The sequence below is a fragment of the Cavia porcellus genome, unplaced genomic scaffold (assembly GCF_034190915.1).
Source record: "Cavia porcellus strain 051 isolate PalLab524CR breed Dunkin Hartley unplaced genomic scaffold, mCavPor4.1 scaffold_8, whole genome shotgun sequence".
NCBI lineage: Eukaryota > Metazoa > Chordata > Mammalia > Rodentia > Caviidae > Cavia > Cavia porcellus.
Window position 1 is genome coordinate 50,194,387 of NW_026947491.1, and position 115,576 is coordinate 50,309,962.

Here is a 115,576-nt window from a genome sequence, read left to right on the forward strand (position 1 = left end):
CTTGATTCTTCTTTTTTTCCCATTCTTCTCCCCCGCTTTCAACCCTCTTCCCCCCTTTACTGCCTAAGCTTTGTTTAGATCCCAGTTTTATTAACAATAATGTGTTTTGTCTTCACCCCAGAGGCAGAAAAGCTTGAAATCTGTCATTGGTAATGCACAAAGGAAAAGTGTTACCAATGCAGAACTGTAACTTGCAAATATTTGATTGAAAGCCAGCTTGACATTCTGAAAATAAATACTGCATGTGCCCTTGCAATAAGAGGTATTTAATAACACTGAATAATTTTTTTCAGGGTCCTCAATAGGGACAATTGTCCCACTGGTTAACAAACTCAGTTTTGAAAGAATCAATGAATGTACTAGTTTGGTTAAAAAGTAGGAACTGTGTAATGATGACACATTATTTTTCTGAGAGTAGAATTAATGTTTTATTAAAATTCTGAGAGGAGAGTCAAGCAAATGGCTCATGGGTAACAGCAGGCAACAGAGGCTCCCAGAGATAGTCAACTTAGAATTCAACATAATACAGCATGGGGAGTCCCAAACAGAGGGAGATGAATTCTCTCATCCCAGGAAGAAACTAAGGTGAGAAGAACCAATCAAACATACAGTTCCAGTGCTACTATTGGAATAGCCAGAGATTCAGTGCTCCTGCTGCAGTGCCCAAACTCACACAGTGGTGACTTACTGAGCCATCTGAAATCCTGCCACTTCAACTCACTGGAAATGCAGTCACACTGAGGTTGGGGATCAGCGAGCTAAATGGAGAGCTGAGCTAGCGGGGAACCTGGATTGACCTGTAGTGAGTGATGGGAATAAAACCATTCCACAGAAAAAGGGGCTCCAAGAGACAACATTCTGGGGGTGGGAAGGACTGGCAAGAACAAGGGGCAGCTGTGACTTCAGTCAGTTGTTCCCTTCCTGAACGGGATTGGTGGAGTGAGCTAGGCCTGGGTCACGCGACCTGGCTGAGACCCAATCATTTATCCAAAATAAATTCCCTATGAGGCAGTGCACACTAATGCAGGGAAGCCCTCAGCAGTTTGACTGACCCAGAGGGGAGGCAGTGCATAGTAATACAGTGCAGGCTTCAGCAGGTTGACTGATCTGGAGTTTCATACACTAAATTTAAAAAAAAAAAGAACCACACGTGGAGTTGATCAGGAAGCAGTGTCCACCGAGGTGCTGTTTATAGGAAATATAGTTAACATAAAAAAGTGTACATGGACTGAAAATCAAATATGCAAGAACAATGCTCTGTGTGACAGAGAACCAGAGAGTAATAGGGGCAACTATACCAGTATTGTGGATGGGTTGGAAAGGCAGGCTTTAATAGGTAAAGAAATACAATTAGAGATCAAGTCCAGGAGAGGAAACATTTGGAAAGCCTTAGGTAAATAGCAGGTTGCCCCACCCCCTGCCAATTTAAAACCAAAGGTCTTGGTCAGACCCAAAAATGCACAGTGTATCCTGGGGAAGTGAAAAGGGAGGGAGAGTCTTAACAAAGATGGCAGAAGATTGTTAATAGTGTATCAGAATTTAAGACCCACATTACTCACACCACTCTGCCTAGACAGATTTTATTCTTTTTTTGATAGAATTTATTCTGTCCTAGTTTGTCTACTTATATTAGATTTGAGGGCACAGACAGCTATCCCCAAAACATCAGGATATAGCACAGTAATCATCTTTAATTTCCTATTAACTTAATCTGGAGCCCTGTATGACTTATACTGTTTTATCATGACTGATCTTAGTTAAATATGGTTTGTTTGATTGCTGTTTGGTACGGACACATTTTATTCAAAACTGATATGACTGATAGTATCAAGTCGGAAAGTATAGACCACTACACTGAAGATGACAAGCCTCACTATGATACACATTCTGGTGTGATTACCGCCGGTTTTTGAAGTTGTATACTATGTACAAAGTTGTGTTTTTATTAATACTGTTATGTACTGATATATTCAATTATACTATGCCTGATGACATAGCCAATTCTATCGAAGATAACAAGAGACAACACAGGAACTATGGTAGAATTCCTTGTACAACAGTCTTATATGTCTTTTTCATTTCATGTGTTTATAAGAATATGTTTTGTTTTGTCTTGCCTTATTTTGTTTCTTCCTCTAATATAGAAAGGATAGAAATACATGTTAAGACTCATGCATGTGTAGGATCTATAAACAGTTTATGAGAACTTATGACAAATAATGAAATGAACAAGTACTTTGAAGAGAAAGAGACACTAAAGTACCCAGTGCTGATCCTGGAGTGCCATAATGTGAAACCCAGCAATACTATTATTCTTTGTTCAGAGTGATATTAGCCTGCTTGGGTTTGTTCAATCTCAACATAATTGAAGTTATAGATAACTGCATGTGTGTTTAAGTGTATAGGATTGATAACCATATTTCTAAGTTTTTGTTGGATAGTTGAACAGAACTGGTTGCAGTCTCACTGTTTGAACCCCCACTTGATATGCTCCACTTTAGTATCTTGAATACTATTTGTAAAAAGGCTAGTATCTTGAAAAACTATTTGTAGTCAACTAGTAATCTCTTACTGTTTTTTTTTCTTTGAAAGTATGTACTATTTCTCTCCATTTTGTTTCGTTTAGTCTTTCTTTAAATAAAATTTTAAAGAGGAAAAATAAATAAATAAAATTTTGAAAAAAATTTAAAAATTACTCAACCAGAAAATAAGCAAGACTGGAATATCCAGCTTACAAAAGAGAAACAAAACAAACACATGAAATTTAACCTCCCTGGTGATTAAAGAGACGCAAGTAAAACAAAAATGACTTTGCAAGAACCAGTTGTCTTGTTTGCTTTGCTTTGTTTTAAACACACATGTCCAGGGCTGGCAAGACTTCAAGAACCTGGCTATTCACACATTGCTGCTGGGGCCTTCCTTCACTGCCTTCAAGAATGGATCATTCAGGCAGCTCTGGAGAGAACTCTTCTATCCTTGGTTTAACCGTAAAACGCTAACTGGTTTTGGATCCAAGTGATGTGGTATCAGTGGTCTGGAATAAAAGAAAAAAAACAGCCAGAAAATTTCAAAGTTACTTACAGTAGTAGACACTGAACCAGTAATTTTGCACATACGAAGCAAGCAAGATACAGAGAGCTACATCTCAAGCCCTTTTAAATTTTTATTTTGAGGCAAGGCTAAGTTGTGGAGGCTGGCCTTGAATTTGCTACCATCCTGTGGTAGCCTCCTCAGTAGCTGGAATGGCAGGCATGTAGCTTTGCTGTTTTGTTTTTTAATGAGCTCTGCAGTCAGCATTCAGCATAATTGAAGCTGATATCTTGGTTTATTTATTTTGGAGACTATCTGTTGTGTCTCTCTGTTGGATCCTTTTACACCTCAATGAAAACTCTGTTAACTGGTACTCATTTTTCTCCAAACTCTACAGTTATATGCTTGGTCCTTCTGCTGGCTTCCTTTATAGTTAACGTAAGTTTCCTAAAGGTAATATTGAACTCCTTGGCCTCTTTGGAGAAAATTTAAAATCTCTCCAAACTTGCCCCTTTCAGACCTGAGCTTTCCATTTACTTCTGACCCTACTTTCTTTTATAATCCTCTGAACAGAGAACAGAGATTAGAAGCACTTGATTCTACTCTTTTCTGGGTCTTCTGTCTTCCTCTGCTCTCAGGCCTGAAGCGCTGCTATCTTTTGTTTTGAATATTCTGACTTCATTGGCTTTGGGGGTACCAAAAATTGTCTTTTTTATGTTATTTCATATAATTGTCTTAGTCATATAAGAAATTATGTTTAACCTCATTTTAGTTATATTTGGATGAATGTATTTCTAATATGTATTCCAAAATTGCATGAGACTTGAAGAAATTTAACATGTGTTCAGTTGTAAGTTTTTTATTATCTTAGATTGATGTAAGTCTCTTCAGATCTTCAACCACTGCTATTTGGTGTTGCTGCTATTATGAACTGCTTTATTCTGATGTTTTTTCTGGAAGCTTTTTACAAGCTCAATTATAATCCCAAATTTTGTGTCTTTAGAAAATTCATGGAAAAGACAAAGAGAATTCACTAGTCCTGTTAAATAGGTTTCTGATCAATTAAATCATAGAATTAGGTTAGGTGTGAATTTCCACAACTGTAATAGGAAAAACAACTCATATCTGGCTCAACAATCAGAATGACAACTGATTGTATGAGATTGAACTGATAAAGGACTATGTTTCTTTGTGACACTTTTTGTGAGACTTTACTGGGTTTTTTTATGTTTTCCAGGCTTAAGGAAACTTTTTCTTTTTTATTTTAAAGAGAAAAGATGATGATACAAAACTTTAAAACAAGATTAGTATGAGAGCCAGCATTGATGGCATACACCTGTAATCTCAGGACTTGGAGGCTAAGGCAGGAGGATCATTGCAAGTTTGAGACCAGCCTGCGCTACAAGGTGAGCCCAAGGCCAGTCTGAACTGCACAATGAGACCCTGTATCAAAAACACCAAATATATATATATATATATATATATATATATATATATATATATATAGTAGGAGAGTAACAATGATAAATACGTTGTGTACTGTTATCTTCAAAATAGTTTCTCCTATGACGAGATAGAAGCATGAAAAATTGATCTAACAATATAGGTACAAACCTTTCTTTTCAATGAGCTAATACAAATTAGTAGTATAATTATTTTAACTATAGACAGACAGACAGGTAGATAGATAGATAGACAGACAGATGTAACCATCAACATAAATGCCCTCAATTCACCAATCAAATGAAGCAGACTGACAGACTAGATCAGGAAATAAGATCCAACAACATGCTACATAAAAGAAACACATTTAATTCAAAAGAAATTCATAGACTGAAAAATCAAAGGATGGAAAACAATATTCCATTCGATAGGAACCCAGAAAAAAAGCAGGGGTAGCTATTTTGTTTGCAATGTGAACTTCAAACCAAAAATGATCAAAAGAGATAAATAAAGTCCCTATATACTTGTTAGAGGAAAACATCAAGAGGAAGAGATAACAATCATAAATATGTACTTACTAAATATGGGAGCACCCAGCTATATAAGAAAATTATTAGTAGACATAAAAAAATCAAGCAATAACACAATTGTAATGGGGGGTCTTAATATCCCATTATCACAAAGAGATAGATCAACTAGACAAAAAATTAGCAAATAAATATTAGAACTAAACCAAACCTGTGTACAAATGGATTTAGAAAACATTTACAGAGTGTTCTACCGAATTTCATCAGAGAGTACATTCTTCTCAGCTGCACATGGTACATTCTCTCAAGTAGAGCATATACTAAACCACAGAGCATTGCTTAAGTAAATGCAAAGAAATTGAAATTATCTCATGCATATTGTCTGACCTAGTGCAATGAAATTGGAAATTAATGGCAAAAGAAACCACAAAAATTCTATAAACACATGAAAATTAAATAGCATCCTCTTGAACAACCAGTGGGTCACAGATAAAATTAAGGAAGAAATTAAACTATCTACAACTAAATGAGAACACAAATACAAAATACTGGAAATTATGGGATACAATGAAAGAATCCTCAGAGGGAAAGTTATAGCAGTGAATTTGCACACCAAGAAAACAGAATGTGCACAAATAACATAATATTACACCTCAAGCTTCTGGAAAAAGAAGAACAATACAAGTTCAAAGCCCATATAAGGGAGGAAATTATGAAGATCAGAGCAAAAATTAATGTAATTGCAACTAAGGAAACAGTACAAAGAATTAAGGAATCAAAGGGCTGGTTCTTTGAAAGAATAAATAAAATTTATAAACCACTAGCCAACTTTGTCAAAAAAAAGGAAAGAAAAACTCAAATTCATGCAATAAGGAATGAAATGAGTGAAATCACTACAGATCCTGTAAAAATTCAGAAGATCATCAGTATCTATTTGAAAAATCTTTACTCACATATGATAGAAAACACAGCAGAAATGGACAGATTCCTAGAAATTTATGAATTACCAAAGCTTATCGACAATATAAAAACTCTGAAGAACCAAATATCAGCTAATGAAATTGAAAATGTAATTAAAAACTTATCAACAAAGAAAAGCCCAGCTCTGGGTGGATTCATGGCTAAATTCTACAAGAAATTTAGAGAAGATTTAATAGCAGTACTCCTCAAACTCTTTAATGAAATTGAAAGGGAAGCAATTTTCCCTAGCTCATCCCTGGGAGCAAATATTACCCTGAAACCAAATCCAAAGAAAGACCCTACCTAAAAAGAGAACCACATGCCAGTCTCCCTAATGAACATAAATGCCCAAATCCTCAATAAAATACTAACAAACAGAATGTCATAAATCATCAAGAAGTTTGTATACCATGACCAACTGGGATTCATGCCACAGATGCAAGGTTGGTTCACTATATGCAAATCAAAAAAAAATAATAATAATACACAATATCAACGGAGCCAAAGACAAAAATAACATGATAATCTCAATAGATGCGGAAAGAGCTTTTGACAAAGTCCAACACTCATTCAATATTAAAAAAAAAAAAACCTATGGAAAATTGGGAGAGATGGTCTTTACCTCAATCTGATAAAAGCCATCTATAACAAAACAACAGCCAACATCATATTAAATGGGCAAAAACTGAAAGCTTTCACTCTAAAATCAGGAACAAGATAAGGATGTCCATTATCATCAGTCTTATTCAATGTAATTCTGAAATCATTATCAGAAAAATTAGATGAGAGAAAAATAAAAGGAATAATGATAGGAAAGGAAGAAATTAAACTAACACTGTTTGGCTAGGTGAGGTGTTGCATATCTATAATCCTCACACTCCAGAGGCTGAGGCAGGAGGCTTGCTGCAAGTTCAGGCCAGGCTGGGCTACAAATTGAGCTCAAGTCCAACTTGAACTGCGTAGTAAGACCCTGCCTCAAAAATTAAAAAAATCAATAGCATACCTGTACACAAACAACAAACTCACCAAGAGAGGAATTAGGGACGTCACATCTTTCATAATAGCATTCAAAAAATTAAATACTTAGGAATCAATCTCACAAAGGAAGTAAAAGATCTATATACTGAAAATTACAGTACTCTGAAAAAGGTGATTGAAGAAGCTATCAGAAAGTGGAAAGATATCCTTGCTCATGGATAGGAAGAATCAACATTGTGAAAATGGCCATGCTACCAAAATCATTACACAGATGTAATGCAATCCTAACCAAAATACCATTAGCATACCTCACAGAATTAGAGAAAATATTGCTTCTTTCTTTTTTTAACCCTAATTATAGCCTGCCACAATTTGGTAAAGCAGACCTTTGTAAACTGAATAAAGCATTTACTTTCTGCCCTACTCCATCCCCCAATCTCTAAAACTATTTGTGAATATTCCATTATGGCAATACAATTATTTATATAACATTTATAAGAATCTGTTTTCTCTTTCCTATCATTATTCCTTTTATTTTTCTCTCATCTAATTTTGCTGATAATGCTTTCAGAATTACATTGAATAAGACTGAGGATAGTGGACATCCTTATCTTGTTCCTGATTTTAGAGTGAAAGCTTTCAGTTTTTGCCCATTTAATATGATGTTGGCTGTTGTTTTGTCATAGATGACTTTTATCAGAGGCTATCATGAGTTCTATGGTGCAAAAAAGCCCCATTTAAGAAAACCAGGATGGTTCCTGGTCTACATGGTTGCCTCATAGTGTCCCTCTTTGCCCTTGCAGTAGGTAAAAAATGTTATTTCCTGACAGACCCAGAAATCTTGAGCAAATTAGGGACTTTGAGAAGAGTGGAATTCATCTAGTTTACAGGTATGATAGGCACAATCTGATAGTTTGGGTTCTGGCCTAGAGAGACCTTTTAAAAGTCTAATCTGAAAAGTGCTCTAAAGGTTATAACTGCATATATGTTTAAGTGTATAAGATAGATAACCATATTACTGAGTTTTTTTGGATCATTGAACAAAACTGTTTACACTCTCACTGTTTGAAAGTCCACTTTATGTGCTTCAATTTTGTAACTTGAACAACTATTTCTAAGATGAGAATATGTAATCTATTAACTAGTGATTTCTTACTGTTTATTTTTTAAATTTTATATTACTTGTACCCTTTTTCTGTTTTTTTCTCTTTTTCTCCTTAAATAAAAAAATAAAAATAAAAAAAGTCTAATCTGAGATTTCTTATAGAAGTTTCCAGCAATACAAATCTCTTTTTTTTCTTTTTAACTGATACACAAAAATATATATATCACACATACTACTAGATTATCATGTTCTATACATGTATATATTGCATAATGCTTCAGTCAGGCTAAAAATATTTATGTCTTTCAATGTCTATCAATACTTTGTGGTAATAACTGTCAAAACCTACTCTTCTAGTATTTTGAAGTGTATAGTTCATGATTGTTGTCTATAGTTGTCCTAGTGGGCAGTGGCACACGAAAATTTCTCTTTTTTTTTTTTTTTTTTTTTTAATCTTTTTTGAGACAAGGTCTCTATGCAGTTAGGGCAGGCCTTGAGCTCACTTTGTAGCCCAGGCTGGTCTCAAACTTGCAACAGTTCTCCTGCCTCAGCCTCCTGAGTGCTGGGATTACAGGTGTGAACCACCAGACTCGGCGAGAACTTCTTGCTCCTATCTGACCATCACTTAGTGCCCATTGATCGATCTTTCTCTTTACTGACTCAATAATAGCCTTACATGCAAGTTTAAACAGAGCCTATATGATCAATCATTACTTTTACTGAATTTATGTAAATAATCAGATTAAGGGTAAACTTATTTTGCAAATAAATTGACATCCTTGTGATTATCTATGTAAAAATGAGGATGACTATAGAAAGAAAAATTGTTTTAGAAGAAAACAATTATGGCAACTATTACAAAACCCTATCTCATTGTTTTTGAGGTTTTACTACCTTGACCAGACCCTAATTCTTGTAATTTTTCCCTCTACCTGGGATTTGCAATTTTCTTCTAGCCTTCTGACTTGAAATTATTGGGGTCAAAAGAGTTCCTTCTGACACCCCATAAACTGAAGTTGATCAGCTTTAGAAAAGTCAAGACCCTTTGAGTCCTTCAGGCCTGCTGCTGTGTGGACTATTCAGAAAGTTTGCTGGAGCCCCTCATTCAAACTGGAAGTCAGGAAAATCTGTCATATTGTCACGGAAGATGCTTCAGGCCCAAATCTAGAAATCTTTTTAACTGATTGTCCTCCAGACTCAAAACTGAGTTCACAGTTTGTTCTAACCATTACCTTTTGTTTTCCTCTCTTTCCATGGAAATGCCTCATTTTAAATATTTGATTGCTTGAATTCCCCTGGAAGCCTGACTTCTCTGCAAGCCCTTCTGGAAGGCTACTGCCTAAAATGATCCACGCTGTTCACTGTGTACCTGTCCTGACCTGTTCCTTGGGCTAAGAGACTGTTAGCTGCATGTGAGACAATCTAGTTTCTGTACTGTGCAACCTTTTGGGGAAACTTCAGACCAGAGAACGTTGGGGCTCAGAACACAATACCCCAATAGGAGGGCCTCAGAAGCAAAGATCTCTCCATTCCCCGCCCTTCTTGCTCACATCCCTTATTCTTCCCCAAAGCAAACCATAGAAACCAAAATTCATTCTCTCCATAACATCTCATAGAAACCAGAACTTCTGAGCATGGTAGCAGCAGGCCTGTAACCCCAGCACAGGCTGAGGGTTGTCATGAGTTTGAAGCCAGCCTAGGCTGTATAGTTTGTACAAGGGAAGTCTGAACTACCCAGAAGACCCTGTCCCTACCCCACTCCCTGGCAAAAACAGAATTCCTTTTCCCAAGAGCCAGTTATAAAAACTAAAAATACTGCTTTAACTTTCTCCTGCCTTTCTAAATAAAGACTGGCCACAAAGAAATTAAGATCCTCATTCCAAATGGGTCCTGTTCCATATTCAACAGTAAGCAATTCTACAACTAAGAGGCTGAAAGAGCGTCTGAATCAACACGCAGGCTGGGTCCCCTTCAGGTTCAATTTGTCCAATCGTGTTTCCGCATAGTTGTCTCTACTTTACTGAACCTAAGCATAAAAATAAATAGCTTACCCAAGTCTTTGTCTCCTGGTTCACGTAAAATTGTCAGATAAATTTGTTTTTCTCTTGTTAACTTGTCTTTTGTTATAAGGGTGTCAACTATAACCCTTTGTGATGTGCAGAAAAAGGATCATCCCTTTTATAAGACTGAGTCATTTAGTAGCATATAAAAATTTTTAAAAACTACATAAAATAACCATACTCACTAGGCTAATATTTTAATTTTCAAAAACTTACACCAAAATAATAATAAAATAACCACTAATCATTTAACTGTCTTGCAATGCTGTGGATAATTGCTAAAATTTGGAAACAATCCAACCAGCCAAGAATAAATAAAATGTGGTACATTCATACAAGAAAAACAATTTGATTTAAATATATTAAGTATATTAAGAGAAAAAATATACTAGGCAATATAGTCTTATATATTAAGAGAAAAAATATAGAAATATATGATTCATTTTAGCACATGCATGCACAAAAAAATCTGCATGTATGATCATGAACATATAAATAGGGGTTATCTCTGAGAGAATTACATTTATTATTATTTCCTCTTTTTTGCTATTTATGGAGCCTAAGATTCTAATGTCTTACAATAAATGTATATTATGGGGCCGCAGCTCGGGAGCAGCTTGGGGTTCACTGTGCGGAGCGCGGTCCGCTCCCTGCTCGCTTCCTCCCTCCCGCGCTGCGCCCCGAGTCCCGCCGGATCTCCCGCCCAGTCCCCAAACCCGTGGCTGAGTAGCAGCGAGTGCGCCGGAGAGGAGGAGCGCGCAGAAGTGCCACAGAAGACATCAAAGTCTGAAAAAAAGTGACCTTTCATGGACTATGAAATGTACCTTCTACTGCAAGTTTTTCTCTTACTAACCTCAGAAAACTGAACATATGGCCTTGAGTCTACAGAAAATCAACTGATAAAACTCCTCGACATGCATCAGCTGTTTAGACTGGTTTTGGGACAAAAAGATCTTTCACGAGCTGGTGACCTCTTTTCCTTAGATGACTCCAAGATTGAAGACAGCCTAACAGAAGCTTTGGAGCAGATTAAAATAATTAGCTCATCATCATGCTTTGAGAATTACACAATCGGCTGAAAATGGCGGCGAGCTAGGGGATCGAGCGAAGAGTCTCTCCAGAGAATTCAAACTCAAAGCTAAAAAAAGACAGCATGGAGAGGACCAGACAAATCGATAGCGATTCTTATTAACCAAGACAGTACAGCTGGAGGATTTAAAGTCGTGCTGAGACCGGAGGCTGCAAATCCCGCGCCCTTAAATCAACAAACAGACTCGTGGACCCAGCACGAAAAGCTGAGTTGCTTTTGGGGACCGTGGGAAACTGAGACCCAGATCGAGACTCCAAGTAGCAGCCAGTTCTGCACCGCTGCACCAGAGCGGATGTACAAAGCTCTGGCGATTCAAATCTAAACGGTGCACAGAAATCTGACCGGTCAGCGCTGAGCCGCGAGTGGGGGAAAAGTGGACAGCTTGGTGTGCGGCTGTCCCGGAACGAGGACTTGCACCGGACTCTGGTGAGTACAGAAAACCCCGCGGCTGCTGGGTTTGGCCAGAGAACAGCTGGCCCGCCACCACGGGGAAATCAATAACACAGAGTCTGGTGCAGACATATTAGCCTGGCGGCAGAAACCGCAGCTTGGTGACATCACCAGGTCCCCCTGTAGGGAGGGCCGGTGGAAGACATCTTGAGTCCTGGCAGAGCCTGATTACTTGCTGGCTTCAGCTCCACACAGAGAACTTAGTGGGAGCCATATTGGTTTTGGGCAGATCTGCTTTTCTGGTGCTCCTATCACAGAGAGGTTTGGAAGAGAACGGCTGGGACCTGGGCAGAATCCTGTGCCATTACTCAGCTGCTTCTGATTCAAAGAGAACTGGCAGGAGCTACTGGGGCTAAACCAAGCCTCTGCTTGGGGCCCAATAAGCAGATACAAAATAGTCACAACTCAGTGACAACCAGAAAGTACAGCCTAATTTATGAACTAACTGACACAGAGGCTAGAGACTAGACTGAACCGCCCCTGCATCCCAGCCTACCCCAGATAACAGCAAATTGGGGAGGACAGCAAAAACTCAAGCCGGCACACTTCTGAAAGGCCCTAAGCAATTCGGAGAGGGCCAGAGAACTCCAGGACAGTCTGAAAGAAACCAGAAACATGACAAGAGATAAAAATAAAAAAAAATCTCCAGCTGTTCAACAGGAGAAATTAAACCCAAGAGAACTAAACACTGAAGAGAACAAGCACAGTAACCATCCATTGCTCAACTCAGCATCAGCCGAAATTAAAAAGTATTTACATGATCTCATAGAGGAATTTAAAGATGTACTCCTGATCCAAGTGAGGCAAGATATAAAGAGATTAATTAAAGAAATGACAAGCCCTGCCCAAGAGAACACAGATGGAAGAACTGAGGAAATCAGAAAAGAAAGAGAAGCATCTGAAGAATTTAAGCATAACTTAGAATACATGAAACAGATCCAAAGAGAAAATCAGGAAACTAAAAACTCCATTGAATATTGGCAAAATGCCTTGACAGAAACTAAAGACAACCTTCTGAAACTTGAAGAGAGATTTAGGGCTTATGAACGTGAAAGAAAAAGCCTCTTAAAAATAACAAGGAACCAGAAAGAAGCAATTCTAAAACTGGAAGATGATAAAAAGATACATAACCTAAGGATAAAGAATGTGAGTGAGGAAGCAGGAACATCCAAAAATGAAATACAAAAAATATTCACAGATATATTAAAGCAAAATTTCCCACGTATAGCAAAAAGAAATGATATCCAGATAAAAGAAGCATACAGAACACCAGCTACCTACAACCAAAACAGATCTACGCCTAAGCATATAATAATCGAGATCCCAGAAATCCACCAAAAAAACAGAATATTAAAAGCAGCCAGAGAAAGGATGCAGGTTACCTATAACGGGAAATCTATCAAAATAACGGCAGACTTATCAACACAAACTCTTAAGTCAAGAAGGGAGTGGGGAGAAATATTCCAAGTCCTAAAGGAAAAAAAATATGCAACCTAAGTTCATATATCCGTCAAAACTCTTTCTAAAAATTAATGAAGAAATAAGATACTTTCAAGACAAGGAGGAACTGTGGGAGTTCGTGGCCACCAATCCAACCCTACAGAGAGCGCTAAAGGACATTACAGAGAAAGAGAGGAAGAGATATCAGGATTACAGCTACAGTGGCAGAGAAGCCTCAGTGAACGGGGCAGACCATGGAATGAGGGAATAAGGTGGACAAATTATAGCAGAAAAGTGGAGTAGCAGACATGAGGCAGAGACGGTAAGCTAGTCTTTAGTAGAGACAGCTCTGAAACTATATTTAAAAAAAAAAGCAGAGGTCATTGCTAATGGTGTATAACGATTTAAAAGACACAGTAGTCCTAGTGCCATATTTAGATTGAATTAAATTTGTTCTGGTCTGTCCACTCATATCAGATTTGAGGACACAGACCTCTAGAACCAAAAATAGCAGGTTATACCACGGTAACTATCCTTACTTTCCTATTGACTTAGGCTGAAATTCTGTATTACTTACATTGTCTTACTATGACTGATCTTAATTGTATCTGAATCATAAGACTATTGGTTGCCCTTGACTGATCCTATTTGAAATCGGTATGCGTGTTAGAATCAACCCTAAAAGTAGAGGAAACTACTCTGAGCATGACAAGATGTAAAGGATATCCATACTGGTATGAATCAGTAACAGCTCTCAAATACTACAATGCAGTCAAAGATAAGTTTTTATAAAAATAGGTGATAGTATGTTTAAGTATAATAAGCCAGTGTTGTCGACAAATCTATTGAAAATAACAAGAGAAAACATAGTAGCTACGGAAGATCATTTATATTATAGTTTTATAAGTCCTATCCATTGCATGTTTATCTAGGAAATTGTTTCGTTGTCTTGTTATGACTTGGTTTTCCCTATAATACAGAGAGGATAGGAACAAATACTCTGAGGAAGAGACCTGAAAAACCCGAGGCTTATTTTGTAGCATTATAATATAAATTCTAGCAATCTATTGCTTGCTGATTAAAATGACTCTGGACTGGTTTCTTCAGCTCAACTTCAGCATATGCAGAGATGGGGACGGCTATCACAAAGAGAATGAGAGATGCGATGGTAGTTGGTATTGTCTTCCCTAATTTGGAACTTGAGGACCTAAAAAGACTCCATCATCCTGTAATGATTTGATTAGTTCTATAATATGCAATAAGTATAGAAAGTGGGTGAAGTTAGGGACAACTATTTGTAAGAAGCTAGAGACAGTTAGATAAGGTAGATCTCCAGTGGACTTGCTTTGAAATCTGTATTTCTTTAAATTGTTTTTTATTTTTTTTTAAATGTTCTGTTCTGTTTTGATATGGTTAACCTTATCCTCTTAGAGATGTAAAACAAATAGGTGGGACTGATAATCATATTACGGAGCTTTTGTTCGGCCATAGAGCAGAATGGTTTGTAGGGTCATTTTTTTGAATGTCATTCTATATACTTTAATTCTATAACCTGAACAGCCATTTCGAAGATGACAATTTGTAACTTATCAACTGGCAATTTCTTACCTTTTGTTTGTCTGTAATTTAGTATTATTTCTACCCTTTTTTTTTTAATCTCCATGTATTTTTTTTCGTTTCCTTTTCTTTAAATAAAAAAAAGAGAAAAAAAATAAATGTATATTATTTATATAATGAGGAAAAACAATGAGAGGACCTCTGTGGTGTGTGGGGGAGGGGTGGGTGGGTGTAGAGGGGTTTGGCTGTTCATTTGTTTTATGGTAAATGGTAACATTAAAAAAAAACAACAACAAAGGAGACACTAGGATCTACTTACACAGACAAGGTTTATACTCAAAAACTCCCTTTACTCTGTCTGCTCAGGAACAACATAAACAGTATTACTTTAAGGGGAAAATATGCCTGGCAGATGCATCTATCCTTTAGGAAGCAAATAACTATGCAGCATTCATTCATGCCAAACACTGAAATGAGCACTGTGCTCAAGGAGCATGGTCTACCGAGCATGACCTCATGCAGGTTGTGGGAGGTAAAAGAACAATCCCCTCATGCAAGAGAGAGTTACAGACGGGTTTCTGAGGAAATAATGCTTGAAGGAAGCCCGTAAAACTAGTGGATATTACTAGTTGGAGAACATGGGGCAGATGTTCCCATATGTTTTCTCTTTCCAGAAAGATCATCTAAGATAAGTTTCAGTCTTTAGAATACAGATGAAAAGAGAAGACTGATACTAACATGAGCTCCAGGTCCCTCATGGGAATGACCCTCTCTAAACTTCCCAGGTTCTCATCCATACCTTTTTTCTAAATATGTAAAGAATGCAAAGCAACAAAGTTCATATCACATTCATGAATTTTCAAATTATGGTTTAACTGTATGGAAAGGAGTACTGTGGTTTCACAATTTGCCTATGTAATAATCAAGTAGATAAAAGTTACTTAGATCTTTAAATGTTACTCCAGGGACCAATTTAAAAATATGAGGTCATAATGATAATGGGGAATTGGCTTAAGGAAAAGAAATAGGAAAAGAAATGTTAACAGTAAAGGACATGAGGAATCAGTAATGGGATGGGTAGTGATTATCCCAAGCCTATCATGATTTCTCATTGAGGTAAATGCTTTGCTGAGATTTTCTTACTCTGGGAGGCAAGACATAACTGTCCCCATGTCACCACTAAAGCACTACACCACTATACCCTGTGATATCTGGTTTATGACAGCCTGAGAGGAAGTGGTGTCATGAGCCTCTATGAAACTACAAAAGTGGCTACTTACTGAAATATGAGCAGTGGGATATCCCAGTGTTGAGGGAGATCTCTCTTAGACTGAGACAGTAGGGCACCCAAGGACTGGCTCATAGTGAAACTGCAGAATGTCATCCAGGAACAAAGGTCCAGTGACTTTTTTTTTTTCACTTTTTGTCTTTTTCCTTTTTATCAGTACCGGGGATCGAACTCACGACTGCCTCCTTGCAAGGCAGGCGCTTACGCCGCTGAGCTAAATCCCCAGCACCCCCTTCCCCCCCCAGTGACTTTCTTAAGGCACTCAAATTCAGACCAACGCTACTGGCTACTGGCTGCGTGACCTTGAACAAGTTATATAATCTCTGAGTCTTTTTCCCCTTCTATACAATAGGGAGCATTATATTTCTTACACTTAAAGGTGATAGGTGGAGGAAGAAAACAAATAGTCACCAAGAAGCAAGCCCTCCTTGCAAATCAGCACCTTCTGTGGGATGCTGGGGTGTCAGCCAGATGCCAGCCCCCCAGCAGGCAGCCTGGGAAGCAAGAAGATCCAACTCCCCTCACCTCCATCGGAAGTGACCGGCTGATCCAGAGAAACACAGGTTGTGATGATAGCTATTGAGGTAAAATACAATTAATGCTTGTAGTGTTCAGTGTTTCACTGACTTTGTGGGTCTAAAGCTGATAGTCTGATCATTTATTAGAAGACAATGGTATGGCAGTGTGGCATCTATGGGGGAATCTCCTTCTGAAGGTTGTAGCCATTCTTAATTCCCTATCATCTTGTTTTTGAAATCTTTTTATCATTTTCACTGTTCAGTTGGGTTGAGTTTTATTCTCTTTTGTTTTGTTTGAGTTTGTTATATCTGATGGCATGAGCAGCTATTTCAAAGATAACAAGATACATTATGCTAGCCATTTTGGATTCACTCTTTCTTGATTTAAAGCCCTTTATTGTGTTCATTATTTTGTTTTTATTGTATCTTTTATGTTCTGTCTTGTTTGATTTTTACAATGTCTGAAGGTATATGGAGCTATTTTGACAACAATAGACATTATGTTAACCATTGTTGATTTCCTATTGTTTTGAAGTCACTTACACTGGTTTATTTGAATTGGCTTTATTCTGCTTTGTTTTGCTTGGTTTTATTCTCTTTAAAACAAAACTAAAAAATAATAAACTTAAAGATGATAATGTATATAAACGTATGTGTACATACTTTTAGCCCAAGGCTTGGTGCATAGCAAAGACTCAATAAGTTTGGCTAATGGTATTGTTTTCATTTTTATCCTATCTTGCTGGAGGATTTTACATTCAGGGGCAATGGAAAACTTCCACTGTGGAAAAGCTAATGAGATACACGTGGTTTGTAGTATTTTACTCATATGTTGTAGATCAAAAATATAGCATTTTTAGATTAGAATGGGTTTGTAATCATGCTGGTTAATCTTAATTGTCAATTTGACTAGAGTAAGGGACTCCTAAAGAGGTAATTATACTCATCAGTGGCTTAATCCACTAATGTTCATGCTGAAGGTGCTGTTAGGAGGTGGGAGCCAATTGTCACTGAAGACATGTTTTTGGAGAGTATAACTCTCACTAGCTGTGGCATTCTTCTTACATTCTACTTACTGATCACCATGTACTGAACAGCTTTGCTCCACCAAGCACTATATTTGTACATCGGAGTCAGCTGATCATGGAACTCTGAAACTATGAGACAAATTAAACCTCTCCTCCTTGAAGGTTTTTGTGTTAGTTATTTTGTCCCAACAACAAGAAAATTGATCAATACAATTCATTCCTTAAACATGCCTGTTATATTCTGGGGTTGTGCAGAGAACAGTTAGAATCAGGACATGGAGTTTATAATATTATTTTTATTATGGCCACCAGGAGTTAACACAAGTAACTGCAGGAAATCTATCTGCAACACCAAAAAACATAGAATATTTAGTCAAGGGCCTGAATCCCACAGCAATGTCCCACATGAGTCCAGATAAAAACCCAGAGCTCATGACAATGCCTCCCATGAGACCAACTGTAAGTCCAGAGCCCACAAGAAGGATGCACACCAGTCTCTTTTACCGATTCGTGCCAGGAAGGTCCAAAGGTCAGTGGTAGAAACCAGAAAGTCTATGCCAGCAGGGTGAAAGAGCTGTGCTAATAGGATGAGGGTTCTACGCTGGAGCTGAGAAGTCACACTCACAACAAAGACCAGGGCTGTCCTGAAAGGCACCATAGCCATTCTCAGCGATATGGAGGCCCCGAGCTCCTTCTATAACAAGCACAGTCGAGTACATGCCAGAAAGCCAGCCTGACGAGTTCATCCTGGAGACCAAGAAGCACATGTCTTCCCCTCCTCTTCTCCTCTGGAGCCAGGAGGCAATGCTCGATGTGAGGACCAAAGCTTCTCCAGGAGAACCAATGGCTCAAACAGCAACTCATAGGAGACTCATAACTCATAACTGAGGGAGAACTCATAACTCATAGGAGAACCCACAGTGCCTCAACACCTCAACTCAATGCAATAATGCATTAATGCCTTAACGCCCACCTTCTCCTTCACCACCTCTCTATTTATGCTGGCAACTTTCCTCAGGTGGAGCATCTACACTCAGTGCCATGCTTATGTAATCCAGCTGGCATTAAGTTGCCCACCAGTTCTTAATCCATAACACATACCTGTGCAATGGTTGAATCAAATGAAAACCAATCTGACTTCCTTGCCATTCCCCACTAGTCCCACTATGCACGCACACAATATACATACTCTACTACACACCCCACACACTACACACCACATACATGTACTCTTTCTATAGACTGTATGGTTATGTCACACCCTTGGGCCACTTTCCCCTGCTGCTAGAATTGTACAAGTTGCCTGTGCTCACCAGCCAGGCATGGTGGTGCACACTTATAATCCCAGACAGGTAGATCATGAGTTCAAGGCCAGCCTGGGCTACACAGTGAGTTCAAATCAAGCTGGAGCTACATAGCAAGATCTTGTCTGAAGAAAAAAGAAGGAAGAAAAGGAGAAGGAGGAGGAGAAAGAAAAGGAAAAGGAGGAAGAAGAGGAGAACCTCTACCACCACCCTCAGGTTACACAGAATAAAAGGATCATTTACTTCCTTTCACACACAGCAAGGACCTTAAAGACAGGTAATTTATTCTAAAGCTAGATATGGAATAGTAAAGGCTTTAGGTTAGCCCTTCAAGCATATTCAAAACTTTCATATTCAGCCAAGACTTCTGAGTCAAAACAACAAAAATTCAAAATAAAAAACCTTGAGCTCTGTCCCTAAACTCTGCCCAGAACTTTAGCTGGACTCTTTCTCATTTTTGTGAAACTTCAGCTTGTTTTTTATGGTACTGCCCATACAAGAATAATTTCAACTTAGCTTTAAAACAAGCAGACAAATGATTCACTTTATACTAGAAGAGAAAGGCAATTGGAGACTGATTTGCCCCTGCCTTCACTACTACTGATGCTACTATTACTACTAATAAGATGAATAATACTGCTACTTCCATCGGTAACAATAATATAACAAAAAACAGAGCCATTCCTAGAGTTGCTCAGAAATATTCCCCAAATCATGCAGTGACTCAATGGTCAACCCAGAACTAGAACTTCAGGGTTATCTAGTCCCCACAAGGTATATGAATTTCCTCTAGAGAAGCCATACAACTGGTTTTACATATCTTGCTCTGAAGCCACCAGGAAATTCAAGGTTTGTTTCTCAATCACCAGATCATGCATAATTTTTATTGCTGCATACACACTTTTTAAATCTATGCCCCAAATAAATATTAAAATGAGGTGTCGTATCTGTAAGATCAGATACTAAATTACACAGATTGGGAAAGGTAAGGAGGCAACACAGAGGTGGTAACCTAGAAGTTGGGTGAGTGGGTGAGGAGTGAGTTAAGCTTGCCTGGTTTGGGCATCTATGAGTGATTACACAGAGAAGCTCATGAGCTGCCTCCCTACTTCTGATTCATTGTTCAGTTTCAGTTTTGACATTACTTTTTCTAAGAAGCTTCCTCTGATCCCTAAGTCTAGACTAACTGCCCTGCCAAATGTAAATTGCTGTAGCAACCTGTTCCTCTGTCACCATGAAACTTACACATTTTATTGTAAGTGCTCATTCACTTGTGTTTACTCCTTAGTACTATGACATGCTTACTGCCATATTTCCAACTCCAGCACATTGTCTTATCACAGTAGATGCCTCCATATAAATCATTTCAATGAATAAGAGATTGCCCCTAACTTGGGGCACTTGGAGGAAAATATCTTCTGCTGTCCCACCCAGAGCCCTCAGTGAGACACCCTATATATAGGTTAGTGGTCTCACTGAAGCCAAATTTGGATTGCTCAAAGAAAAATTGCAGTTCTATCTGTATATTCATGCAAATATGTATGATTCAGCCAGGCAGATGGGAGAATGGGCAAGCCAAGGATCAGCTGCCATAGCATACAACTTTCAGAAGCAGCTCTCTGAGAAACCTGCCAATACTGAGGAACTTGTCCCCAGATTCAGAACCCTATTTGGGGCTTAGACTCATTTGTTCTGGGCAATGCAGTATGGTTGAATACAGAAAAGTGACATCAGAGGGACACGAAAAAGATCCACTAAAACACAGGTAACTAGAAGGAGAGGGGTGGCATATATGTTGATACAGAAAAACAATTTGAAAGAAGATACTTGTAAACTGAACAAAACATACAATCACAGGGGAAGTAGTCCACTATAGCTAGTCCACAGGGCCTGCACCCTCACCCAACCCAGGAACAGCCATTTTGAGAACTTCTCAAAAAGCCAGAGGGCACCAAGAGTAAATTCAAATAAATAACCTAACAATGAACCTTTAAGGTTCTAGAAAACAAGAACAATCCAAACTCAAAGTTAGTACAAGGAAGAAAGTTATAAAAATCAAAGAAATTAATGTAGTTGAAACTAAAACAAAACAAAAATCACTGAATCAGAGTTGGTTCTTTGAACAATTAAACAAAATAGAAAAACTCTTAGTCAACCTTATCAAAACAATAAAAGACCCAAATTCATGCAATTAGAAATGAAAAGTGTACGCATAAGATCATGAATTTGATCCCCAGTGCAAAAAAGGGGGGGGGGCAAAATCACAACAGATTGTTCAGAAATCCAGAGGATCATTAGTAACTACTTTGAGAAACTGTACTCTAATAAAATGGGAAACTCAGAAGGGCTGAATAGATTCCTAGATACATTTAAATTCCAAAATCTGAATCAAAAAAATGTAAATCTTGAATACTCCAATATTAGTCAATAAAACTGAAGATATAAAAAAAAAAAAAACTACCAAAAAAACCTTAGTCCTGATGGATTCACTGTTGAATTTACCAAGAAATTTAGAGATCTAATGCCAATAGTCCTCAAACATTTTAATGAAATCAGAAGGGAAGCAATGCTCCCAAAACAATTCTTCCTCAAAGCAAGCACTACCCTAATATCAATACCAGAAAAGGACACAAATATAAAAGAGAACTACAGACCAATTTCCCTAATGAATCTTCAATAAGATACTGAAAATGCAGAATGCAGAAAATCACTAAGAAGATTTTACATCATGTCCAAGTAGGATTCTGTTATGAATTAAGAACTGGTGGTCAACTTACACCAGATGGATTACATCAGAATGGCGCTGAGTGTAGATGTTCCACCTGAGAAAAGTTACCAGCATAAACAGAGATATGGAGAAAGAGAAGCTATTGCGTTGAGGCATTAAGGTGTTGTGAGTTCTCCTATGAGATGCTGTTTGAGCCATTGATTCTCCTGGAGAAGCTCTGGTCCTCACATCGAGCGTTGCTTCCTGACCCCAGAGAGAAAGACATGTGCTGCTTGGTCTCCAGGATGAACGTGTCACGCTGGCTTCCTGCCATGTACTTGACTGTGCTTGTCGTAGCAGGAGCTCTGGGCCTCTGTGTCACCGAGGATGGCTATGGTACTTTTTGGGACAGTCCTGGTCTTTGTTTTGAGTGCAACTTCTGGGCTCCAGCATAGAACCCTCATCCCATCAGCACAGCTCCTTCACCCCGCTGGCATAGACTTTCTGGCTTCCACCACTGACCTTTGGGCCTTCCCGACACAGATCTGTAAAATAGACTGGTGTGAGTCCTTCTTGTGGGCTGTGGACCTCCAGTTGGACTCATGGAAGGCATTGTCATGAGCTCTGGGTTTTTATCTGGACTCATGTGGGACATTGCTGTGGGATTCAGGCCCTTGACTAAGTATTCTATGTCTTTGGTGTTGCGGATAGATTTCCTGCATTTTCCTGTGTTAACTCCTGGTGGTCATAATAAAAATAATATTATAAACTCCATATCCTGATTCTAACTGTTCTCTGAACAACCCCTGACTACAACAGATTCATTCCAGGGATCTAGGCATGGTACAACATATGCAAATGATAAAAAATATACCACTTTAACAGAACCAAGGACAATGGCATTTTTGGGAAAGGATGAGTCTAGATGTTTTGATCACCCACCTGGATGACTGGGTCTAGATGTTCTGGTCACCTACTTAGGTAGGTAATTGATGACTATCTGAACTTTATTAGACTAGGTGATAACAAATCACAGTACAGTCTCAAGTTATCATTTATCCCTCAGGGAGGCATGGTTGTCACTTCTTTATCTTGAGGCATGGCCTTCAATAGATGTACCTCCGACCACTGTTTCAATGTGTTCTCATCTTCTGTACTGACTCCCTCAAGGGCCTATCCCTGTCTGACTGCCTATTAATTTCTATCTAATTTAGCTTACTATAGAACTCCTTCCTCCAAAAAGCTATCCTTAACTATGGCTAGGGGAGAATGGGTGAAGCTTCAATCTACTTGCTTCAATGAAAGAAACAAAGTATGTATATGTAAATGTATGTTTATGTATATGTATATATATATATATATATATATATGCAGTTAAGACAGTTATACTACTGATTTCTCTAAGTTCATTGAAGAGAAAGATTTGTGCTGGTATTGTTTAGATAATGGAATGCAGATTTCTCATTCTCTGGGTGAATTATTTGGGGATTACAATGTGCAATGTATGTACCATTGTTGTCCCCAACTGACGTGTTTTGAAGTTTTGGGGGATTTTTTTCTTTCTTTTTTAATTTTTCTTTTATTTTAAAACCAAGGAAAATAAAACAGTATAAGTGATACAGGATTTCAAAATCATATGAAATCAACAATAGTTACCATAATGTCACTTGTCTTCAAAATAGCTGCAGATACCTTAGACATAGTAAAAATCAAACAGAACAGAATATAATAAAAACCATTAAAAAAATGACTACAATAAAGGACTTCAAAACAAGCCAATAGTAATCCAAAATTGCTGCCATAATGTCTTACTATCTTTTAAATAGCTGCTCATGCCATCAGATTTAACAAAATCAGACAAAACAAAAGAATAAAACTTAACCCAAAAAACAATGAAAATGATATGGTTTCCAGCCAGGGATCACTTCCGGCTGAGGTCTTATTTTTCTCCCTCCACAATCTGTGAATGGTGCTGACTCATAGAGAGAAGCTTAGGTCTGGCTGCCCCGCTCTGGCAGTGGCCTGCTCATGGCGCTCGTTTCCAGGGTCACCTGCTTGTGAACCCTGGTTCTCTCCCCCTACAGTCTGAAAATGGCACTGAGTCACAGAGAGAGGCTTGGATCTGGCTGTCCCCACTCTGGCAGTGACCCGTGCACGGTGCTGGTTTCCAGGTGGGGATCACCTCCTTGTGACACCTAGCTCTCTCCCTCTGCAGTCCCTGAATAGCCTGCTTTTTCTCTCTTTGAAATAAAATGGATTTGGAAAAAAATCTAGCTGCTTCAACTGAGAACAGTCAGTGTAGGAGAGACCATAGTCAGGGACCTTCTCCAGAGAGCTAATTTAAGGGTCCTTGAATAGAAGGCAAGTTTTAGCAACTATGAACTCCATTTACAAGATTGATCTAATGGTTTCTGGGAAAAGGAGTCCTATATACTTACTGTTGGTTCTATCTACACAATCACTTGGAGTTTGGCAGCCTCTAGGCAAAAATAAAACCAGTTTTCCAAGAGATTAAGTGATGCACAATTAAAGCATGAGCACTGGAATGGAAAGGCAGATTCAAGAAAAGAGCCACATTCATACCCTTCTCTTAAGGGACGGGAATAACAATGGTAGCCATTGTTGAGCTGACTCTTAGACTCCCCTACTGATGTAGTTATCTATAAATTTGACATTTCTCTGTCATAAGTATCTAGTTTTAGCTGTAAGAGTATGGAGAATTTTGTCATTCTGAAGGACAATTATAACTAAGGAATTTAAAAGCTTGCTGAGCTAGAATAGCTTCCACTATAGTTTACCAGCCTCATTGAACTGTAACAGTGGTCAGCTATACGTGCAGCTGAAACTGCCAGTAGGGATCAGTGATTGGAGTTCATTTTGCATATTAAGGTTTTATTATTATATGATTATTTCTATACATATTTGGGTTTACTTTTCTGCTGGGTGTTTCAGACTTCTGTTAATCAAAATTAACCTCTTGCTATCTGTCAAGGTCAATGAAGTCTCTTCTGGGGTTACTTTTGGGACCATGTACATAGCCTCTCAGCTCTTCTACTAGTACCACCTGCAGGTTAGCTCATTGTTATGATTGATACATTGTGTCAACTTGAGAAGTTTAGAAATTTAAATAAGAGACTCAGCAGGGAGCCAGGATCCTGAGCCTGTGCAAAACAGGAGGGCATGAAAGTGGTGTGACTGCTACACCTGCCCTGGAAGGGTGTGGCATGTGTACAATATAATAGAGGAAAAGAGACTTGGTTTTCCCCCTTTCGTTCTGGCTGCTTTTATTGGCTGCTGCCTTGCAGTGTTGCCCTGGCGCCATGCCACTCTGCCTTGGAGTCAGCTGATTATGGACCTCCACAAGTAGTGAGCTAAATAAAGCTTTCCTTCCTTCATTTTGGGTGTCGGGTATCTTGTGCCAGCAATGAAAGAAAAGAAAGTAAGACGTTATTATCTTTCTTGACAATGTGGCTGCCTGTAAATGACATTTCTCTCTTCTGTGGCCCTCCTTTTTGCACACTGTATATTAGTTGACTCTTGTCCTCTGAGGTCCAACAGTCTCTACACTCATGAGACTGAATGACTTACCAAAGTTGTAGGACCTTGTGGAAGGGTTCTCTTATGGCCTGGGTCCTTGTCAACCGTGGAGGGCCAGAGCCAAAATATTGGCTGCTCTTTTATCCAGTTATGTTTCTAGTTCCAGTCTTTGAACCTCAGTTATTCAACATCCAAAACAGAAAATAAGCTCCTCAAACCTTTTTTCTTTTACCAACAAAAGCATTTATAGGCATCTGATGCCATGAACAGGGAAGGAGGAAGATTCCCTCATGCAAAAGTGTGCCTAGCAGCTGCTGGGATGTCCCTAGAGTCCTGTACATGGGTTCAGCTAGCCAAAGCAGTCAATACCTTTTTTTAAGTGTATGCTGGGATGCATGCCTCTCAGGAGCCAGGACTTGCTTCCTGGATAGCTCTGCCAAAACTGGTACTGGTCACTCATATTTACATGCTTAGGTTCACTTGCTCACTGCTGATCAAAACAAAACAGCTCATATATTTTGTTAAGAGGAAAAAGGGCTTTACTGAAAGGTATCTCTTAGGAGATGAAAAGATCCGTTTGGCTGAAATCACCATCTCACCCTGTGCAGGTGGACAAGGGTCTTTTTTAGAAGGAACACAGGGTAAGAGGAGTCTGAAAAATAATGCATATTTGTTATATCACTTCTAGCCATCTTTAGCTCACTTTCTTCTTCTTTTATTTTTTTACTTTTTTATTTTTTTGAAACAAGATTTCACTAAGCAGTTCAGGCTGGCCTTGAACTCACTTTGTAGCCCAGGCTGGCCTTGAACTTTGAGCAATCATCTGGCCTCAAACTTTCAATCTTCCTGCCTCACCTACCCAAGTAGCTGGAATTATAGATGTGTACCACTCATGCCCAGCTAATTTTTAAAATTATTTTAAACTAAATTTAAATTATATAATACCATGATTTTACAAGTAAACTTCTTCCACTTTCCAGATGTAGTGGACTTCTATCTTATTGACCAAAAACAGCATTCATGTACACCTCTCTTTCTGAGAAACACTCTATCCAAGTGGTCTAAATGGAAGACACTATTAGTATAGGAGAAATATAACCCTCAACCTGCTAGATATCATATTTACCAAGTTTGTGTCCCCTGGATCAAAGAATGAATTCCAAAGGACAAAGGAGGTTAAGACTAGAAAAGGTTTATTGAGGAATAGGAGTAGCTCCTGAGAGACAGGAGGAATCCAAGCAGTGGGTTACCATTAAAGTCCTTTGTCAGGTGTAATTCATACAACAAAATCACAATATGGGTACAACATGGGTCAAATTATACCCAACCAATAAGATTGTAAGTATAGCCATTTAGATAATATTGAGCCAGTAGGGAAATGGGGCACGTAACAAGGTCATATGGCTAGCATCACTAACCTCAGCTTATCCATAACCTCTAAAACAGGAACAATTTTGGGAAGGGATGGGTCTAGATGTCCTGGTCACCCTCTTGGGTGTATGATGCATATGTGGACCTAATGGACTAGGTGGTACTAGTTACAGGCTAATCTCAAATTTCCTCTTACCTCTTCAGGAATTATGCAAGTCTGGCCATTGTAACTTTTTTTTTTTTTTTGAGACAGAGTCTTGCAATGTTAGCCTTCGACTAACTATGTAGTCTATGCTGGCCTTGAACTCACAGAGATCCTCCTGCCTCTGCCTCTCTAGTGCTGGGATTACAGGAATGTACAACCATGCCAGGCTCCATTGTGACTTTATCTTGAGGCTTTGCCCTCTTCAGATGGCACCTACAGCCACAATTCTGATGTCTTTAATTTTCTGCTGATTTCCTTAAGAGCCCAGTCTCTCTCTGACTGTATATGAATTTCTATTTAACTAGCTGCCTATAGTATTATCATTTTGGAGATTCTGCTTGTCTGTTACCCCCACTGATAAAGGAACAGACCTCTGGTCTGATATTAGAACCCTGGCTTACTGATTACAGGCAGTGGATTCAGGGATTATCACTTGCAAAATATTTCAAAAACTTGGTCCCACCGAGAACAAGACTGGATTCCACTGTGATGATAAGGGTATAAGATGTGAGGTTGGGAACTGAGATGGTTTGAATATGGTTTATACCCTAAAAACTCTTGTTGAATGTTATCCCCACTATCAGATATTAAGATGTGTGACCAGTGACCCATAAGAAGTGACTAAGGCTTTGCCCTATGAACAAATTCATTCATGTAGCTAATAGGTGAATGGATTAATGGATGAATGGTTCACCTCGGGAGTGGGCCAGTTGTTAAAGCCAGTTTGCCAATCTCTTGCCATGTGATACTCTGTTGCTTCAGGACAATGCCAGCAAAGAAGGCCATCAGCAGATGCAGCCTCTTGACCTTAGACCTTCATAACTGTGACCCAAAATAAATCTTTTTTCTTGATAACTTATCTAATCTGTGGTATTGTGTCATCAGGAAAAGCAAACAGATAAGGAAAGGAACTACCCAAGGCCATGTGTCACTATGAAGAGGAAAGCAGTTTCAGAAAAGATTAAATGGTGGCAGCCACTCCTGCACTCTTTCCAACTCAAAGATAAGCAGCAAATCCTACACCTCCTGCCACATTCACCCTTAGTTGTGTCACACACAACTAAGCCCACAGAGGCTGTTTCTAGTTTCAAATTAATTGGAATTGACTCCAGTTCTTTTCTAGATACTGCCACATTTCTCTGTTCCTCGCCAGAGGGAAGCTCCTTAAAGGTGCCATCTATCTTCAGGGTCTGCAGTTCTCCTCTCACCCACCATAGGGATAAACTTTCTGAGATGAGTGACCAAAAGGGAATGAGACATGGAATAAAGATGACCTAATTATGAGAAAAGCCAAAAGATGGGATAAAGGCTATGCAGAACTGACTGTGGAAAGCTCACAAGGCTCTCCACGAGACTAGGAAGGCTGAGAAGATGCCTATCATGAAGGGAGAAAGGGCAAAAAAAGAAAGGCAGAAGTGAGAGGGACACTGGGACAAGTATCATAATCAATGGTGTTGCCAATGGGTCACTCAGGGAGAGTTTATCCTCCTACAGTCCAACCATCAGTGCTTTCTAAGCCTCCCCAAGTCAATATAAAACGATAACAAACATAATAAAAGCATCACATTACTACATACCATTTACTGTGGACTAAGCCCTATTCTGTGCACTTTACACATATTAACTCATTTAATCTTTTTAACAACTTTATCAAATAGATACAATTATTATCTCTATTTTGCAAGTGAGAAAAATGAAGCATGAAGAGATTAAGTAATTTATCCAAGTTCACACAGTAAGTGGCAGGGGCAGATTTAAATCAGAAAATCTAATTCCAGAACTATGATCTTTAACTATCCTTTAAGAGGTAAATAAGGATTGCCATGCAAAAGCAGTATCAGTGCAAATGTCTTGTCACCTCAATCCAACCTAGTTGCCTCTAAGGGTCCCTCCTATGAAGAAATCCTAGAACTGTCACCACCACTAGAGTTTCTGCAGCAATTCACCAATATTTTCCTTTCGTTTCTAATTCTTTATTAACCTTCTTGATGTTTATCAGTAGACAGAAAACTAATATCCTTGATATTAGGTAGATTCTTGATGGATAAAGGAAATTTGGGAGAGGTCGACAAACTGCTCTGACTCTATTACACAGAAGAAAAAGCACTAATTGCCGGGCTCCATATTCTGGCTCTACATCTCTGTCTTAGTTTTCTCCTTGCTGAGACAAAATACTTGATACTGAAAGTTAAAAAAGGAAAGGTTTAATTGGTTCACAATTTATAGAGATTTCAGTTCAGAGTGGCTGCTCCAAGGCAAGGTGGCATGGCAGAGAAGCATCATAGAGGACAAACAGTTCTTCAGAAGGCAGAAGGCAGTAAAGGCAAAAAGCAGCAAGCTATAAGCAACAAGAGACCCTCTTTCTGTCCCTTATATCTCATCCAGGCTATGTACTCTTAGGTTGGCTAGTGTTCATATCCAGGGTGAGGCAGCCTTGATTCTAGCATCATACCATGAATCAGTCCCAGCAAGGCATTCTTGATCCCAGCAGCACACACTGCAGATCCAGCCACCTCCAAAAACCTCTACCTATGACTGCATGAAGCTTGGGGGGGACATGTAGATACAATTCATAATGCTCTCTTTTACACAGTTTTTACATGTGTTATCTCATATGTGCTTTATCATAACCCATTGGGGGAAGACATGATTTCAACTTAACTGGGAAAGACAATCATGAAGGATTAAATGATTTACCCAAGGTCACACAGAATGGAACTAGAATTTTATTGCAGGTATCTGGACTCCAGTTTCCAAGTTCCATTGCACTAGCACATTCCAGCCCTATGTGCAGACCTGTATTCCAGACAACAAGATCCATTCAAAAATGTACAAGTGGAGTGATATCAAACATGTTTCCACAGGACATGGGATAATATTTATTAAAAAAATTTTTAAAATCTGGACATGCTGTACAGTTCAGTTATTACTGAATAGGTTGTACTGACATAAGGTATACACTTAGGACTACATGCCATAGAGTGTAACTAAGTACAATTACCTTCTGTCTTGGATCCAGAGAACTTTTCCTTCCTATGAAAGTGAGAATTAAGAACAAATTTTGTAGCTTAATAGTGTCTGTCTTATTTGGGATGTCAGTGTCATTTTGAGGATATGATGCTTGGCACCTAGATTATGAGAAATAAATCTAAGTCATTCTTTTGTTGCCAATATACTCCTTCACCCACTGGGTAGGTGCAGTGATACTCTCTGTCTGGGTGACATCCCGGTCGTCATCTACTGCCTATCTGACATCTGATTCCACAAATACCTGCCATGTCAGACACACAAACAGCACCCTCAAACCCCAGCTGCCCAACTTTCAAGCTAGCAAGTTCCCACAGGCTGAGTCACATCTCACAATGCAGTCATTCTTGTCTTAGAAATGGCTCACCCATCCCCTCATATGCAGAGGAGTTTTTTTTTCCTTGCTGGAAAAAGACAAATTCAGCTGTTTCCTCTCCCCTCAAAATTAGAGAGAAGAATTGACATTTCTCTTCTCACATATGATGCTCTCTAAGATGTCTCCTACTTTCAGAAATTGTTCATTTGCAGTTCATTTTCATTTCCTGGCTGAACTGTGTCGTTAATTACTATGTGGTATGATAAAAAAATACAGTGAATTATTTTGCTCTATAAGATGTCCTTTGAGAGTGGACTCACTGGCAAACCATTTGAGATCCCTCCTGTCTCTCAGGAGCTATTTATATTCCCCATCACCCATTCCTATTGACCAATAAATTTTCCTACTCTTAGCAATTCAGAAAAAGAGCAGAAGGCCTGCACAGTGAACTTCACTTGGCTGTGCAAGCCCACCACCTTGTTCAGAACCTGTTAGGGCCCTGCCCTACAGTCCAGAAATGTCAGTAGGTTGCTCAAGTTCTGGTTGGACCCTGCTCAGCAACCCTGAGTGGCAGGGAAACTTCCTGCACTGAGTGATACAAGTGGAAGGCCTGAACAGTGTACTCCACCTAGCTGTGCAATGTTGGCACCTCATTTAGAACCCATTAGAGCCCCACCCAGCAAAACCAAGCAGCTGGGAAGCTTTGTTGCACCATGTGGCATGAACCAAGGACCTGCACAGTGTACTCCATCTAGCTGTTCAGCCTTGGTACACCAATAGAACCTGGTAGACTACCACCCAGCAACTTCAAGCAGTTGAGAAGCTTTGGAGAGCCACATGGGGTACTCCAGGTAAGCCCAGCATTCCCCCCATTTGAAAAGTGTTTTGAGTGCCACCAGGGACTGCCCACTCAGATGGGGAAACTCCCTGCTATGGACAGGCGTTCTCAACCTGGGAAGTAACTGAGACCTCGCATACAGATTCCCCAGGAAAATGGCAAAACAAAAAAGCAAAATGTAATTTCAAGCCTCCAGCCCATCCCAAACAAGCCTATGAGACATAGACGAGAGTGTAAGACATACACCTGAAACTTCTGAAATGACAGCAACTCAAGTAAAAAAAACAACTCTATGAAGCTATAAAAGAACTCAGAACACAAATAACCTCCCAGGTAAAAGAAAAAAATGATAAACATAATAAAAAGAAATGCTGAACCCATTTAGTTTAAAAAATTGAGGAGCACTGCAAAAAATGGAAATCTTGAATGAACAGTATAAGAAAGAAAGAGAAGAATGCATGACAGATTGAAAGAGCGATCCAGGAAATCAAAAATTCTGTCAAAAACTGCCTGAATGAATGTGAAGATAGACTTTCAGACCTCAAAGACAAGATTCCAGCTAGTGAACAAGAAAGGCAAAGATCTTTTAAAAATAACAAAGAATCTCAGACAAAGGACTTCTGTCTAAAACATATAAAGAATTTAAAAAACCAGACCCCAAAATTAAAAGATCCAATCCAAAACTGGGCATCTGAGATGAATACACAATTCTGAGATGAAGAAATACAAATTGCAAATAAATACATGAAAAAATGCTCATCATCATTACTCATTAGAGAAATGCAAATTAAAACAACACTGAGATTCCATCTCAATCCTGAAAGAATGGCCAGGATCAAGAAAACTACCGACAACAAAGGCTGGAAAGGCTGTGGGGAAAAGGAACTCTCCTGCACTGTTGGTGGGAGTGTAGACTGGTGCAACCATTGTGGGGGTCAGTTTGGAGATTTCTCAAAAAGCTGGCATTGAAAGTCCCATTTGATCTAGCCATTCCACTTCTAGGCATATTCCCAGAAGAACTGAAAACATCATACCACAGTGATATAAGTTGTAATAGCCAGATCTTAGAAACAACCTAAGTGTCCATCAACTGAGGAATGGATAAAAAAGTTGTGGTGTTTTTATACAATGGAGTACTACTCAGCTATAAACAATGATCACATTGAGATATTTATAAATAAATGGACACAGCTTGAGACCATACTCATAAGCAAAATAAATCAAACTCACATGTATAAATACCAATAGTTTCCCTAGTGTAAGAAATGGTAAAAATACATAAAAGTATGTGATAATCATGATTCCCCATTATATTGTTTTGAAGCCTTATAATGTTTCCATTCATTAGTTGGAATGGTTTTATTCTGGGTTGCTTGATTTTATTGTCTGTGATGGTATGAACAGCTATTTTGAAGAAAACAAGACATTATAATAGCTAGTGCTGATTTAATATCATCTTGTTTTGAAGTCCCATCAAGCTTTTATTCTTCTGTCTCCATTAGTTTTATCATGGTGTATCATATTGGATTTTACTATATGTAATAGTATAAACAAAAATTTTTATAGATAAGGAGATAATATAGAAACCATTGTTCATTTTCTGTTAGTTGGTTCTAAATACCCTGTAATACTTTCATCTTCTTGAATGGTTTTACACTGTCTTGTTATGTTTGATGCTATAGTATATGAAGGTATACTCAAATATTTCAAGGAAAGAGACAGTATGGTAACTACTTTTATGTCAGGTTATCCTGTGGTGAAACACTATGTTGCTTAATTTGTTCTGTTCTGACCTGTGTTGTTATGTCCTCTTTTATCTTAATCTCCTTTATTTTTTAAAATAAAAATAAATAAATAATTTTTTTTTTAAAAAAAGACACTACAGTACCCAGTGCTGATCCTGGAGTGTCATGATATGAAATCCAACAATACTATTATTCTTTGTTCAGAATGATTTTAGCCTGCTTTAGGTTGTTTAATCTCAACATAAATGAAGATATGGATAGCTGCATGTATGTTTAAGTGTATAAGATTGATAACCACATTACTAAGTTTTTGTTGGGTAGTTGAACAGAACTGTTTGCAGTCTTGTTGTTTGAATTCCAACTTTATATGTTCCACTTTTGTATCTTGAACAACTATTTGTAAAAGGACAGTATGTAAACATCAACTAGTGATTTCTTACTGTTTATTTTTTCTCTGAACATATGTATTATTTCTACCCATTTTCTGTTTTGTTTAGTTTTTCTTTAAATAATTTTTTTTAAAAAAAAAAGGAATCAGGAAATAACAATTCAACAGCTGCAAGAAATAAAATTGATAGGTATGAACAAAAAAGTTGACAACAATGAATGCTATCAAAGACTATTTACAGAAGTAATAGCTGAAAATTTCCCAACATGGGAAAGGAAACTGACATACAGGTAAGTGAAGCATATAGGACTCCATTTAGCCATAACCAGAATAAATCTACAGACATATAATAATCAATATCCTGGAAATTCAACATAAAAACATAATATTAAAAGCTGTTAGAGAGAAGAGACAGATCACCTATCTTAATAGCATGAAGTGATGTATTTCAGATCCCAAAGTAAAAATGATTTCCAACCCAGATTGATGTACCCTGTAAAATTGTCCCTCAAAACTGATGAAGAAATAAGATACTTCCATGACAGAGATCAGCTGAAGAACTTCATGACCACCAAACCAATCCTACAATGAAAACTGGTAGTCTAGATAGACATAAAAATAAGTATGATTTCAAGAACACCAACAGAAAAAAGCCACTGAACAAGGCAAACAATTGAAGGGGAAAGGTAAAGAATCAACAGCAGAAAGATAATATTAAAAAAAGCCAATATATATCAGATATAACCATTAATGTAAGTGGCCTCAATTCACCAGTTAAAAGAAATAAAGTGGCAGAATGGATCAAGAAGCAACATCAAGGGACTGGGGGTTTAGCTCAACAGCATAAGCACCTGCCTTGGAAGCAGGCGGTCATGAGTTCAATCCTCGGTACCGATTAGAAAAATTAAAAAAAAAAAAGGAACAACATCCAACCATATGCTATCTACAAGAAATTCATCTAACCCAAAAGGAAACACATAGACTGAAGGTCAAAGGATGGGAAAACAATACTTCATGCAACAGGAACCCCAAAAAAGCAGGAGTAGCTATGTTGTTTGCAGAAAATATGAACTTCAAACCAAGAATGATCAGAAGAGGTAAAGAAGGTCACAATATACTAGTTAGGGGAAAAATTCAAGAGGAAGAGATAAAAATCATATATATATATATATATATATATATATATATATATGCACAAGTATGGGAGCACCCAGCTATATAAAACAAATGTTAAGAGAAACAAAAAATCAAATAAGCAATAACACAATTATAGCAGGAGACCTTAATACCCCATTGACACAGAGACAGATCAACTAGACAGAAAATCAGTAAAGAAATAACAGAACTGAATCAAACTTGTGAACACATGGACTTAGTAGTTGTGTAGAGTGTTCCACTTAGTAATATCAGAATATACATTCTTCTCAGCTTCACATGAAACATTCTCTAAAACAGACCATAGACTAGCCCATAGAACATGCTTAAGTAAATGCAAAAGAATAGAAATTATCCCATGCATATTCATAGTGCCATGAATGGCACTATGTCATGGCAATAGTGCCATGACAAAAGAAATGGCAAAAACTCCACAAACACACAGATATTAAATAATACACTCCTGAACAATGGGTCACAGAGGAAATTAAAGAATAAATTAAACAATATCTACAAGCAAACTAAAATACAAATACAACTTACTGGAATCTGTGGGATGCAATGAAAACAGTCCTGAGAGAGAAATTTATTGCAGTGATTTCCCACATCAGGAAAACAGAATGAACACAAATAAACAACCTAATGCTATATCTCAAACATCTTTTGGGGAAGTCAAACCAAAATCCCAAAGAAGAGAGGAAATTATAAAGATCAGAGCAGAAATCAACACAATAGAGACTAAGAAAACAAGACAATGAATTAATAAATCAAAGAGTTGATTCTTTGAAAGAATAAACAAAATTGATTCTTTGAAAAAATAAATAAAATTGATAAGTCCCTAGCCAGCCTTATTTTAAAAAGGAAAAAAAATTCAAATTCATGCAATAAGGAGTGCAAAGGGTGAAATCACTACAAACCCTATGGAAATATAGAAGATCATCAATATCTACTTCAAAAAACTTTACTCTCATAGAAGAAATGGACAAATTCCTAAACACCAAAACTGCATCTGGAAGATGTAAAACTGCATAATAACTCAATTTCAGTTGAAAATGTAATTAGAACCTGGCCAACAAAGAAAAGGCCAGGTCCTAATGGAATCACTGCGGAATTCTATAAGAATTCAAGGAAGACAATACCAACACTCCTCAAACTCTTCAATGAAATTGAAAGGGAAGCAATTCTCCCTAACTCATTCCTGGAAGCAAGTATTGCCTTAATACCAAAACCAGAGAAATACTCAAACATAAAAGAGAACTACCTAATGAACATAGATGCAAAAATCCTCAAAAAAATATTGGCAAACAGAATGCATCAAGTCATCAAGAAGATTATACATCACAACAAAGTGGGATCCATTCCAGGAATGCAGGGATGATTCCACATATGCAAATTAATAAAAACAATACACTATATCAATAGAGCCAAAGACAAGAATCACATGATCATTTCATAGATGCATAAAAGGCTTTTTATGAAGTCCAACACTCACTCATGATAAGAGCCCTATGGAAAATCAGAATAGATGGTCTTTACTTTAATCTGATAAAAGCCACCTACAAGGAACCAACAGCCAGCATCATACTAAATGGTCAAAAACTTTCACTATAAAATCAGGAACAAGACAAGGATATCCACTATCACCACTCCTTTTCAAAATGGTACTGGAAATATTAGCCAAAGCAGTTAGACAAGAGAGAGAAATAAAAAGAATAAAAATAGAAAAGAAAGAAGTTAAATTCTTGGACATGATATTCTACATAGAAGACTCCCCCAAAACTCTATTGAAAGACTTCTAGAGGTAATAACCAAATTCAATAATATAGTTGGATACAAAGTCAACACTCAAAAATCAATGGCTTTCCTCTATACAAACAACAAACTCAGTAAGAGAGGAAACAACAGAAACTACACTCTTCACAGTAGCATCCAAAAAATGAAATACTTAGGAATCAATCTAACAAAAGAAACAAAAGATCTATTCAATGCAAATTATAACACCCTAAAAAAGAAATTGAAGAGAATCACAGAAAATGGAAAGACTCAACAAACATTGAAGAACAAACATTGTGAACATGGTCATTCTCCCAAAATTGTTATACAAATTTAAAGCAATTCCAATCAAAATACCATTAACATACCTCACAGCTCTAGATAAATTATTCCTAAAATTCATCTGGAACCAGAAGAGACTTAGAATAGCAAAGGCAATTCTGGACAACAAAGGCAAGGCAGGAGGTATCACAGTCCCCGACTTGAAGTTATACTACAAAACTATATGGTATTCCAGTGGAATAAAAACAGAACTAAAAATCAACAGAATAGATTAGAAGATACAACCACAACTACAAACACACTCAGCCACCTTATCTTTGACAAAGGGGCCAAACATGTTCACAGGAAGAAAGATAGCCTCTTTAATAAGTGGTGCTAGAAAAACTGGCTTTCCATATGTCTAAAACTAAAAGTAGGTCCATGCCTATAAACATGCACTAAACTAAAGCCAAAATGGATCAGAGATTGAAATATTAAACCAGAAACACTAACTCTGCTGGAAGGCAAAGTAGGTAGTAATCTTGAATACATAGGGGTATGCAAAGATTACATGCATGAGAAATATTTCCCAGAATCAATAACTGGGGTCTCATCTTATTTAAAAGTTTTTACATGTCAAAAAAATTTCCAACAGAGTGATAAGAAAACCCACAAATTGGGAAAAAAATCTTAGTCAACTGTCACTCAGACAAAGGATTTCTGTCTAGAATATATAAAGAATTTTTTTAAATCAGAGCCCCAAAATTCAAACACTGAGTCCAAAAATGGATATCCAGGGGTTGGGGATTTAGCAAGTGGTATAAGAGCCTGCCTTGCAAGTGCCCAGTCGTGAGTTCTATCCCTAGTAACAACAACAAAAAAAAAAGATATCTGAAATGAATACATACTTCTCAGATGAAGAAACACAAATGGCAAATAAGTACATGAAAAAATGTTCAGCATCTTTGGTCATTAGAGAAATGCAAATTAAAAACAACACTGAGATTCCATCTCATACAGAAAGAGTGCCCAGAATCAAGAAAACCACCAATAACAAATGCTGAAGAGGCTGTTGATGGAAAAGGAACACTTCTGCACTGCTGGTGGGAGTGCAGACTGGTGCAGTCACTTTGAAATCAGTGTGGAGAGTCCTCAAAAATCTGGAATTGCAAATCCCATTTGACTCAGCTATGCCACTTCTGGGAATATTCCCGGAAGAATTCAAAACATCATAACACAGTGGCATATGTGCACCCATGTTTGTAGCAGCACAATTTATAATAACCAAATCTTGAAAGTAACCTAAATGCCCATCAACTGAGGAATGGGTAAAAAAGATGTGATATTTTAATATAATGGAGCATTTACTCAGCTATAAAGAAGTATCACACTGAGGCTTTCATAGGTAAATGGATGTGACTTCATACCATACTCATAAGTGAAATAAATCAATCACATGTATAAGTACTGTATTGCCTCACTAATGTAAGAAACTGAAAGAGTAAATAAGATACAAAATCTTCAATAAATACTGTGGAAGGGTAAGAAACTGCTTCAAGGGAAAAATAACTCAGGGAAAAGGAGAAAAGAAGGAAAGCAAAAGAAATAAAGATAAATCTTTATATATACACTTAAGATAGCTAAGATGATTGTACTACTAATTCTATTAAACTCTGAAATAAAACAGTTAATATTTGTAGGATTAGACCAATTTTACATGTCTGTATTTAGTAAACTGAGTAACTCTTTTCAAGATAACTATATGAAATAACAACCTTAGCTATGTTCATACCACTTTGTTTTGAAGCCTATATTGCTATTGTTTTGGGCTCTTTGTTATGTTATTTATTTGTCTCTTTTGTTTTTTGTTTTTTTCTTGCATTTTGTTTTGTTTTGTTTTTCCCTCTAATACAAAAAGGATAGGTGTATATGTACATGCTTATACATGCTTAGAGCTTCTCCTAAGGAATATAAAAGAACTGATTTTATTATGTGTGATAGTATGAACAACTACTTGTAAGAAAATGAGACATTATGGTAGCCATTGCTTTGCTGGTTTTCTGTCATCTTGTTTTGAAGTCCAATAATGCTTTTTTTGCTTTTATTGTTTTAGTCTGTTTTGTATTATTTAATTTCAATATGTGTGAAGATATGGACAGTTATTTTGAAAAGAACATGAGACATTATGGTAGCCATTGTTGATTTTCCTATTGCCTGGTTTTGAAGGCCAGTAATGCTTTCATTCTTTTGTTTTGATCAGTTTTATATTGTTTTGTTTTGTTTGAATTCATTGTGTGTGAAGATATGGACAGCTACTTTGGGGAGAGCAGGAGACATTGTGGTAGCCACTGTTAATTTCATGATGTCTTGTTTTGAAATCCTGTGTTGCTTGCATTGTTTTGTTCTGATCTTCTTTATTTTGTTTTATTCTCTTTAAAATAAAAAAAATACCAAAAATAGTTCATAAAATGCAATGAATGTTAAAATAAAAATAAGGAAATTTATTATAGTACTAGACACATTGCTACTAGTCCCCTTCAGAATACTTCCCCTTGCTTTGAATTCATTTATCCCATAGTTCCTCTGCTTTCTGAAGCAGTACTTGAAGTCTTATTTTGTGATTGTCTTTCTGTGGCCTCATCTACTTCATTCACCAGATCTGGCAAAATGCTGCTTGTGGCTTTTCCTCCCAAAGCCAAAATGCCCATGAAGAATTAATTGATGCAGGATATTAAAGCAACCACAACAGCACAACCAAAGACATCCATGAAAGAGGCTTTCCTGAGCTGTTTCATAAAGTGGTGAGAATAATGGGATGTATTTTTGAAGAGAGGGAGAGAGTATTTTGAGTATTTATGACAATGTGTCTTTTGCTTAATAATTTAAAATGTTTGAATTTTATCTCTGTTTTCATCATATCCTATAAATATACATCCTTTCAATATTCACCCCTCCTGCTCTATGTCAGAAACTCCAGATGCAATAATCCGTCTGTTGTTCTGTTTGGCATTTACATTCTCTGTACCTGTTTGTTCATATGTAGAGTTCCTGTGCACACCATCCTGTATGAAACTGTCCCAAATGAGCTGACCAGGCAAGAGCTCAGTCAGCCTCTTGGTATTCCCTTACTTTTGTGGGGAGATGCACTGGAGATTAGGCACTGTGATAGGGTTTAGAGGGAAATCGAACATGTCTCACAGAAGAGGAGGCTACTAGAGGGCAGAGGCTCCTTGTCTTCACGAAGAAAGAAAAAGAAGAGAGGTTCAAGGAAGACCAACTAGACTTCAGAACCTTGAAAATAAAAACAAACAGCACTGCTGTTGAACAAAAACCCTGCTGCAAATAGGAGCATGAAGGGGTAGCCTTGGGGTGAAATAAAGCAATGACATGATCAAAGGATAGATTCCGGAACTCAATGGTCTTGATCTGCTAGCTATTTATAGGATATGTAATGACTCTGTCTGGGCCTCAGTTTCCTTCTTATGAAAACTAGAATAAGAATACTTACCTTTCTGAGTTGTTGTGGGAATAGAAGTTCTTAGTACAGTGCTTGGAATGAAGAAGGTAATGTAGAGGTGTTTGCTATTATAAAATGGGAGTACCACACACATACAACATGGAGTCCTGATTACCACTTACTACCTGTGGTATCTTGCACAAATTACTTACTCTCCCTGAGTCTCGGCTTCCTCATTTATAAAATGGAGTGATCTCCTCAAATTTGTTGCAGAGATTAAATAAAATTAAACGGAGAGTGCATGGAAAACACTAGTTATTTCATTGCTTCCTCTAGACTTGCTCCTCCTATGCCCCTCAATCTAGTCCTCTCTCACTCATTCTCCAGTGGCAACAAAAGTGATCTTTTTAAGGGTAAGCAATTTTAAAATAAATTTGTGTTAACAGCAACAGTGTCACTGGTTGCCTGGAACCAGACCAAAAGGGGGGAGAAATTAACACAAGGAACTTTCCAAGATCCGAAATGGTCTACATTTTGACTGGCTGGTGACATGTATATTCAAACACCAAGGCTCTCCAAATGGTATGCTTAAATGGATGGATTTGTTTTTAAGTCTATCTTCCCTTGATTAAAAAAAAGATAAACTGCCTGTCATCACAGAACTCGGGAGGCTGAGGCAGGAGGACTGTTGTGAGTTCAAGGCCAGCATAGGCTACATAGGGAATTCAAGGCCAGCCTGAACTGCATAGTGAGACCCTATCTCAAAGAAACAAAATAAATAAATATCCATCCTGCCCATTTATTATATTGCCATATTATCTCTTTTCTATAACACTTAGAGATATATAAATTATTTTATTCACTTTATTTTATGTCTACTGGCCAACTCTTCCCTCCATTAAAATATGAACTCTTTCAGGGGAAAAAAAAGCTCTGTCTTATCCCCTACTGTAACTAGGACTATGCCTGCTGCATAAAAGGAACACAATAAATTCTTATGGTAGGTAAAAAACTGTCGGAAAGGGTGCTTCCAAATTATGTATTGATTTCATCCATTTTTATCATTCCTGCTAAAGCTACTTTACCCCAGAACATCAATATCTCTTGCCAGGTGCCTTAGACTCCTAGTAACTGGAACAAAATAACTACAACTTAAAAGAGGAGAGGTTTTTTGGTTCACAGTTCAAAAGTTTCAGTACATGTTTAGTAAGCTTAAACAGAAAAAGGCACAATGGAAGGGCTTGGGCAGAGGAAAGCTGCTCATATCATGGTGGCCAGGTAGTGGAAAGAGAAGAGGAGTTGGAATGGTGAGACACTGGCTTGGTTACTTTTCTCTCATTGCTGAGACAAAACACCTGACACTCAAACTGAAGGAAGGAAAGGTTTATTTAGCTCACTGTTTGTGGAGGTTTCTGTCAATAATCAACTGACTCCAAGGCAGGGTGGCGTGGCACAGGGGTAACACTTCAAGGCAGCAGCCAGAGCAAAACTAACAAAAACAAGCCTCTTCTCTCTTATATTGCACACCAGCCACCCTCTCCCTTCAGGGTAGGTGTAGCACTCACTAAATCTCCTTGCCTCCTTTGCACAGGATGAGGATATTTACAAAATAAGAACCCTGGCTTCTTGCTGAGTCAGTTAAACTTCTAAATTTCTCAAACTGATGCAATGTATCATCCATAACAGACATCCTACAAAGTCATGCCCCCTCCATAACCTCCCTCTTCCAACCAGGCCTCACCTGTAGCATCACATTTAGCTGTAGCACCGTTATTCAATCAGGCTTCAAAAGTCCTGCCTATGAGCCCATAAGGCCTTGGAAGGACATCCATAAATGATAATCCCCTACTTGGGAGTTTCCTTGTTTCCTCCACCCCCACCACCACCTCAATCTTGTCTCTACAGAGCTCCCACAATGCTTGTTTTTAAATGTAAACCAAATTACTATTTCCCTAATTTTAAAAATGTGGAGATATACTGATTAAAAAGCTGAATAAATTCACAAGAAAAGACTATTTAAAACTCTAGGAAAATACAAAAGCTATTCAAAATAGATCATGATCCTGCTAGGGATTTAGTTCAGTGGCATAAGCACCTGCCTGGCAAGCACAAGGTCATGAGTTTGATCCCCAGTACCAAAAAAAAAAAAAAAAGAGAGAGAGAGAGAGAGAGAGAGAGAGATCATGATCCTAATATGAAACGAATTAAAATATAACACTGGGATAGATACTACTCCCAGTTCGCGTATTTAAAAATACCTTAACTAGCAGCAATGAGGTGGAAAACTGACTCTCAGACCAAAAAATGGTCTACCTTCACATGTTACCACTTAAATGTCTGTTATCCCAGTCTACAAGCTCTTCACACCTTCTTGTCAAGACTGCTGGGACACATAAATCTTCTTGGTTCACTCAGTTTCATTTACCTAAACAAGCAATGGAGCTGTTACTGCCTTGAATTTTGTGTTTCCCTGGACTGGTTCCAAAAAGTGAACCCTGGTCTCTCTGCTCTGAAAACTCCAAAACTCACCCTTTCCTCTCACGAGCCAGAGTGAATCTCCTTGTTTTAGGAAAATGGCCCATTTATCTGAAATCATGTGCACACCCACAAATAATATTCTCTTTTTCTTTCCTCAAACTCTGTAATTTTTTAAAAGATAGTAGGATTGGAAGAAACTAAAGCTGACAAGAGGGCAGGAAACTCATGTTCTCTCAAACGTCTCACCTTAGGTAAAATACCAAATTGGCCACTAACTTGAGTGAGAAAAGGGGAAATTTAAGAACAAGAAACAATGGAAAAGTATAGATCAGTATTGCTATGTGTGTTTAGAGGTCCTATGTTTAGAGGTCCTTCCAAAGCCTGATGCAGTCATAGGTGGGGCTTTTTCAGAGGTGGCTGGATCTAAAGTGGATGATACCAGAATTGTGCAATGCCAGGACTAAGGGTGTGAGTACTACCTGCCCCGAGTAGCCTAGATAAATTGTAAGGCATAGAAAAACCTGTGGTTATCCCTCATTTGTTGCCTTGGTATCTTCTGCCTGCCATGAACTGCTTTTCATCTGTGATGCCTGTTTGCCATGCCACACTACCTTGGAGCCAGCCAATTATGGACTGAAAGCTCTACAAGTTATAAGCCAGATGAACTTTTTCTCCCTTAACATTGAGCCTCGAGTATTTTGTCTCAGCAATGAGAAAAGTAAAAAGGACAGAATTTTGTGCCAGAGAAGTAAGGTCCTTGTTGAGGCTATCTCTGACCATGTAGTTCAGGCACCTTTGAGACTGGCTTGTTGGAAGAGTTTGGAAAGGTCTGGCAATGCTGGTTGAAAAAGCAGCCCTGGAAAGCTTTAGGCTGTACTTGATAGGAGATACTGTTCTGAGCTCAGAAAATAAGAATACTAATAGAAAATCTGCCAGGAAAGACCAGGCTCAGGAAGTTTCTGCTGGAAAGGGCTTCTTTGGCTGTTGAACTCCAAATAATGCGTTTTATGTCTTAGCAGAGAGTTTTTGCTCATGTCCAGAGACGTTCCCTGAGCCTGAGATTAAGGGTGGCAGGCTAATTACTCTTGAAGAAAAAATTTCAAGGCAATCTAATGTTGAGGTAGTGCCATGGCTATAGTTGGGGAGTTTAGCCAGATGTATGTTGAGATTCAAGAGTAAAGAGCCCAATAAAATGATTTAAAATATTTTCAGTTTGGTCAAAAAGGAAGCTTCAGTAAAGTTTCAGCCTACAAATATGGAACAGAGGAGAAATTGGTTGCTGAAAAGGCTATTAAGAAAAAGTCAAGTATTTTAAAAGAAGACAAAAGAAAAGATGACCTGAAGGCAATACAAGAACTAGCACAACTCCAGCCTTTGCAATCTCAGAGTCTTGCTTTGAGAAGAGAGCACCAAAGCACCATGTTCCAGAATGGCTGTGGCTTAGAGAAATTGTTCCTCAGGATTTGGTTCATAGGCTCTCCCTTCTACAGCCAAGAGAGGAGAAAGCCTGGCAGGGAGCAGATCTTGGCATCATTCATCTGGTGCTGTTTTTAAGTGCATTCAGAATGCAAGAGTTGTGGGGTCAGGGAGGCTTCCAACCAGATTTCAGAAGAAAGCCTGGGAGGTCAGGCTATATGCTCCTGATGGGGCAGTGTGTGAAGCTGTGAATGCAAAGCCAAAGGTTCAGTGGAGATCCCAGAAGTTTGAAGAAGCCAGGAATGTAAATCGTCTGATGAATACTGCAAGAAGGAAGCTGAGCCAGCCCAAGAGAGAAGCAATGGGAACTACAACCATTAGAAGTGCCATACAGATGGAGCCACCCCAAGCCCTTTGGAGTTAACAACCTACTACAGATTTCCAGGGATGCTGGAAGTAGAACCATGGGATTTAATGCTTGCTCTGCTGGATTTTGGTCTTGCTTTGTTCTCATTCTTTGTTATCTCCATTCATAACTTTTGGAATAGAAATGAATATCTTGTGCCATTGAATGTTGGAAGGGTTTAACTTTCTTTTCATTTGTACAGAAATTTGAAGCTAAGAGTTTACCTTAAATCTCAGAGGAGACTTTGGACTTGGACTTTTCAGCAATGCTGAAACTGTTGGGACTCTGAAAACTCTTGGAGACAGACTAAATTTTTTTTTTTATGAAAGGATATGCATAAACCTTTGGAGGGCAAGAGGAGCCATATTATGGTTTGTATTTAGATTTCCCAAAAATACCTCATGCAGTCATAGGTGTGGCATTTTCAGAGGTTGTTTAATCTGAAGTGTATGATGCTGGAATCAATTCATAGTACAATGCTAGGATCAAGGGTACTAGGATTAAGGGTGTGAGTGCTACCCACCCTAAATAGCCTGGATAAGATATAAGAGATGCAAACAGCTATAGTCATCTCTTTGCTGTTTTGTGCCTGCCATGAACTGTTTCTCCTCTTCAATGCCTGTTTGCCACATCACCCTGCTTTGGAGCCAAACAATTATGGGCTGAAACTTCTACAAAATGTAAGCCAAATATACCTTTCCTCCTTTAATTTTAGGTGTTGAACATTTTGTCCCAGAAACAAGAAAGGTAACTAAGACGAATATTTAGAAATACTACCTAACTGTAGTTTTCCCCTATTAAAATTTTTTATGTCTTCAGCAAAGAAAATTTATTTTTGAACTTTGTTCAACCCTCTCAATAGCACACAGATGTGAATTTTTAATTTCTCTGGGCAGTAAGTTCCGACTGACTCCCCAAACTCTCCTTCTATCCTGTCATTAATCTGAGCACGTTGTGGTAAACTCCCCCCTTGTCAGTAACTGTTTATGGATAAGCAAGCATAGGCCAGTGGGGTCTGTGGGGTTTCAGGAAGAGCCTTCGTGAAGACTCTGGAGAAGCACTTTCTTCCAGCCTGATAAGGCAGTTCTTTTTTCTCCTGTGCATTAACAGTGAGGAAGCATGGTGTTCCCATTGCCACTGACATTCATACTGCAGTAATAAAGCATGGAGCCAGAGAGAATGACTTCAACCAAGTAATGACTCAGGCCACACTTGCCTTTATTTTAACTAACCCACTCTGAGCCATTTTAAGTTGACCTTTGTCTTAAGAAATGTCTTAAGAAATTTTTGATGTGCTATAAGGTTTAGGTTTTTTGCATGTAGATATCCAGTTATTTCAGTATATTTATTAAGAGTACATCCTTTCTCCATTTAATTGCTTTTGCATTTTTGCCAGCAATCAATTGAGTATTATGTGGGTAACTATTTTGGGACTTTATATTGGTACTTCTGTGATTTGTCTATCTTGATATCAATGCCATTTTGTCATGATTGGTGTAACATTGTGATAAGTTATGAGATTGGGGAGGGTTGGAGCTCTAATTTTGTTCCTTTATCAAAGTTGCTTAGACTACTCTGAGTCTTTTCTGTTTTTATAGAAATGTAAGAATCAAAATGTTAATCTATATGAAAAATGATGGTGCAGTTTCATAAGGGATTGTTTTCTGATCTTTATTATTTTCTTCTGTTCATTTTTGGTTTTATTTTGTCTTTTATTTTGAATTTCTCAAGGAAAGATATGAGGATATTTCATCACTTTCTTTTTTTCTAACAAATATACATGGTGTGGGGATTTAACTCAGTGGCATAAGTGCCTGCCTTACAAGCATGTAGTCATGAGTTTGATCACCTGTACTAAAAACAAAAAAATAAATAAATAAATAAAGGATGGAGCTAAAGGTGTGAAGTGGTAGAGCAAAGGCATAGAACCTACATCCTTGATGCCTTTGTTCAGTCACTGGTCCTACCTAATTCTTTGTGGTTAAGCCAATGTGAGTTAGTTTTTCTGTTACTTGTTGCTCAGTGAATTCTACCCAGCTAAGAACTTGGCATTAGGGATAGAAGGGCTTCAAGTAACAGGCTGAATTGTGTTGCTTGGTGGCCCCATGATGCATGCCTATATGCTAATCCTTGTTTCATTTTTATATATAATTAAGTCAATTTTTTTTACTATTTTCAAGTTCAGCCAGATGTTGAAGACATAAGTTTAAAGCATTTCAGTTTTTAAAATATCATGTTTAATTTTATTACAAGATTATTCATCAAGATCAAAAGTCTTTTCAAAAGTTTAAGCTGATTTCCTTTTTTTTTAAATTTAGTTCCATGACTTATTTGACAATGTAACTAATTTCAAAGCTTGATTCTCTCTTATTAAAAAAAAACCCAAAAACCGAAAAACCTGATCTGAGAATCCGAATACATAGGTTCTTTGTCTTGGCCACTAAGCTGGAGGCAAGCTTTTTGGGGATCTGGTGGAAGTTACTTCTCCTATAACCCTATCAGTGGCCCCCAAGTATGCACCAGAATCATCAGGTCCTTATTACAAATACCTATTTTTGAGTTCTATCCAAGGTCTAATGGATCACATTTTCTAACAGTGGAGCCCAAGAACATATATTTTTATTTAAGTGAAGAACATGATATATTTGAACACTACTGCATGATGGCCTCCTCAGCATGCCTCTCACTTTGTTTGTTGGTTTCTGTTCCTTCTGCCACTGCCCTATCTGTGCTGAAAGATACTGGGTTATGACCCAAAAATCCCTCAAAATAAACCATAAAAAATCAAGACAATAGTTTCATCATCTTCTTATCTCCACTACCTTTATAGTGCTTGGTAGGTAACAGGCACTCAATAAATATTTGGAGAATTAAGTAATAATGATTAAATAAATGAATGTCATTTCATGTTGATTCAAACTACATATAGATAGAGAAATGTAGAAATAAAAACTATTTTAAACTATAGTTGAATATGCTCTTGAGCTCCTGGCTGCTATACTTCACTAGCAGATTGTATGGATGAGGCTAGTGAGTATCCAGGGACCCAAGGGAGGAGACTGAGATTCTTATCCCGAGTATTTCCCGGAGGTAGTAACAGGTTGAGACTCAGATATCCTCCTCCTTGACTCTTCCAGGCCCATAAAAATTTGTATTCTGCCTGTCCTTGCGGCAGTGTCATAGGTCTTCAAATCTGCAAAGACCACTTCAGGTCTGTAGGACTCCCAGCAGGGGAGAGGAGGCATTGATTACCAATGTGTCAGTTGAGCTCAGTGTCCTTTGTAGCCAGTACTTCCATGAAAGGATGTCTGATACCACCACAATCCTTTCTCCCTTCCCATCCTGTGAATTCCACCATCCGCCCCTGGAACTTCCCCAGCTCAGACACTGTCTGCTGGCTTTGGAAGGTATCGACTCAGGATGAAATCTGTCACAGGGGTGGGCAACATTGCCAAGGGAAGGTAGAGGAGTTTGGCATCCAGGCCAGGGTTGTAGCGGATACGAGGACTCCGGGAAACAATGGCGTGCTCCATACTATTGATGACATCAGTAATTCTGGGCTCTCCCAGCTGCATCATGTTATTCAACTTGTAAGTATCTGTTGGGAAGGAGCAATGAAACATTCTGTTATTCCTTATTTTAAAAAATGGTTTCTTCCAAATTCCATTCAAGTTAATATTTCATAACACCATCCAAGCGTCCCTCACATAAACTCCCACTTGAGGCCATCATAAATCATCGTATCTCTCCTCCCAAATTCTACAGCTATGCACAGAATTCCTATCATTGCATTTGACTAACAATGAGAAGTGATATGCCCAGTTCTCCTGACCATGTCACTTACTTGTTATATGACTTTGAGTTCAAACCTTTATTATCTGTAATATAGGGGTAATGATATCTACCCTGGAGACCAAAAAAACATTAAAACTAGAGTAGAAGGCCAAGTATGATGGCACACAACTGTAGTCTGAGCACTTGGGAAGCTGAGGCAAGAAAACTCCTGTGAGTTTGAAGATGGCTTGAGCTACCCAGTGAGTTCAAGGGAAGCCTGAACTACATAGAGAAAACCTCTCAAAAAAAGAGTAGATGATGAAAGAAAACAAGACAAAACAGTATATCTGTATGCATAGAAAAATGGGAAGGAAGTAAAACTATTTTCTGGCTGGTGGGATTCCTAGATGTTAGAGGCCTTTTATTTTGTTTGAGTTTCGTTGTTGTTGTTCTCTTCCTCTTCCTTCCTCTTCTTCTTCTACTTCTTCTTTTTCTTTTCTTTGTTCTTCTTTTCTTCTTCTTGTTCTTCTTATTCTTATTCCTTCTCCTTCTCCTTCTCCTTCTCCTCCTCTTTCTCCTCCTCCCCCCTTTTTCTGTTTCTCACATTTTTCTCCAAAAGCATTCAGGAAAAACAAAATTTATTTTGGAAAAAAGTTATCCTGCACTCAACTTAGTCTAAGTCCATTGTGGATGCAGACGACTGATGTACTGACGCCTCTTGAAGGGTTCTAACACAGGGAGTTCTTCTGTCCTTGAGGTGTCCACAGGTATGAGGAGAGGAAATGATACCAAACCAGGACCCTCCCTGAGACACTGGGAAGAGAGCTCAGAGTTTAATGAGAGCTCCAAGCTCTCTAAAAACAAAAAAGAAAAACAAAGAAACTGGAGTCTGAGAGTCAGACTTCCCTTTATGGGATCCGTCTATGAGATTAAAATTGGAGAACAAAAGCTGCCATAACTTTGGGATGATCCAGATAGGCAGGATCGAGATTCTTCTGAGTGACTGGTAAAGACAGGCCAGGGTCACTCAAGTGCCCTTTACCCCAGACAGGAGAGCTAACTTAACTCCTTTGCAGTTTCCTGGAGAGGGCACTGCTGCAGTGAAAAGCCAACCTAAATTTTGATGTCCCCTGTCCCTGAAAGCTACCCATGCTCCTCCTTCTGTAGGAACCATCTGCCATCATTCCTTTTTGGTGAACTCCAATTTATCCTTCAAAACTCATTAAGGCATTCATTATCATCTCTATGAAGCTTTGTGACTGCAAAATTAAGTGTCTCTACTGTTTACTGTTGCTTTGTTTTGGACACTTACCCCTTATTGCACAATTCTTGCATGATACTGTATTTGCTTTCAGATCTACCCTTTCTCTTGCCCCTGTATCCTACTAGCTAACTCTTGGAAAATTTAGTGTAACTACTTAGTGAAACCTTGACCTAAAAGTAGTTGCCATTATCTGAAAATGTTTCTCTGAAATCATGGTGTACACTATAAAAGAACCAGCCTTTGTAAAATCCTTACTGTTCTTCAGCATAACAATACATTGTTTTTGACAAGTGATTTCCAGAGGAAACTGGCTATTGTACAGTTTTGTTCATAGACTGCATTAGAGACTTTACAATCTCTGCTGCCTGCATTCAGTACTTACTTAGGCAATGGCTTTGTGAAATTTTTAGACACTGATTGAATCTGCATTTCATTTTATCTTCATAAAAATTTGGACCTCTCTTTGCTAAGGAAGTTTTAGGGGAGTGGTGGCAAACCTATGCCATGTGTGCCATAGTGAGCTATTTGTATCATTGAACTCTCTAAAATGTTCGCCATCACTGTTTTAGAGGTCACAGAGGATTCAGAATCCCCCACCACCGCTGCACTTCACTGCCATCTTTTTCCCAGCAGTCTCAGATTTCCCTTTGGGGATACATTCTTCTCCTATTCAGAATGTTCAGTGTGGGCAGAGCACATGATCCAGCCTCAGCCAATCAGACCTTCACATTCCCATGGGCATAGAGATTGGTTCAGGGTTGGACAGTTTTTTAAATTTCTTCTGATCCAGCAAACACAGGCCCTCCAGGTCAGAATAAATTCTAGGATTTTCAGAGGAGACTGTCTCCTTTTCAGTAGATTTCACTCTGGTGAGAAGTGAAGAGAGGCACTATGGGAGAGATAAGGCCACCACAGGGAGTTTGTGAGACTAGGGTCAATACTACACAAGCAAAGTCAGAAACAGGGTGACACCAGCTCCTAATAGTGTATTTTGGTGGGTTGGATCAGGCTGAGCTTAAAGTTAATTTTGCTCAACATTTTAGTCACATGAGTCAAATTCATTCTCTGCTTAAATAATTTGTGTTAGATTCTCTGTTACTAGTAACTAAAAAAATTCTATCTGATATAAACCTGTGGGATGTTTTTTCTCTCACAGAATTCCAATATGTTCAGAACCAAAAGATTACTTTCTCCTGAATCTCCTGAACAATCCTCTGAATATCTTTTCCGTGAGTCTTCCCTAAATCATTGAGTGACTACACGTCCATCCAACAGGTTCCTCAACAGAAACCTAGCACCCATCCTCAACAGTTTCCTCTCCCTCACCACTATGGTAGCCTGTTCAACACTGTGGCATCCAGCTTCTTTCCAACTCCTCTACCTCCTGTCTAGTCAAGCCACCATCACATCTACCCTGGAAGCCTGCACAACCAAAATGAACTTTCCCAATCACGGATCAACTCACATCCTTGATTCTCAGAATGCTCTGATGCTTGGATTGTGCCCCACCCACTCACTGCTTCCCTACTGGTTTCTTTAAAAGTTTCCTGAAAAGTCTTGGCTCAGAGCCCTGCTGCAAAAATCTCCCTGGTCAACCTCCTTTTCCACTTTCCAGTAATGTCTAACTCTTACTCTTCCTCAAAGTAAACCCACATAAGGCTCCCCTATGCCATAATCTGAATCAGGCCCCAAATTCCCATTTGCTGTTCTTCTTTCATAACTTTGTTTCTCTTCTCTTAACCACATTAATCACTATATATGTTTTTGCTAACATTTGTCTTCCCTATGGAGTCTTGAACTACAGGCAACACTTCTGTTCACACCAACTCCTCACCCCACACGAAGCCTGTGTGGTAAAAGCTATATTATATGGAAAAAAATAGATTTTTGTGTCCTGGCTTATAATTCTGTCAATATATGATGTTAAGACAATATGTCACTAAAACTCCTGTCAGAAAGTTTCAGCCCTACCACATTTGACCAAGTAATTGTATTTAGTATGTTGCTGTAGTTTGGATCTGTAACATCCCCACAAAGGTCATGTGTCCAAGTTTGTTCCATAACCTGGCATGCCTGAAAGGTAGTGAAACTTTAGGAGGTAGGGCTTGAGGAGAGATCTTTAGCCCAGGTCGGGGTGTGCCCTTGCAGGGGGCTGCAGGACCCAGCTCCTTTCCTCTTTGTCTCTTTTGCTTCTGAGCCACAAGGTAAGCAGTTCTGCTCTGCCACACAATCCTACCATGATGTGCCGCCATCACCAAAGCAACCAATTGTGGACTGAAACCTCTAAACCTGTGAGCCAAAAACAACTTTTCTCTTTATAAATTGATTATCTTGCAGCATTTATTATAGCAATATAAAGCTGATTAACACATCCATTTAGCAATTCTGGGTATATTTTTAAAATTCATCACTTTATATTTTTAATATAAGAATTTATAGTTTGTAGGTATTGTATCAGCATAATGGATAATAGGAGGCTGTACTCAGTCTAAGAAATGATAATAACAACAATCAAAAACTTAAATAGTTCTTACTAGGGACCAAATGCTACTCTATACCTAGTGAGTTTACATTCATTTAACTCACTGAAGATGAGAAAATGAAGAACTTGCACAAGGCCAGCATGCAAGCTGAAATCTGCACCTGCTGGTTCTAAGAGCCTCACCAACACAGAAAATTGCCTCTCTGGAATGCTCACAGAAGCCACATAAAAGAGGAAAAGAAAAATTTGGGTTAACGACACATGGGAGCATCCAGCTGAGGCCCAGAGGGCACAGGAGCAGAACCAATGGCAGCTGCTTCACTTTGGACCAAGGAAACATCCTAATCAGTACAATGCAGTCCCTTCTTTCAACTTCTTTCAAAACCAGCCCCTGTCAACAAGGGCCAGTTGTGTCAGGGCCAGTTTCTGTTGACAGAAGTTACTCACACAGAGGTGTACACAGAAGTTATTCTAGGCTAAAGGGCTTCCTTCCTTCTGGCACTGGGAGCTATGAAATACAGAGACCTACAATTCTTGTGTCTCCTCTGCTTTTAAAACCAACTTAGCTTTGAGATTAGATGCTCTGAGTGAACATGGGGCTCCCTGATTACACAGGGCTTTCCATCTCCTGCCAGGAAATGCTCCAGTGTCTGACACAATCCCTCTCTCACTGCCTTTTCAGGTCAGGTTGCCTCAGGTTCCTCTGTGAGCAGGCTCCATCCATCCCCAAACTGGGAAGTTTTGGCAAGATAGTCAACATCTAAGATGTCCCTGCTTTACCCTCCAAAGCTCCTAAGGTTCACAGGGACACTTAGCTTAGAGAAAGGAAAGGAGACACCATGGAACCCATTCTTGTAAAGATCCAGGTACTTATTTTCCTTTTTGTTTAACAATTACTCAATGCAAAATAATTCAAACATATTAATTCTCATAGCAACCCTGTTAGTCAGCATTGTTATTAGGTCCATTTTACAGGGGAAAAAACTAAGACTACTAAAACATCCAAAGTCTCTTAGCTGATACATGTAAAAGTCTGAACTTGGTTCACTTCTCTGTACTAATCTCAGCGCTTTTTCACATGACTCACCTGCATGCTGATATTTGGGAGAAGGTACAAGGAATAACAACATCTCTACACCGGACATGGTTTTGCCTCTGTTCTTAAACCCCAGCCCTGCACTATCTGTGCAGCCTTAGACCCTGAGTCCCATTGTCTACATGCCAAAAATCAGAGACCTCAAAATCTACTTGCCCCCACCCAGGACCTGGCTTGCTCCCTGGAACTTACAGATGCGGAAGTACTCCTCTCCATAGCTCTCTCGGGTCTCCTGAGGCAGTCGCTCCCACAGCTTTTCCATTCTTTTAGGAATGGTCTCCTTTCCCAGAATCGATGTCTTATAGTTCCCAGGCTCAATGATGCTTACCTTCACTCCAAAGTAGTACAGCTCACGCCTGGGAAAATAAGTGTTTTCCTTTGGTCTAGGCCTCAAGGTGACAGTCATTAAGGAGAGTCACTTCTGGAGGGAACTGTCTCTCCAGGAACTTGGAGACACACAACCCCACCCTTGGCAGCTGGCCCAAGTATTGCATTTATGCAAACAAATTCTTCCCAAGGATCTCAGCCCTTTCCCAAACTCATCCAGTAATCTCTGGACAATTTGCACTTAGGCAATGCAGCAGGAAGTCAGTGGAAATTTAGGCCAAGATCTTCCTTCTATACTCAGCCCCACACCCCACACCTATACAATAGAAGGAGAGCTGGCATCTATACAAAGCAGTATCCTTCTCTGAGGATCTCCCAGGGGCACTTTTGCCCCCTGGCCTCTGTGTCTGTTTGGGGAACTCTTTCATATTCCTACAGGCCCACACATAGTGTTTCTTTCATTCTGGGTAGCCCCACTGGCTGTCTCCTATTTGTATCCCACCTTTTCACATCCCTTCTTTTCTTGGTAGCTAGGGAAGGTTTACTGAGATCCAGCCTTCCTCTTGCTGCTCTTTTAGCTTCCTTGCTCCAGAATGGCCCTGCACACATGCTAGGAACCCAGCCCTCTTTTTCTAAGTTAAAATCCCCTGGATTCCCACCTAGAACAGTTTGATCCCAGGGCCCAGTCACCTGATGCTGTCAGAGAAGGCTTCAACTCCAAACTTGGAGACACAGTAGCCACCACCAATGACAGCCACACGACCACCAGAGCTGGACACGTTGACCACCCTTCCCCGGGCTTTCTTGACCATAGGCAGCATGTGGAGGGTCACATCAATCATCCCTACCAGGTTCACATTGATCACCTTTACAAAGTCCTCTTTGGTCAGCCATTCATTGGGACCACTGGGCAGGCCCAAACCAGCATTGTTCACCAGGGCCCAGAGGCCTAGGGATGAAATGGAGGGAGAGAGAAATACACAACAATCAGCAGTGTCTCTGAGAAAATACCAGGGACACTTACCCACTGGCCCCAGTCACCAAGGATAGCTGAGCTGGTATGCAAGACACAAGACAGTATGGCTTGAGTGAGGCAGCTATAACAGCATGATACACCTTTTGCTGACTAGTGTTCCCTTCTATCAGCACACTTTTTCTGATTCAGTTAATTGGAGTTCTGTACCAGCTATAATCCAGGATACATGTAGCTATGACCATCTAAGTTAGTTCTGGGATAAGAGACATGCTTTTCATAACAATGAATTAATGTTTAATTCCTCACCAATCGTGCTTCCTCTTTTCTACTCACTAAAGTACAAGAAGCCAACTCCATTTAAACTGTTACCAAAGTCAGTTCATTTATTCATTTATCCATTCACACATTCACTCACTCACGCATACTCTTTGCCAATTACAGGGCAAATGAGATATAAAATGAACAAGAAAGGTCTTATCCTTTAAGGATCTCATAGATAAGATAAAATATTATTTACAAATAAATATATAAGACATTTAAATAAAATGCTTATGGGAAAATGTTAAAAGTCTTTCCTATTTGGTTGGATTGGTAGAAATGGGGATAAATCATACTAAGTATAATTTTCAGGGGCTCAAGAGCCTCAAATTCTAGGCCTGGTTCTACCTCCAGCTTTTGGCAAGCCCCTTCTTGCATTGGACCTCAAGTTCTGCATCAGACTGAACTACAGTAGTTGTCTCCAGCCTGTCCCTCAAGCCTGCTAGGGAAGGGACTTTCATTTGTTTTACATATTGAAAGTACAGTTTCACTGGAGGATGACCCTCAGTAGGCTGTTCTAGCTCTTTCGTGTACGGATTCCATGAATCCCACCTTTTGGCTCCTTTCCTTCCCTATTCCCATCTCACGCCCCATCTTGGCCAACAGAACTTCAAGATACCTTGCCTGGTACAGTCACCTCTCTCCTGTGGGCAGGTCTGGAAGCAAACTACAATTCTAGTCCACTTATCCCATGGCATCCTTGCCAGGCCATGCCCCATGTTTGCCTGCCTTCCTCCAATTAAAGAGACTTCAAAAAACCAACAGGCTGGCAGGACTTAGAACCTCCCCAGTTAAGAGGACTCTCTTGTCTTACAGAGGAGAAACTGAGGTTCCCGAGATCCAAAGATCATAAAACTCCAGTAGTCTCTGCCTGTGGGGATGGGGCATACCATCACTACCTCTAGTCATCCTGATAAAGGGCTCCAGCAGAGGATACACTACCTGTTGGGAAAGGAAGACAATGGTTCTAGTCTTTTTTCCCCCCTGCAAAGAATATCCAGGGAACAGTGATAACAAGCCTAACAGCTTTTGGGCCATGCCAACCTCATATCCAGAGATTCTCAGGGGCAACAAGAAAGCATGCAGTAACTGTCTACCCTCTCTCTACCTACAGTTTCTAGTGCTTCTTAGATCAAGGATGTTGCACAGTGGCATAGGGAGAATAGAAATGGTCCCTAAGAAATGTCACCATCTTAATTCTTAGAACCTGTCAATGTGCTGGACCACAGGAAAAAGGAAATTATGGTTTCAGGTGAAATTAACATTGATCCTCAGTAGATCTTAAAATACTGGAGATTACCCAGTATTCATGTGCACAATATAATTACAAGGCTTTTTCTAAGAAGAAGGCAGAAACTAGAGAACCAAAGAAATGGAGAGAGTATGAAGAAGACATAGCTCAACTTTACTGGTCTTGAACATGGAGAAAATGGACCATGCACCAAAAAATGCATAAGCTATATGCAGTCCCCATAAAGTAGAGAAGACAAGGAAATAGACTCTTTCCTGGGGACCCCAGAAAGAAAATAGCTCTGTGGAGACTGTCATATTAGCAAGAAAATAGCTCTGTGGAGACTGTCATATTAGCCTACTGAGACCCATTTTGGACTTCTCCCCCAAAAACTACAAGATAATAAAGGTGTGTTCTTTAAGCTGCTGTATTTACAGCAGCAAGAGCAAACTAATACAGTATATTAGATGAGTCATAAACTCTGTTGGATTAAGGTTGAATATAGGAAAGTAGTTGAAACAGCCTGGTAGAGAGAAAAGTTCAGCCTTGCTAAATTACTCATTAATTTATTCAATAAATACTTGTTAAGCCCTCTCCTAGATACCAGACACTATTGTAAGTAATAAGAACATAAAATAAGTGGAAGAGATAAAAACAAAAATGAAACCAATCTGTCAGGAAATTGTTCCAGCAGAGGGAATAGATAATAAATAAGTAAAATGCACTGTGTTCTAGATCAGGATACATGCTAAAGAGAAAAGTAAAACAAAGAGCTTGTGTCTGGTTCCTCTTGGGCCCCAGAGCTCATTATCCCCACCTAGGAAGAGGCCCAGCCTCATTTTTCTGGGGGAATGAGGAATTCCCCAGGCTACTGATGCTTCTACAAGCATGTAATTCTGTCCCTCTCGATCCTGTACCTACAACCTGCACGTTGCAATTTCTCTGGGCAAGTTCTTGCACACTGTTGGTTCACATCCTTCTTTCCCAGTGGGAACAGCCACTCTCAAGTAGTTCCCAGCTTCTAAGAGATCTGCCACTCCACTGTGTGACACAGTCTAGAACTGCAAATGCCCCATTCATGGAAACCAACGTCTTGTTCCCGATGCTGCCCTAGCTTTTCTGATAGGATGGATGATAGGACCACTGAAATCTCTGAGAAGGCACCTCCATCCTTCAAGATTTGAACATACAGAACATATCTTCCCTTCTTTATTTCTTATTGAGACTTGCGTGTTTAAGTTTCTGGGAAAGAAACTTCTTAGGAAACCAAAAATGAACAGGCCAAGGCCAGACCACACAGTGGCTTGCAATCCAGCTAAGCCAGCGCCTTCCAGTCCTGCTCCTTTCATCACCCCCCCACCCACCGTGTATCTGAACAGCAGGGACTATTAGATGCTGACACTAAGAAAACTGGAGAAGGTCAAAGAATGCAGTTTGCCCTACCTTGATCACCTACTTGGTCCCTTACCCACTGGGCCACAGCCTTGACATTCTCCGTCTTGGTGATGTCCAGTCGGATGGTCTGCAGCTGGTAGGAGGTATCCTGCTGAAGTTTCTGAGCCCCCTCCTCAGTAAGACAAGCAGCCAGCACCCGCATCCCCCGTTCAACCAGCTGTCGGGCCAGCATGTTCCCAAAGCCAGAGTCACACCCTGTGATGAAGACATACTTCTCCGAAAGGTTGGGAACTAGATTACAGTTCTTAAACCAGCGATACATAAAACCTAAGTCCATGATCGCTGCCATTGGGCAGTGGAGTCCAAGAAGAACAAGGCTCAGAAACAGCAGAAGATGGTCCTCAAAGCCAGGCTGACAGTCCACTAGAACACACAGGGAAGGAAAGCTTCCACCTCTTGCTACAGATTCATGATCCTTGAGTGAGCCACCCTGTAATTTTTATAGGTGGATACATTATACCAATTAACCTAGTTACAAGAAATTCAAGTCCAACTGGAAGATGTGTCACCTCTTCGTGCCCTATGGCTCTCTCTCTCTCTCTCTTTCTCTCTGTCTTGATGGGTATTAGGTCAAAAATGGGAAATACCCAGTGGCAGTGTGGGTGTCAAGAGTCAGATAACCCAGGTAGTATAGACTGTACAAGTCTGGTCAACAGATCACACCTTCCTTCCTTCTTTAGAGGAATGGCACAGACACGAGGTCACAAAATTCTCTAGAGGGAAGAAACAAAGACTGCATCTATATGCTCCACTATTTACAAACTCTGGACAGCCCCAGAATCAGATAAAGCAAGTATCATCTAAGAAGATCCCAGTAGGGCTTGGCCATCCTGTACCAACAGTAGTGGAAGCTTGTGGAAGGGGAGATTCCCCTCTGAAGGGAAAATCCAAAGCCTATAGTGATGAAAAGCGGAGCAGTAGATGGCGAGCCTAATGTACTTCACAACTTTCCCAAGGCACTGCACACAAACCATGTCCCACAAGGGCTGAGCAGACCAAGCAACAGTGTGTCCCAGTTCATGAGGGCATAGGTGCAATGCCTGAAAGTTCCATGAAGTTTTGTTTTGTCTTGTTTTGTTTTGCTTTGCTTTATTTTGTTTTAGACATAGTCTCACTATGTAGTACATTGTATCAAACTCATTGTAATACTCATGCCTTAGAATCCCAAGTGCCAAGATTACAGGCATACACCACCATGCCTGGCTTCTCAAAATTTCATGGAACAGTGAAGGTGAGCTTGGGTGAGACTCCCTTATATGGCAACACTGGACAGAAGGGAAATCCTCATAGGTGCCTGTTGCTGACCTCACACTACCATAATGCATCTCTGAGATTATTGTATAAGACACCCAATAATAACAAGGCCATCTTAGCCTACACCGTGGAAAGGCAGCTTAGCCAGGCACCAGTCCTGTGCTGCTGAGCAACTGAATGTCCCCACATGACTCAGGGAAAGGTCTGGGTCAGACCACGGAGTCAGGGTATCCTAGTTCAACCCCTTCGTGATCACTCATCCCAGCCTCAGTGTGATACCACTCATTGCTCCATCTTTCAGTAGGGTGGGCTTTGACCAAAGGGGAAACACAGAAGAGATAGAAAGCACAGGAAGTGATAAAGCACTGTGTATACCACCTTGTAACCCTACAAACTGGAAACCTGACTCAGTCTAGAAGGGAAACCAGAAATCAAAGAATATTCATTTACTTAGGGGCCAAATATTTAGCACTTGTACACTTCAGTTAGGAATCACCAATACTGTGCTTTTCACACAAGCTGAACAGTAAAGAAAGGAATGAAGTACCTTGCTGTTGCATACTGTGCACTCTGATGAGCCCCAGAACCCAGGCCTGCACTCAGGAAAGAGTTCTGCAAGGAAGAAGAGGAAAATGAAGGAGGCTGTCTTGGTTTCCTTTCCCACATTGCTGAGACAAAATACCCAACACCTAAAATGAAAGCAGGAAAGGTTTATTAAACTCACATTTGTGGAGCTTTCAGTACATAATCGGTTGAGGAACAATAGTTATTTGCAGTGACAGATACCAAAGACAGCAAAGGCAAAAGGGAGGAGCTTGAGAGAAGATTGTTTCTGTCCCTTATATTGTGTGTAGGCCACATATACTTAGGTGTACCACTCACACATATAAGATAATCATTGGACCATAAATCAACCACAAATACTAGAAGCTTGCCCACATGCCTGCATGATATTTCGGGGGACATCTAAACACAAACTATAACATTTCTCCCCTGGCCCCACAAAAACTCATGTACATCCCTTATGCAAAAGATATTTAGTCCATCTCCAACAGTTGCCAAAGTCCTAACAGTTTCAACCTTACTGAAAAGTCCAAGTCCCAAATCTCTTCTGAGATGTAAGGAAAACTCTTAGCTGTGACCCCTATACAAATGAAAAGTTACACACTTCCAGCATTAAATAGCACAAAATAAAGATTACCATTCATAAGGGTACAAATATGATGACACAAAGGATTGGGACAAAAGCAAGTAAAAAATCCAACAGAGCAAACATTAGGTCCTGCAGTTCCATGTCCAGCAGATCCAGCAATCAGGTTGTGAGCCCCAATAGGCTTGAGTGACTTCACTTCCACAGCACTTCTGGTGGCTATAGCTCCTACTGTGTCTCTCAGGCTGGGTTTACCCCTTCCTTGCAGTTTTTCTTAAATGATTCATGCTCCTAGATTTTCTAAACTTCTTGGTTCTCCATGGCATCTTTCACTTAACACATTGTCCTCTCAGGGGCACAATGTCTAGCCTTCCACCCCTTCTGAAATCAGGGTGGAAGCCTTTTAAACCTCAAATCTCTTGCACTCTGTATATACCTAAAACCAGTATCAAGCAGATGGTACTATGATCTGTTTCAACCTGGAGCAATAGCCAGGCTTTCTTCTCTCTTGGCTCTAGGGTCAAGTGCCTGAATTGCTGAGGACACTGAACCTGATTCTAAAGAATAAATTCTCTACATTGCTGTCATTCTGGTAAGGTCCAAAGATCTGTGGTGGAAGTTAGGAAGTCTGTGCCAATTCGATGAAGGATTGGTGCCAGCAGACTAAGGGTTCTGCACTAGAGCCAAGAAGCAATGTTCAAAATAAGGGCCGGAGCTCTCCCAAAAAAAGTACCACATCCACCGATAGTGATAATGAGGTCTCCAGCTCCTCCAACATTACGAATAGCTGAGTTCATATCAGGAGGCCAGTGTGACAAACTCTTCCAGAAGCAACAGCAACAGAGGAACGAAGAACACTACTTCTTGCACTCTGGTTCTCCTTTTTGTATTGTTGGTAATAATCCTCAGGTGGGCCATCCACACCTAACAAACACCACACTGATTCAGTTTAGCTGGTTGTTACAAATTGACCACTGGTTGTCAATCCATCACAGAGGCCTCCCTAGAGATCTGGAATGAGGACTCAGATTTTGCTACACGACACTCGTGCTTAAGGTCAATGTCATTCAGTCATAACCAAGATAACGATCTTGAGTCATTTAGGGTCCTGGATTCAGTCTAGGTGGACCCCACTCTCATAGAGTACAGCATGGTGAAAGGGACTTGTCCTCTCACAATACTATTGCCTTTTGGAAAGAATTTCTATGGTATTCCACCGTGTGAACACCTGCTCCACGAGACTACAAAGTGAGTCAGTGATTTTAATTTTCCTTCAGTGTGTTCAGTGTGTGAGTGTGCTTCCTGGGGAGGGTGTTGTCTGTGAGTGGGCATGTAAAGATGACTCTAAAATCCAGGAGGCTTTGCCTAGCGTTTCGCCCTCTGGTGGTGAGGAAGTGGGGCTGCAGCATGAGTGAGCTGGGAGCAGCTGCCCTGGGTGGACCACACTCTCACCTCAGCCCTGCTGCCCACTATTGCTGCTACCCCTGACCTTCTGAGCCCCATCAGTAGGGCACGAGACAGGCCCCTATGTGCACACGACCTGCAAAGAGGGGTCAGGTTATATCTTCTGTTCACAGGCAAAAGATCTGCCCTGGGAAGGCCCAAAGGTCAGGGTGGAAGAAAGTCTGCCGCAGTGGGAAGAAGGATCTGTTCCAGGAGCTGAGTGGTCTGCACTAGAGCCCGGAAGCCAGGCTCAAAGCACTTACAGACTGAGACACGCGCCTCCCCTCCCCATTCTAATCAAGTTAGACTCTTCAGACTGAACTGAATGAAGCTTGCCTACTTAATACACTCAAGTGTGGGGAGTCTGGAGTGTGGAGAGGCGGCAGTGAAAGTTTTTCATCTGGTGTGGGATAATTCCCAACCCAAACCAGAACAAAGCAAACCAACCCAAATGGCAGACTTTTTGCACCAAAGAGATAAGAAGGCGTATTTAATCTTTATGCCAGCAGACTGTTACTGAGCTCTTGCGATAATTCCTCAAATGAAACAGTGCTGAATTTAGGAAGAGTTTAGTTTATACAGAATTTAGAAAAGAGAGGTACACAGCAAGTGACAAAACATACATAATCAGATACAAAACTTGAGTCATATATTGACAGGTAAGCTAGTCTTGAAACAAAGAAATTGTTTATCATAACATAGAAATACTCAGGAAACGAGGGTAGGGGACCGTTACACAGTGAGCATAGTTAAGGGCATTACCATTATATAGGAAGATTCTGGGGAGGGGCCCTTGAATTAGCCCAGAGTGCCTGAAGGTATAGACAATTACCCTGACTCAGTGCTCATCAGACATGTGCAGCTGGCTGTAGACACTGTCAGGGTCAATTGAAATCAGGACAAACAGCAGAACACAAACTTAGTCAAAGACTTCTAATTGATCATAAAATATCTATAAGCAGTCTGTCTTATAAATATGTTCTTACGTTATAATTCTGTCCACAACATACTTTCACCCTATAATACAATTTTCTCTCCAGCCACTCTCCTTTTTTTTGGTTAGCAGTGAGAGTGTCCAGCCATGAATTGTCTGCAGTTCTGTAACTTGCTCTGCACATAAGCCATGACAGAATATTTCAACTTAACTTATTAGGTGAAATCAAATCCCCAAGACAGTATAGACAGACAGACAGACAGATAGATAGATAGATAGATAGATAGATAGATAGATATAGATATAGATATAGATATATAATAAATAGCTCATAAATAAATACATGTAGTACTCATTGTCCAAATAAACTTGAAAATAAGTGGATATAGATGAAGTTGAGTCCTATGAAACTAAACAAATTTATGTACAAAATGGACTAAAAACTTTTTCTTGGAAAAAACAAAACACAATTTTTCCCTTGCAACACACTTTCTGACCTGTTACATCACAGAGGCATAAAGTGAATATGCTGGTATGAATGTCATTCTCTGTGCTTGTGCTTATGTTTGTGATGAGAGTCAACAGCCACTCTATGCGTCGTCCATCACCACATCTTTTTCAAAGACACTATGAGAGAAAAGATTTCTTTTGCTGTACTAACTGTTACTGTGTTCTATTATGTTTAAAATATGTGTGATTCTTGCATCTGAGCAGAAGCTGTTGGCTTTACAAAATGTCAGGTATCTGTTTGCTAACCTATCATTCATAGCAAAGTCTCCTTTATAACCACTTACCACTATGCATGATTATCATGTTTAAAGCTGAATACTGAGTGTGCTAAAAGCAGTATTAAGCACAATATGTCACTCAGTGTAATGCTGCTTTTTAAAAAGTTTTTTCGAAACAATAAAGAAAATAACTGGGACCTCCTGGAAGAAACAAAAAAGATGGGAAGAGGAAGCAACAACAAAAAGTCCCCAGCTACCAACCCTGAGAACACTGACCCAGGACAGGTAAATACAAAGAGGAATGAGAACATCAAACAAGCAATACCAGACACGGCACCAGTGGACATAAAGAGATATCTTCAGGACCTCATAGATGAGTTCAAAAGTGAAATATTTAGCCAAATAAAGCAAGATATAAGAAGATTAATAAAAGAGATGCTAAGTACCCCCAAGAAGACACAGATGGAAAAAGGAAGGAACTCAAACATAGGAGAGAACCCATTTGATGAAGAATATAAAGGAAATATGGAATACGTGAAGCAGATTCAAAGAGATCACCAGGAAATTAAAAACTCTATCAAAAGATGGCAAATCTGTTTGAAAGAAACTAAGGATAGATTATCCAAACTGGAGGAGAGTTTTGCAATGTGGGATTATGAAAGGAAAAACTTTTTTAAAATAACAAGGAAACAAGCAGTAACAATACAAAGGTTGGAAGACGACAAGAGGATCTACTACTTGAAAATAAAGAATGTGAATTAAGAAGCAGGGGTACAAACAAAGGAATTACAAAAGCTATTCACAGAAATAATTAAGAAAAACTTCCCAAACATAGGAAAAGGAAATGATATTCTGATGTATGAGGCATACAGAACTCCAGCCACCTACAACCAAAACAGAGATACACCCAGGCATATAATAATCAAGATTCCAGAAATTCAATATAAGAACAGAATATTAAAAGCTGTTAGAGGCAATAAACAGATCACCTATAAAGGAAGGCCCATTAGAATAATGGCAGACTTCTTGACACAAACCATCAAGTCAAGAAGAGCCTGGAGTGAAATATTCCAAGGCCTAAAAGAAAACAACCTCCAACCCAGATTGATATACCCTGTAAACTGTCTCTAGAAATTAATGGAGAAACAAGATGCTTCCAAGACAAAGAGGAACTGGGGAAATTTGCAACACCAATCCAACTCTACAGAGAATACTGCAGGGCATTCTAGAGAGAGAAAAAAGTACTAGGGTTCCAGGAACAGTGGCAGAGAAGCCTCAATGAATGGAACAGAAAATGGAATGAAGAAGATAAGCAGACAACTGATGGCAAAAAAAATAGCATAACAGAAATGAGGCAGAGAAGGTTGGTTATTATAATCTCTAATATAGATGGCCTTGATACACTAAATTAAAAAAAAAGAACCACACGTGGAGTAGATCAGGAGGCAGGGTCAACTAAGATGCTATTTATAGGAAATATAATTAACATGAAAAAGAGTACATGGACTGAAAATCAAATATGAGAAAACAATGCTCTGTGTGACAGAGAACCAGAGAGTAACAGGGGCAACTAGACCAGTATTTGTGGATAGGTTGGAAAGACAGGCTTTAATAGGTAAAGGAGTACAATTAGATATCAAGTCCAGGAGAGAGAAAGTTGGGAACCACTTAGGTAAATAGCAGGGTTGCCCCCACAACTTAATACCAAGTGTCTTGGTGAGACCCAAAAATGCACAGTGTACCTGGGGACATGAAAGAGAAGGGATAGCCTTAACAAGGATGGCAGAAGACATTGTTAATAGTGTATCAGCATTTAAAACCCACATTACTTGCACCACTCTGCTTAGATAGATTTTATTCTTTTTTGATAGATTTTATTCTGGCCCAGTTTGTTTACTTGCATAAGATTTGATGGCATAGACAGCTATCCCAAAAACATCAGGATATAGGCCAGTAATCATCTTTAATTTCCTATTATCTTAATCTGGAGCCCTGTATGACTTATACTGTTTTATCATGACTGATCTTAGTTAAATCTGGTTTGTATGATTGCTGTTTGATATCAACAGGTTTTATTCAAAACTGATATGATTGATAGTATCAAGTCTGAGAGTATAGGCAACTACACTGAAGATGACAAGACTCTATAATACACATTCTGGTTTGATAACTGCCTGCTTTTGAAGTTTTATACTATATCCAAAGTTGTGTGTACTGATATATTCAATTATGCTATGTCTGATGATACAGCCAATTCTATTGAAGATAACAAGAGACAACACAGGAACTAGGGTAGAACTCCTTGTAAAATGGTCTTATTCTTTTTCATTTCATGTATTTATAGGAATGTGTTTTGTTTTGTCTTGCTTTATTTTGTTTCTCCCTCTAATATAGAAATGATAAAAACACACATGTTAACACTTATGCATGTGCAGAATCTATAAACAATGTATGAGAACTGATGTTATGACACATGATGAAATTAACAGATACTTTGAAGAAAAAGAGACACTAAAGTACCCAGTGCTGATCCTGGAGGGTCATAATGTAAAACCCAGCAATAGTATTATTCTTTGTTCAGAGTGATATTAGAGTGCTTGGGTTTGTTCAATCTCAACATAATTGAAGATATGGATAACTGCGTGTATGTTTAAGTGTATAGGATTAATAACCATATTTCTAAGTTTTTGTTGGATAGTTGAACAGAACTGGTTGCAGTCTGGCTGTTTTAATCCCCACTTTATATGCTCCACTTTAGTATCTTAAATAACTATTTGTAAGAGAACAATCTGTAATCATCAGCTAGTGATTTCTTACTGTTTATTTTTTTCTTTGAAAGTTGTATTATTTCTACCCATTTTCTGTTTTGTTTAGTCTTTCTTTAAATAAAATTTAAAAAATAAGACACTACAGTACATAGTGCTGATCCCAGAGTGTCACGATGTGAAATCCAGCAATACTATTATTCTTTGTTCAGAATGACTTTAGCCTGCTTTAGTTTGTTTAATCCCAACATAAATGAAGATATATATAACCGCATGTATGTTTAAGTATATAGGATTGACAACAATATTAGTAAGTTTTTATTGGATAGTTGAACAGAACTGTTTGCAGTCTCACTGTTTGAATTCCAACTTTATGTGTTCCACTTTTGTATCTTGAACAACTATTTGTAAAAGGACAGTATGTAAACATTCACTAGTAATTTCTTACTGTTTATCTCTGAATGTATGTATTATTTCTACCAATTTTCTGTTTTGTTTAGTCTTTCTTTAAATAAAATTTTTTAAAAAGTTTTTTCAAAAGTCAGTCTATGTACTAAATTGCTTCTAAGTAATTTTTGATTTTCTAAAGTGCTCTAAGGTGATCTGGAAGATGTATGTATCTTTTGCTGCATTGAACAGCAGTGAACAGCTACCATTGATTGCACAGTCCTAGTGTTAAGGGGCTCTGGGGGCTCTTTTCCCATTCCTCAAAACAGAGCAGAAATGATAGGTTTTTGTTGTGTGAAATAGTGTTGGTGGCAGAGAAACTTAAATATTTAGTGTTGGTTGAAAGGCCTAACAGATTATAAGACAAAAGAAAAAACCTGAAAAAGAAAAGCTTCCTTTAATGCTTCTTAAGTAGCATTTATGTGTCTAACACCAGTGTGCATTTTGAAACTTTCAGGGTGAGAGTTAATGGGAAGAAGAAAAGGAAATTGAAAGGGGTAAAGAAAAGCTTTAATTTGCAAAGAAAAAAAGTTTGAGTAAAGGAAATTAATTTAATTAAACATACTTTATATGATTGGGTATCTTTGGACTACATGAAATTAGTTGTTAAACTGTACTTGAGTTGTTCAGGTGAGAATGTTGATAGGCCGCATGGTGCATTGTGAATCACTTGCCAATTGTATTTTATGGTGTATATTTTATGCTTTAAAACACTGTACTGAACATACAAGGTATACTACCTTCTCCTTATTTGTATGTTTACCACATACCTTGATATTTGCAATGTTTTCTACTGAAAAAGTCACTTATATTTCTATAGCACATTGCATTTTATGCAATCCTTTTGCCTAAATAAACAGAAATTAAAATGAAAAAATTTCAGGAAGCCTCACACTAAATAGGAAGCTGTTACTCTGCTCTCTGTATTACTGGCAAGAGCCATTCAGAGTCTGGGCTCTCCTCAAGGGTTATTCTTGGCTGACCTTTCTTCAACGTCCCTAGGCCTGACCCAAGACTCCATATAAGCTTTTCAATGCATGGCTCTCAAAGCATCACTTAGAACCACATTAATATGTACTGTTCATTTTAACACACAATATTGGGCCAAACAATTGCTTTACAAGGCAAAGCAAGTTGAAAGCCAGCCCGGGAAACTTGGCAAGATCTTATCTCAGAAATAAAATACAAAAGACCAGGTATTTCTTCTGTGGTACAAATTTTGCCTAGCATGCAGGAGGCCCTGGGTTCAATCAGCAATAAAAAAAAATGTCCAACCTTAATGTTTCTAAGTATCAGTCAAATATGAAGTGAAGGCTCTGTAATAGGGGCCATAACTTCCTGGTCAATTTTCAGATACATGAGGTTCCCTAAGGTTTCATAACTTAAGGCTTTATAAAGGAAAAGAAGCTAACTTACCATAGAGGTACCTCACAACTGCAGTTTGCCTCAAAACTAGAGTTTGTATTTAGTCCAGGAATCTTTGTGGCTTTCTGCATATACATACTCAGTTCATCCCACACTTGAGAACATTGTCACAACACTGAAACAGCTCTCACGAAGTCAAGGATAATTTATCTTGATACCTTGCACATAGAGTTGCTCAACAAAGGCTGGGCAGGAAAGGAAAGATTCCTGTCAAGTGCACTTGACTGTGACAGTAGAACAGATCAAAATTACAATGACTTTAGAGGGAGAGTTGGTCGCTTAGGGCAACAGGGATGGTGGAACTTGTTGGAGCTGTTGAAGACAAATACATATGCAGGGCTGTGGCATGGCCCAGGAGTGGTTGAACTGAGAAGGAGGAAACACCTCAGGGGGCAAGATAGGCCACAGTTGAGGACACCTGGAGATTTTTCTCCTACGATAGTTTCCCTTAATTGGCATCATCTGTTACTTGGAGGGGTCCTTGAGTGCCTGCCAAGATCCTGCTCAGGTTCCTGTTTTCCATTCAACCCTTTCCTTGTTTTGAATAAATACAGGCCACCCAGAGCACTGTCAGTCTCCCTATTTGAGTTATGAACACTGCAGAGGATTCTGGTCCTCCTGGAACCCTAAAAATCACACTGCTTCTCTCATTCATTTGGGCCTTCACCATACACTGGTTTAAGAGATTGGGGATCTAGGCAAGATTCCAACAGGCATTAAGCAAACAAAGGAGTGTAGGACCTGCCTAGCCTCACTGTTTCCTTGCACATTAAACTGTCTACTTCTATGAATTGGATTACTAAGATGTTTTGGAAGGGAAATAACTGTTTTTCATTTTAAAGCACAAAAGCCTGAGAAAAGACAGAGATAATTCAACTTGTACTGTCTACTCATTCCACAAGTCATCCTTCTATTTCCTCAGATTTCATAAACATGCCTGTCTCTTAACACCACACCTCACTTATCTTCAGGCAATGTGTGAGATTATGGGGCATGGGTGGTCTCTTCAAGCACCAAAATCTTCCTCTTCTAAAACAAAAGAAATCAAACAAAAGACATGATTTAAAGATGAACAAATAAATTGGTTTGTATGTCCTCTGCAAGGATCCCTGTAAAAGAACCTTACTCCCAAGCAATATCTAAGGCCCAAAGGAATAGACTGGTACTTCTTACCCCCATCCCAACACTCCATAACCCAGGGCTTTTCTATGCTGTGGGGAGGTATATAGTACCCACAACTGATGCATAACATCAGGAGGAAGGCAAGGGGAAAATGAGATGTTGGCTGTGCGTTCTTCCACATGATCTCAGTCACTCCAGATGTATAGATATCTCATGATTGGCCATGTTGCTCAGAGATGTAAGCAGATGGGCATCACTGAGTGACACGGACTCCTGATTCCTCAGCAGAAGTCCTTAACTCATTCCTTCTCATTTCACCAATCTTGAGTAATACCTGAGAAAAATCCTTTGCACCAAGAAGGTGGGTTCGGTACCCTGTTGTGTGAGAGCTAATTTCCTCCACCACTGCCCTTCACTGACAAGTCCCAACCCACACACACTACCCATCTTCCCAAAACACATACCCAACAGTTGGCTTTACAGGGCTTTCTCTGGCTTTGGAGAGCCCAAGTAGGCAAAGAAATCCAACAGGAATGTGGGCAGGTAGCTCATGGGGAGGTAAAGGAACTTGGCATCCCAACCAGGTGAGTATCGGGTGCGAGGGTGACATGCGGTCAGTGCATGTTCCATACAATCTGTGACTGAAGACAGCTCTGATTTCCACACTTTCTCCAATAATTGTGGATAACGGAGGTCTATAAAAAATGAGAAATGATCCAGATATGTTTCTACCTCCCACCATTCCTACTCTAGCACCAAATAGCGAAAAAGTATTCCCAAAAAATTCAGGATCTTCACCCTCAGAAACTTTGCTTAGTCAAATGTATGTTAATTTCCCAGGAATTACCACAACTAATTTATAGCAAACTATAGTTCCACACTAAGTCCCCTCCACCTCTCTTCCTGGAATATCTGAGCTCCATAAATTGAAGATCTTTTGAGCACTGGAAATTCTCCAAGCCTGTGGAGTAAGCTGCTTCTCATCCCAAAGAGCCATGAGTGCACACATGTCTCTTCTCTTCCTTAATTTTGTCCTCATAATAATAAGGGTTTAGATGAAACACTGTCCCAAGTTCCAATAAGCCAGAATCCTTCCTTAGGTGACCAGAACCCATGTTGGCACCAAGGAACTGGGACTAAATATCCTCACTTAATGCAAAAACAGAGCCTGGGGCAATGTCATGCTATTGAAGACATCAACACTGCACTAAGGATTCCTGGCAAGGGTGTGTTTCTCTCCTTATCATCCAAAGGTCACTTACAGGATTCCAGGAACTTCTCTCCATAGATCTCCTTGACCTCTGAGCTGGTATGGTCCCATACCTTCTTCAAACTTGGCAACAGTGTTTCAGTACTGCTCACATTCGTCTTGAAGTAACCAGGCTCGATTATAGCCACCTTCACCCCGAAATAGGAGAGCTCTCTCCTGAAAGGCACAAGGCAGCGGGCAAGGACATCAGCAGTCTCGGTAGGCAAAGCACAGTTACACACCAGTAACAACACTTTCACGTAAGACTGGGATAGGAGGAATTTGAAAGTTTAGGATTTGTAAAATGCAGCATCAGGTCCTCAAAATGAATGTGAGATTCTCTGTAAGTGAATCTTCTTCTAAGCGCTTTGTTTATACCATATCATACAGGGCTGAGGCCTCCCTGTTCATGAAAAGCTATCTACTGTTAGACATTGAGCACACACCCTTAAACTTCCACTTCTGAGGCTGAGGTGGGAGCACAAAGATTAGAGGATAGTCTGGGCTATAGAGTAGACCCTGTACCAAAAACAAAATCAAACAGACCTACTCCCATTCCCTTCATTTGCAGTGGATCTCCAGGCTTGGGCCATGTCACCTCCTCTACAATCAAGTCAATGCTTTCCTTCTCCTGCCCCAGGAAGCTCCCCAGGTGCTCTGTCATCCAGGGAATAAGGCTTAACCTGAATTTAGCCCTAATACCTATAGTCTGAGACATCACTGCCCTGCGGCCAGCAGGGTCCCTGTATTCTGACTGGCCTAGGGAATTCCTGTAATTCACTCCTTTCCAGGGGGCATCCTTGTCAAAAGGATGCAGTCAAAACTTGTCCAGAGCCACAACCACAGGCCCTACACAAGCCTACATGTGACCACCTGCCCAGCACACCTACACAAACCTTGCAGCTACCATGGTCACAAAGGCTGACTTGGGCACAGGCACTCTAAGAAATGGCACTGATGATTCGATGTCTCTTCTCCCTCTCACACATGTGCCAGAGTTCTTAACCAAAGAATACAACTTTAATACTGTGCTAGAACACATTTGTCACGTACTCAAACAAAAGCCTAATAAGCATCTGTTGAGTTGGCTAACAACCTCAAATCAGCTGAGTCATACAGGTCATCTATCTGGATCTGGGCCAAAATCATCCCTGGTCCAATTCCACCTCAGAGACTTTCCATCTGTGAACCCTCCTCCGGGAGAGGAGAAGTTTAACTTATCTCAGGGCATTTCTCTACACAAGACATGGCATGGTGACTCCCAATAAATGACCACTTAAAATCAGAGAGAGCAAGTGAGAGAGTCTCAGAGCCAGAAGGAAGGACCTCCAAGATAATTCACTCAAGCTAGGACTCACTAAATCCCTGAAATAGGCTGCTCAAAAACAATGGGAACAAGAACACCAGCGACCCCACCCCTGTCCAGTACCTGAGACTGTCTGAGAAGGACTCCACACCATGCTTGGAGATGCAGTAGCCACCACCATAGAGTGACACCCAGCCCATGACACTGGAGACATTGACCACGCGACCTTGCGCCTTCCTCACTAAAAGCATCAGGCTCAGAGTCACCTCAATCACCCCCACCAGGTTCACGTTGAGTATGTTCATGAAGTCTTGCTTGCTCAGCCACTCATTGGGAGCAGAGGGGAAGGAGATGCCAGCATTATTCACCAGGCCCCAGAGTCCTAGGAACAGTGGGAAGATGAGAGAGACACACTGTGGTCACAGTTATGGTTCACAGTCACCTTTACAGCTATGGAAAAAAGATTTTTTCCTGGGAAGGAAGGACAGAGCACAACACAGCCCAGGTTCTACACATAGTGCAGCTGCTGGATGACAGGCAGACTTGATGCTTTCTTCTGTCTTTCCTTCTTCATGGCCCAGCTCACTGCCAAGGAAGTACCAGAAAATCACCTCATACTTCATCATTATGACAATAGGAGTTGACATACTAGTGTGCATTTATAACCATGCAAACTACCTTCGGTCTCTTACAAGTTAAAACGATCTTTATAGAAATTTTATTTGTTCAGATATTCTGGGCATCATACACACAGTGCTTCCCTACTCTCTATCAAGGGAAGCAAAAATAGAAGAAAGGAATGAATAGAAAGATAAGGAACACAAGAAAAGAAAAAAAGAAAAAAAGACAAGACCAACATGTGCATAGAATTTTGCTGTGAAACAAAGAACCGGTGACCTCCTTGGAAAACTTGGGAGTGAATGGTGTGTTTAGCCTCAGGAAACTTACTTAGAAACAGGGGCACTGATTCTGAGCTACCTTCCAGAGAGTGTGCTTGCTAACTCAAAAGCAGAGCAAAACCAGGGGCCAGGATATCACCCTCACACCCACTAGGTACCTCAGCACTCAAGCATAGAGAATGGTGTCCTCTTCCCACGCACCCAGGTCATCCTAGCTCAGCTGTTTTTTACCCAGGTCACTGCTCTTGGGGTAGCCGCTCTGGAGAGCCCAGACCCCATCACTAGGACCAAAGAGCATTTTTCCTCTGAACGCGCAACATGAGTGGGTAATCACTTGATTTATGGCAAGAGCTTTTGCCGAAAGATGTGGAAGAGCTGACCCAAGAGCTTCCTCAGCTCAGAAATATACTCTGCTCTTGTAGGAAAACATATTCTATCACTAATGTACTTTATCTCTGGAAACTCAGCCGTGTAGGTGTCTGTACAGATGGATGTTAGTGAAAGTTTACCACAGGACCATTTATGACCATTAAATGTCTAAACAGTTATGACATCCAACCATTCTGTGTGTTTGAGGAAGCAGGACTGTCTAAGATGATAGAGTAGTCTAAATCACTCATTGTATGAAAACTTCATCAGGCAGTAAAACTGTTCCTCATTTGTTAACTGAATGAGTATCAGCTGTGCACAAAATATAATACCATATATAGTAAGTTTGATAAATAATAATAACCCCATGTAAGTCAATCTTTTAATGGTCTTAAATCCTGGTTGATGAGGAATGATCGTTATGATTTTGTGTTTTTCACAATAGTCGTACTTGACATTAATTCTTCAAGGAAATAAAGCAGTGGTCATTTCATCCCCTGTAATAATGCTATAAAACAGTACAGTGAAAGAGAAACTTAGCATGATTCCCAGGCCAGGAATATAGCTCAGTAGCAAAGTGAGAAGACTACATATGACCTATGAACAAAATATAATCTGACAAAATATCTCTCTGTGAATAATGAGATAATTGGCACATTTTCTTAGGACTTTAGACATTCCTGTGTTTTTTGATGATACTCAAACCTAACATTTACTCTTGCATGAAATAAGCCAATGCTCCTTTCTTTCTCAGTAACCACACTAACAAAATAGTGTAGTGAAGTAGAAAGTAAAGTGACCCCAGTGTTTGGCTTTCCTAAACCAGTTCCGAATCTCGTAGATGTTCTGAAAATGGGAAGATCTTGGCTCTGTGGGTGGAGGATGTTGGGGACCCAGTAAGAACAAGTTGCAGTGCTGAGACATGAGCTCAGCTCTAGTGTTTAGCCAGCCATCACACAACCCAGGGAGCCAGGCCACACCCCTCCTCCAGCAAGATATCCCATCTCTGTCCCAGCACTCACGTTCAGCAATTAAGAACTTCTGCGTAAAAAGACAGGCAGAGGACAGAGGAAATCTGGACGGAGAGGCCAGTTTCCCAGCAAGGCCCCTCTCACCAACAATGGTGGGCTCCAAGGGCAGCAGGACACAGAAGGGGCTCAAGCTAGCACTGTGTGGAAGTAAGGAACTTAGCCTTATTTAAAAGTACCACCTCTTCAAGAGGCCTTCAGACTCTCACCAAGTAACACACAGAAGATGTTCCCTTTACACACAATGAAGAAACCAATGGACACAGACAGAAATCTGGATGGTACCTCTGTTCCCAACATGCTCCTTCACCCATTCAGTGGCTGTAGCAATGCTCTCTGTCCGGGTGACATCCAGGATCACTGTCTCCAGCCGTTCTGACCCCCGCTTCCTCAGCTGCTCAGCTCCTTCTTCTGTCAGACACGCAGCCAGCACCCTCAAGCCTCTCATGTCCAGCTGTCTGGCCAGCAGGTTCCCGAAGCCTGAGTCACAGCCCGTGATGAAGACATACTTGTCATGGAGGTGGCTCACCACCTGCCTCTCCCGATACCAGCGCACGAGGTAGTACAAACCCATGAGGGCTGCCAGGTACAGCAACATGACTTCACAGAAACCAGGAACAAGCACAGTGTGCAAGACAAGAGTCTGACCTATTTTAAACCAGAAGACAAAGAGGAAGTAAGAATGCAGGCCAGGCAAGGCATGTAGCCTCTAGGATCTTGGCATGGAGCCTGCATCTTATTCCCTCTTTACTGCCCACATCTCCACAGTTTGTACTGTTTTTGTTTTATTACCATATAGATATCTTTGAATATCCACATGCCACCTCCCAGAAAAGCAGGATCCTAGTCTATTAGAACCTCTTCCCACAAAGAAATCCACACACATATCATAACACCTATACCTTTCTGATCAGGTTCTGGAGACAGTTTGTTTCTGTTAATTTGCATGCCAGCACCTTGCATCATGGCCTTCTAAACACAGGTAGTAATTGTTCACAACCTACACTTGGACACAAGGCACATTTACAGTGAATTTCATCTCTGAACCCGGGTTTTCTCATCAGGCTGGTGAAAACAGTTCACTCCTAAAGAAAATCAGTCACCATCATTCTCTCCAGTACTACAAGTATCGCCAAAGAAGTGTACTTGAAGAGATTCTCTCTTGGCAGGGAGGGCACCAAGGGAAATTAGAAGTCTGAGGCAAAGAAGGAGGAGGTAAGGAAGAGAAATGAAACAGGAGACTTTCAGCAATGAAATTCCCAAAGCTGAAGGGAGGCTGTAATAGAATGATTTTCACAAGGCAAGTACAACAGTAACAACTTTCTCCTACTGAAAGTGGCCTTTCCCCAGATGAAGAGATGCAGATGGAAATGTCTGCCCAAAAAATAATCCTAACTGTATACTTCCTAAGCAAATTATAAGTAGATGAAACTATGAGAGTGGTCTGTGGAAATCAGGGCTTCACAATGTCCCTGATTCTTTGATGCCAGCTTAAGTTAAACCAACTCCATTCCAACTAACATGAAGCAAATTTTGTTCTAACCATACATATGTCACTGTTTCTGACTCAAATTGGAGGGGTCAAACCAGTCTTTTGCCCCACGAGACCACTCAGCAGCTTGATGATAAATCCACCTACACCTACACTCTGTGCAACCCCAGATCTACCCGCCTCTGCTTAGTCATATGGTATCTCAGGGCCTGTTCTCCCACACTAGCACTGAGCTGTTGCAGCTGCCTGTAGCATGCCCTCCACCCTCCACTCTGGGGGCTCACCAGCCTGCACACACATCCAGAATCCAGTCTCCTCAAATATCAAGGGACTAAAAGCATAAATGACTGCATTGCACAAGCACCACACAGATACCACAGTTCTCTGAGTGCTGGCCCAGCCCTGAGTGTTTCAGCCACAATCCCTGTAAGGGGATGTATCACTTCTCTGCCTTTTGGCTAAGATCAGGTGTTGAGAAATGCTGACTGACTGCCTACACCTACCAATCTCTGAAAGGTAAAAATGGAATAGGAGGAGGCCGATTTGAAAGGAGAATTGTCCTGCACAAAGCTCACCTTATCTGCTATACATCCAAGAAGAGAGGCAGCAGCACTGTACATTTCAGTTTCCACCAATGGCTACACATACCTTAATGTAGGGAGCTGCCTGCAGGCTTCCAGAGATCGTCCCTCCTGGTGATGCCTCTCCCTGCTCTTGCTCTTGCTCTTGCTGTTGCTCTGGATCCTGTATTTACTCCTCCTCAACTCCTGCCCCTCCTGTGGCCCTGTTTCTGCTCAGTTCCTGGTCCTGCTCCTGGTCCTGCTAACTGGTCCTTCTCCTGCTCCTCATGCTCATGTTCTTATTTATGCTCAAGGCTGGATGCCTGAATCCTCCTTCATAGGCTTATTAAAGCAATGAGGAGGCAGAGTCTAGAACATTCACAACAGATGATGGAACCAACAACTCCATCCTGGCACCACTCATGCTAAATATGCCTCAGGGTTTCTTGGTCTGGAACAAACTTCAGTTCATTTTCTTAGTGATGGGAGGTTTCTTCAGTAGAAAATTACCAAAGGCATCCATGCACAGTGATATTTCTATTACTTAAAAAGGTTGATGTGCTATCATGCATTTTGACATGGATTCTTGCCAGTTTTGCAGTAATTCCGGAACATTTTGTGTGTTATTGCTTTATATTTTGTTTTCTTTACTCACTACGTAGTCCCTGCGCAATTTTCAAAACCAGACTCTCAGGTGTTGAAATTGCAGGCGTGTATCCCCAAGCCTGGCTCCTGAGAGTTCCATGGAAGAATCAGCGAAGAGGAACCTGGGTGAGACCCCACATCTGGAGGCACAAGGCAGAAGAGAAGTCCTCAGAGTTCCCTGCTGCTGACATTCTCAACCCCCCACCTGCATACCCTCCTCTGAGGCTCCTGCAAAAGGCATCTAACAGTGACGTGCACATTCCTGTCTACACGCTGGAAAGGCTAATGAGCGAGACACCGGTCCTCTACTGCTAAGCACCTGCATGTCCCCAAATGGCTCAGGCCAGTGTCTGAGTCCTCTCAGGCCTGGGTCCTCTCTGGCTGGAGTCAGAGGAATCAGCTTAACCACATGGAGATCACTCCTTCCAGCGTCAGAGTGACAACCCCCATATCTCCATCTCCAGAGGGATGAGGCTTCTACAGAAGGGGAGAGGCAGAAGAGCTAGGAGAGAAAGTGAGAATGCATGTACACACCAGTAGCCAGCCCTACAAATGGAGACCCTACTCAGTCTAGGTAGGTAGTCAGAAATAAAGGGACAAACATGTATAATACTGGCCAAATATCTAAGAGTTGTTGACCCTGGATTTGGACTCACTGACCCTGGGATTCTCACAATGACAGAAGAGCAAAGTAAGGAATATAGTGCCTTGCTGTGGCATCATGTGCACTCTGATGAGCCAGACTCCAGCCAGAGAGGACCCAGGCCTACACTCAGGGAATAGGACTGAAAGGAAGAAGAGGAAATGGAGAGAAGCCTCTCCTGAGATCTGGGATGAGGGCTAGGCAGGGCTGAGGAGAGCCAATTCTTGTGAAAACCTGCTCCACTAGGCTATGGAGTGAGTCAGTGACCTTTACTTTTAGTTCAGCGTGTTTTCTGTGTGAGTGTGATTCCTGTGGAGAGGGGTGTTACCTGTATGTGTGCATGTCTCAAGGCTTATAGAGGTCATGAAGGTGACAATGTTGAGCTCTTCTTCTGCTTGTGAGGGGATAATATGAATTGATTTTAATGAGAGATTGAACTCAGCACCTTCTGCTTCTATGAATTGACTTTGAATGAGCTGGCACAAACCATTCAGAGATTGAGAGCCCTTCCAGGATTTTTCTTCGTTTTCTGGGTTGTCCATGTTTCTTCAACATTCACAAGCCTGACCTAATACTTAGGCAACCTTTCAAATGGACGGCCCCCAAAATAAAACCTAAGGCTGGGGACATAGCTCAGCGGCGTAAGTGCTTTCCTTGCAAACAGGAGTCCTTGTTCGGTACCTGGTACCGAAAAAAAAAAATCAAGAACCACCTAGAACCCCACGAATATCTACTACACATTTCAGCCAATCATGTTAATATAAACTTGCAGTCACATCTACTCAGGAGATTGAGGCAAGTTCAAAGCCAGTCTGGGTCACTCAACAAGACCCTGTCTCAAAAATAAAATACAGAGGACCTAGTCAGTAGCTCAGTGGTAGAACTCCTGCCTACATACAGCAGTGGTTGGGGTCAATCCCCAGTATCAAAAAGTAGTGCAACTTCCATGTTTTGCGTAGCACATTAAAAGAAAATGCCTGTCTCTGCAACAGGGGCCATGCTGGTCATTTTTCAAATATAGAATATTCTCTAAAAGGCTTCATACTCTCAAGCACTAAATTGATAGAAGAAAGGAATGATACTGGGTCTCTGGCTCTCAACACCAATATTCCTTAGTCCAGAAATCCCTGTGAATGCCTACATACATACACTCAATTCAGTTCAACATACATATATGCACTTGAGATCATGACAACACTGCAACATACACATGCAGGTCTCAGGGAGCCAGGAGTAATTCAAGTTGTGACCTCAAATACAGGAGATGATCAACAATGGCTGAACAGATAATGAAAGACTCATGTCCAGAAGTGACTCTGCATCAATGCCACTAGAGGAGTGTGGGAGTAGAAGAAATGCAGAGCATATGAAGAATGGCACCGGTCCTAATTGCAGTGACTTTAGAGGGAGGCTTTTTGAGGGAAATAGACGTCAGTTACCCAGCAAAGAAAATGGAATGTGATCTGTCCTATCTGACCATCTCCTTGCTTGCCCATTCTTTTCTACTCATGCAAGATCACTTATTTGCAATGTTTGAAAAGGAAACAATTGTCCCTCATTCTGTGTCAGGAAGACCTGAGAGTGGGCAGAATCTATCACCTCTCAAGTGACTCCTCTAGTCCTTGTCCTCCAAACAACCACCTCTTTCATCCAGTGGTCAGGACTCTACTTCTCCTGCAAAAATATTTCAAATCACTTGGCATGGCAATTTTTTGAAGTACCCAAGGTTCTGTTTCATTCTAAAACAAAACTAATGAAAGTAAACCATGAGTTAAAGACAAATTATCATTGCTGACACAAATTATACAACACTCACGAGATGGTGGAGGAAAGGTTTATTTAGCTCACAGTTTGTTAAGATTCAGTCCACAATCAGCTGGTTCTAAGATATGGTGGCATGGAAGATGTACAATGTAGAGAAAAAACAGCTCATGGCTAAATGAATTGGGAATCAGTGGGTGATGCTGAGTCCCTGTTCCTCAACAGAAGTCCTTGACTCTTTTCCTTTCATGTCACCAATCTTGAGTATACCTGAGAAAAATCCTTTGGACCTAGAAGGTGGGATAGGTGCCCTAGTGTGTGAAAGCTGCTTGCCTCTACCCACTGCTCTTTACCTGACATGTCCCAGCCCACACACACTACTCAACTTCCCCAACAATACACCCAAAAGTTGGCTTTACAGGGCTTTTGCTGGCTTTGGGGAACTCCAGTACATAAAGGCATCCACCAGGAATGAGGGCATGTAGCTCAAAGGGAGGTAAAAGAGCTTGGCATCCCAGCCAGCTGAGTATCGGGTGCGAGGGTGACAGGCAGTCAGCGCATGTTCCATGCAGTCCGTCACCAAGAACAGATCTGGTGTGCTCCTTTGTGCCGTTAATTTAAATGATTTCCGGTCTGTACAGAGAGAAAAATGATCCAGGTTTATTGCCACCTCCCACCTTCCTGCTTTAGAATCAATTTAGGGAGATAGTTTTCCCTAACAATTCATGCTCCCCACATCCAGAACCTATCCAAATCAAACTTACCCTAATTCCCCAGGAACTGGCACAACTCATTCACAACAAACTGCGGTTCCACACTAAGTGACCTTTACCTTTCTTCCTGCAATATCTGGGCTGCATAAATTAAAGGTCGTTTGAACACTGGAAATTATCCAAGCATTGGAAATAAGCAGCCACTTGGGCCAGAGGGCCATGAATGTACACCTGTCTCCTGTCTTCCTTAAATTTATCTTCATGGTACTGAGGGGTTCAGATGCAAGGGAATCTCAAGTTTGAAAAAGCCAGAAGCCTTCTTTAGGTGACCAGAACCCATTAGACACCAAAGGAATGCTATTCAATATCAACATTTTGTGCAGAAACAGAGTCTGGGGCAGAATTCTCGCTACTGAAGACATTAAATGTATACTAAAGAAGAAAAAAAATGTATACTAAAGAAGAATCCATGACCAAGTTTGCTTCTCTCTCTGTTGTCCACAGCTCACTTACAGGTATCCAGAAACTTCTCGCCATAGATCTCCTTGACCTCTGTGCTGAGCTGGTTCCACAACTTCTGTAAACTTAGTATGAATCTTTCATTGCTGATCGTATTGGTCTTGAAGGAACCGGGCTCAATAATTGCCACCTTCACCCCAAAATAGGAGAGCTCTCTTCTGCAAGGCACAAGGCAAGGACTTTACTAGTCTTGGAAGGCAAAGCACAAAAAAATTACGTAGCACAACAACACATTAATGTGAGATTGGAATAGGAGGAATTTGGAAGTTTAGGATATATAATGTACAGGAGCTTGGGTTAAAAAGATATTGATGACATTGTCTCTGTGTATTTGTAAACATTTTTTCAAGCATTGTGCATATACCAGCCCATTGCTTTCCCAGAGGCCATGAGGCAACAACACAAAGACCACACCAGTCTAGGGCCACAGACCCTTCACTAGCTTACCTGTTCCCATCTGCCCAGCACACCTACATGAACCTTCCAGTTGCCGTGGTCACAAGGCTGACTTGGGGAAAACCACTCTAAGATATAGCACCGATGATTCTGTGTCACTTCTCCCTCTCACACATATGCCAGAGTTCTAAGCTCAAGAACATGACTTACTATTGTGCAAGAAGACATTTATCATGCATGCAAACAAAATCCCAACAAGCATCTGCTGAGGTGGGTAACAAACCTCATGCCAGCTGAATCATACAGGTCATCTGTCTGCCTCTGGGCCCAAATCATCCCTGTTCCAATTCCACTTCAGACGCTTTCCATCTGTGAACCCTCCTCCAGGCGAGGAGGAATTTAACTTATCTCAGGCCTCTTCAATACACAAGACATGGAATTGTGATCCCCAAAAAATGACCTCTTAAACCCAGACAGGGCAAACGAGAGAGTCCCAAACCCAGAGGAATAGATCTCTAAGATAGGCCTCTCAGGCTAGGACTCACTGAAATCCTGAAATAGGCTGCTCCAAAACAATAGGAACAGTAACATCAGCGACCTCACCCCTGTCCAGTACCTGAGACTGTCTGAGAAGGACTCCACACCATGCTTGGAGATGCAGTAGCCACCACCACAGAGTGACACCCGGCCCAGGACACTGGAGACATTGACCACGCGGCCTTGAGTCTTTCTCACTAAAGGCATCAGGCTCAGAGTCACCTCGATCACCCCGACCAGGTTCACGTTGAGTATGTTCATGAAGTCTTGCTTGCTCAGCCACTCATTGGGAGCAGAAGGGAAGGCAATGCCAGCATTATTCACCAGGCCCCAGAGTCCTAGGAACAGCGGGAAGATGAGAGAGACACACTTTCACAATTATGGCTCACATTCACCTTGCAGCAATGGAAAAACATTCTCTTTTGGGAAGGAAGAAGGACAGAGCACAACACAGCCCAGTATCTGCAAGACTCAGGCTACACATAGTGCGGCTGCTAGATGGCAGACAGACTTGATGCCTTCTTCTGTCTTTCCTTCATCATGGCCCAGCTCACTGCCAAGGAGGTACCAGAAAATAACCTCATATTTCATCATTATGACAATAGGACTTGAAAAGATATTGTGCATCCATTAATTTGGAAACACGCAAATGATGGCTGACTTTATAACAAATTGATGTGGGCACATTTTATTTTTCCATGATTTTTAAAAGTATCTTATTCACATCACACACAGAGACATGTTGAAACACACCCCAGTTATCAAGCAAAAAAAAAAGACAGGACTGAGGGAAAAATAGAAATGGAGAGACAGAGAGAAAGCAAAAGGCAAGACTAACACGTGGGTATAATTTGGTTGAAAAACAAAACACATGTTCCCAATTTGGAGAAAATTTTAAAGGGGGCTGTGTTTGTCATCAGGAAACTGACCTTGAAAACAGAGGCATTAATATTGAGCAACCTTCCTGATTGTGCTCCCAAAACCCAACAGGAAGCCGTAGCATGACACAGGCTTCCTCCTTCCACGCCCAGCCCCAATTCACAACTCCACACTGTGCAACAGACAATAGTAGTCATCTCATCAAAGTCCACTCCCCATAAAGAAACTGTCCCTCATCCCGCATGGGCCGCACGTCACAGATCTTCAGGGGCCACAGTGGACAGCCCCACCCCCACCTCTAGGACTAAACACCATTGCCACCCAAGAGCACAGTGCAGCACCTGCAAGTAAATCTTGCATCCAGGGTAATGGGGGCAGCACAGCAATCTGCAACAGATGGCCAGGAGATCTGAGCCTCCACTGCTCAGAAACACACCCTGCCCTTGAAGGAAAATGTATATCCTGTTCCTAACACACTTTATCTCGAAGAACCCAATGATAAACATATTTATACACATTTCAGCACAGGAAGTCTTATCAAGATGACATTAGTGACAAAAAAAATCACCATAAATCCCATATCCAACCATTCTTTAGTTTAAATAAGCAGGACTGTGAAGAATCACAGAAAAGTCGTCATTAGATAGTAAAACTTGCAACTCTTCATTTTTTCCATGAAAAGGCTACAAATGAACTGCACAAAATATAATCCAATGTAGATCAAAAGGTGACTAATATCTCCCTCTGAATAATGAGATAATTGGCTCATTTTCCTATGATTTTAGACATTCCTGTGTTTTTGATGATAGTCAGACTTAACATTTACTCTTACATGAAATAAACCAATGTTCCTTTCTTTCTCAGTAACCACACTAACAGAATAGTGTAGTGAAAGAGAAAGTAAAAGTGACCCTAGTGTTCGGCTTTCCTAAACCAGTTCTGAATCTCACAGCTGCTCTGCAGGTGGAGGATGTTGGGGACCCCGTAAGAACAAGATACAGTGCTGAGACATGAGCTAGGCTCCAGCATGTCCCCAGCCATCACACAACCAAGAAATACAGTCCCCACCCATCCTCCTAAAAGACACCCCATCTCTACTTGTGCACTCAGCATCCAAAAAATCAGAACTTCTGCTTAGAAAGGCAGACAGAGGACAGAGAAAATCTGGAAAGAGAGGACAGATTTCCAGCAGGGCTTCTCTCCCCAAAAATAGTGGGCTCCAAGGACAGCAGGAGACAGAAGGGCTCAGTCTAGCACTGTGGGGAGAGGAAGGAACTTAGTCTTACTTCAAGGACCTCCTCCTCAAGATGCCTTTAAACTCTCACCAGGAAACACAGAGAATGTGTTCCCTTCACAAACACAGAAAAAACCAACAGATACAGACAGGAATCTGGGCGGTACCTTTGTCCCCCACACGCTCCTTCACCCACTCAGCGGCTGCAGTGATGCTCTCTGTCTGGGTGACATCCAGGATCACTGTCTCCAGCCGTTCTGATGTCCGCTTTCTCAGCTGCTCGGCCCCTTCTTCAGTCAGACACGCGGCCAGCACCCTCAAGCCTCTCATGTCCAACTGTCTGGCCAGCTGGTTCCCGAAGCCCGAGTCACAGCCCGTGATGAAGACATACTTGTCGTGGAGGTGGCTCACCACCTGGCTCTCCCGGTACCATCGTACTAGGTAGTACAGACCCACAAGGGCTGCCAGGTACAGCAACATGACTTCACAGAAGCCCAGAACAGGGACAGTGGTGCAAGACAAGACTATGGCCTGTGTTCAGCCAGGAAGAAAAGAGGAAATAAGATCCTGGTCTCCTATAGAGTGTGGCAGCCTCTAAGTGACCTAGCATGAAATCTGTGATTACTGCTTTATCACTGACTTTTAGAACAGTGTTCTTTGATCCTGCCCCACCTCTCTGCACTTTACACTGCTTTTGGTTCGTGGTTTCTTTACAGGTTTTTTTTTTCAGTAGTTTTTACATTTTTTTATTTGGGGAGTTTCTTTTCATTTGTTTCTTTCCATACATTTTTTTTTTTTTGAGGCAGGGTCTCATCATGTAGTTCAGGCTCATCTTGAACTCACTATGTAGCCCAGCCTCGCCTCAAACTCAAGGCAATCGCCCAGCATCACTCTCCCAAATGCTTGGGTTACAGACATGTAACACCTCACCTGGTGTATTACTTTGTTTTGGTGATACATGGATGCCATTGAACGTCCCATATGCTGCCTCCAAGAAAAACTAGACTAATCAGCAGCCTGTCACTAGTCCATCAATATCTCTCTGCTTTCTTGTGCCTCTGCAAGACCCATGTAACACCCCCGTAGCACATACACATCTCTGATCAGGTTCCAGGGTCAGACTGTCTACTCAGGTCAGCGTCTTGTAACATGGACCTCCTGCACACAGGTAGGTGTTGGAAAACTACACTTATAGGAAGAACAAATATATAATGAGTTACTTCTTTCAACCCACAATACCTCCTCTCAAAATTAAAACACTTTCATTCCCTGCAGTACTACCCAAGAAGACCAGAGGAGTAGACACCAGATGGTGTGCTCTTGGGAAAAAAGCTATCTGGAAATAGAGAGTTGGAACCCCAAAAGGGAGTCTGAGGTCTGAAGCAAAGAACGAAGTAACGAAGGGTTGAGGGAGGGAGAGGAATAAAACTTCCAGAGCTCATGGAAGGCTGGAATAGAGTGACTTCCATGAAGCAAGTATAATAGTAATAACATTCACCTACTGAAGAAGGCCTTTGCCCAGATAAACAGATGCAATGGATATGACTGCAGCCATCTTGGATCACAACCATCATGACTGCCCCAGAATAATCCTAGAGGGTTTTTACTGCATAATTTATAGGCACATTATAAGTAGACGAAACTATTAGAGCGGTATGAGGAGATCAGGGCTTCACAATGTCCCTAACTCTTTGGTGCCAGCTTGAGTTAAACCAAGCCCACTCATGCTAACATGAAGCAAATTTTGTTCTAACCCATACATATGTCTCCCTCTACGACTGAAATTGGAAGGATCCAACTAGTTTTATTGTCCCACAATACCATGCTTCGGCTTGTTGAAAAATCCCCCTATACCTACACTCTGTGCAACCCTAGACCTACCTGCTTCTGCTCAGCCATATGGCTCCTCAGGCCTGTTCTCACAGACTAGGTCTGAGTTGTTCCAAGTGCCTATAACATGACCTCCACCTTCTACTGTAGGGCTTTCCCAGCCTTCTCACAGGTCCAGAATCAAGTCCTCTCTGACACTGAGGAACTAAAAGCACAAAAAGACTTCCTCTGAACAATCACCACAGAGACAGGAGGGCTCCCTCATTTGTGGTCCAGCCCCCAGTACATGACCTGTCACCACTTCCAGGGTGCACACATTGGCAAGCTTCACTTGAGAAGACCAAAGACAAGACTAGAAGATGGACCTCACAGCCACAGCCCATGGATGGGCTCTCAGTGTGACACAGAGGATGCCATTTCACAAGAGCGAGGACAGATGGGATGCTAGGGGAGTTGGAAGGAACAAGAAACCAGAGTAGCACAACTCTGGCCTGCTCCTATCAACCAATCTCTGATAGGTAAATAATAGAATAAGAGACCAAATTTCTTTTTTTTTTATTTAAAGAAAGACTAAACAAAACAGAAAATGGGTAGAAATAATACATATGTTCAGAGAAAAAATAAACAGTAAGAAACCACTAGTTCATGTTTACATACTGTCCTTTCACAAATAGCTGTTCAAGATACAAAAGTGGAGGGCTGGAGATTCAGCTCAGCAGCATAAGCACCTGCCTTGTAAACAGGCAGTCATGAGTTCGATCCCCGGTACTGACAAAAAAAAAAAAAAGATACAAAAGTGGAACGTATAAAGTGGGAATTCAAACAGTGAGACTGCAAACAGTTCTGTTCAACTATCCAACAAAAACTTAGTAATATGGTTGTCAATCCTATACACTTAAATATACATGCAATTATCCATATCTTCATTAATGTTGGGATTAAACAAACTAAAGCAGGCTAAAGTAATTCTGAACAAAGCAATACTATCACTGATTACAGATTGTCTTCTTACAAATAGCTATTCAAGATACTAAAGTGGAGCATATAAAGTGGGGATTCAAACAATGAGACTGCAACCAGTTCTGTTCAACTATCCAATAAAAACTTAGAAATATGATTATCAATCCTATATACTTAAACATGCATGCAGTTATCCATATCTTCAATTATATTGAGATTGAACAAACCCAAGCACTCTAATATCACTCTGAACAAAGAATAATACTATTGCTGGGTGTCATATTATGACCCTCCAGGATCAGCACTGTGTACTTTAGTGTCTTTTTTTTTCTTCAAAGTATCTGTTAATTTCATCATGTGCCATAAGATCAGTTCTCATAAACTATGTATAGATTTGAGTTTCTGGGAGAACATAGCGGATAGATAAAAGCAGTTATGGAGGCTCTCTGAGGTAGCCAGCTTAGAATCCAGAAATGGTGTGGTGTGAGGAGTCCTAAGCAAGGGGGGATATACCGTGCCAACCCTGGAGCAAACTAAGCTGAGAGAAACCAACTGGAAATGCAGTCTCAGTGCTAGCTAACTGGAACAGATAAAATAGCGCTGAAGCTGCAACCAGCGCTGCTGGAAACCGCGATTTGAATTTCCTGCCGCTGCTGCTGGAACTGAACTGACACAGTAGGGACAGAGATGCAGAAGCTCTGAGAGCAGGAATCAGCAAACAGAGTTGAGAGCAGGACTGGCAGGGAGCGCTGCATCGACCTGTGGTGAGAGAAACAGGGAGCCTTCCATAGAGTAGGAGGCTCCAACGAGGACATTCTGGGATTAGGCAGACTAGCCGGAACAGGGCACTGCAGTGACTTTAGTCGCATATTTCCCTTTCAAGCAGGATTGGTGGGGTGGGCTTGGCCTGGGTAATGCCATGGACTAAAACCCAGTAGGCTAGTCCAAACCAGGTCCCAGTGCCTGGCGGTGCACCCTAGCAGTGAAGCCTTCAGTAGGTTGACTGACCTGGAGGGGTGGGCCCAGCAGAGGCTGCCCAGGTCTATGTCTCCCTAGTACACTGTAGTGGGCAGGAACACCTAGCTGGTGCGATTCAAACAAACTGTAACTGACAAAGAAAGAAACTGGGTCTCCTATATACACTTGTATGGAAGGAACAAAAATATGGAAAGAGGGAGCAACAAGAAAGGGTCCTCAGTCTCCAATCCTGAGAACACTGACCCAGGAAAGTTAAATGCAAAAGAGAATGGAGACAGAAAACATGCAATATTAGACATGGCACCAACAGACATAAAGCGATATCTCTAGAGCCTCATAGACGAGTTCAAAAGTGAAGTATTTAATGAAGTAAAGCAAGATATAACTAGAATAGTTAGAGAAATGCTAAGCACCACCCAAGAAAAAACAGATGGTAGAATGGAAGAACAGAAAAAAAGGGGAGAATTGTTTGATGGAGAAAATAGAGAAAACATAGAATATGTGAAGCAGGTTCAAAGAGATTACCAGGAAACTAAAAACTCTATTGAAAGCTGGCATAACAGCTTGGAAAAAACTAAGGTAGACTATCTGAACTGGAGGACAGATTTGTAAGGTGGAAGCATGAAATGAAAAACTTTTTAAAAATAACAAGGAAACAAATAGCAATAATGCAAAAGCTAGAAGATGATAAGAGGATTTATAACTTAAGAATTAAGAACGTAGAAGAAGAAATAGGGACACAAACAAATGAACTACAAAGGCTATTCACAGAAATAATCCAGGAGAATTTCCCTAATTTAGCAAAAGGTAAAGATACTCAGAAGTATGAGGCATACAGGACCCCAGCCACCTACAACCCAAACAGAACAACACCCAGGCATATAATAATCAAAATTCCAGAAATCCAATATAAGAACAGAATATTAAAAGCCATCAGAGACAAGAAACAGATCACTTACAAGGGAACGCCCATCAGAATTACAGCAGACTTCTTGGCACAAACCATCAAATCACGAAGAGTGTGGGGGGAAATAATTCAAGCTTTGAAAGATAATACCTGCCAGCCAAGATTGATATATCCCTAGAAATTGATGGGAAAACAAGGTGCTTCCAGGATAAAGAGGAACAAGGGGAATTTGCAACCACCAATTCAACTCTACAGAGATTACTGCAGGACATGCTAAAAAAGAAAAATACCAAGATTCCAGAAACAGTGGCAGAGAGGCCACAATGAATGGAGCAGAAACCAAAATGAAGACAACAAACTAACAACTAATGACAGAAAAAGAGCTCAATGGAAATGGGGCAGAGAAGGTTGAATGGTGGGAACAGCTATTTTGGAGAAAACAAGACATCATAATAGCTAGTGCTGATTTAATATCATCTTGTTTTGAAGTCCCATCAAGCTTTTGTTCTTCTGTCTCCATTGGTCTTAACATGTTGTATCTTATTGGATTTTATTATATGTGATAATATAAATAAAAACTTTTATAAACAAGGAGATTATACAGAAACTATTGTTCATTTTCTGTTAGTTGATTCTAAACACCCTGTAATACCGTCATTCTCTTGAATGGTTTGACATTGTCTTGATAGGTTTGATGCTACAGTATATGAAGTTATACTCAAAGCTTTCAAGGAAAGAGACACTATGGTAACTACTTTTACGTTGGGATATCTGGTGATGAAACACTATTTTGCTTAAATGATTATATTTTGACCTGTGCTGTTTTGCTATTATGTCCTCTTTTATCTCAATCTCCTTTTTTATTATTTACTTTTTTATTTTTATCTTTTTAAGGGAAAAATAAATAAAAATAGCAGGATATATTATAGTAACCCACTTTGATTTCCTATTAACTTGATTTGAAGCCCTGTATTGCTCTTACCATCTTGTTTTGACTGATTTTCCTCTATTCTGTTTTGCTTGATAGTACCAAATTCAAGAGTATAGGCAACAACTGTGAAGATAGTAAGATTCATTATGATGCCCATTCTGGTTTGACTATTATCTTCTTTTGAAGTCCTCTAATGTCTCCAATGTTTTGGTTTTATTGCTTTTGTTCTTTAGTGTTTTGTTCAATTTTATTATAACTGATGATATAATCAATTCTTTTTAAGATAGCAAGAGGCATTATGGTAACCATTGTTGATCACCTTGTATTTTGTTTTTACATTATATATTATGTCCATCCTTTTGATTTGACTAACTCTGTTTTGTTACATCACATTTGGTTTTATTCTCTTCAAAAAAAGTAATAAGAACTGTGGGAGTAATAAAACCCAAAATGTGTAATTGTCATTGTACAAAAGAGAGGAAAAGAAAGTGCTCTAAAGGATATAACTGCATGTATATTTAAGTGTATAAGATAGATAACTATATTACTGAGTTCTGTTGGATCACTGAACAGAACTGTTTGCAGCATCACTGTTTGAATGTCCACTTTATATGCTTTAATTTTGAAACTTGAACAACTATTTCTAGGAGGACAACATGTAATCTATTAACTAGTGACTTCCTACTGTTTATGTTTCCTGAAATTCTGTATAACTTATACCCTTTTTCTGTTTTTTTTTTCTTTTTCTCCTTAAAATAAAAAAAACTATGTATAGATTCTACACATGCATGAGTCTTAACATGTATTTCTATCTTTTCTGTGTTAGAGGGAGAAACAAAAGAAAGCAAGACAAAAAACATATTCCTATAAACACATGAAATGAAAAAGATATATAAGACTGTTGTGAGATCTGGGGTGCCCTCACCGGCCTCTCTGCGTGTCTGGAGGACTCTGGATATCTCCGCCCAGACTGCTGGAGTTCCCCCAGGCTTCCAGGTGCAGTAAAGGGGCGAGGCGGGTTTGAGGCTATCACATCAGCCTCCCCATTCCGGCTCCACTTGGAGACCTGCTGAGCTGCCGACGGATGGGCGGGCCCACACTATCAGCCTAGCCCAGCCTGTTTAGCTGCCGCGCCTGGACATAGGTCTGCAGAGGAGGAGCTGGGCAGATCTGGGGTGCCCTCACCGGCCTCTCTGCGTGTCTGGAGGACTCTGGATATCTCTGCAACCAGGGAGGGTCCACAGGTTCCTGAAGCACTACGGCCTGTGGTGAGTACCTTAACCCGGCTGCGATTGAAGAACTGTGGAGCTTCCAAGGGGCAGGTGGGCGCACAGTGTCCCTGAGGCCCAGCTTGTCTGGAACTGCGGAGTTCTGAGCAGGCAGAGGAGAGCCACTAGTTCTGTAGGCCCAAAGGCTTGGGGTAGCGTGGTGCCAGAGTCTCAGTAGCTCCAAACATAGAAGGGGATTTTCAACAGATCCTGAGGAAGCTTTCAAATAACACTTGAAACACAGAAATATAGGAAAATGACAAAACGAAAGACTAAATTACAACCTCAAACCTCCAGCCCATCTCAAGAAACCCTAGGAGCGATGTATATAGAAGAAAATATATCCCATCCACCTCATATATCGGACACAATAGCCACTGAAATTGACAAGCAACTCCAGGAAGCTTTAAAGAAATTCAAACTCGAAATAATCTCCCAGATAAAAGAAGAAATGATAAAAGAAATGAAAGAGATTCTAAATATATCTAAAGAAAACACAGATAAAAAATTGGAGGAACTAAACAAAAAGATAGAATCCCTAGACGAGCAATATAAGAAACAAACAGAATACATAATGCAGATGCACAGAGATATACAGGAAATAAAAAACTCCACTGAAAGTTGTAAAAACCGCCTTAATGAAAGTGAAGATAGAATTTCAGACCTTGAAGACAGGATTGCAGCTAGTGAACAGGAAAGGAAAGATCTTTTGAAAATAACAAGGAATCAGGAAACAACAATTCAACAACTGCAGGACGATGCAAAGAAGAATAACATAAGAATGATAGGGATTAATGAAAGAGAGGGAGACAACATGAAGGATGTCAGGAGGATATTTAGAGAAGTAATAGCTGAAAATTTCCCAAGCATGAGATCAGAAACTGACATCAGAATCAGTGAAGCATATAGAACTCCAAACAGTCATAACCAAAATAAAACTACACCCAGACATATAATAATCACCATCCCAGAAATCCAACACAAGAATAGATTATTAAAAGCTGTCAGAGAGAAAAGACAGATCACTTATAAAGGAAAACCTATCAGAATCACAGCAGACTTCTCAGCACAAACAATAAAGTCAAGAAGAGCATGGAGTGAAGTATTCCAGATCCTAAAGCAAAACGATTTCCAACCGAGACTGATATATCCTGCAAAACTATCATTCAAAATAGATGGTGCAATACGATACTTCCATGACAAAGAACAGCTGAAGAACTTCATGAACACCAAACCAATCCTGCAAAAAATATTGAAAGACAGTTTAGATACACAAAGGAAAAAACCACTAAGCAAAGCAAATAATTAAACAGAACAGAAAGATAAAGATGCAACAGCAGAGAGATAACATTCCTACAATTAACCAGCATTTAACAGTAATAACCATTAATGTAAATGGTCTCAATGCACCAATTAAAAGAAACAGACTAGCAGAATGGATCAAGAAACAAAATCCAACCATATGCTGTTTACAGGAAACCCATCTAACCCAGAAGGATACTCACAGACTGAAAGTCAAAGGATGGAAAACAATTCTCCATGCAGCAGGAATCCAAAAAAAGGCAGGAGTAGCCATTCTGTTTGCAGACAACGTGAACTTTAAACCAACAATGACCATAAAGGACAAAGAAGGTCACTACATACTCATAAGGGGAAAACTCCAAGAGGAAGAGATAACTATCTTAAATATATATGCACCAAACTCCAGAGCACCCAGTTATATAAAACAATTATTAACAGAAATGAAAACTCAAATTATCAGTAACACAATTGTAACAGGAGACCTTAATACACCACTGACACCAAGGGACAGATCAACCAGACAGAAAATGAGCAAAGAAATAACAGAACTGAATCACACCTGTGAACAAATGGGTTTGATAGACATATACAGAATGTTCCACCCAACAACATCAGAATACACATTCTTCTCAGCAGTACATGGATCATTTTCTAAAATAGACCATATATTAGCTCACAGAACATATTTAAGCAAATGCAAAAAAGTTGAAATCATCCCTTGCATATTATCAGATCATAGCGCTCTGAAATTAGAAATTAATGACAAAAGATACTGCAAAAATTCCACAAACACATGGAAACTAAATAACACACTCTTGAGTAATCAGTGGGTCACAGAAGAAATTAAAGAAGAAATTAAACAATACCTAAAAGAAAATGAAAATGCAGATACAACTTACCGGAATCTGTGGGATGCAATGAAAGCCGTTCTGAGAGGAAAATTTATTGCACTGAGTTCCCACATCAGGAAAACAGAACGAATACAAATAAATAACTTGATGCTACACCTCAAACAGCTAGAAAAAGAAGAGCAAGTCAAGCCCAAAGCCAAAAGAAGAGAGGAAATTATAAAAATCAGAGCAGAAATCAATGCAATAGAGACTAAGAAAACAATCCAAAGAATCAACGAATCAAAGAGTTGGTTCTTTGAAAGAATAAATAAAATTGATAAGCCCCTAGCCAACCTTATTAAAAAAAGGGAAGAAAAAGCTCAAATTCATGCAATAAGAAATGAAAAAGGAGAAATCACTACAGACCCAATAGAAATACAGAGGATCATCAACACCTATTTCGAAAACCTCTACTCTCAAAAGTTTGATAACACAGAAGAAATAGACAGATTCTTAGAAGCATATGAAGTACCAAAGCTAGATCAAGAGGATATAAAACTGTTGAATAACCCAATCTCTGCTAATGAACTTGAAAATGTAATTAAGGCCTTACCCACCAAGAAAAGCCCAGGCCCAGATGGATTCACTGCAGAATTCTACAAGAAATATAAAGAAGACCTAATGCCGACACTCCTCAAACTATTCAATGAAATTGAAAGGGAAGCAATCCTTCCTAAGTCATTCCTGGAAGCAAACATTACTCTAGTACCAAAACCTGAGAAAGACCCAACTATAAAAGAGAACTATAGACCGATCTCCCTAATGAACACAGATGCAAAAATCCTCAATAAAATATTGGCAAATAGGATCCAGCAAATCATCAAGAAGATTATACACCATGACCAAGTGGGATTCATCCCAGGAATGCAAGGATGGTTCAACATACGCAAATCAATAAATGTAATCCACCATATCAATAAAGCCAAAAATAAGAATCACATGATCATTTCTATAGATGCAGAAAAAGCCTTCGATAAGGTCCAACACTTATTCATGATAAGAACTTTACAGAAAATTGGAATAAATGGCCTTTACCTCAATATAATAAAGGCCATTTATGACAAACCAACAGCCAGCATCATACTAAATGGCCAAAAATTGAAAGCCTTTACTTTAAAATCGGGCACAAGACAAGGATGTCCTTTATCACCACTCCTATTTAATATAGTACTGGAAGTACTAGCCAGAGCAATTAGGCAAGAAAGAGAAATAAAAGGGGTAAAGATAGGAAAAGAAGAAGTTAAATTATCATTGTTTGCAGATGACATGATACTCTACATAGAAGACCCCCTAAACTCCATTGAAATACTCTTAGATACAATAAATAAATTCAGTAATGTGGCTGGATACAAAATCAATACTCAGAAATCAATAGCATTCCTATACACAAACAACAAAATTACAGAGAGGGAAATAAGAGAAACTGGACTATTCACATTAGCAAGCAAAAAAATGAAATATTTAGGAATTACTCTTACGAAAGAAGTGAAAGACTTATACAGTGAAAATTATAATACACTGAAAAAGGAAATTGAAGATGATCTCAGAAAATGGAAAGACATCCCTTGCTCATGGATAGGAAGAACAAACATTGTGAAAATGGCCATTCTCCCAAAACTGTTATACAGATTCAATGCAATCCCAATAGAAATTCCATCAACATACCTTATAGATCTAGAGAAATCACTCCTAAATTTCATCTGGAACCAGAAGAGACCCAGAATCGCAAAGGCAATTCTAAGCAGCAAAGACAAAGCAGGAGGCATCACAATCCCTGACTTGAAGTTATACTACAAAGCAACAGTAGTAAAATCAACATGGTATTGGAATCAAAACAGAGCCGAAGATCAGTGGAATAGATTAGAAGATACAACCACAACTACGAACACACTCAACCACCTTATCTTTGATAAAGGAGCCAAGCAGGTTCACTGGAAGAACGACAGTCTCTTTAATAAATGGTGCTGGAAAAACTGGCTCTCCATTTGCCGAAAACTAAAGCTAGACCCATGTCTATCACCATGTACTAAATTAAAATCTAAATGGGTCAAAGATCTGAATATTAAAACAGAAACACTAAATCTATTGGAAGACAAATTAGGTAGAAACCTTGGAGACATAGGAGTAGGTAAAGAATTCATGAACAGGACTCAAACTGCACGGGAAATACTTCCCAGAATCAATAACTGGGACCACTTCTTATTAAAAAGTTTCTGCATGTCAAAAGAAATCTGCAGCATAGTGAAAAGAAAACCCACAAACTGGGAAAAGATTTTAGTGAACTCTCTCTCAGACAAGGGCCTCTTGTCTAAAACATATAAAGAATTAAAGAAACTCAGACCTCCAAAATTCAAAGATCCAATCCAAAAATGGGCATCTGAGATGAATACCCAATTCTCAGATGAAGAAATGCAAATGGCAAATAAATACATGAAAAAATGCTCATCATCATTGGTCATTAGAGAAATGCAAATTAAAACCACACTGAGATACCATCTCACTCCTGAAAGAATGGCCAGGATCAAGAAAACCGACAACAAATGCTGGAGAGGCTGTGGGGAAAAGGGAACTCTCCTGCACTGCTGGTGGGAGTGTAGACTGGTACAGCCTTTGTGGAGATCTGTCTGGAGATTTCTCAAAAAGTTGGGACTGGAAGTCCCATTTATTCCAGCTATTCCACTTCTAGGCATATTCCCAGAAGAACTGAAAGCATCACACCACAGTGATATATGTGCACCTATGTTTATAGCAGCACAATTTGTAATCGCCAGATCATGGAAACAACCCAAGTGTCCATCAACTGAGGAATGGATAAAAAAGTTGTGGTATTTCTATACAATGGAGTATTATTCAGCTATAAAGAAGGATCACATTGAGATATTTATCAATAAATGGGCGCAGCTTGAGACCATACTCATAAGTGAAATAAATCAATCTCGCATGTGTGAATACCGAATAGTTTCCCTAATCTAAGTAATGATTCAAATATATAAAAATATGTGGTAATCATGATTCCCCATTAGGTGGCCTTGGAGCCTTATAAAGTTTTCACTCATTAATTAGAAAGGCTTTATTCTGGGCTTCTTGATTTGAAAAATATTTGAAGCTAGAGTATATGAAGTTTTATCCAAATATTTCAAGGAAAAAGACACTATGGTAACTACTATTAAGTCAGGTTATATGGTGGTGAAGTACTAGGTTGTTGAAACAGTCATGCTGTGACCTCTATTGTTATATTGTTATGTCCTGTTTTATCTCAATCTCCCCCTTATTGTTTTAAAAAAATTAGTCATTTCTTATGATTGTCTTAATTAAAGAAAAAATTCAAATAATTAGGATATATAAATAATAACTCTTTTTGATTTCCTATTAACTTGTTTTGAAGTCCTGTAGTACTCCCACGATCTTGTTTTGACTGATTAGACTCTGTTCCATTCTATATGGTAGTATCAAGTTTGAAGGCATAGGCAACTACTTTGAAGACAATAAGATTCACTAAGATACCCATTCTGGTTTGACTATTGTCTTCTTTGGAAGTCCTGTAATGTTTACAATGCCTAAGTTGTATTGGTCTTGTTCTCTACTGTTTTGTCCAACTTTATAATATCTAATGAGATAGACAATTCTTTTTAAGGAAACAAGGGACAACGTTGATAACCATAGTTGATAAACTTGTACTGTGTTCTACACCATGTGCTATGTCTATCCTTGGTATTGACTGACAGCTTTGTTTTGCCATATTTGACTGTATTCTCCCCCCCCCTCCCCAAAAGTAATAAGCACTAAGGAGTAATGAAATCCAAAGTGTGTGAATTTTGTTGTAAAAAAGAGAGGGGAAGAAAAAAAAAAGAGCTCTAACGGATATAACAGCAAGTGTGTTTAGGGGTGTTAAATAGCTGACTGTATCAATGTTTGTGGATCATTGAACACAGCTGTTTGCAGTCTACCTGTTTGAATGTCCACCTTGTATTCTTTGAAGCTGTGATTTGAGGAACTATTTTCAAGATGATAATATGTAATATACTAACAGGTGATTTCTTACTGTTATGTTTTTTTTGTTTGTTTGTTTGTTTGCTTTGTTTTTGTTTTGTTTTGTTTTGTTTTGTTTTGTTTTGTAGTTCTGTATTACGTGTACCCTTACACCGCTTTGGTTTGTTTTGTGTTTTTCTCTTTTTCCTCTTAAATAAAAAAAAAAAAAAAAAAAAAGATATATAAGACTGTTGTACAAGAACTTTTACCACAGTTCCTGTGTTGTCTCTTGTTATCTTCAGTAGAATTGGCTCTATCATCAGACATAGTATAATTGAATATATCAGTACATAACAGTATTAATAAACACAACTTTGTATATAGTATAAAACTTCAAAAGCAGGCAGTTATCAAACCAGAATTTATATTATAGAGTCTTGGCATCTTCAGTGTAGTTGCCTATACTCTCAGATTTGTAATATCAACCGTATCAGTTTTGAATAAAATCTGTTGACATCAAACAGCAGTCAAACAAACCAGATTTAACTAAGATCAGTCATGACAAAACAGTAAAGTCATACAGGGCTCTAGATTAAGATAATATGAAATTAAAGATGATAACTGCTATATCTTGATGTTTTTGGGATAGCTGTCTGTGCCCTCAAATCTAATGCAAGTAGACAATTGAGACAAAATAAAATCAATCAAAAAAATGAATAAAATCTATCTAAGCAGAGTGGTGCGAGTAATATGAGTTTTATATCCTGATACACTACTAGCAATATCTTCTGCCATCTTTGTTAAGGCTATCCCTCCCCTTTCACTTCCCCAGGGTGCACTGTGCATTTTGGGGTCTGACGAAGACCCTTGGTTTTAAATTGGCATGGGGGTGGGGGGCAACCTGCTATTTACTTAAGTGGTTCCAAACATTTTATCTCCTAGACTTGATCTCTAATTGTATTTCTTTACCTATTAAAGACTGTCTTTCCAACCTATCCACAAATACTGGTCTAGTTGCCCCTATTAATCTCTGGTTCTCTGTCACACAGAGCATTGTTTTCTCATATTTGATTTTCAGTCCATGTACTCTTTTTCATGTTAATTATATTTCTTATAAATAGCACCTCAGTGGACCCTGCCTCCTGATCTACTCCACGTGTGGTTCTTTTTTTTAAAAATAGTGTATCAAGGCCATCTATATTAGAGATTATAACCAGTCTTCTCTGCCTCATTTCTGTTATGCTCTTTTTTTCTTTTTTTTTGCCATCAGTTGTCTGCTTATCTTCTTCATTCCATTTTCTGTTCCATTCATTGAGGCTTCTCTGCCACTATTCCTGGAATCCTAGTACTTTTCTCTCTCTCTCGAATACCTTGCAGTATTCTCTGTAGAGCTGGATTGGCGGTTGCAAATTTCCCAAATTCGTCTTTGTCTTGGAAGCATCTTGTTTCTCCATTAATTTCTAGAGACAGTTTACAGGGTATATCAATCTGGGTTGGAGGTTATTTTTTTTCAGGGCCTCGAATATTTTACTCCAGGCTTTCTTTGACATGATGGTTTGTGTCAAGAAGTCTGCTGTGATTCTGATGGGCCTTCCTTTATAGGTGATCTGTTTCTTGCCTCTAACAGCTTTTAATATTCTGTTCTTATATTGAATTTCTGGAATCTTGATTATTATATGCCTGGGTGTATCTCTGTTTTGGTTGTAGGTGGCTGGAGTTCTGTATGCCTCATACATCAGAATATCATTTCCTTTTCCTATGTTTGGGAAGTTTTTCTTAATTATTTCTGTGAATAGCTTTTGTAATTCCTTTGTTTGTACCCCTGCTTCTTAATTCACATTCTTTATTTTCAAGTAGTAGATCCTCTTGTCGTCTTCCAACCTTTGTATTGTTACTGCTTGTTTCCTTGTTATTTTTAAAAAGTTTTTCCTTTCATAATCCCAAATTGCAAAACTCTCCTCCAGTTTGGATAATCTATCCTTAGTTTCTCTCAAGCAGTTTTGCCATCTTTTGATAGAGTTTTTAATTTCCTGGTGATCTCTTTGAATCTGTTTCATATATTCTATATTTTTTTATATTCTTCACCAAATGGTTCTCTCCTGTGTTTGAGTTCCTCCCTTCTTCCATCTGTGTCTATTTGAGGGGTGATTAGTATCTCTTTTTTTAATCTTATATCTTGCTTTATTTGACTAAATATTTCACTTTTGAACTCATCTTTGAGGTCCCGAAGATATCTCTTTATGTCCACTGGTGCCGTGTCTGATATTGCTTCTTTGCTGTTCTCATTCTCCTTTGTATTTTCCTGTCCTGGGTCAATGTTCTCAGGGTTGGGACCTGGGGACACTGTGCTTATATTTGTGATGAGAGTCAAAAGCCAGTGTATTCATCGTCCATCACCACGTCCTTCTCAAAGAGACTACAGGAGTAAACATTTCTTTTGCTCTACCTCTGTTATGGTGCATAATCTGTTTAAAATATGCATGGTTATTGCAATCCGAGCAGAGGTTATGGGCTTCTACAAAAAGTCAGGTATCTGTTTCCTAACCTGTCATTTGGAGCAAAGTTTCTTTTATAACCTCTTACTACTATGCTTGAATATCAGGTGAAAGACTGAATTCTGAATGTATTAAAAATACTATTAAGCACAATATGCCATTAAGTTTAATGTTGCCTTTTTAAAAAGTTTTTTCAAAAGCCAAACTATGTACTATATTGCTTCGAGGTAATTTTTGATTTCCTAAAATGCACTGAGGTGATTGGGAAGACGGGGTGTATCTTTTGGTGATTACTGCATTGAACAGCATTGAACAGCTACCACTTAACAGTCCTAGGGTTAAAGGGCTCTAGGGGCTTTTTTCACTTTCATCAAAACGGCAGAAATGATAGGTTTTTGTTGTGTGAAATAAAGTTGGTTTACAGCAGAGGAACTTAAATATTTGGTGTTGGTTGAGAAGCCTTACAGATTACAAGATAAAACAAAAAACCTGAAGAAGAAAAGCTTCCTTTAATGCTTACTAAGTAGCATTTAGATACCGAGCACGAATGTACATTTTCAAACTTTCAGGGTGGAACTTTTTTTTTATTTAAGAAAAAAAAACATAACAGTAAGAAATCACCTGTTAGTAGATTACATATTATCATCTTGAAAATAGTTGCTCAAATCACAGTATCAAAGAATACAAGGTGGAACTTAATGGGAGGAGAAAAAGGAAGTTGAAAGCAGTAGAAAAAAGCTTTAATTTAAAAAACAAGTTTGAGTAAGAAAATTAAGTTGATTAAACATACTTTATTTGATTTGGTATCTTTGGACTATTTTAAATCAGTTGTTAAGCTAAAGTTGAGTTGCTCAGGAGGGAATGTCGGTAAGCCACGGAGGAGAATGCTGTGAATCACATGCCAGCTGTACTTTATGGAGCTTATTTCATGCTGTAACAAACTGTACTGTGTACAGGATGTATCCTAGCATCTCGTTATTTGTATATTTATCACATACGATATTAGAAATGTTTTGTAATAGAAAGACCACTTATATTTCTAGAGCAGGCTGCATTTATACAACCTTTTTTTTTTTTCCTGAATGAACAGCAATAAATACATGGAAAAAAATTCAGGAAGCATCACACTAAATAAAAGTTGTTGCTCTACTCTTTAAATGAACTGTACTGAGCCAATCAGAGACTGGGCTCTGCTCAAGAGTTCTTCTTGCTCTTCCCTGCTTCTACAATATTCCCAGGCCTGACTCAAAATTCTATATAAGTTTTTCAGTGCATGACTCTCAAAACATCACCTAGAACCACATTAATTTGTACTGTACATTTTAGCAAACAATATTGGGGAAAATGATAGCTATTTACAAGGCTAAGAAACTTGAAAGTCAGCCTGAGCGGGGCTGGGGATTTAGCTCAGCGGCATAAGCACCTGCCTTGCAAGCAGGTGGTCGTGAGTTCAATCCCTGGTACCGAGAAAAATGAAAAAGACAAAAAATGAAAAAGACAAAAAAAAAAAAAAAAAAAAAGAAAGTCAGCCTGAGAAACTCTGGAAGACTCTACCTCAAAAATAAAATACAAAAGACCAGGTATTTAGTTCTGTGGTACAAATTTTCCCTAGCATGCAGGAGGCCCTGGGTTCAGTCTGCAATAACAAAAAGAAATCTCCAATGTTAATGTTTCTAACTATCAATCAAATACGAAAAAAAAATGGCTCTGCAATGGGGGCCATAAGTTACTGTCAGTTTTCAAATATGTGAGGTTCCCTAATGGTTTCATATCTTAAAGCTTTATAAAGGAAAGGAAACTAACTTACTGGAGAGGTACCTCACAACTGCAGTTTGTCTCACAACTGCAGCTTGAATTAGCCCAGGAATCCCTGTGGCTTTCTGTATACACATACTCAGTTCAGCCTACACTTGAGAACATTGTCACGACACTGGAATACCTCTCACGGAGTCAAGGATGATTCAACTTGCTAACTTGCACACAAGAGTTGCTCAACAAAGCATTAGAAGGAAAGGAAAGATTCCTGTCCACAAGTGCAACTTGAGGGGTGTGAAAGTAGAACAGATGCAGGGACTTGAGGAATGGCATTGGTCAATATTACAATGACTTTAGAGGACAGATTGGTCACTGAGGGTCACAGGGATGGTGGTACCTGATGGAGCTGCTGAAGCTGAATACACACGTAGGGCTGTGGCATTACCCTGGTGTAGCTGCAGTGAGAAGGGGGAGACACCTCAAAGGGCAAGATAGGCCACAGCTGAGAACACCTGGAGAACGTCTCCTAGGATAATTTTCCTTGATTAGCATCATCTGTTACTAGGGGAGGGATTCATTTCTCCCCTTCCAAGATCCTGCTCAGGTTTCCTGTTTTCCACTCAATGTCTACCTTCTTTTGAATAAATATGGGCCACGCAGAGGCACTGTCAGTCTCACCAATCAAAGTCACAAACACTACAGAGGATTTTGGTGTTCCTGGAACCCTAAAGATTATACTGCTTCTCACATTCATTTGGGCCTTCACTATACACTGGTTTAAGAGATTGGGGATCAAGGAACAGACCCCAACAGGTATTAGCAAACAAAAAGATTTAGAACCTGCCTATCTCCACTCTGCTTGCACATTCAACTGCCTACTTCTATGAATTGGATTACTAAGATGTTTTGGAAGGGAAATAACTGTTTCTCATTTTGAAGCAGAAAAGCCTGAGAAAAGACAAAGATAACTCAACTTGTACTGTCTACTCATTCCACAAGTCATCCTTCCATTCCTCGAATTTCATGAACATGCCTATCTCTCACCACCACACCTCACTTATCTTCCAGGCACTGTGTCACCAGGAATGTGGGCATGGGTGGTCTTGTCAAGCACCTAAATCTTTCTATTATAAAATCAAAGAAATCAAAAGGAGGCTATGACTTCAAGATGAACAAAGAAATTGGTTTGTATGTCCTCTGCCATGATCCTTGCAGAAAAATCTTCCTCCCAACCAACACCTAAGGAGAAGGGAATAGACTGGTGCCTCTTATACCCCATCCCAACAATCCATAACCCAGGCCATTTCTATCCTCTGGGAAAACAGATAGCAGCCATAACTGACACATAACATCAGGAGGAATGCAAGGAGTAAATGAGGTGTGGGCTCTGAGTTCTCCCACTTGATCCCAGCCACCCCAAGTGGGTAGAGCCCTCAGAATTGACCATGTTGCTCAGAGCAGATATTTCAGTCAACTGGGCATCAAGGGGTGAAGCACAGTCTCTGTTCCTCAGCAGAAGTCTTTAACTTGTTCCCTCTCACTTCACCAGTATTGAGTAATATCTGAGAAAAATCCTTTGCACCAAGGAGCTGGGATAGGTACCCTGATGTGTGAGAGCTGATTTCCTCCACCCACTGCCCTTAACCAACATGTCCCACCCACATACACTACACATTTCAGCAACAACACGCCCAACAGTTGGCTTTACTGAGATTTCCCTGGCTTTGGGGAGCCCAAGTAGGCAAAGAAATCCACCAGGAATGTGGGCAGCTACCTCACAGGGAGGTAAACGATCTTGGCATCCCAACCAGGTGAGTATCGGGTGCCAGGGTGACTGGCAGCCAGCGCATGTCCCATGCAATCCATGACTGAAGACAGCTCTGATTTCCACACTTTCTCCAATAATCGGGGATAATTGAGGTCTATAAAAACGAGAATATATAACTCCCACCACTCCTGTACTAGGACCAACATAGGGAAAAATAATTAAGATTTCCCTAAAAATTCAAGATCTTCACCCTCAGAAACTTTGGCTAGTCAAATGTTTGCTAATTTCCCAGGAATTAGCACGACTCATTTATAGCAAACTACGGTTCCACACTAAGTCAACTCCACCTCTCTTCATTGAATATCTGAGTTGCATAATTTGAAGACCTTTTGAGCACTGGAAATTCTCTAAGCTTGTGGATTAAGCTGCCTCTCACCCCAGACGGCCATGAGGACACACATGTCTCCTCTCTGCCTTAATTTTATCCTCATAATAATAATCAGCTTAGATGAAAGACTGAACTAAGTTCCAATAAGCCAGAATCCTTTCTTAGATAAGCAGAACCCGTGTGGCACCAAGTAACTAAATGTCTTCACTTGCTGCACAAACAAGAGCCTGGGGAAACCTCATGTGTGCTTCTCTCCTTATCATCCAAAGATCACTTACAGGATTCCAGAAACTTCTTGCCATAAATCTTGACCTCTGAGCTGGCCTGGTCTCACACCGTCTTCAAACTTGCAAGAATGTTTCAGTACTGTTGCCATTGGTCTTCAGGTAACCAGGCTTGATTAGAGCCACCTTCACCCCAAAATAGGAGAGCTCTCTCCTGCAAGGCAAAGGCAACGGGCAAGGACATCAGCAGTCTCCGTAGGCAAAGCACAGTTACACACCAGTAACAACACTTCCATGTAAGACTAGGATAGGAGGAATTTGAAAATTTAGCATTTGTAATGTGCAGCAACAGGGGCTCAAAATTATAGTGAGGGCATTGTGTGTTTGTGTGTGAATCTTCTTTTAGGCATTTTGCTTATACCAGGTCATGCAGGTCTAAATCCTACCTGTTCATGAAGAGCTATCTACCATTTAACATTGAGCACATACATTTTAACTACTGTTTCTGAGCCTGAGGTGGAAGGATATAGAACAGAGCATAGTCTGGCCAAAGAGTAGACTTTGTATCAAAAATGATCTACTCCTATTTCTTTTATAGGCAATGGATCTACATGCTTGGGCCATGTTACCTCCTCTACAATCAAGCCCATGCTTCCCCTCTCCTGCCCCAGGAAACTCCCCCACTGCTATGTCATCTAGGAAATATGGTGAATCTGACTTAGCCCTGGTAACCCATAGTCTGAGACACCTCTGCCTGACAGCAAGCAGGGTCCCTGGATTGTGATCAGTAAAGGGGACTCTGGTAACACATTCCTTTCCGAGGGGCATTCTACAAACGGGATGAAGTGCACAACTGTTCAGAGCCATAGGCCCTACACAAGCCTACATGTGCCCACCTGCCCAGCACACTTACACAAACCTTCTAGCTGCCATGGGCACAAAGGCTAACTTGGGCAAACAACTCTAAGAGATGACACTGATGATTCTGTGTCTCTTCTCCCTTTCACACATATACCAGAGGCTTTAGCTCAAGAATGCAATCTTAGTATTGTGCAAGAAGACCTTTATCATGCATGCAAACAAAATACCAATAAGCGTCTACTGAGTTGGGTAACAAAATTCATGCCAGCTGACTCATACAAGTCATCTGGCTGGATCTGGGTCCAAATGATCCCTGTTCGAATACCACCTCAGAGGCTTTCCACCTGTGAACCCTCCTCCACAGAAGGACAGGTTTAATTGACCACAAGCCTTTTCTCGACAGAAGATATGGAATGGTGGCTCTGAACAAATGACCACATGAACCCAGAGAGGGCAAGTGAGAGAGAATCTCAAGCCAGAAGGGAGGATCTCCAAGATAGGTCTCTAAGGCTAAGACTCACTGAAATCCTGAAATAGCCTACTCCAAAACAATGGAAACAAGAACACCAGCGACCCCCTCTTGTCCAGAACCTAACAGTGTCCAAGAAAGACTCCACACCATGCATGGAGATGCAGTATCCACCACCATAAAAAACACCAGGACCATGACATGGGAGACATTGACCACATGGCCTTGCGCCTTCCTCAATAAAGGCATCAGGCACAGAGTCACCTCAATCACCCCCACCAGGGTCTCTGTGAGTATGTTCATGAAGTCTTGCTTGCTCAGCCACACATTGGTAGCAGAGGGGATGGTGATGCCAGCATTATTCATCAGGCCCCAGAGTCCTAGGAAAGCGGGAAGATGAGAAAGACACACTTTGTGTGTCTGTGGTCACAGTTATAGTTCACATTCACGTTCCAGCAATGGAAAAACATTCTTTCCTGGGAAGGGAGGACAGAGCACAACACAGCCCAGTATCCGCAAGACTCAGGCTACACATAGTGCAGCTGCTGGTTAACACACATACTTGATGCCTTCTTCTGTCTTTCCTTCCTCATGGCCCAGCTCACTGCCAAGGAGGTACCAGGAAATAACCTCATATTTCATCATTATGACAACAGGAGTTGAAAAAATAGTGTTCATCCTTTATGATGCAAATAACTTTGGCCTCTTACAAATTAAAACCATCCTCATAGACATTTTATTTCTCCAGATACTCTGAGCTTGTTATACACAGTGCTGCCCTACTGTTTATCAAGGAAACCAAAAACTAGGAGAAAGGAATGAATAGAAAGATAAGAAACATAAGCAAAGCCAAAAGCACACAAGACAATACGAACGTGTGTGTAGAAATTGCTGTGAAACAAAGAACCCATGACCTCCATGGAGAGCTTGGGAAAGCATGGTGTTTTTAGCCTCAGGAAACTTACTTTGAAACAAGGGCACTGATTCTGAGCCACCTTTCAGAGAGTATGCTTGCAAAACTCAACAGCAGAGCAAAACCAGGGGCCAGGCTACCATCCTACTCAGCCTGTTTCTTACCCAGGTCCCTGCTCTTTGGGTAGCCACTCTGGAAAGTCCAGTCCCCACCACTAGGACCAAAGAGCATTTTTCCCCTGAACGTGCAACATGAGTGGGTAATCACTACATTTATGGCCAGAGATTTTGCTGAAATATGTAGAACAGCTGGCCCAGGGATCATGAAGTTGCTCTGCTCAGAAATACACCCTGCTCTTGCAGGGAAACATATTCTATCATTAACTTACTTTATCTTTGGGAACTCAACTGTGTAGGTATCTACACAGATTTAAGTAAGTGAACGTTTAACACAGGAACATTTATGACCATGAAATGTCTAAACAGTTCTACTATACAGCCATTCTGAGTATGTAAAGAAGTAGGGCTGTATCAGAAAACAGAAGAGTCTAAATCACTCATTATCTTTGTTTCATGAAAACTTCATCAGGCAGTAAAACTGCTCATCATTTGTTAACCAAACTTATATAAGTGGTCCACAAAATATAATCCCATATAAAATAAGTTTGATAAATAATAATAACCCCCATGTAAGTCAATCTATTAATGGTATTTAATCCTGGTTGGTGAGGAATGATTATTATGCTTCTATGCTTTCTTGTTTTTTATGATTATTTTTATAATTATTATGATTCTATGCTTTATTGTTTTTGACAATAATCACACTTGACATGACTTCTTCGATGAAATAAACTGATGGTCATTTCGTCCCCTGTAGCAATGCTGTAAAATAGTGTGGTGAAAGACAAAGTCAGCATGACCCCCAGGGCCAGGTATGTAGCTCAGCAGGAAAGTGAAAAGATTGAAAATCACCTCTGCACAAAATGTAATCTGATGTAGATAAAAATGTGACTAATAACTATTTCTGAATGATGAGATAATAGGCGCATGTTGCTATGATTTTAGATATTGCTGTTTTGATGATAGTCAAAACTGACATTTACTCTTGCATGAAATAAATCAATACTCCTTTCTTTCTCAGTAACAACACTAACAAAATAGTGTAGTGAATGAGAAAGTAAAGGTGACCCCCATGCTAGGTTTTCCTAAACCAGTTCTAAATCTCATAGCTATTCTGAAAATAGGAAGATCTTTGCTCTATGCATGGAAGATGTTGGGGACCCAGTGAGAACAAGTTGCAGTGCTGAGACATGAGCTCAGCTCCAGCATGTCACCAACCACCACACAGCCAAAGAAGCCAGTCCCCGCCCCTCCTCCTGAAAAACACCCCATCTATACACAAGCACTCAGCATCCAGCAACTCAAAACATCCACTTAGAAAGGCAGGTAAAGGACAAAGAAAATCTGGAAAGAGAGGCCAGATTCCCAGTAGGGCCCCTCTCACCAACACTAATGGGCTGCAAGGGCAGTAGGAGACAGAAGGGCTCAAGCGAGCACTATGGAGAGGGGAAGGAACTTAGTCTTACTCCAAAGACCTCCTCCTCAAGATGCCTTTAAACTCTCACCAGCCAACACTCTAGGTTCTGCAGTAATTCCTGAAAGTTTTCTGTGTTATTGCTTTGTGTTTCATTTTCCTTATCTCCTTATGTAGTCCCTGGACAATCCTCGGGCCCAACCTCCCATGTGCTGGAATTGCAGGCATGCAAAATCAAGCCTGGCTCCTGAGTGATGCATGGAAGAATCATCAAAGAGGAACCTGGGTGAGACTCCTACATCTGGAGGCACAAGGCAGAAGGGAAGTCCTCAGAGTTCCCTGCTCCTGACATTCTCAAACCCCCACCTACACACCACTCCCCTAAGGCTCCTATAAAAGGTATCTAACACTGACAAGCACTTTCCTGTCTGCACCCTGGAAAAGCAGCCTTAAGTAGACACCAGTTCTCCCCCACTAAGCACCTGCATGTCCCCAGATGCCTCAGGCCACTGTCTGGGCCAGGACACATGCTGGAGTCAGGGGAACCAACTTAACCATAAGAGGATCACTCCTTCCAACATCAGAGTGACAGCCCCCATATACCCAATCTCCAGAAGGATGAGGCTTCTACAGAAGGAGAGAGGCAGATGTGCTAGGACAGAAAGTGAGAATGCATTAAATACACCAGTATCCAGCCCTACCACTGGAGACCCTATTCAGTCTAGGAGGGTGTCAGAAATGAAGAGACAAACATGTATAATAGTGGCCAAATATCTAAGAGTTGCTGACCCTGGATTCGGAATCACTGATCCTGGGATTCCCACAAGGGCAGAAGAGCAAAGTATGGAATGAAGTGACTTGCTGTGGCATCGTGTGTACTCTGATGAGCCAGACTGCTGCCCAAGAGGACCCAGGCCTACACTCAGGGAATAGGACTGCAAGGAAGAAGAGGAAATGGGAGAAGACTCTCCTGAGATCTGGGATGAGGACTAGGCAGGGCTGAGGAGAGCCAATTCTTGTGAAAACCTTCTCCACCAGGCTATGGAGTGAGTCAGTGACCTTTATTTTAGTTCAGTGTGTTTTCTGTGTGAATGTGCTTCCTGTGGGGAGGGTGCTATCTGTATTTGTTCATGTCTCAAGGCTTATAGAGATCATGAAGCTGACACCATTAAGCTCTTCTTTTGCTTTTGGGGGGATAATATGAATTGACTTTAATGAGAGATTGAACTCACCACCTCGTGCTTCTATGAATTGACTTTGAATGAGTGGTACAAGCCATTCAGAGATTGAGAGCCCCTCAAGGATTTTTCTTGGTTGGCCATGTTTCTTCAACATTCACAAGCCTGACCTAATACTCTATGCAACCTTTCAAAAGGACACCCCCCAAAGTAACAGGTAAGGCTGGGGACATAGCTCAGCAGCATAAGTGCTTTCCTGGCAAACACGAATTCTTTTTCGATACCTGGTACCAAAAAAGATGAAGAATCACCTAGAACCCCATAAATATCTAGTACACATGTCAGCCAATCATGTTAACATAAACTTGCAGTCGCAGCTACTCAGGAGATTGAGGCAAGTTCAAAGCCAGTCTGGGTCACTTAACAAGACCCTGTCTCAAAAATAAAATAAAAAAGACCTAGTGGTAGAACTCCTGCCTACATACAACAGGGCTTGGGGTCAATCCCCAGTATCAAAAAGTAGTGTAACTTTCATGTTTTGTGTCACACATTAAAAGAAAATCCCTATCTCTGCAACAGGGGCCAAAACTCTCTGTTTTCACAATGCATGCTGGTCATTTTTCAAATACAGAATATTCTCTGAAAGCTTCATATTACCTAGCATTAAATTGATAGTAGAAAGTAGTGATACTGGGCCTATGGCTCTCAACCCCAAAATTGCTTGGTCCAGAAATCCCTGTGACTGCCTGTATACATATACTCAATTCATTTCAGCATACATATATGCACTTGAGATCATGACAACACTGCAACATACACATGCAGGTCTCAGGGAGCCAGGAGTGATAGAAGTTGTGACCTCAAATACAGGAGATGAACAACAATGGCTGAACAGCTGATGAAAGACTCATGTGCAGAAGTGACTCTGCATCAATGCCACTAGAGGAGTGTGGGAGTAGAAGAGATGCAGAGCACATGAAGAATGGCACTGGTCACTTCCAGGAGAACATGGTGGACAGATAGCAGCAGCTACAGAGGCTCTCTGAGAGTATCAGCTTGGAATCCAGGAATGGTGCGGAGTGGGGAGTTCTAAGAAAGGGGAGATATACCCTGCTGATCCAGGAACAAACTAAGCTGAAAGAAACCAACTAGAAATGGAATCCCGGTGCTTTAACGGGAACAGATGTAATATCACTGCGGAAGCTGGAACCCACACCTCTGGAAGCCGCAATTTGAATTTCCTGCTGCTGCTACTGTGTCTCAATTGGCACAGCAGGGAGAGAGAAGCGCGAAAGCCCTGAGAGCGGGAATCAGTGGATGGAGTTGAGAACAGGACTGACGGGGGACCCTGCATCGGATGTGCAGTGAGTGGCAGGAGCAAAGACTCTTCCATGGACTAGGAGGCTCCAACAGGGGACATTCTGGGATGGGGCAGACTAGCTGGAACAGAATGCTGCAGTGACTTCAGTCACATATTCCCCTCTCAAGTAGCATTGGTGGGGACAGCCTGGCCTGGTGATGATGCAGACTAAGACCCAGTAGGCTAGCCCAAACCAGGTCCCAGCACCTGGAGGTGCACCCTAGCACTGAAGCCTTCGGTAGGTTTACTGACCTGGAGGGGCAGGCCCAGCAGAGGCTGCCCAGGTCTGTGTCTCCCTAGTACACTTCAGTGGGTGGGAACAACTAGCCAGCAGATTCAAACAAACTGTAACCCACAAAGAAAAAAAAACTGGGCCTCCTATTTACACATGTATGGAAGAAACAAAAATATGGGAAGAGGGAGCAACAAGAAAGGTCCTTGGCCCCCAATCCTGAGAACACTGATCCAGGAAAGGTAAATACAAAGGAGAATGAGGACACAAAACACGCAATATCAGACATGGCACCAATAGACATAAAGCGATATCTCCGGAGCCTAATAGATGACTTCAAAAGTGAAGTATTTAATGAAATAAAGCAAGATATAAGTAGAATAGTCAGAGAAATGCTAAGTACTGCCCAAGAAAAAACAGATGGTGGAATGGAAGAACAGAAAAAAAGGGGAGAATTGTTTGATGGAGAAAATAGAGAAAACATAGAATATGTGAAGCAGGTTCAAAGAGATTACCAGGAAACTAAAAACTCTACTGAAAGCTGACATAACAGCTTGAAAGAAACTAAGGATAGAGTATCTGAACTGGAGGACAGATTTGTAAGGTGGGAGCATGAAATGAAAAACTTCTTAAAAATAATAAACAAACAAACAGCAATAATACAAAGGCTAGAAGAGGATCTATAACATAAGAATTAAGAATATAAAAGAAGAGGTAGGGACACAAACAAATGAACTACAAAAGCTATTCACAGAAATAATCCAGGAGAATTTCCCTAATTTAGCAAAAGGTAAAGATACTCAGTTGTATGAAGCATACAGGACCCCAGCCACCTATAACCCAAACAGAGCTACACCCAGGCATATAATAATCAAAATTCCAGAAATCCAATATAAGAACAGAATATTAAAAGCTGTCAGAGACAACAGAAACAGATCACTTACAAGGGAACACCCATCAGAATTACAGCTGACTTCTCAGCACAAACCATCAAATCATAAAGAGCGTGTGGCAAAATAACTCAAGCTTTGAAAGAAAATCACCTCCAGCCAAGATTGATATACATCCTGCACAACTATCCCTAGAAATTGATGGGAAAACAAGGTGCTTCCAGGATAAAGAGGAACTAGGGTATTTGCAACCACCAATTCAACTCTATAGAGAATACTGCAGGATATTCTAAAAAAGAAAAATACCAAGATTCCAGCAATAGTGGCAGAGAGGCCACAATGAATGGAACAGAAAGTGAAATGAAGAAGACAAACTGACAACTAATGACAGAAAAAGAGCTCAACAGAAATGAGGCAGAGAAGGTTAGATGGTAGGAACAGCTATTTTGGAGAAAACAAGACATCATAATAGCTACTGCTGATTTAATATTATCTTGTTTTGAAGCCCCATCAAGCTTTTGTTCTTCTTAACATGTTGCATCATACTGGGTTTTATTATATGTGATAATATAAACAAAAACTTTTATAGGCAGGGGGTTATACAGAAGCCATTGTTCATTTTCTGTTAGTTGATTCTAAATACCCTGTAGTACTGTCATTCCCTTGAACAGTTTTACATTGCTTTGATATGTTTGATGCCACAGTATATGAAGTTATACTCAAAGATTTCAAGGAAAGAGACACTATGGTAACTACTTTTAGGTAGGGATTATCTTGTGGTTAAAAACTATTTTGTTTAAATGGTTATGTTTTGACATGCATTGTTTTGTTGTTATGCTCCCTTTTATCTCAATCTCCATTTTATTATTTACTTTTATATTTTTATCCTTTTAATTAAGGGAAAAATAAATTAAAAATAGCAGGATATATTATAGTAACCCACCTTGATTTCCTATTAACTTGATTTGAAACCATGCATTACTCTCACCATCTTGTTTTGACTCACTTCCCTCTATTCTGTTTTGCTGGATAGTACCAAGTTTGAAAGTATAGGCAACAACTGTGAAGACAGTAAGATTCATTATGACACCCATTCTGGTTGACTATTATCTTCTTTTGAAGACCTGAAATGTCTCCAATCTTTTGGTTTTATTGGTTTTGTTCTTTATTGTTTTGTTCAATTTTATTATAACTGATGATATAGGCAATTCTATTAGAGATAGCAGGAGGCATTATGGTAACCATTGTTGATCACCTTGTATTATGTTTTTACATTATATAATAAGTCCATCCTTTTGATGTGACTGACTCTATTCTGTCACATTTGGTTTTATTCTCTTCACAAAAAAAGTAATAAGAACTGTGAGAAAAATAAAACCCAAAATGTGCAATGCCATTGTACAAAAGAGAGGAAAAGAAAGTACTCTAAATGGTATAACTGCATGTATATTTAAGTGTATAAGATAGATAACCATATAACTGAGTTTTGTTGGATCATTGAAGAGAACTGTTTGCAGTCTCACTGTTTGAATGTCCATTAATATGCTTTAATTTTGTAACTTGAACAAATATTTCTTTTTTTTATTTAAGAGGAAAAAGAGAAAAACACAAAACAAAACAAAGCAGTGTAAGGGTACACATAATACAGAACTACAAAAAAAACCATAACAGTAAGAAATCACCTGTAAATAGATTACATATTATCATCTTGGAAATAGTTGCTCAAATCACAGTATCAAAGAATACAAAGTGGACATTCAAACAGAGAGTCTGCAAACAGCTGTGTTCAATGATCCAAAAACATTAATATAGTCAGCTATTTAACACCCCTAAACACACTTGCTGTTATATCCGTTAGAGCTCTTTTTTCCCCCCTCTCTTTTTTACAACAAAATTTACACATTTTGGATTTTATTACTCCTTAGTTCTTATTACTTTTTTGGGGAGGAAGAGAATAAAGTCAAATATGGCAAAACAAAGCTGTCAGTCAAAACCAAGGATAGACATAGCACATGATGTAGAACAGAGTACAAGGTTATCAACAATGGTTATCAATGTTGTCTCTTGTTTCCTTAAAAAGAATTGTCTATCTCTTAAGACATTATAAAGTTGGACAAAACAGTAGAGAACAAGACCAATAAAACTTAGGCATTGTAAACATTACAGGACTTCCAAAGGAGACAATAGTCAAACCAGAATGGGCATCTTAGTGAATCTTATTGCCTTCAAAGTAGTTGCCTATACCCTCAAACTTGCTACTATCGCACAGAATGGAACAGAGTCTAATCAGTCAAAACAAGATCGTGGGAGTATTACAGGACTTCAAAACAAGTCAATAAGAAATCAAAAAGAGTTACTATTACATATCCTAATTTTTTTTATTTTTCCCCTTAATTAAAACAAACATAAGAAATAACTAAATAATTTTTTTAAAGAATAAGGGAGAGATTGAGTTAAAACAGCACATAACAATATAACAATAGAGGTCAAAGCATGACTGTTTCAGCAACGTCGTGCTTCACCACCAAATAACCCGATTTAATAGTAGTTACCAGAGTGTGTCTTTTTCCTTGAAATATTTGGATAAAACTTCATATACTCTAGCTTCAAATATTTCCATATCAAGAAGCCCAGAATAAAGCCTTTCTAATTAATAAGTGAAAATTTTATAAGGCTTCAAGGCCACATAATGGGGAATCATGATTACCACATATTTTTATATATTTGAATCATTATTACATTAGGGAAACTATTCGGTATTCATACATGCGAGATTGATTTATTTCACTTATGAGTACGGTCTCAAGCTGCGCCCATTTATTGATAAATATCTCAATGTGATCCTTCTTTATAGCTGAATAATACTCCATTGTATAGAAATACCACAACTTTTTTATCCATTCCTCAGTTGATGGACACTTGGGTTGTTTCCAAGATCTGGTGATTACAAATTGTGCTCCTATAAACATAGGTGCACATATATCACTGTGGTATGATGCTTTCAGTTCTTCTGGGAATATGCCTAGAAGTGGAATAGCTGGAATAAATGGTATTTCCAATCCCAACTTTTTGAGAAATCTCCAGACAGATCTCCACAAAGGCTGTACCAGTCTACACTCCCACCAACAGTGCAGGAGAGTTCCTTTTTCCCCACAGTCTCTCCAGTATTTGTTGTTGTTGGTTTTCTTGAACCTGGCCATTCTTTCAGGAGTGAGATGGTATCTCAGTGTGGTTTTAATTTGCATTTCTCTAATGACCAATGATGATGAGCATTTTTTCATGTATTTATTTGCCATTTGCATTTCTTCATCTGAGAATTGCGTATTCATATCAGATGCCCATTTTTGGATTGGATCTTTGAATTTTGAAGGTCTGAGTTTTTTTTTTAATTCTTTATATGTTTTAGACAAGAGTCCCTTGTCTGAGAGAGAGTTCACTAAAATCTTTTCCCAGTTTGTAGGTATTCTTTTCACTATGCTGGAGATTTCTTTTGACATGCAGAAACTTTTTAATAAGAAGTGGTCCCAGTTATTGATTCTGGGAAGTATTTCCTGTGAGGTTTGAGTCCTGTTCATGAATTCTCTACCTACTCCTATGTCTCCAAGGTTTCTACCCAATTTGTCTTCCAATAGATTTAGTGTTTCTGTTTTAATATTCAGACCTTTGACCCATTTAGATTTTAATTTAGTACATGGTGATAGACATGGGTCTAGCTTTAGTTTTCGGCAAATGGAGAGCCAGTTTTTCCAGCACCATTTATTAAAGAGACTGTCGTTCTTCCAGTGAACCTGCTTGGCTCCTTTATCAAAGATAAGGTGGTTGAGTGTGTTTGTAGTTGTGGTTGTATCTTCTAATCCATTCCATTGATCTTCAGCTCTGTTTTGATTCCAATACCATGTTGATTTTACTACTGTTGCTTTGTAGTACAACTTCAAGTCAGGGATTGTGATGCCTCCTGCTTTGTCTTTGCTGCTTAGAATTGCCTTTGCGATTCTAGGTCTCTTCTGGTTCCAGATGAAATTTAGGAGTGATTTCTCTAGATCTATAAGGTATGTTGATGGTATTTCTATTGGGATTGCATTGAATTTGTATAACAGTTTTGGGAGGATGGCTATCTTCACAATGTTTGTTCTTCCTATCCATGAGCAAGGGATGTCTTTCCATTTTCTGAGATCATCTTCAATTTCCTTTTTTAGTGTATTATAATTTTCACTGTATAAGTCTTTCACTTCTTTCATAAGAGTAATTCCTAAATATTTCACTTTTTTGCTTGCTAATGTGAATAGTCCAGTTTCTCTTATTTCCCTCTCTGTGATTTTGTTATTAATGTATAGGAATGCTATTGATTTCTGAGTATTGATTTTTGTATCCGGGCCACATTACTGAATTTATTTATTGTATCTAAGAGTCTTTCAATGGAGTTTAGGGGGTCTTCTATGTAGAGTATCATGTCATCAGCAAACAATGATAACTTAACTTCTTCTTTTCCTATCTTTACCCCTTTTATTTCTCTTTCTTGCCTAATTGCTCTGGCTAGTACTTCCAGTACTATATTAAATAGGAGTGGTGATAAAGGACATCCTTGTCTTGTGCCTGATTTTAAAGTAAAGGCTTTCAATTTTTGGCCATTTAGTATGATGCTGGCTGTTGGTTTGTCATAAATGGCCTTTAATATATTGAGGTAAAGACCATCTATTCCAAATTTCTGTAAAGTTTTTATCATGAATAAATGTTGGACCTTATCGAAGGCTTTTTCTGCATCCATAGAAATGATCATGTGATTCTTATTTTTGGCTTTATTGATATGGTGGATTACATTTATTGATTTGCGTATGTTGAACCATCCTTGCATTCCTGGGATGAATCCCACTTGGTAATGGTGTATAATCTTCTTCATGATTTGCTGGATCCTATTTGCCAATATTTTATTGAGGATTTTTGCATCTGTGTTCATTAGGGAGATCGGTCTATAGTTCTCTTTTTTAGTTGGGTCTTTCTCGGGTTTTGGTACTAGAGTAATACTTGCTTCCAGGAATGACTTAGGTAGGATTGCTTCCCTTTCAATTTCATTGAATAGTTTGAGGAGTGTCGGCATTAGGTCTTCTTTGTATTTCTTGTAGAATTCTGCAGTGAATCCATCTGGGCCTGGGCTCTTCTTGGTGGGTAAGGACTTAATTACATTTTCAATTTCATTAACAGAGATTGGGTTGTTCAACAGTTTTACATCCTCTTGATCTAGCTTTGGCATTTCATATGCTTCTAAGAATCTGTCTATTTCTTCTATGTTATCAAACTTTTGAGAGTAGAAGTTTTCGAAAAGGTGTTGATGATCTTCTGTATTTCTATTGGGTCTGTAGTGATTTCTCCTTTTTCATTTCTTATTGCATGAATTTGAGCCTTTTCTTCCCTTTTTTTTAATAAGGTTAGCTAGGGGCTTATCGATTTTATTTATTCTTTCAAAGAACCAACTCTTTGATTCGTTGATTCTTTGGATTGTTTTCTTAGTCTCTATTGCATTGATTTCTGCTCTGATTTTTATAATTTCCTCTCTTCTTTTGGCTTTGGGCTTGACTTGCTCTTCTTTTTCTAGCTGTTTGAGGTGTAGCATCAAGTTATTTATTTGTATTCGTTCTGTTTTCCTGATGTGGGAACTCAGTGCAATAAATTTTCCTCTCAGGACGGCTTTCATTGCATCCCACAGATTCCGGTAAGTTGTATCTGCATTTTCATTTTCTTTTAGGTATTGTTTAATTTCTTCTTTAATTTCTTCTGTGACCCACTGATTACTCAAGAGTGTGTTATTCAGTTTCCATGTGTTTGTGGGATTTTTGCAGTATCTTTTATCATTAATTTCTAATTTCAGAGCGCTATGATCCGATAACATGCAAGGAATGATTTCAGCTCTTTTGCACTAGTTTAAGTATGTTCTGTGAGCTAATATATGGTCTATTTTAGAAAATGATCCATGTGCTGCTGAGAAGAATGTGTATTCTGTATTGTTGGGTGGAACATTCTGTATATGTCTATCAGTCCCATTTGTTCACAGGTATGATTCAGTTCTGTTATTTCTTTGCTCATTTTCTGTCTGGTTGATCTGTCCCTTGGTGTCAATGGTGTATTAAGGTCTCCTGTTACAATTGTGTTACTGATAATTTGAGTTTTCATTTCTGTTAATAATTGTTTTATATAACTGGGT

At 39.7% G+C, this 115,576-nt stretch overlaps 3 protein-coding genes and 1 pseudogene across 6 annotated transcripts; all 4 read right to left on the minus strand.

The window, feature by feature from the left end:
* Positions 1–46,072: 46,072 nt before the first annotated feature.
* On the minus strand, positions 46,073–58,563 carry Sdr9c7 (short chain dehydrogenase/reductase family 9C member 7). Its single transcript, XM_003476173.5, has 4 exons — positions 56,770–58,563; positions 53,492–53,750; positions 52,667–52,830; positions 46,073–47,456 (listed from the first exon to the last, which is right to left on the minus strand). Exons 1-4 carry the CDS (start codon positions 57,068–57,070, stop codon positions 47,239–47,241), a joined length of 942 nt encoding a protein of 313 aa, XP_003476221.1. The 5' UTR covers positions 57,071–58,563; the 3' UTR covers positions 46,073–47,238.
* Positions 53,587–75,304, minus strand: LOC100729567 (retinol dehydrogenase 16-like). Of its 4 annotated transcripts, XR_010049319.1 has the most exons (7): positions 75,041–75,304; positions 73,186–73,548; positions 70,728–70,986; positions 69,312–69,475; positions 68,514–68,744; positions 58,583–58,647; positions 53,677–53,750 (listed from the first exon to the last, which is right to left on the minus strand). XR_010049319.1 is itself a non-coding variant. In XM_063254980.1 (6 exons), the coding sequence occupies exons 2-5, from the start codon at positions 73,496–73,498 to the stop codon at positions 68,527–68,529; spliced, it is 954 nt and encodes a 317-aa protein (XP_063111050.1). In that variant the 5' UTR covers positions 73,499–73,548; positions 75,041–75,304; the 3' UTR covers positions 53,587–53,750; positions 68,514–68,526. The 4 variants fall into 4 exon arrangements, 3 of the variants coding, with proteins under 3 accessions (XP_063111050.1, XP_003476220.1, XP_013014941.1); XM_063254980.1 differs by lacking the exon at positions 58,583–58,647 and having other exon boundaries at positions 53,587–53,750; XM_003476172.5 differs by lacking the exons at positions 53,677–53,750; positions 58,583–58,647 and adding an exon at positions 58,731–60,109.
* Positions 75,305–78,060: 2,756 nt separating this feature from the next.
* On the minus strand, positions 78,061–82,888 carry LOC100729288 (retinol dehydrogenase 16-like). The gene is made up of 4 exons (XM_003476171.3): positions 82,447–82,888; positions 80,246–80,504; positions 79,228–79,391; positions 78,061–78,634 (listed from the first exon to the last, which is right to left on the minus strand). Exons 1-4 carry the CDS (start codon positions 82,757–82,759, stop codon positions 78,417–78,419), a joined length of 954 nt encoding a protein of 317 aa, XP_003476219.1. The 5' UTR covers positions 82,760–82,888; the 3' UTR covers positions 78,061–78,416.
* Positions 82,889–101,268: 18,380 nt separating this feature from the next.
* Positions 101,269–104,418, minus strand: LOC100716395 (retinol dehydrogenase 16-like; annotated as a pseudogene).
* Positions 104,419–115,576: the final 11,158 nt, after the last annotated feature.

What these genes read in the sequence shown, in the direction of transcription:
- Sdr9c7 (XM_003476173.5), bottom strand. Translation starts at nt 57,070, where the DNA reads ATGGCAGCGATCATGGACTTAGGTTTTATGTATCGCTGGTTTAAGAAC. An exon ending in GGACCAAGTAGGTGATCAAG is followed by an intron (nt 53,751 to 56,769) that starts GTAGGGCAAACT and finishes TTTCATCCCTAG; the next exon opens with GCCTCTGGGCCCTGGTGAAC. An exon ending in GCCTTCTCTGACAGCATCAG is followed by an intron (nt 52,831 to 53,491) that starts GTGACTGGGCCC and finishes TTATTTTCCCAG; the next exon opens with GCGTGAGCTGTACTACTTTG.
- LOC100729567 (XM_063254980.1), bottom strand. Translation starts at nt 73,498, where the DNA reads ATGTTGCTGTACCTGGCAGCCCTCATGGGTTTGTACTACCTCGTGCGC. An exon ending in GGAGCATGTTGGGAACAGAG is followed by an intron (nt 70,987 to 73,185) that starts GTACCATCCAGA and finishes CACTGTTCCTAG; the next exon opens with GACTCTGGGGCCTGGTGAAT. An exon ending in TCCTTCTCAGACAGTCTCAG is followed by an intron (nt 69,476 to 70,727) that starts GTACTGGACAGG and finishes TGTGCCTTTCAG; the next exon opens with GAGAGAGCTCTCCTATTTCG.
- LOC100729288 (XM_003476171.3), bottom strand. Translation starts at nt 82,759, where the DNA reads ATGTTGCTGTACCTGGCAGCCCTTGTGGGTCTGTACTACCTAGTACGA. An exon ending in TCCTTCTCAGACAGTCTCAG is followed by an intron (nt 79,392 to 80,245) that starts GTACTGGACAGG and finishes TGTGCCTTGCAG; the next exon opens with AAGAGAGCTCTCCTATTTTG. An exon ending in CGAGAAGTTTCTGGATACCT is followed by an intron (nt 78,635 to 79,227) that starts GTAAGTGAGCTG and finishes CTCTCTGTACAG; the next exon opens with ACCGGAAATCATTTAAATTA.